The following is a 144,179-nucleotide window of genomic DNA, read 5'->3' on the forward strand; positions in this document are numbered from 1 at the left end:
TTATTGCACACAGCTAAGTCAGTGTCTTGGGGGGTTGAGCAGTATGACTATTTTCTTGTGAGGAAAGACTGAAAAGAATGGTCTTTTATATTTCAAGATTCTGGCTGCCTTAGAAACACCAGCTCTATGTCTCTATCTTACTGATTCTCAGTTTCCAGCCATCTTCCTTTACACTTGCGAGTTCGACTGTCGGCGAATGAAGGTGACAGTGTCACTGTGACCTCGATTGCCTTGCTTCAGCACTGTTTTTACTGTTCCAGGCTGCCTATTGCTTGCCATACTCCCACACCAAATATCACATCAGGCTTGGTTATGGCATAAAAGAACCGTGGCATTTTCTCTTAAACTCTTTTCTGCAATGCCAGTTTTGTTGAAATGTCTTGAGGATTTAATGCACAGCCCTCCCCTAACACTCTTAGACTCCCCTCGTGTCCATCTAAGCCTAGTGCACTCCAGCTGCTCCTGTCCCCGTGTCATCAGTGAGTTCACCTCAGCTCTAAGCCAGCCAGAAGAAGAGTTTCAGGAGCATCCTGTATCCTCACAGTTTGGTCTTCCCTCGACTGGAGTATTGATGTATCCTTTCTGCTGCTAGTGCTTGACCCTCTGAGCTTAAGCATGCCTCTCTGGCTCTGTGAATTTATATATTACAGATTGATATTGACCCATTTGCAGCTGAATTCTTCCCCATTTCTCTGGAATGCCCTCCAATTTACACTCTTATTTTAAGTATTTGGGAGCCATGTATCCTGTTTCAAACTCTACCTGGCACACAGTAGGTACTCAATGTCTTTGTTGAGCAGAAGAGGAAAACTGATAGACATTTGCAGTGGTGGCTGTGGAAACATCTTCCTAAGTTCTTAGATCCCCTAACTTCAAATTGGTAATGATTTCAGGTCAAGAACTGTGACAGTGTGCTGGATGTCTTTTTATAGTGCTAAGAGATGGCTTTCAAATGCGGAGAAGTGACAGAGATTAAACACGGATCCACATGAGCCATCTGATTCTTTGTCTCTGAATATTTGGTTTTGGATTCATAGCACAAGGGCTTCTTTCTGTCTAGCAACGTGGTTTTATAGTCTTTCTTAGAGATTCCAAAGAACTTAACATTCAGCACCCCAAGTGATCCTTAGAATGCCAGGAGGTGGAGTAAGAAGCTTTTAGTTTTCATGTGAATTCCAAAGCAGTGAAGTGGCTTGCCAAGGAGACATGGAGAGTGAGAAGCAGAACCAAAGCCAGTGCTTGGAGCTTCCTGTTCTTAGGCCAGTACTCTGAACAGTATGTCAAGTGGTTAGAATGATCTCCTCAGAGGAATCTCTTGGGCATATTAGTCCTCGAGGGTGATCTGTAAGTCAACAGTTTTCTGTAATACAAGGCAGCTCAGGAAAGGGTTTCTTTGGTGTGTTTCCATTCTGGCACAGTTAGAGGAGACAAGTGGATTAGGCAGCTTTTGCCTTGTAAAACAGACAACTTTAGACTAATATAGGTCATGATTAGAGTTTCTATTTGAATGAGAGCAGCGCTTGCTGCCAGCCTTTTTGTACAAAGATTCTACATTTGGAAGTTGATGGTTTTGTGTTTTGATAGACTCAATTACAGCTTCAATTAGATGCTCTTGCCCAGTCTTTCTATTACCAGTACTTAGAGTAATAGCTCAATGGGCTATCAGAACCTTGGAGCACATTCTTTAGAGACTTACTTCATTGTCTCTGCTGGCGCACTGATTCATGAGTACAGATAGATTTTTCTCTCAGGTTTGTAGGCAGCCTGCTTGTTTGGCACGGTTGCATGTTTGCCCTTGATATTTTGTTCTTTAATTTAAATATAGCTCAGGGTTGGTAGTTGTCTGTTGCCTTTTTTCCTGGTACACAGTGGCCTAGGTCGCATATTGGGCCTTATTATATTTTGTATCATTTTGTACTGTTCTGTTCTTCAGTTTTAATGTATATGCTGCCGAAGCGAGCACTGTTCTGTTCTTCAGAAATTTGTTTCTCTATCAGCTTTGTGTTACCCATCTTTCACATTTATCTTTTTTATGGCTTTTATCTCTTGTTTTTCTTCATGTGTGATTTTCCACCCTTGAATCCTCTCCCATTTCACTGTATTCTCTACTGTTTTTTGTAAGCCTCGTGGCTTGCTTTCACGTATATCATTTTCATATTTTTTTTTAATTTGCTTCTCTTAACTCATTATTTTATTCTTCTTTGATGCCTTATTTCTTTGAGCACGAAACCTTTTGGTCTAAATTTTTCAGGGTTTCTGAAATCATTCTTTTTCCAGAATGTATTTGTGTATCTTTTGCTTACTCTCTCAGGCACTGTCCTGGAGACCATGCTGTGGGATTGTGGCTTTATTAATTTCACCATAGATCATTTTTTGCTCAGTTTTTGGAGGTGTGCGCTGGCCAGGGGTGATAGGACACTTACACAAACATGTATTGATTCTGCCGTCTTTGTCAGTGGTCCAGATGCTTAAACATTGACTTTACAGATAATGTCCTTCATAATCTATATGTTAGGAAACAGAAGGAACCAATATGGCCAGCAGGAGAGCACCATTAATGATTTAATCAATAAAGGATTTTTGTTTGCTGTTCTGGGTGAAAAGCTAACTTTTAACTCCAGTTCCTGTCATACTGGTTAGAGATAGTAGTGCCTTCTGGTTGGAAAATAGAGGGGACATATGAAATTTTAATGAACTTGAGACGTTATCAGCCATCAACAGTGATTAATTTGTTAATTAAATATGGTAGAATACTTCAAACTAGGGCATAATCAGAGCTATCAAGAGAAGTATAAGCTTGTTCTATTGGCCTCACCGAGTGTGTTGGCCATTCTGAAAGCTTCACTGTGACAGTTTTCTGTCTTTCCAGTCAGCCATTTTAAAAAGTAGATCATTTAGAAATAGGAAACTCTGTTGGTCCTGCGGATGTACCCCTGGAATCCCAGCATGCAGGAGATGAAGGCAGGAACAAGTATAAGACCAGCCTGGCTGCATCGTGAGAACCTGTGTGAGAGGAGAGGCGAGGAAGGAAAAGGGAGGGGGGAAGGATGTAAGGAAAGGCATGAAGGCTTTGTTATGGCTTCTTCTTGTTCTTTGTGAGTACACACAAATGGTTTGTAGGTTTAGGGCTTACTGTTGAACACGGGATAATGTTTTGAAAGTGTATTTGCAGGTAGATCATGGTGCTTGTTTGGAATGCTTGTAAGACTGAAACTTCCTTGCCTCAGTAGCCAGACATTGTAGTAGACAGCGAGCAGCAAACTGTATCACCTTCAGAACTCCCGTACCACAATGAAGGACCAAAAATGATAGCCTCGCAGCATCCACCGAGCTGTGCAGGAGGCAAGACATTTCCCCTGAGGTCAGTCGGCCTCAGGCCATGCTGCTGGGAAATAGATGATTGAACACAGGTGTCCTCAGCTAAGGGAGACTGAAGTGAAGGTAGCAGACAGGAGTCATGGGGAGGGAGAGAAGGTTTAGTCGTCAGTTTCAGTGATATATTGTGTCTATCACATGCTAGAAACATCAGTGCTGGGCCTGTGCCAGTGATCAAAGCAGAGTGAACTCCCATTCCAGTAAGGACAAGATAGAGTAATTTCCTGGTTCACTGGGATACAAGTACCGTGGGGAAGATGAAAGACTTCTATTTCATAAAGGACAGGTGTATTCTTCAGAGAAAGAAGTATTCCTGATTTCCCAAGTGAGTTTCTCCTTTTTATCTATCAGTCTGAAGTGTGAGTCTGTCTCCCATGCTTGGCTCTTCTTCACTCTCCCCTGCGGGGTCCCTGCTGAGGTCCTTGTAGTACAGCTTCGGTAGATAGCAGGGGACAGCGCCCATTCCAGCCATTGTCGCTCTGGTCAGCTCTCAAAATCAGTTCTCATGGAGTAAGAAGGGCTGCCGTTTGAGTCTCTGTAGCAACAACTCGCCACGGGTTTGGATGGATAGCTCTTTAGGATTTCACAAATGATCACTTAAGGACCAGTGAGATGGCTGAGCTAGTAAAGGACGACCTGAGTTCAAGCTCCAGGTCCCACGTGGTAGAAGGAAAGAACCAGCTGCTGCGAGTTGTCCCCTAACCTCCGCACATATGCTGGGTGGCACATGCACCCACTAAATCAATGTAGTAATGTTTTAGTCAAAAAGTGAGAAGTATTTGGATAATGAGGCTAGAGGTAAAATTGCTGCTGGTCAGGAGGGGACTCTTTTTAGCACTTCACTTCATCTCAGAGGGGGAGAAAGGGTGGCTAAGAAGACTTCCCTCTGAAGGCTACTGGCTGATATCAGGTGTGTCCACTTGCCAAAATCAAAGCAGTATTCCGGGCACAGAAATCTGGAGAAGCCTCTGCTTGCTTATTTCTGTCTCTGAAGTAGGGACACATGTCTACTCTTCTCTGTGGTAGAGTTTAAAGTGGCCGGCACATGGGCTGTCAGTTGGTGTGTGCCACAGCCTCCTGGCAGAAAATTCCCTTTCCCTCAGAGGGACTGCTAGAGCCACCGTGGGGACTTGTTCTCCATGCCCACCCCTCTGACTCCTTGGGACAGATCTGAGTGACCCAGCAGTGAGAGCTTTAACTATTGGAGAAGCGATGGAGTTGTGTTTAATTGTGTCCATTGGTAGATCCTTTAAACTGCCTGATTTTCCATCGACAGAATCACCTTGGAGCGTCAGGACCAAAAGTCTCTGAACATCTGGTAGTTCTGGAGCTGTCGGAAGGAAAGCACACCTCACCTCACAGTAGCCTTTGAGCGTTTAAGTCCAGGTATCCCGTATGTGCGCTCTGCTGTGCAGAGCTTTAGCCAGACTGCAGAGCTGACCTTAGTTCTTGGCATACTTGTTCCTTAAGTGTAGGTGACTACAGGCTCAGTACCCACCAGTTCAAAGTGATGACATCAGCCTTTGATGTTCAAGTCCCTTGAAAATGAAAAAAAAATAAAGCTTGATGTGTGGGGTCTCATGGCCAAGTGAGGACTATGGAGTTTTTCCTGAGACATTAAAAACAGTTGAGATGGAAAGAGCGCCCGGGACGTGTGCCCTGGAAAAGAGTATGAACTCAACCTGAAAAATGTCTCTCTTCTATAAATCTCTCAGTGACATTTGGATTAATCAAGCATAATTAAATGTAGTTAGGTTTTTGTCAGATTGTAGTTCAAAATAATATTCATCTCTGGAGAGGGTAATATATTCTGTAGAAATTTTATTAAGCATTTCAGTTAAGCAAACAGTAAGGAGAACAAAATCAGCCCCGGGAAGGTTAATTACTAAAAACACAGAGGATAGTAGATTATGTAAATGATTTTAATTTTGAATACCATGGCTTGAGCTTTAATTTACATAGAGAGGTATTTGGGATTTGTTTTTCACAGTCTATTTTTCAAAAGTACCAAATTAGGCTTGACATTCTTTAAAAGTTCTAATCACTCCAGGCTTCCATTAGTCTTGCTCTAACTTTTTCCTATTAAAGTTTGCAAAAATGAAGAATTACAGTTTCCTTCCAGCGAATTCTCTTAGGATTCCATCTCGTTTGTGCAAATGATGAGAACTATGTTTTTATTTCTTTACCAAATGGTGGCTTTAACTGAAGTATCAGGGGAGAGTGTATGAAAGCGTTCAACCCAGGCATGCCTTTAAGGCAAGTGCTCACTTAAACGATAAAACTAGCTCAGATTGGTTTTAGATGCTTTCTTTCTTAGTAAAAGCTTTTCTCTCACCTTGCCTGGGTCAGGGAACAGGCTCTGATAAGATCTGTTCACATTTGATTCTTGTCTAAATTTCACAGTGAGAGTTTCAGAAGTATTGTCATCTCAGCAATATAAGCTTACCCAGGAAACCTGAAGTTGTCCTTTTCACAAGAAGTGACACCCAGATTTCATTTGTGTAGGACGGAGCTGGGTCTAACCCCCTTTGAGGTTGTCATAGAAGCCCCTGCTGTTGGTTCTGTCTGGCCATTTGTTCAGCGGCTTTCGGTGAAGGTGCTACTTCCTTTGGAACTGGCTCCTTTGCAGATAATAAGCTTTCACTTGAAGGAGCATCCCATTAAGTAATTCTGACTTCCTTTAAAAGTGGCATTAATTCGAATGCTCTGGATAACTTTTGCAAACATCAGAGATCTCATATGTGTGGTAACTATGCAATGCTGGCCCTGTAGTTTGCTCAGTAAAAAGATACCCAAGTCTGGCAGGTGGGACTGGTCTAACTGCTCCGCAGTTCAACTTGACATCACGGATTGATGGAAAATAGCACAGTTCCAACAGAATGCATACTCATAACAGATGTGCTCCATGTCTAAAATGATCTTCCCTTCCGATTCTTGGAAGAGAAAAAATACAGCATTAATGTTCAGTTAGAACTCTGTTTGGATATTGATACGGGCTAGTCTCAAAAGAAACTGAAAGGTCACTGTGGTAAGTCAGTGACAGTCATTCAACCATGCCAAATATCATGTCCAGAAGAGCTTGTGAACTCAGGGCGAGCATCAAATGTGATACATCCCTTTCACGTCCATTCCCATTTCCTTCTTGTCATTGAAGCTATTTTAAGAAACCTCAATCTTTATTTTTTAATTAAAAATCATTGAATATTTTTAGGAAGAACTGGCTTGTGCCTTTAACTTGAATTCTGAACTTACAGTCCCACATGTCTGTTTAGGATGTCTGAGTTTATTGACAACTGAGGCCTGTAGCTGTAGGGGTCTGAGAAGACGTGAGACTGCCTGCCGCTAAAGAGGGACCGTGCCAAAGAGGGACCGTGCCGGATCTTGTGGCCTCACTTGGCAAGTCCTTTCAGGAGGGAGAATTTTCCCAGCTGTTTAGCCAGCACGGAAAGGAAAATGGCAGGTACAGCGTAGAAGGCCCTGTATCTGCTCCCTTTCTTGTTGAGTGTTTATGTAACTTCCTGGGGGAACCTCACAGCGTCGTTTGGTTGCTTTCCACATTGAAAAGGTCCTCTAACAGCTGACACATGATGTAGACCAATAAATGTTTTTGAGACTATTAAATATATTGACTCAGGTGGAAGCAAAAGCAAAGTTTACCTACAGTGTATGAAGCTTTAAGTGATTTCAAATTTGCAAGGAGCTGGGCTGGGGATGTAGTGCAGCGACTGCACATTGCCGTGATACGTGTGCAGGCCTGGCTTCCACCGTAGCATTGAAAACAGGAAACAAATTACTAGGAATCATGCTACATCTTGCAGAAATTGTGTCCTGTTGTCCCCACAGTGTCCCTTTTGTTGGTCGCTCCAGATGCTGCTGTCTAAGCACTGTGCTCAGGACTGGAGCGTACGTTGTACTTGAGCAGTCGTGGACAGTGACACTTTGGAAGAAAGGGAGAGCTAGCCCCACTCTCTGCTGAGTTCGTGCTTTGATGTTATTTGAAATCATGATTGCTGCTTAAGGTTTAGAAACAGAGCATTTGCTGTTCCAAGTCCCCACCCAAGTGCTTGAAATGGATCTGTTTCCTTAGAACACAACTTTGGAATGCCTAGGAGATGCTGGAACTAGACAGCAGAGGTGTGAGGGAAAAGTTCAACGCTTTGCCAGGTTCTCTTCGTAACTCCTTGACTTATTAGTGTTGTCTAAATGGAATAATTGCGGGTTTGATAAGAGACAAATATTAACTTACATGTGTAATAAATGGCCATTGCAGTCTATACCCATAAGTTCAAGTCTGCCCTGCTCACTCCGTGCCTCTGTTGACATTAGTGGTGAATGTACACACATGTCCACAGTTCCCGAGCAACCTTGTGCTTTGTAGAATGAAGCTCAGCCCCATAAGTTATGCTGTCATGAATGAGGGATGACTAGATGGGGTCATTTGTCACTCTGTGGTCCACAGAGAAAAGTGTGTTGTGACTGCTGGAAAAACACAACCGGAGACCCATGTGGCTTGGGCCGTGCTCCTCGTGAGTTGCTGAGCAATCTGTTGTTTGTCATAACCAGACCTGTCCAGCCTCATGCAGGCAATTCTGTACCCTGGTAACCAGAACAATAAATGGCAGTTGTTTTCCACAGCTCATTAGCGTGCTGTTTTCTGAGCTCTCTGCTCTGTGTTCCCATCACTCTCGCCGAGATAAACTTCACCTTCTGTTTCTGAAATGTAACACCTAGGCAGCAGCAGGCTCCTTTGCAAGTTGCCTGGGAGGCACAAGGACACTGACAAGTTCTTTTGATTGATCAGAGTGAAAAATCAATTATTTGTGTTCTCTGCAGCAAAGGACACTGAAATCACATTTTTACGGGATACCCACCCTATGCATAAAACACAGGAAATGTGTGGCGGTGAATGTCCCTGTGACATCTTCTAACTATGGTTCCCATGTGGGGGGGAGGGGACCATGTGATGTCCAGTCAGGACGCTTACATGAGAGGACACTATTATGCTGTAGACTGTAAACGGGTATAAACTGGCTTGCTCTGGGCAGACCACCCACACCAGAATTATCTGAAATGACTAAATGTGAAGGCCTAGATTTTCTCTTCACTCTTGCAACTCAGATTCTCTGGGGTTGTGACTCAGAAATATTAATAAATGCTTCAAGAGAATGACTTTAGAAGTGCAAATCTGGAAGTTTCTGCAACAGCGTTCTGAAGATATCTTGAAGATTTCAATTAAAGGGCCATTTCTTTCATGCTGTCTTTCGGGAAAGGGGCAGCAGCAATACCACTGCCCCCAAATATATTTAGGTGCAATTACGTGCTTCCTAGATAAAAAGATGGATTCTTCATATACTTAGCAGTGTGTCATTCATGCTAAGGACTCAGTAGTGGAGAGGTGTTGTTTCAAATTTAATATGGAAGCCACAGCCGCTCTATTATGTACTAATCAGTAGAAATCAATTACAATTGATTATTAAGGGGGTTAATGTCAGGAAGTCATGATCTGTTACTAGTTAGTAGTAGTATGTGAGATTTTGTTTCCTCTATAAAATTACCAAGTTGGACTACATGGTTTCTTAGACCCTTATCCAAGGTTGATGTTTTATGGTACTTTAAAGAAAAACCCAAGTGATTAGCAATCAGCTTAGGCCAGACGTAGCAGCACACATCTGTAATCCCAACACTTGGTGGGTAAAGGTAAAAGGATCAAAGTTCAAGGTCATCCTCAGCTACGTAGTGAATTCAAGGGCAGCCTGAGCTACGTCGGATCCTATCTCAAAACACCAAATAAAAACCAGCTACTTTGATGTTACCCATTTTGCCTTAAGAATGCAGAAGTGAGTTTTGGTTTGAGAAGTTTTACATCTGTGTTTTACCAATAGCCAGCCATTGTACTAGGAGTCGTTCTTGACTTGGAAACCGCATTCTTGTGGCAACTGCTCCTGTCTTGGTTTTGAATTCACATAGTTCAGACTGACCGAGAGAGTCTTCTGCTCGAGACCGTGTCCTTCCGTGAAGTTGCTGCAGAGATTTATGCCGCAGTGTGTTGTGTTTTTATTTCCTTGTCCTTCGCTTCCAAACCCTTCCCAAATGACTTCATAATGCATGCTCGCAAGTGATTATCTGCTGATGTTTTCCAATGCTCACTTCACAACAACACGGAGATTAACACTTTGATCACATGAATAAATCATCAGGCTTTGTGTAGAAGAGATTGCCCTCCGGGAGCCGTTCCTGGAGACTACTCTCTACCACTCAAATTCTGCCTTGATGTTCTCGTTCTGTGGCTGCTGTCGGCGACGGCTGGCACTGGCCACCTCAACAGTTACAATGTGGCAAGCATTTTTGACTTTGAATTATTTTGGAAATGTAGCCACCTGTGGCTGGTGGTAACGAATATCCATCTCCTGCCATTTCCCCAGTTGGGTTTTTCAGAAGCAACATTAAGCACCCAATTTTAGCCACTCACTGGCCTAGGCGCTTGATGGCGGCTGTCATTTCCAAGTGTTTCTCTGTCCTTGGCCTCCCTGAGCACTGGTGACACTACCAGCATAACAGTCTCTCTTTGGATAAGAAAATAACAAAATGATATGTAAGGTTTTCCTGCTGCCACCCTGCAGCAAGAACAGGCCTCATCTTTGTTACCCACAAGTCAGGCCCCTCTGCAAACCAGCTCCTCTCAGGCGCATGTGCTTCCCTTACAGCCCAGGGGCTCTTGACCTGAGGCCTGGCCTTCACTCCAGACTCACTGCAGGGGCCCCTTAGGTGACTCGAGTGTCACAGAGCGCTGGCAGTGCCTGACAGAGAGTGGCCTTTCAGCGTGGCTACAGTGTTGGTAGCACCCGCCTCTCTGGCACAAGCATTATTGGTGCTCTGTTTAACAAGTGATTGACAGCTAAGGAGGCGAAAACCTTGTCAGGTTGGGTTTGGGACTACATGGCCTCTCTGCTTCCTTCTGTGTGCACAGCTCTAAGGTAGGCTAGCATTACTCACTTACTGTTTCCTGGCATCTTGCCCAAGCAGAATCTGTTGGTCCTCAAGAAAAATAAACTTGTGATTTCAGCAACTGTACTAGATGTTAAAGCTTTCGACGTGTTTTTAAGATTTGCTTTGTAAACTTATGTGCCTCTATGACTGTATGCCACATGGATGCAGGCTCTGCTGGAGACCAGAAGAGGGCATCAGAGCCCCTTCAGCTGCAGTTACAAGCAGCTGGAAGCTCGTAATGGGATTGCTGGGAACCAAACTTCAGTCCTTTGGCCGAGCACCAAGTGCGGTGAAGTACTGAGCCCTCTCTCCAGCTCCTCAACGATTCTTTTAATGGCTTGATAAGCTAGTGTCATGTTTTCTAAAGTTTTCTCATTATTGCTACCTTAGCACAATAATTGGAATGGAGCTTCCTAGATGAAAACTGTTCTTCCTAAAGCTGGTAATGAAATCATTGTAAAGGTAAACACATGTTGTGTTCTTCACTTGAGGGATTCTTTCAGACAGTCTGTGATTAAAAAAAATAGAGTGAGACCTAGGACGAGCATTTCATCCAACAAGAGACTGGTCTATTCTTGGAGGTGCCTGGGCTTACTTGCTAAGGCCCTCAAGAAAGACTTGTCAACAGTAACTTTGGGGCTCATTTCTGCCCTTCTGCTCATCTCTGTATCCTCTGTGCTATTTATGGTCTAGATGGGAGATGATATTGCCAGTCTCCTCTTTTCATCACACTCAGAAAATGATTTCCAATAGAAAGGGTTTTCAAATTTTAGTTTTTCTATTTTCCTCCACTCCGATTGAGAATTGGAAATCTTCGCGTTCTACAGTTAGAGTACTCTATCCCAAAGAGATTAGGAGAATTGGTGAGTTTGTAAGGTAATTCTAAAATTTTACTCAATAGGATCAGATTAGCTCTTCATGTTTCTTTTGGGACAGGTTCTGGCCAGGCAGCTCAGGCAGGCCTGGTACTTGCTTTTGAGCCCAGCCTGGCCGCAGATTGAGGCAATCCTTCTGCCAGCCTCTTAAGTGTTGGGATTACAGGAGTGCATCAATCAGAAGCTTGTGTGGCTCCAAAAATGGACTTTTCCTTAAGAGCTCATTAAGAATTCAAGGTAAGGACGGATAGGAGAGACAGACCTTAAGTGGACAAAGCACAAGCGAAGATTCTATGCCTTTGCACTTTTGTGTCCCCAGCACCTAGTGATGCACTCAAGTGTTTACTGACAACTTCTTCCTTGACTGAGACAGCTCCCATTGTGCCTGTCCCTTTCACTCTTCTCGGTGAACATCAAGATTCAAGAAACATTTAAGCGAGGTCATCACTGGTAGCTGTTAACTTAGGAGAGTGGTCAAAATCTCTGCTTATTGCTTCTAACCAGAACAAAAAGATTTAGTAGTTAGCAGGCATAGTGATGTATGTTTGTAAGACCAACTCTTGACAGCCGTGGGAAGATTGCAAGTTCAAGGCCACCACTTCTGGACATTTGGTTGTTTCTTAATGAATTTGTTCCCTCCGTGGACTTTGATGTATGTGAATTGTCAGATAGTTTTAAAGGTGTCACTGAATGGTGGCATCGAATGCCTTTATCCCAACACTTGGGAAACAGAGGTAGGCAGATATTTGAGTTTGAGGTCAGCCTGGTTTACAGAGTGAGCTCCAGGACAGCCAGGACTACACAGAGAAATCCTGTCTCAAAAAACAAAAAAACAAAAACAAAAAACCAAAAAAGAAAGAAAGAGAAAGAAAGAAAGAAAGAAAGAAAGAAAGAGAAAGAAAGAAAGAAAGAAAGAAAGAAAGAAAGAAAGAAAGAAAGAAAGAGAAAGAAAGAAAGAAAGAAAGAAAGAAAGAAAGAAAGAAAGAAAGAAAGAAAGAAAGAAAGAAAGAAAGAAAGAAAGAAAGGGCCTGCTCCAGGCATCAGGGATAATACACAACCCTACCCAGTGCCATTATGATTGAGCAGGAGACCCACAGGCCTGCCCCAGGTGACCTGCCCTGGGAGAAAACACAGGTTCATCTGGTACCTTGTGGTGCTGGGTGGGTGGTCGGACACTATTATAATGAGCAAATATATGGTGGGTTATTGGGGAAGAGGGGGGGGGAGAGAGGAGAAAAGGGTTCCTGTCCTGTGGAGAGAGGCAGATCTGAAGAGGTGAAGGTGGTGAGGAGTGGGCTGAGGTTGGTGGTCTGCTCACCACCCAGGGCCATGGTGATGCCCAGGCCTGGGCTGCTGTCTGGGTCCATGGTCCTGATGTAGCCATGGTCTGTTGTCTGTGGCTCCTGTTACCACTAAAGACCTAGAGGATAGGGCTGCACAGAGTTGGTCCCGCCCCTTCCTTGGCTGCAGCATTAGGGAGAGCGGATCTGACACCATTGCCTGGGCAACACAAAGGAGCTGACCCTGTTCCAGGGGGCATGGGCAAGATGGCCCCGCTCCCCTCGCATGTCATGGGGTGGCATGGGTGAGGAAAAGATGCCCTTCCCCCCACCCCTCACCACCTGCAGCAAGTGGGGAGCTGGCCCAGCCCCTCATCAGCTGTAGCACTCAGGAGAGCAGGTCCTACACCTACCCTGAGCAGCACAGTGGAGCTGGCCCTGGTGGGGTAGGTATATGTGAGACGTCCCTGGGGGCCATGAGGGCAGGAGAACCCGCCCCGCTCCTTGCTCCTTGCTTCATGGGGTGAACTAGGCAGGGAAGTGCTGGAGAGCTCACCCTGGTGATGAGGATGGGGGACAGTTGGTGGGCTGACCAATACAGCAACCACCCAGGCCCAGAACCAGGACTATATGGGTTGGCCCAGGCCAACATCTACCCCCATCTATGATCTGCTGGGGTATGTGAAGGAACAAATCTTGCAGATCCAAAGCTGCAGGACCTCCATGACACAGGGCACAACAGGATATCTAAGAGCAGTCCCAGTGAGGGCCCAGCACCAATAGTGTAGCAGAAACCAGAGGCCTCAAACCACTGCAATGACCCCTTGCAATGAACACTTGTGTGACTCACTGTGTCACAATACAGTTTCCACGATGAGATTTTTCTTTTCCATTTTATTTTATTTGAGGTGAGGGTTGCAGGGGGGGGGGGGGGGCAGAGGGCAGATACAAAGAGACAGGAAAGGAACGGGATCAAGATGCATGATGTGAAAGACACATTGAAAAAAACAAGTTCCTTTCAAAAAAAGCCCGTGTCACTATGACTGTCTAAATACTTGGAGCTGCCTCTTAAATATTCAACTTACATAGCCAATGAGGATTCCAATGCCAAAGGTGTGTGTATAGAAATAGTTTTGATGGCATACACAAGTTTTATGATAGAATAGAATGTACTGTTTCTCCCTTAAGAACTTGTCTGACGTATTGTAGAAACCAAGAACTTACTTAAATACTGCCTGTCAAGAGTGTATCTGGTTGGGGCTGGAGAGATGGCTCAGAGGTTAAGAGCACTGGCTGCTCTTCCAGAGGTCCTGAGTTTGATTCCCAGCAACGTCATGGTGGCTCACAACCATCTATAATGGGATCCGGTGCCCTCTTCTGGCATTCAGGCAGAACACTGTATATACATAATAAATAAATAAATCTTTTAAAAAATCTGTATCTGTATATTTCTGAGACAGATTTTTTTAAAAAAAAAAATAAGTATGTGCCTGATCTGTGTTGTAAATCCAAGTAATATGGCCTATTTTTAAATTCCCTCCCTCACTGCCTGTGTGGCTTTGCTTATTTGAGAGCATATGCTCGTGTTGACTGCAGTCACTTCACAGAGCGGCCCAGCTCCAGATGGACTTAATCAGAGCTCCTGAACTGGTTGGGGCAATGGCAGAAAGCTCTTAGAACAGCCACATCTCCCTTCAGTGTTGACACTTGGAATCATGATTTAGTGTATCTGCCTCCATCTGTGTGCTTCCAATTGATTAAAAATGGAAAAGTGCTCGAATGGGCCACTTGCCAAAGCTTAGCTCTACTTGAGAGGCGTTCTATTTTCAGTGTTTGAGGCGTCAACGTGCTGATTTTCAGAGTGGTTGTACCAGTTCCTAGCTTATATTCCCACCGGCAGTGGAGAAAGGGTCTCATCCCCTCCGGCATTTGTTATTGGTTGTCTTAATGGTAACCATTCTTACTGACGTGAGATGGTCTATCAAAAAGGGTTTATTTGCATTTCTCTGTGGCTAAAGATATTGGACACTTTTTTTTCAAATATTTTTTAAATATTTATTTATTTATTATGTATACAATATTCTGTCTGTGTGTATGTCTGCAGGCTAGAAGAGGGCACCAGACCTCATTCCAGATGGTTGTGAGCCACCATGTGGTTGCCAGGAATTGAACTCAGGACCTTTGGAAGAGCAGGCAATGCTCTTAACCACTGAGCCATCTCTCCAGCCCCCCTTTTTTTCAAATATTTAATGGCAATTTATATCTATTTTGAGAGCAATTGAGTTAATTCATGAGCCCATTAATTGATTGAATGATTAGGGTTTGGGTGTTTGACTTTTTTTTTTAAGTTCTCTCTCAAAAAGACAACATGACATTTTCTTCTTTCATATGGAGAATCTGTTAAGCATTACAGCCGTGATGGAAAGATATCCTGACAGTTGGGAGGCAACGATTACCATAAAGTCACACAGCAGACCTTATTGGGAGGGCAAACCCCAGCAGAGCGGCTACCTCTGCTCAGGCTGAGAAGCAGCAGAGAACTGACGAAAAAGAAGACAGGAATTATATAGCATTTCTTGTCGGGGAGGGAGCTTTCCAAGTTAAGGATTGGTGGGACTTCAAGTTTTGAGCTTGGGCTTTTTACTCTGTAGGGTAGGGGCTGGATCCGGCTATTAGGGCAGTTGGAGTGTTCAGTAGGTGGAACCTGGCAGTTGGAGGTACTCAGGGAAGAGGCCTGGCCACTGTGTGCCTCGAGGGGCTTATAGAATCTGTATGTAAGTTTACATATATTTGTGCGTGTGTGTGTGTGTGTGTGTGTGTGTGTGTGTGTGTAGCCCAGAGATTGGCATTGGGTGTATTCATCAATTCTTCCCCACCTTATTTTTTGAGACAGGGTCTCTCATTGAACATGGAGCTCATATAGGGGGAAAGAGACATAAAAGGGGGAGGAGAAATAAGAGAGAGGAATGGAATACATGTGCCAGGAAAAGAGAAGAGCAGAATGGTTGGAAAGAAGGGACTAATAAGAGCGGGAGGGGAGCTAGGAAAGCAGGGGAGGGGGAACAAATAAGGACAACATATGATTATATGCATAGAATTGCATATGTGTAGAATTGCCATCGTGAGGAGCTGGGGAGACAGCGCAGTAGTTTGAGCCCCAGAATCCGTGTTAAACAACAGCAAAACCAGATGTGGTGCGCACATGTACTCCCAGCACTGGAGAGGCGAAGACAGCCAGTCTAGTTTACTGGTGTGATCCAGAGCAGTGAGAATCCCTGCCTCAGAAACCAATGTGGATGGAGCCTGAGCAACACCACTAAGGTTAATCTCAGGCATCCACAAGCATGCGCGCACGCACACACACACACACACACACACACACACACACACACACACACAAATGAACATTCACACACATACACACAGAATAAGAAGTGCTATAATGAAGTTCATTGTATGCTAATTTTAAAAGTTAAAGGAAAAAATAGCAATATAATAAAGTAGATGGAACCTGAGAGCCTTTATCTTGAGGCTACCAGTGTGGGAACAAGATCACCAGTGCTGCTGGCTGTGGGGTCTCAAGAGGCTTTCTACTTTGTGGGGAGTAAGCCCTTTTTCTTGGTCAGTGTGGTAGCTTGGAAAAACTTGGGGACAATGCAGGCTACCTCGTAAGCCATAGTGCCGCATCGGCAAAGGAGACCTCAACCCACCGCCTCGTTTTATGAGAACCCACACTGAGGCTGGAGAAGTGAAGTGGTTTGACCAAGGCCACGAAGCAAGTGAGTGAGAAGATCTGTAATTTAGTCCTGACCGCCCTTCAGGTGGCTCTGTTCCTATGTTGTAAGTAAAGATGCGGGTCACTTGGTGACTCCAAGACTAGGCTCTATTTAGCAGAAAGCAAGGTGGGAGCCTTCCAGGTGCTGAAGCCACGGCTGGGCAGGCTGTCGCCCAGGATGGCTGGGCAGGCAGTGGCCCAGGACAGCTGCTACGATGCGTGTATTTCACACACTGAGTTTGAGCTCCTAGATAGGAACACCACAACACATGAAAAACAGGGCAACGAAAGTGTGACTCTGTGTCCCTTTATTTAGAAACAGGTTGGGAATACTGTGATCCTTTTGGGAGCAGGGAAAGAGGGTTTAGGAGTTTCGGCGGTGGGGGTGGGGTGATTCCAGTAGTTGTCACTATTCAGCACCAGAGCAAATGCTTGGGCATAAGGTCATTCTTGAATCCAGATGAGTCATCGTCTTATATATATGTACAGTAGAATTTTAAGTAGATAAGCTGTTCTTATGGCTTTGTCCCCAGACACACTGCAGTGATGCAACAGAAAACTAGAGAAGAGGGGAAGTAGAAAATGCCCGATGAGCTCACTACACTTCCTTTCTTCTTTTCCTTTCTTTCTTCCTTCTGTCCTCTCTTGCTCCTTTCTAATCAGATGGTCGGAACAGGACTGCTGCTGAGCAGATGTCTGAAAAACAAGCTCATCTGTGGGGTAGGACTGGGCATTAAAGTAAGTCCTGAAGGTGGAGGGAAAATTCACTGTGTTCTTCCTGTGCCCGCCCCCACCGGGGTAGCTGCAGTATCTTATAGCCTAGGTTGTAGCGTGCTTTGGGCTCCTGAACCCACAGCAGGTCAGAAGCCACGCTCCATCTGTCATAGGGCTGCTTTACCATTGTCTCTGGCAGATCTGACAGGGAAGGTTCTTGACAGAAATGGACATCACATTACAACTCCACCCCTGTTGCTTGCCCGAAGGGAGTCGGCACTTGGTTTCAGGGGGCGCATGGGGGTTGCTAATATGCCAAAGAAGCTGGAGAGGCTAGGACCGTACCTGCTGCATGGGGAGCCACTAACCACGGAAATATTTGATAGGAAGCCTTCCTCCTTCACCCGTTAGGGCCCCAGTGATGCCTGGGAAAGTAGAAAATCCGAATCCTTTTATACTCACCAACTTAGTTTCATTTTTTCCCCATCTTCCCTTTCCCAACCTACCCCATTCCCTAAGTTACTTATGTCACTTTCTGGAGCAAAAAGAGCGTTTGCCTTGCCTTTTTTTTTTTTTTTGGCATTTCTGCTTACTTCCCCAAGCTTGCAGCAGAGTTTATGTTCTCATTACATCCTTAACTCACTTTTGGTCATGAGAATTGACCGACTGACTCAATCCCAGCTCCTGCTGGGTATGGGAGAGGTAAGGTAGGGTAAAGACTGGGAAAGACTGAGAGATGGCCAAGAAGGGCTGGAGGTTGGATAGCAGACTCCCCCATTTTTTTTGTGGAAGGCTTTAGGAAGGTGAGGAGGTGCTGACAGAAATGAGGAGGAGATTTAAACCCACTTATGGCTTGTTTGGGCCTCTACCTGGAATGATTCCTGTGTTGGTCATTTCCCATCATTCATAGCTACCGTGGTACTCTCTGATGAGCCAGGATGGCATGTAGGGCCTGCAAAATTATAGTCGCCTGATATATCCACCCTACACTCTCTGCCTCAGAGCAAAACTTAGGTAAAAGTGGATCTCTCCATCCTGGGTCATAAAGTCAGCTTCTTAAAAAGGCCTCATCAAAGAGAGCTCCCCTCATGCAGCCTGAAGTGTCTTAAGACAGCACATTTCCTTTTATCTTTCTTTCCTCTCTCTGGGATCCTCTCTTCTCTTCTCTTGTCCTCCCTATCTTTATTTGCTTGGTTCCTTTATGTGTCCTTTCACGGGCACAAGTGTCGACTGGCTGAAATGGAAGGCATTCATGCATGACTTGTCCTGGTGGAAGGGCTGAGCTCAAGCAGTTACAATGGGAGAATGGAAGCCCTTGTCTCTGGACAGCGATGCTCTGAGAGGAACTTTCTTTCTCCCAGGACGTGTTCCCAGCACCCCGTGTCTTCCATGCACTTTACCCAGTTCTGAAAGAACTGCCCAGAACAAGGAGGCTCCCAGCTGGCTTAGCCTCACAACTTGACTTTGCAATAATCACCACTGATCTGCAGGTGAGCGGGGAGGTGGCTCAACCCCAGCACAAAGGGAAAAGACAGGGTGCTTTCTCCACTGATTGCCATCCAGAAGGTGTATCCCCAAAGCCTCTGAACAAAGGGATGCTTCTGCCAGCGGAGGTGAAGGGCTTTGCCCACAAGTCATAGGTTATGGCCTTCATTCTGCCAGTGCTGTCTGACTTTACCAGGAAAATCAGGAACTTTTATTTGTACCTAAGAGATTGACTCTAAACCTTAGCTGGACCTGCACATTCCCTACACATGATTGGGGAACAGTAGCCCCAAATGTTTTACAGTATTCTGAGAGTCTCCATCCCATCCAGAGAAGCTACGGCCAGACATAACCAGCGTCCCTTAGACTGTTCAAAGGATTGAGCGTCCAATTCTTTGCAACTCTTCGGAGCTTCCCTTTACCCAAAATGGCATGGGCAAAGAAGAACAGGAATTTTCTGGGACAAAACATTTCTACAGGAATCTAACATTTGATTGAGCTTTTGACAAGGCGCCCAAGTCATGAGGGGAGCGGTTGGTTCTTTAGAGAAAGCATTTCAGCGGGGGGTCAGGGAGAGGGTGGGAGAGGGGTAGATGGCAAAACACCACCACCGTATATTCATATTGTGTATGGTCTACTCCCTGGGCTGGCATAGTGGAGGATACATAGAACAGACACGTGCAGGTAGCACCCCCATCCGTATACTAAGAGTTTGTTACATCAAAATGTTCCTCAAGGACTATGAACTGTGAAGTGGTCAGAATGGAGAGAGCCATCCTTTAAGAAGCTCCAGGAGATAGTTTCTCTTCCATTCATGGAGCCAAAGCAAAGCAGCCCTTGGTTGGGTGGGTGATTTCTTTTTAGACAAGACAGGTTTCCGTCTGTGATTCCGTCAGTTCAGGGAATTTCTGGAAAACAGTGTCATCATGCCAGTGATGGGCAGTAGAGCCAGAAGCATGGCAGGCCTTAGGTGGCATTCACCTTGACACAACTGTCCTTTGAATGAGAAGTTAAGGTTCACACTTTTCTATCTGGCCAAAGCGAAGCTGGGTCAGAGTCATGGTCCTGGAGTGGGAAAGAGTTGACAGTTGCTTCTGCAGGTCTTAGTGGCTACACCAAGAAGGCTGCAGTGTCGTTTTAGAAGCACTCAGCCACCTCATCTGGAAGGGAATTCATTCTGGGAGAGTTTGGGAGATAGGAGGCCGCGTGCAAGGCTCTTAGAGGGCCAGAGCTAGCAGGGTGAGGCAGCATCGCTTCTGCAGGTGGCTTATTTGATACGGATGAATGTGTGGACCAAAGCAGAAGGCACCCCACTTCATGGAGTACTCTGCACCTTTCCATAGCAGGGCTAAAGTGGGGGTGATTCTGTGATGCTAAAAAGGTTTGTACGGGTTTTCAGGTTGGGAACCTCCATGCTGAGCCCAGGGCAGGCTATACAGAGAAGGAAGAGGAGCTGGCCCCAGTTCCTTCCCATGGCTGAACTCCCATCTCGCTGCTGAGTGGCAGCTCTCAACACCACCCAGGCAGCCCGGGACCCCTTTCCATCCTGTGTGCTGTGGCTCTTCTTGGCCAGGCACCTTTATTTCTCATCCTCATCCCCCTCACTCATGCTGCTGATGGAGGCTGAGGCTGCTTTGGGTGAGGAGGGGGGAGAGGTCTTGTTCGGGAGCCATGAGAAGGTGGGAGATGGTGAGCGGGAAGGGGACCGGCTCCGGGTTGGGCTGCTCACGGGGCTCTGCTTCGGAGATAAGGCCTGTAGCATCCGGCTGCTTCTCTCCTGGAACATCTGCTTCTAGAGAAAAGATTGAGAGACGGTCTCTGTTAACACAATGATTTCGAGTGCAGTTGTGGAGAAAGGAAGGGCAGGATGGAGAGCCGATTCACCAAAACACCGGCATCCACAGACATTCCATGTTAGCAAAGGCTATAAATAGGGAGAAATGAGTGAAATCTGGGGCCAGTAAGAAGTGACCTGTTACAGTTCCTACTGATAGATGAGACTTTGCTTCTCTTTTATCTGTACAATTTAACTGCCAGGCAAAGTAGCAGTGTCCTAGATAGTGTTAGCGTCTTATAAAACAAAAACCTTTGTCTTCATGGATATTAGGAGAAATAAACAATAAACAAAGCATGTGGTATATCAGACGGAAACGTGATTCATGAGAAAGATAAGGCAAGAGAAGGTACCATGCCAGGCCTGGTGGCTGACACCTGCCTGCTGAGCACTTGGGAGTCTGAGGCAGGTGGAGTTTGAGACAAGCCTAGGGCTACAAGAGACTATCTGAAAGAGCAAGGTTACCACCCTGGGGCGCTGGACTACAATTGCTAATGAGCTTCCCACGGAGGGCCTCGCTGAGGAAACGCTCTCTGGGCGAAGACCTGCAGGAGAGGAGGGAGGAAGGAGAAGCTCTCCAGCAGCAGAAATCAGTGGGAAGCCAGTTCCAGACAGACAGTCTCAAGAAGACAGAAAGCCACCGAGCCAGGAAGAAGAAGCTGACCGCAGGACTGGCTGGGTCAGCTGCCTGAAAAGCATGAGGAAAAGAGTTAGGCGGAGATACTGGAGAAGTAGTGGGGGGCTGTCATGGAGGCTCTGGCAACCATTATGGGATGTCTGCATCGGCCCACTGTGGAGAACCATTCAGGCACGTTTAAAGGGACAGAGGGAGGAGCAAGACTATCCCAGCAACGGAGAGAGCTAGTGGGGAGGGGCGAGTGGGTGGCCTAGGGGAAGTGGTGGGGGGCACTGATTCACACAGGACCTTCTCTGAGGGGAAGAGAAACTTTTGGAGCCTTGCAAGCAAAAGAGGAGCACATTTGCTTCTGTCTTTTCCAGTGACCTCCCTAGCTATTGTGCCGGGAAGAGACTGCTGTGAAGACTGTAGTGACCGATTAATGAGGAACCCATAGCAGTAAGAGTCTAAGACCATGATGGCCCCTGGCTCGGCCTCGTGGCTGGGAAGATAATGAGGAAATGGCCAGCATTTCTCCGCACATTGAAGTTGAGCTCTGCGAAACCCTTCTGTTTTTTGTGCACTTGTGGGAACTCTGACATGTCGTCACAGTTGTGTGACTACCTCTACTCTCTAGGCATAGGGGACTTGATCAGGGCCAAATGCTCTTGGGGTCCTTTGTCATCCATCACCGCCTGTCCTACTCTCAACACAGACCTATTTTCTGTCCAATAAGTTTTGGACATTTACCAGGATGGCATTTTAAATGGGACCCTACAGTATAAGCATGCGGTCTGGCTGACAGGCGGGATGCGGCACATAGGAGGAAGACGTCTCAAAGGTGACTCTAGTTTCTGCTGCTGGAACTGGAAAGTGGCGGTACCATTTGCTGGGTTGAAGAATGCTATGGGATGAAAGGGGAGTTTGGTGCTAAAACTAGATTTTCCTTAATATTTTGGGGGAGAGTTTTTTTTTTTTTTTTTGAGGCAGGGTCTCATGTAGCCCAGGCTGGCCTCAGACTCACTAAAGAACTGAAGCTGGCCTTGAGCTTGTGATCTTCCTGCCTCGGCCTCCTGTGTGCTGAAATTCCAGGTGTGTGCTTGTCCAGTCTCTGAGACTTCAGGTGACGATTGCATGGTGCTTTGTTCTGGAATACTGAGGGAAGCCTTGTCTCATAAAAAGAAAGAAGAAAAGAAGAGGGGGATATAGAAGAAAGGGAAAGGGGGTGGAAATGGTAGGAGAAAAGAAGATAAAAAATGAAGAGGGTATTATAAAATGAACTAGAAATGGCCAGCCTCACTATAGTAATCAAAGGATCAGAATGAGCCACTGCCATGCTCCAATAACTGCGCTAATCAGCCAGGGAAGAAACACTTTTTTACTGTATCAGATTGCTAACGTTTCCTTAATTTGTAATGGTGAGTGTGGATGGGTGGATGGGTGCACAGGAAGGGGCCACGCTGCTGCCGCTGGGTGGACACTAACACACAGTACCTTCCTGGGAGGCAACAGCAAAAGCTTCTTTTCCCCCAAGGGATTAGAGATGTAAGGAAATATTTATAAGTATAGATATTGTAGTAGTATAACAAATAAAAGTGTAAACTTCTGAAATAAATTAGACAAAGGATATTTAACTTCAAGATGATATACTAAACAGCTGACCAAAAACAGGTTCTTTTTTGGGAAAAAAACCAATTTATTCATTTTATTTAATGTGTGTTTCTCTGCATGTGTGTGTACACCACGTGACTACCTGGTGCCCTGCCCTCAGAGATCAGAAGAGGGCTTCAGATGCCTTAGAACTGGGGTTACAGATGGGGATGGTTGTGAGCTGCCATGTGGGTGCTGGGAATCAAGCCTGGGCACTCCACAAAAGCATCAAGTGCTCTTAACTTTTGAGGTGTCTTTCCAGGCAAGAAAGTCAGGCTCTTAAAGAATCCTTACTAATGTGAAAAGTGCTCTGCAAATGCTCTAGAAAACCGAGTGGTTTTAGGATCACACGGCCTGCATTATTCCAGTGCTCGAGAAGAAATGATGGAGATGTGTGTGCCACGGGACGGAGCGCAAGGGAGCTTTTGGTCTCTTAGTCTATGTGTATGTGTTCGGGGTGCTCAGAACTGAACCCAGATCCTCACACTGTGAGACAGGTGCTCTGCCACTAATCTAGAGCCCCATCTCCCCTTAGATTTTTAGACAGGATCTTTCTATGGAGCCTGTCCTGGAACTTACTCTGTAGACCAGGCTGGCCTCAAAGTCACAGAGATCCACTTGTCTCTGCTTCCAAAGTGCTGGGATTAAAGGTGTGTGCCACCACACCTGGCTTTTTATTTTTACTTTTTGAGATAGGGTCGCTCTAATTTGCCCAGGCTGCCCTTGAACTTGCAATCCTCCTGCCTTGCTCTCTCACATAGCTGGGATTATAATACTGTGCCTCCAGGCCTGTCAAGTCATTGCCTTCAGAGTAGTTCTGTAATGAATAAATCCAGTCTTTCATGTGTGCTAGTTCCACATCTGTGGCTTCAACTGTCTGCAGATCAGACATGGCATTTACAATGACCATGTACAGACTTCCTCTAGCAATTGTTCCCTGAACAATAAAGCACAGTGTCTAATGCATTTACATCATATTAGCTATTATAGGTCATCAAAATCATTTTAAGTATATGGGGGATGTGTGTAGTTTTTTTGTGCCAACACTATTTTTATTTAAGGGGTTTGAGCATCCCCAGGTTTTGGTGTCTGAAGGAAGCCCTGGACTGATTCCCCAAGAAATACAAAGCAGTAGCTGCTGCATGTTGCTTTTGCCTTCATAAAACGTATTGTGATAGGAAGAACGAAATTCAAATAGCTGGCGAGGGAGGTCGGGCGGGCATTTCACTAGTGACATAGCCGGGAAACATTAAGACCTGAAGTACACCATTAACTCCTCCCTGCACTCATTTTCCTTCCTAAGCCCTAGTCTGGCACTTTTTAGAGCCTAAAGTTTCCCCTGGAAAATAGAATAGAGAAGCCATGCTGATCACTGAGATTCTTCCCAGACTGAAAATTCCACCTGTCTACAAATACAGCAATTATTAAGAGCACTGATAATTCTGCCAAAAGACAGCCAACCCCCGTGAAATCAAACAGGATAAAAAAAATAGTGCTGTACAACAGCATTACCTGAGATTAAGCCCATTTATGAGACAAAATCAAATGCCAAAAGGATTGGGTAGCCTATTATTAACAGTAACATTAAAAAAAAATCCTTGAACTTCTAGCAGGCACTTTAAAATATGTGTTTTTATTACTATAATCTTTCGGCATATTTTTAGTGGCAGCCATTAGCCCTCCTGCTGTTAATGGATTGTCAGCATTTCCATTAGAAGCCCACTTTCTAAGAAATCTACATCTTGTCTACTGTAGTTTGAATCAAGCTCATAACTTGAGACTATTCCGCCTAAGGGGATGAAAGAATTTGAATCTTTAATAATAAACAGTGGTGTCACCCTTCACAAAATGTGCTACCCATGCAGAAGCAGCCCGGCCTGGACTTGCAGGTTCTCCGATCTGTTTCTGCTGGACTTTCCGGGGTGGTTTCCCTACAAAGGAGCTGAATTGAATCCAATCAGGAGACAGTTCATAATGAGCTTCCTGGGAAGAAAAGCACTTTAGAAATATAACAAATAATGAAGACCATGGCATGACATTTTCAAAGAGAAAAGGTATTTCAATTCAATCTTTTATTGTATTAACGGGTTTCCATTTAGAAAGTTTTCCCCAAGAAAATAATCCCATTTATAGTCCTGTCCATGTGAAAGTAATTTTCTGTTTGCCTCCTACAAAGTTTCCCCTTTTAAGAAGTATTTAGCATCTAGTGTGGCAATGAATATCTTGCTGAATGCCTTTAAAGGCTTTTGTGTCTCCTATACATCCTGGCATGTGAGTCAAAATGAAATAAAAAAAAAACCTAGTATGATCTCACTTGGACCTCTGGTAAGGAAGATGAAAGCCAAGAAGACACAAGAGTTGGTGTTTCCACTCTGACCAGATCGATAAACACCATCTTCTACAGTGACTGAGCCTTCACCGTGGCTGACGTGGTCTTGGTGTCAGGCTGTGTTAGGAAGAAATTGTTATGAAGTGGCTTAATCCTCTTGACAAACCTAGGAGGAGTAAAGCTGACTTTCCCCTTACAGTTGCTGTGACTGAGGTGCGGGGATGCAGAAGAACTTGTCAAGGTGGGCTGGGGTCAGGGCTGGGGCCGGGACTAGTGTTAGTCATGGAACACTGGACTAGCGTGTTTAAGGCACCGAATATACTTTAGAGAAGGAACTCACAAAAAGAAACCATTTATGAAACTAGAATAACCACAAAAGAACTTGCCCAAGGCCACACAGCTAAGAAGTGAGTCCATGCTCGTGAGCACCTCTCCTGTTTCATGGCTAAAGGCTTTCATGTTTATGCAGTCTTTATTTGTATATTTGCTTAAAAATACATTTGTTAGCACTATCAAGTCTTGCGTGGAAAGGCTGGGAATGTGGCCCACCAATAAAGCACTGGCCAGGTTCTGGGCTCAGTCCCCAGCGTAGAAAGAGGAAAATGTTCCCAGTGTGAGATCTAGTTCACACGCACACACTTCATGGTATCTCTTTTATCAAAATCAAAATGATCCTAAAAATTAGCAGTGTGCCTGAAATGATGATGATCACCATGTGACCCAGCAGTTTTGTGTCTATGTTTGTGCCCAAGAGACCTGGAAACGGGGACTCAAAAGGCTATGTGCCGAACACCGAAGGGTTCATTGCAACATTATTCACAACTGCCCAAAGTGGCACAACCCAAGTATCTACCACCAGAGGGATGGACAAAGTAGATATGGTGTGTACCAGGGGGGGGGGGGGTGGTGGTGGTGGTGGTGGTAATATTACTCAGCTTTTAAAAGCTGCTACAACATTGATCCATGCTACAACACAGGTGAACCTTGTATATTTTAAGTATAATAAATACTGTATGATTCAACTTATATGGCTACCTAGAGTCATCACTCAAATTCAGAGAGAAAGTAGGTGGATGTTTTCAAGCAGCTTTTGTGTAGGATGTTTGTGCTTATAAGGTGCAGCATCTTTTTGGCACTGTAGAAACATCCTGGAGATAGATGGAGATGATGCTTACATGCTGGTATGAATGTACTTAGTGCTTACTGCTTGAACATGGTTAAAATGGGACTGGCCGTGTAGCTCAGTGGTAGAGCACTTGTCTAGTATGCATGAGGTCCTGATTTTGATATTCAAGTGTGAAAATAAAAAGTTAAACTGGGCCGGGCGATGGTGGCGCACGCCTTTAATCCCAGCACTCGGGAGGCAGAGGTAGGTGGATCTCTGTGAGTTCGAGACCAGCCTGGTCCAGAGAGCTAGTTCCAGGACAGGCTCCAAAGCCACAGAGAAACCCTGTCTCAAAAAACCAAAAAAAAAAAAAAAGTTAAACTGGGTGATGGGGGTGCATAAATTTAATTCCAGCACTCGGGAGGCAGAGGCAGGTGAATCTCTGTGAGTCCGAGGCCAGCCTGGGCTACAGAGTGAGTTCCAGGACAGGCTCCAAAGTCTACACAGAGAAACCCTATCTTGAGAAAAAAAGTTAAAATGGCAAATTTTATGATGTACATAAATCCATATGCCACAATTTGGAAAAATAGCAGTGGATCATGCAATATATAAATTCCCCACTCCCAAATCACCTCCATAGTATTTTTAAAAAACAACAAATCATTGCATGTAGCAAGTGGCACAGTCTGGCTGGCATGGGATCCACTAGACTAGTCTGGGCCAGAGGATAAGCTCCTGGTCTAAGATAAACTAAAAGTTTCCATTGCACTGGAGACCTTTGTCTTTGGTTGTTAAAAGATTCATATCACTGTAAAGCAACAGGGAAGAACTTTCTTTTCAAAGTCAATGAAGTAATATAGTGGCGGACACCAGCCCATGATTGAGGTGCTAATATTTCAATCAATGTTTCTGCTCTGTGAATTCAGATGCTTCAAACAAAAGTAGTGGAACTGCTTTAAGAAGACCAATACCGGGGGCTGGAGAGATGGCTCAGAGGTTGAGAGCACTGGCTGCTCTTCCAGAGGTCCTGAGTTCAATTCCCAGCAACCACATGGTGACTCACAACCACCTGTAATGAAATCTGGTGCCCTCTTCTGGCCTGCAGGGACACATGCAGACAGAACACTGTAAACAAAATAAATAAATCTTAAAAAAAAAAAAAAAAAGACCAATACCCAGCCTGCATGCTGGGCCAACATCCCTTAACCCAGCATCCCTCACTAGCTGCCATTTTAGAGACAAGCAGCATCAGCCCCAACATAAGCAAGCAAGTGTCCAAGTTAAGTTCATTTAGAGCTCTTCTTCTGAGACAATCAGTTATTAAAAGGCAATCCTCACAAGGAGAGGCGATCCTGAGTCTTTCGTCTGAAAGGTGCTACTGCTTGGATCTGGACTGCCTGCCCAGGTGTCCATGTATTAAGGGTTTGTCCTTGCAGACTGGGAGGCTGGCCAGAAACCTTCCAAAATGAGGCCAGATGAAGAGTCTTCTCATCGTTGTGGCTGAACCCTCCTCCCTCTTCTTCCCTTTTGCCCCCTTCTCTTAGGTGTCACAAGGTGAGTGACTTCATCTCACAAGCTTCTGCCATGAAGGGCTGCCCTACCAAAAAGCCCCAAAGCCCCCCAAACAGTGACCTCAGAGAATTTCTCTCATATTTTCCTCCCTCTTTTTTTTCTTGTTCTTTTCCCCATCAAAATGGCTTTTTTTTTTACTACATACATCCTAAGAATGTATTACACATGTGCACATGTTAAAGACAACAGCTACCATGTATGAAAACTAAGTTTAAAACTTTTGTATAGTTTGGTATTAGCCCTAAAAAGTTCATGTATGATAAATTAAACTCACTTCAGTAGTGTGCATGAAATCAACTTAGATGTTTCATTACAGTAATATAAAACACAGTAACTCAGAAGGCTTCTCTTGTCATTGGGAATGGATTCTAGGCCACCTTCTGAGTATGACTCAAGAAAACTTAGAAAAATCAATTAATAGTAGTTAAATAAATAAAGTGATGTAAGTACAAAAAAGAAAATAACGATTTGGGCCCTAATAGCCCACCAGTCAGGCTGAGTAAGCAGGAATGGGAGAATCTATTATTGCAGTTAATAGGATGCTGGCTTTAAATTGTTAAAATTGTCTTCATGGCAGACAGCCTCCGACAATGCCTCCTAGGGTCCCATTCCTGCTATTTGCATCTTTGTGTGGTGCCCACCCATGACAACAGCTAATTCCTTTGACCCACCTGTGCAGCGTAAATCTATGAGTCAGGTTGGGGGAGGCAGAGGAAGCAGGGGAAATAAGGTCATGAAGAGTTAGCAAGTCTGACTCTTCCAAAAAGAAATAGAAACACCAAGACAACCAAGTCCGTCTGGTTTTGTTTTTGTTGGTCTTTGAGACAGGTCCTCACATGGTAGCCTAACCTGGCCTGGACGTCAGATAGCACAGGCTGGCTTGGAGTTTATCGTAAAGTTCTGCCTGTTGGATTTGATCCACTAAACAGTAAACTGTGTCCAGTGCCATAAGCGAAGGAAGACAGTGTGCATGGCGAGTTTGGGCCTCACCGTGTCCTTTGCAGATGTAAGGAAGGTCTGTGACTAGGCACTTCTCACAGTCCGTTCCCTCATGCAGGTACTCGGTGAAGAAAGGCCCATGTGGAGTACCCACTGTGAGCGACATGCGAAGCCGCACACCAAGCCTGCTCTACCCAATTTTGGACCTTAAATCTTCCTATGTTGCACCTTTCTAAGTCGGGCTGCTTTGTAGCAGTACTGTACTTGCAGGTAACGCAGATCCCCTGTTTTAAGAAATGAGTTCCAGTCACAAATTCACAAATAAAGAATTATTATAATAATAGCATATTCATGAAAAGCAAATTACTTATCATGGCGTTTAACATCCTTGTAACTATTCCTGTACTTTTAATGTCAACAGAAAAAAAGTACTGTCTAAGTTTGGCTGATACAGTAAATTAATGTTAATAACAGTTTTGACACTAATAGCAAGTTTTTCAAAGGAAAAACCTCCAGTCTCTAAGCTGGGTTCCATTTCTTAAAAATCACCTCCGCTCTCTGTCACCAGACTTCCTAAGAACAATTCCAGCTACGTTCTCACCTTTGCCGGGAGCCTAAAAAGCCTGGGGGTAGAAAGTTCCCATGAAATGATATTCTCGCCTTGCCTTTGCTCTCCCCAGGTGCAGAAAGCATCCACCCAGTGAGTCACAACTCGAGGGCTTCTGGCAGAGTTCCCTTTCTGAAGCACGGTGAGCAAATGAGCTGCTATGTGGCGTCATTAAAAACCACTCACTGGGTCTTCAGAGTCAGGAAACTGTGAAGGAGCCAAGTACGGAGGCATACACTGAATCAAAAGGGCGAGTTCAGAATTCATATACTAATGAACAGAGAGCAGGGCGTTCACTTGCTCTGTCTTTGTGCTCTTCCATAGTGCCGTGCACAGACAAGACCGTTAATAAATCTAATCATCTGAACTGAAAATGAACCAAAAAAGCGAGAAGGAACCCAGCGCATGGTTTCTGCTCTCTTGCCAGTCCTCATTGGGAGGTCTTAATGGCTCAGTTAGCCCATCCCTTTCAAGCTCAGCCTGCAGCTAGAATACCGGTGGCTTAATAACAACTTCTCTAACATGGTCGAGTCCACTAGACTTTAAGCATCTCTTCCGACTCTGAGAACGTTGTTCTTTTCCTATACTAACGGAGTGTTTTACTTTTAGATAATCCTATAATGAATGAGCTCAAATGAGCAAAGACACTAGTGACAACCCATCAATAAAACAAGGAAGTAGACATGGATTTCCTTAGAGACTCCTCATATCATAGCAAGAAATCTTGGCTATTTAAGATTAAGGAAAGCAAATGGGATCACTTCCTTGCATTTTCAAAAGAAAGTTGGCTTGAGGCTAGAGAGTCCCAGCAATGTGTCTCGTCTCTCCACACTTAGAATGTGGGCTCACAGCCGTGTACGGGACGGCTGCCTTGTTACACCGGTGCTGAGGTCCAAACCCAGGTCCCCGTGAATATGTAGCAAACACTCCTATTTGCCGAGACAGGAGGGATACTGGTGCTTTCTGGCTTCCATCTTAGCCAAGAAAACAGGAGGCTGTGTTCAGGGAGAAACTCTGATTTAAAGGAATGAGTGAGGGTGATGGGGGAGGACACCTGACATCTTCTACCGGCCTCTGCACACAGACATCCATATCCCATGAATGTACATGTGTACACATAGGAACATATACATAGTATTTCTTTCTAAAAAGGAAGTGAGTTTAAAATTAAAGATATCTATTTGTCAAAACCCTCATCAGCTCTACATCTACAGTTATGAATCACAATTGCCTAAAGAATTTAGGTGAGGAAAAAAATATGCCTCTCCATTCTTGAATCATGGTCTCAGTCCCTTAAGACTTTTGGGACCTATACCAACAACTACATGCCAAAGGGGAATGGTAAATCAAGGTTTTATCGGCACAGTTACAAAACAAGATTCTGCTACTCCTTTTTCTCTCTAGTGACAGAGACCCTGATAACCTGGGGTGGTAGAGTGGCGCCATTCTTTTACATTCTTCTTCCGGGGAGCATAATAACCTCTGTGTACTTAATTAGAGCAGATGCCGAATACCCCCAGGAGACTTTCAATGGCCCAGACTGTTGATACATAGAAAGAGATCATGAGGATGGTCATTAGACCCTCATCCAAGATTCTGACTATCCCTCCCTGCACCTCCCTGCCAACTGTCATTCTGCCCTGGGTACCTATGGTCTTGAGAGCTGCTAGGATATATAAAGCGTGGAAGGCCACCTGAAAGGGAACTGTACCTACTCAGCTATAGGAAATTTGTTACCCAATCTGAGCTGGGACTTGGGCTGATGTACATGTCTTGAAGTCATTCACACACCTGTTAGTAAGCCCTCACTCATTCTCGTTAAACCTGATGAACTCATTGTTTCAGCAAGCCAGAATTGAGCCGAGTCGTTACTTTGGTATGTCATTGGTACTCTATCTGGGGTGAGTACATGTTTTTTCATGTCTCTCCTGGAAAATTTAATACAACACCTCCCCCAACACGAATGCCTACAGTTGAGCTAAGAGCCCTTGGACTTGACTTCCAACACAAGCTCCATGTTGCAGTGACTCTCGTTACCTTTAGCCCTAAGCTTTGCATCACCTCCAGCTGGAAGGCTGGGATGAACTACAAGACCAACATCTGCAACACAAGACACTCAAAGGCAAGTGAATGCCTTCCAGGTTCTGAAAACAGAAACAGAGAAGACCCCACTTCGTGTGCCATTTGGCACCATTCTGAGGGATGAATCAGTAACTGAATACAGACATAGCCTTGGAGTGACTTGAGATGGTGTCTGAGCAGAGGCCACCGAATAAGGGACATCCTTGAGTAGCTCCATGCAAGGAAGATAAGCTGAAAATACCCTCTAGGTCAATGCCAATTAAAATAGCTACATACCCATGCGCCATCTGGCCCAAACAGTTCCAGGAAGTTGCCTATGAACTCTCTTGATTTTTCTTCCCACTTTTGAATTAGGTCGTGACTCTTCTCCTCTACTCTGTTAACAAATTCCTTTGATCTTTCCTCCACATTCTTGACCTTCTCCTTCATCTTGTCCACCTGGTTCTGGAAACGGTACTTCTTCTCCTGGTAAAAATCAACAGGATAGATTGGTTCAAGAGGACAGCAGGGAAGTCCATCTCTATTAGTTATGTTTTATATCAAGTTGGGTTTGCTCCTAATGTAAAGGGTAGATGTCATTTTCCCCAAGAGCTAGACTTTCCCAAGCATGTCTTACACATCGTTCTATTTGGATCTATAAAGGGAAGTACAAACGTACTGTACCCAACATCTGTGAGTTGAAATTGTATGAGAACAAAATACAGGACCACAGAACTACCCTTCATTGAGCAAATACCCATACTCAGTTCTTTTGGAACATAGATAAAATGATGCATTGTATAAAGAATGGTTGATCAGGGTCTGCCTGAGAATTCTGTTTTACTAGGGTAGCGCTAAAACCAATACTGTTTATGTTAAGTTGTCCACTGACTGGATTTAGGACCTATGCCTCATGCTAAAATTGTCATCATATTTTTTATGAGGCCAATTAAACTGCATTGGTTTCCTTGGCTATAAAAAAAGCTTTTATTTTGATCGCTTCTCTGGATTTTGTGCTTAGAGACTTTATACAAGGATGTTGTCTACCTATGTTCCAGGAAACCATATTGTGTTGAGCAAAACAGTAGTCACCTCTGAGCTTCAGTTTTCTCATCAGTAATGGGGTGATACCATCCCTGCCTCCCAGGGCTGTTGTGACAGTCAGGTAAGGTCACGCATGCAGATGTGTGGCTCAAAGCCTGGCATTTGTTTCGCGTGTGTTGGCTCCGTTGTTGTCATAAAGCACCACGGACATTTATCTACATCCCCTACATTTTATCTCAGTGACAAACATAATATCACACAAAGGGTCTTCCCTTTTGATATCTCAATATATTGTCTCCTTTATTTTTTTTCTTTTTGTACTTTAGAATTTTGTAAAAAAAATACTTCAAATATTATGAAACTAGGTCAGAATTCCCCAATTTAGACCTTTCAAAACTGCGTTGCAACCTCAGGGTAGGGTTGACTATGAGCGGTGTGTGTTGCTACTGAGCTATACGATCACACTTATGTGCTACAGGAAGGTACTCTGTCTTCTGTCACCAGCAGTATGGTCTGAGACAAGCTGTTTAATCTTCTAGACTTCTGCTTTCTCACCTCTAAGTTGGATAGCATCATTACATGCCCCCAGTGGGCTTATCGCAAGTATTTCATGAGATAATGCAGGCAAAAAGAAACTCAGATGGGCATCTGATCAGCTCTTGATAAGTGTTAGCTATTGTCTTCATATCGTGTTCTTCCATGTTTTGCTCAGCACTGGAAATGGCTGTTTTGTTTAGTGCTCATGACAGCACATAACAGCAGAGTGAGCACCGGGCTGTGAGGCACGAGATTTGGAGAGGTACCGCCGCCCCACCTCTCCCTCACCCTCCCTTGGCCTTGTCTACTCTCTGGGCTCTGTTTGCCTTATCTCAAAGTCAAGGGACATGGATTGGATGACTGGTCCTCATCAGGTCTCTGCCACTTCTGAGGTTCTGTGATTCATTTACACGCCCATCCAACACATTCAATTTCCTCTGTGAGCTACAGCCAGGCTTGTTGTCATAGAAAGGCAGTAAGCACACCCCCACTGTCCTCACGGTTCCCTGAGCTAAGTGGCTTATCTAAAGACCATTTAAAGAGAGTGAGCAATAACTTTTGGAAATGGCTTGCTATGCTTGGATGGTTGACTGAATTCAATTTAAAAGAACAGACAGTTTAATTTATTGAAATAACCAGGGCTTTATTCTCTCTAAGATACCAAATCATCACGTTAGCTGAATTCTTTTCAGCCACGTGTTTGGGTGCCACTCGAACCCGGCATTTTCCATTTTGTTGCCTGGCTCGTATGAAGTTAGAGGGGCCTGAAGTCCAACACTCCCTGCTTTATCGGGACAATGAATAATCACCGACTTACAATTAATGAGCCCCTCCTATTTTGAAGGTACCAATGATCAGTTGTGTAAGATGCTGGATAATTAGAGCTGCACATAATTATAAATGCCTCCTTTTGCAGACAAATCACCCTTTGAGAATATAGTCTCTATTTGGGGGCTGGAATTCTGTATGCATGGAGAGCGTTTGTTTGGATCAAAATCATGGGCTCCTTGGAAGCCTGGTAACCTCAGTTGTCCAGACTCACTAACATCCCCCCAACCATGCAGCTCCTCTCTTTGCCTTGTAACAGCTTGTTTTGCTTGTTTTAAAGATTGTTTTAACAGCGCTCTATTATTAACCTAACAGCAGCTCTGTGGGAACAATAAGGGAGAAGTACAAAAGGAAGCCAAAGGCTTCAGGCTTTATTTAAGCAGCTGTAATTTCTCCGGACAATAAAAAAACGGCTGTTAAGGTTTCTAATGAGCATCTGTAAGGCCTTAATAAAATGAAAATTGTAAAACGTTAAAACAAGAAAGCATTTTCTCCGGGCTTAACATCTCATCGCTTCCGCCCGCCTCCCTTTCCTTTGAGAAGACAACACTTGCCTTTCCCAAGGGGCAGATGTTCCAGAAACCCTTTGCCATATCTGAAAACTAAAGAGGGGTTCGGGGGGCAGGGGAGGGAAGCAAGGAAGCTCCGTTATAAAATGTGAAGCTGCCTATGCCCCTTGGTTGACGCATGCTCCCTCTGAGGACACTGGTTTCCTTCATTACTGAGCCGGGTAGGTGTGGTGGCGCAGGCCTGTGTATCTAGCACTTGGGAAGCTGAAGCAGGAGGGTCATGATTTTGGGGCCAGCCTGGGCAATACAGTGAGGCCCTCTCTCAAAAGCTAAAACACACCATTGGGTTTTTGATGTGGATTAAATGAGACAATAATGACACTAAGAGCACCACCCAGTGCACAGTAGACAGCAGTCACGATAGTATAATACAAAGGCCCTCAGAGTGCACGAGGAGGCGCACTTACGTTTATAAAGCTGACATTGAGTTCCTTGGCCGTGTATCCTCTCTGAAGATTGCGTCGGGCATACACATCATAGTCACGGACAATTCTGGTGATGATGTCTGATGTTGAGATGCCTTCTGTTCTTTGTGTTGGAACAAACATGCCTGTCCAAGTAAGAATAAAAAGATAAAGGGAAGATCACCTCATTCAGCCTCGTTCCTTTAGTGATCCTTTTTTGCTGGATACAATTGGAGTTTCTGGGTAGCCAGAGAAGCCTTCTTTTCTGGCCCCAGCTGAGTCTTCCAGTCCCAATACCACATACTTCCTTTACCATGGCACTGCGTGGTCATCATCCCAGGCTTGGTCCAGGAGACACCATCCACTCACCCGGCTCCTGACATTTGCTCTCGCTCAGCTCTTCCTTTCTGTCCTTGGCACCCATTTCCCACCCCCACCATCCACAAGAGTTCTTCCTCACCCTTGGCAGTTCACCTTCAAGGCTGTACGTCCATGACGTCTTTGCTGAAATCAACAAGAGAACTCCCAGCATTTGGAAGACAACGGTATCTTGAGTGCCCAAAACCAAATGTCTAATGTCTGTCTCTATATAGACATGGACATTTGCTTGTGTGTTCTTTGTATTTTTTTTTTATTTTTTTTGCTTCTTTAAATCAAAACAGCAATGGACATTTTGAATGCAGTTTTGTCTTAATTGCCTTCGCATGGCCAGTGCTCAGAGCAGTCCACAGGAAGAGGCTCAGCAAATGCAAAGTGAAGGAATAGTAACAACTGAGTCAATGAATGAGTCAGATCCCAGCAAAGCTTCTTCCTTCTGGAAGTCTGCCTCACTCTGTCTCACGTTTTCCCCGCAGGAAAAGAAGGAGTCTTTGTAGTCTCTGCCTAAGGACCTGTGTAAGACATGCTAGATGATCTTATCTCCTTTAAGAATAGCCTACTCGGCAGGGCGGTAGTGGTGCACGCCCGCACTTGGGAGGCAGAAGTAGGCGGATCTCTGTGAGTTCGAGGCCAGCCTGGTCTACAAGAGCTAGTTCCAGGACAGGAACCAAAGCCACAGAGAAACCCTGTCTCGAAAAAAAAAAAAGAAAAGAAAAGAAAAGAAAAGAAAAGAAAAGAAAAGAAAAGAAAAAAAAAAGAATAGCCTACTCTGCATGGTGGTTTCACCACCCAAGACCCTGTCATCTGGAATATGTGGAAAAGAGTAGAAATAAAGAAGCCCAAGGATGCCAAGTTCTAATGGCTCCAAACACAGTAAGAACTGGATCCATGCTCAAAATTCTGTTGTCAACCAAAATCTTGTGTTGGCAATTGAGATCTTTCTAGTCCATATCATTCCAATCACTTAGATCTGTCCTGTATCAGCAGCAAGGTAAGCTGAGGACAAGGGTTCTCAGTTTACAGCAAGTCACTTAAACCTCTGAAGGCAAGCCACTTGGCCTTAGTTTTCCTCACCTAAGAAGTTAGCTAGACAAGGCGATCCGGGCTCATCTGGGCCACTTTTCTTCCCCACTGTCCAATTTCACTCAATGTACAACAAACCTGTTCCTCAAATGCTTCCCTAATTCAACCAGTTTTCTCCATCTTTAGTCAAACCCAAACCACCTTACTCAATCAAAGATTACATCAAGAGTCTCGAAATCAATCCTTAGTCATGCTACTGTGTGTGTGTGTGTGTGTGTGTGTGTGAGTGAGTGTACGCGTGCATGTGTGTGTGTGTACATGCATGCAAGCCATGAATGCAGGTACCCAGGGAGGCTAAATGATTCCTGGAACTGTCATTACAAGCAGTTGTGAGCTGACTGGTGTGGAATGGTAGGAACTGAATCCAGGTCCTTTGCAAGAGCGATATGCACTCTTAACCACTGAACCATCTCTCCAGCTCATGGGATGCCATTTTTGTCCACTTAAACACACACAGCCAACAAACACAGAGTCATCCTTCTAAATGCATGTTGCATGCCTGCTCATTCCTCTTCCTTAGCTGGCTACCGTGTTTAGAATAAAGCCTTTAACTTGGTTCTGCCACAGCTTACACAGTCCCTTCCTGTGCTTCCTCCTTGTCTTAGTCTCATCTCCCAGCCCCTCTCCTCTTTACTCCCTCAGCCAAGGCTCCTGCACTCTACCAAGGAGTGGGATTGTTTTGCTTATAGGCTGTGGCATTTGGAATGTAACTGGCCCCCATAAGCTCATAGGGAGTGGCACTCCACATATGCCTCGGTGTGGAGTAGGTGTAGCCTTGTGGGAGGAAATGTGTCACAGTGGGCTTTGAGATCTCCTTTGTCAAGGTCTACTCTGTGTGGAACACAGTTCACTTCCTGTTGCCTGCAGATCAAGATGTAGAACTCTGTCTTCTCCAGCACCATGTCTGTCTGCATGCTGCCACGTTTCCTTCCATGATGATAATGGACTAAAACCTCTGAAAATGTAAGCCACCTCAATTAAATGTTTTCCTTTATAAGAGTTGCCATGGTTGTGTGTCTCTTCACTGCAATAGAAACCCTAACTGTGAAAAGTCTATGAAGCCGGGCCTGTTTCTAGCAACACCAAACTTCTTCAGTGTCCTAAAACTATCAGCTCTCCTCTTCTCTGTCTGTCACAGTCTCTGTCTGCTTAACTTAGTCACCGACTGGGCTTCAGGTTTAGTGTCGAAGAAATTACGTCTCAACTCTCAAAGCAGATCTTCCTGTTTGTTAGCCCCACTGCTCTTTTCCCTCAAATATTGCAAGGGCTTTGAGAAAACACCTCCCTTAGCAACTGTCTTTCTTGCCTCAGGTCTGTAGGAGGGACAGGACCACACCCTTCTTGCTTTCCTGGGTAGTCTCGTACCAGGTGACCAGCAGGCACTATTAGACTATGTTGCTGAATGAGTGACAAGATGAATACTGATGCTGAGCATCCTTCCAAAGCCAATCCTCTCTGAGTGCGTCTGGCTGGCTGCTCCACAGGGTCCCTTCAGGACCTCTAAAAACACGTCATCTGCACACTCATAGCATCGACAGCAGAGTGATACTGCTGCTCTTGGAGACAGAGCATCGGACTTTGGCCCAGGGCTCAGAGGACAGAGTTGGAGTTGGCCACTAGGCCTGAAACTTCTCTGATCATTTTCTAGAAGAGTGAAACCAAATGCATGAAATGGAAGGTAGAAAGCACAAACATATAGCCACCTGGAGGCAAAGAAAACTCCAACTCGACCAAGTATGGGAGCAGGGCTTTGGCAGGTGGTGGCTCCCTGTGTGACCCCTGAGTCAGCAGGTCTGGGACAGACAGCATCCCCACCTGAACTTGAACAGTTGGAGACTGTCTGCGGAAAACCTATCCTGTCTTTCTTCAGGACTGATGAAATGTGAAGGTTCTTTAGCTACTAATTGATTTTAGCAAGTCACTTAGACACCGGGGATATGATCTTGTCCTGTCTGAAGTCAGAGACTTGGGTCTTTACGACTGAGTAACGAGAGCAGATTTGGACCTGGGGGGATTTGCTTTGGCTGCTTGAGAGGTAGGGCTCTGAAAGAAGCCAAGCCCTCTGCTGACATAATGAGGCACCCAGCTTCCTCCAAATCCTAATTATTGCTCTGCTAAAAATATTCAGTAATGAGCATGATCAGAGAACCGTTTTTATCATGCTTTTCAGAACTGCAGCGTTTGGTTATGGAGGCTATTTTAAGAAGCAGCAAAGCACATGTTAATAAAGCAACTTTCAACAGTAGTAGGCACTATTGGAATGACAATGAGTAACGTGGGCCTCACAGTCTATTTCGTCTCGGCGCCATCTTCCTGTCCAGCTTTGCTAGAGGATTCTGACGCTCGGCTCTGACAAACAGAGCCCAATGTTGTACTGCTTAATTTATACCCATGATGTCTCTGGCTTCTTTTAAAGTGATTTTTGACTTTCCAAATAGACTGCAGAGTAGAGAAGCTGCGTGTGGGTGCTCAGATAATTTCTGAGACACTCTCTTCCGCAATGGCTACTCTATGGCCGTTCTCTATGTATATCCCAACTAGATCTTCCTCCCAGTGAGGAGCCAGTAGAGGAGATTTGGGGACCACAAGGAAGGAGCTCTGTGCAAACGAAGTCACATACCCTTACTTAGTCTCAGGCCCGCACTTCCAAGGAAACAAAATGCCACCTAACTCTTCATTTCAGAAAGTGAACTGTGAAGGGTCACATGGGCAAGCTACCCATGTTCCATTGCATGGCTCCATGAGCAGCACCAACTGGACACAGTGGATTACAGTTTTTAAACAGGAAGAGGACACGAAGGTAGAAGATGAGAGTATTGGGGGCCTTAGAAGGCTGTGGAGAGTATTTGGCTTGGCCATGATCAAGATACATAGTATACATGTATGAAACTCTCAAGGAATAAATTTAAGAAAGCAAATGTTTTAGAAAGAGATACATAATACACAAAAGAAGAATATAGAAAACTAACTCTTTTTTTTTTTTTTTTGGTTTTTCGAGACAGGGTTTCTCTGTGGTTTTGGAGCCTGTCCTGAAACTAGCTCTTGTAGACCAGGCTGGTCTCGAACTCACAGAGATCCGCCTGCCTCTGCCTCCCGAGTGCTGGGATTAAAGGCGTGCGCCACCACTGCCCGGCAGAAAACTAACTCTTAAAAAAGAGGCCCACACTCCTTTGCTCTTGAATTTGGGTTAGCCTCAGTGACTTGCTTATACTTAAAAGGTTATATAGATGATAGCCACAGGAAGCCTTATAGAAACGTTAAATTTGCTTGCTCTCTAGACAGTTGCTCCCAGCCTTCATGAAGCTCAAGTAACATGGAGACAATGTGTTTGTGCCCCAGTGACAACCAGAGCTGAGCTCCTGGCTTACAGTTAGGGGACAGCTCCTTCTTTCAGCATCTAGTTTGAAAGAGTCAAGCAAAAAGTTTTCAGCCTATGGTAGAGGTGGTAGAGGGTTTGCCCAGTGTATGGGAAGCTCTAGGCTTAATCCCCTGTACCACATTTTATAAAAACAACAAGCATGGTGGCCCATGTCTTTAATCTCAGCTCTTGGGAAGCAGGAACAGGCCAGCTCTGGGAGTTCTAGGCCAGCCAAATGTACATAGTGGTTTCTAGGCCAGCTGGAGCTACAGAGTAAGAGTTTGTCCCAAAAAAAAAAAAAAAGATAAAGATAAAAGAAGCATGCAGCCAAGGCTCCTGTTAAGACCCTGCCCCACAAGAATCATGAACAAAACTAGTGTTCTGAAATCACTATCGCCGGGTGTGGTGATGCACAACTTTAATCCCAGAACTCAGGAGGCAGAGGCAGGCGGATTTCTGTGAGTTCAAGGCCACCCTGGCCTACAGAGCTAGTTCCAGGACAGCCAGGACTATTACATATAGAAAACCTGTCTCAAAAAAACAATATCTATATCTATATCTATCTGTCTGTCTGTCTGTCTATCTATCTATCTATCTATCTATCTATCTATCTATCTATCTATCTATCTATCTATTAAAATCACTACCTTGGGAGTCATTTTGCTGTTATTCCTCCTTTACTGAGACCACTCACCCGGGAAGGAAACTACTACCAGATGCTGAGGAGTTCTTGAACAGCAATGCAGTTAACCTTGGGGGTCTCTTAGCTGATCCCAATCCCTGGTCTACGTGTCTGCTGCTGTTTTTAAGGAAGAGTTGTCGTGCTGCTCAGACATTAAGATGGTATTCGTCCCCCATGCCCTGACCCATCATGATGGGACTCATGCACCGAGCAGGTCTTCTCTCCCTCCCCTCTGCCAGCTCTTTCTCAGCTTCTCTGCAGCTTTCCAAGTTGGAAGCGCACGAGATCTCTTCTCTTTGAACTCCTTGCTAGCAAGGTTGCGACTGAAAGTTGGCAGGCCCCCAGTTCTTACCAAGTTCTCCTGAGTTCTGAGAGAGTCCTTGCAAAGAGGATGGTACAGACCTGGCTGCTCCGGTGACAGCGGCTGTCCCAACACTCCGCATATACACGTTGTAGGCCCAGAGCAGCTGTCGTCTTAGGCTTGCCTGCGTGCTGTAGTGGACAGGAAAATGGCTCACCTGCTTCCTTTATATGCTTATAAACATCGTCAGAGCCAGCAGAGGAATATGGGATGTCATCATGAGCCACAAAGTCAATCTGGTGAAGGAAGACCAACAGGAAATTACCACTGACGCGGATGGGTAGGTTTAGAGATTTGGAAAGGGCTGGTGACTCCTCCCCTCTCCACCCCAATGTGGCCCCAGAACGCTGTCCTCTGGGCATAACAAGCCATCACCGTCTCCATCAGAGCTGCTGTGACAACATCAAGAGCCCCTCAAGGTCAGCCTCACAGAAGCAGTCCCTGTCATCTGAGTTGACCCCAACTTCCATCTGGACTTCCTCTCCAAGCCGTCCTGTTGTCTGGTGGGCTGCCCTCTTGGGGTGACTAATTTTTCTTATCAATTCAACAAGATCTAGTCTCACCCTGGAAACATCTCTGAGCATGTCTGTGGGGGGATTCTTGGTTAGGTTAACTGAGGAGCAAGACCAACCCTGAACGTGGGTGGCACCATTCTCTGGCCTTGGCTCCTGAACCAAATGAAAAGGAGAAAGTGGGCTGAACCCAAGCTTTCACTGCTCTCTGCTTCCTGACTCTGGATGCAGTGTGGCCAACTGCTTCCTGCTTCCGCTTCCACACATCCATTCATTGTCATGAGGAACTGCATCCCCTGGACTTTACAAAATAAATCCTTCCTTTCTCCCTCCCTGCTTCCCTTCCTCCCTTTCTTCTTTGCTCTGCTGAGGTACTTTGTGGCAACAATGGGACAAGTAACTCATATGCATTCTTGAACAATTTTCCTCTACTCCTCATGTCTGTTCCCTACCTCACCAAGTAAACATTCTCAGCCCAGATTTTAAAGCTGTTAACTGTGGGCCTTTAGTCCACCTCAAGAAGCAGTTTTGATTAATAGTTTAATTTTCTAAGGTATCATTCCTACCTAGCACTTACAAGTTATAAAACCCATAAACGGGAAGGAGGAAGTTTGGATTCCTCGGTCTCAATACCGGCAGGGGCTAAGTAAACTTGTGGGTGTGTGTGTACAGGTGTCCTGTGCATTGGAAGATGCCGAGCAGCATTTCATACCTCCACCCACTAGAGGTCAGTGGCACTCCCTAGCAATGACAACCGAAATACTTCCAGACAATGCCCTTTGGGGTGCAAATTCAAAGAAGAATTTCTGTATTAAATGGTATGTAACAGTGCTTAAAAATAGAAACCCATGCATGGCAAGCACTCAATATCTATTTTATTACCCTTGTTGTTACTAATTCTCTCTCCATACTCAAGCTTACTTCCCCCTCTTCAGTGCATATTAATAACAACTCAGGGTAGCCATGACATCGAACCCACTTTGTATAATAACAAAGTCCTCTGCATAGTGCTGGGCATATGGTAAATAATAAATGACATTCAGCATGGTCATTATTAATATCCTCTAAAATGCCTGTCATATACTGAATATACAATATATGCTAAGTAAAAAAAGTATGATTGCTGGTAGTAAACCATATTGTAGTTTTTCCTCCTTTCTTTTCATTCTCACCAGGAAATTGTCTCCTCTGCTATTACCCATGCACATTTATCAGTGTTCTCTATTCTCTTCTGCATTGCAAATTTAAAAATAGAAAAGAAAATTCTTAGAACAGCTTAATCTTATTTTTTTTTTTTGTACTGCTTATAAAAGGAAAGAATAGCTCCTAGTGTGGGGCTGGGAGGGAGATACAAAGAACATAATTTGATGCAGATCAAAAGAATGTCTCATGTTTTCAACTAATAAAATTCTTATGTCAGTAGGAACCTCAGAGTCACAAAATCATAGCTATACAGTTCTTTCCTTAAAGCCTCACCCCTGACCTCCCAGGTAAGATGTGTGTACATTTGTTCCATGCCTAAGGATGCCCGTAAGTGTGAGTACCAACAATGATGCTGTTGATGGTAGTAACAATGGCATCCTTGGAGCGCCTGCCATGGACAGCCAGCTTTCCAAGTGTTTTACTTGGATTTTTTTTCATTAGCTCCTTAAAATGGTACCACAAGGAGGACAGAAGTCTCATGCAGTTCTGCAGATGAAGTGGCAGAGTCCAGAGTGGCTAAGAATCTTGCTCATGGTTCTTTAGAGAAAGAGGGAGGCAGTATTTGGACCTGGCTAGCCTGGCTCTAATACCTGCACCCAAGGCAAGGAGAAGATGGCAATCCTTAGCTCTGGACAAAAGAGAAGTGTTACATCAAGTGACGCCACATGTCAGCTCCTAAAGCTTCCCTTTCAGAAACTGGGAGAGTCTCCAGGTTTCCTGCAGGCTCAGTTACAGAGCCAGAGCCCCTAATCTGGTTCCTGGAAGAACATGGAAGGAAGAGCGGTACCTTGTGTTTTTCCAGGAACTCTGGCGTGAGAGTCCATGGTGCGTCTCTGATGACTTCGTCCACGTAGCGGCAGTGTCTCAGGGCTTCGTATCTTTCTGCCTCATTCATCACAGTAAAACCTTTGAACTTGTGAGTAAGGTCATCACTGCAGACTGAAACAGGCAAAGGTATTAAATGCTGTTGCCACCCACCCTGTGGTCGTTCTGGTTTCTTAGGCAAAACAAATGGAGTGTGCTTTCACTAGGTGCCTGACATCAGTGAACTTGGGCTGTTTTCGCTTTGTTGTTATAGGAACAAAGGATTATGAGAGGAAAGCAAACCTAAATCCACTAGGAATTCGGAGTTTCGTTTTACTGCTAATTATAGCTGCATTCTCTTCTGAGGCCTTTATCAAAATTATTCTGCACGCTATCTAATATGACTTTACTATCTTTTCCTCCTCCTAGCTCACCCTTTGGTGAATGTTATTATTCAGAAATGAAAGGGCCATGGGAAACCAGATGAAGAGACAACAGAAAGAGAGAAGAGGAGCCAAGAAGCCTGCATCAAGGCTGGACCAATCAATTTCAATTCCAATTCTTTCACAAAATTATTGTACTTAGTAACCCAGTTAGGACAGGGACACACACACACACACAGGAGGGAGGGAGGAAGGCAAAGGGAGAGAGAGAGAGGTCCCTGGATAGAGATCCAGTCACTACACATGACTCTCTCTCTCATCCACATTAAGCTACACAACAGAGAGGTGAAAATTATACACTAGAAGATCTGATCTAACAGAGTTCAGCCTTCCCATAACTTCCCGTCCTTCCTGGATATAAAGCCCTTAAATGGAAATAGTCATTTCCTTTACCTTCAGCCTTAGAAAGGAGTGAGGTTTTTTTATCTTTTGAAGCTTTATTAAAAATGTTTTAGGCCAAGAGGTTTGCGTGCCTTTAATCCCAGCTCTTGGGAGGTAGAGGCAGGTGGATCTCTATGAGTTAGAGGCCAGCTTGGTCTACAAAATGACTTCCGGAACAGCCAGACCTACACACAGAGAAACTCTGTCTCAAAAAAAATTATTTTAAAATGAACTAAACAAAAATCATACTTACTCGCCTACATTTTGGTTAGCTAAGTCAGATTTCCTAATGTTTCCTGTGTACCAGGAAGAAAGGTCACAACAAGTACAGGTCCTGCTGAGCATCTTGCTGAAACTGGTCAGAGTTGCCCTCACAGCTTCTTGTAATGAAATTTTCCCACCCTTTGTAATATTATGTACACATAGTAAACTCTCTGATCTTAAGGGTTAAGGTGACATTTACAGACAAAAGTACCTTTTTTTCTGGAACTAAATCTGTTCTGTCCCCTGAACCAAATCTGGCCACAGAGTAGTAGCCACCTGCCATGCTCGGCATCCAGAAAACTTGCCTTTATAGCTCCTTCGCACATCTAATGTCCAAGTTATCATTTCTGGAAATATTCCTCTGACCCTGGTGCTCTCGATCAAAGGATGCAAAGTTTCAGTTAGACTGGAGGAACACATTTTAGGGATCTCATGCATTGCATGGTGACCACTTGATAATAAAGTGTGGTCTACTTTAAGATTGCTAAAACAGATTCTAGACACCCTCATAACATCAACAAAAAAGCAAGACAGGTAAGGTGATGGATATGTTATCATATGGATATAATTGCTATATAATTACCTTGATTTCTATCATGTACATATAGATCAAAACATCAAATTGCACCTAATAAATATACACAATTATTATGTCAATAATAGTCATGTCTCTTAATAACAAGGGCAAGTTCTGAGAAGTGCATTGCTAGTTGATTTCATGGCTGTGCAAACACTGATGCATGCATTTATACAAACTTAGATGGTACAGATCAATAACTAGATTCTGCCTTTTGATGCAACCAAGAGACACAGTAAATGCAAGATGCACAGGGCTGCCCGTATAAACTGAATAATGATTTACAGTAAGCTATTTAAACAAGTAGGTATACTCTAAATTAACAATAGAAAATAGAGTCTAGCCAGGGTTTGGCAGTATATACCTACAATCCCAGGACCAGGGAGGCTGAGGCAGGAGGATCATGAATTTAAGGCCAGCCTGGGATACAGAACAAAACCCTGTCTCAAACACAAATAGTTGTTTTATACAGTGTATAGACTTTATTTTTTTAGGTGGGAACTCAATGTGTAGCTCAGGTTGACTTTTACCTTGAGGTCCTCTTGCCTCAATCTTCGAGGTTTTGGGATTATAGGTGTACATCACCATGGCCAGTGTGGCTGTTTCAGCTTCTGATGAATAGTGCCTGGCCATAGTAGGTTCTTAACAAAGATTTCTTGAGTACATTAACGGTGTCTGATGCATAAAGATGCTCAATAAATAAATTTTTATCAGCAGGTACACTTTAACAACACATATATGTACATGAGACTAATGAATCTGGAGGTATACACACAAAAAAGCTACATAGCTCCTATATGTTCATATCCTCTGTAAATACTTCCTGAGATGCTTTCTGTTGTAGCAGTTTAAGTGATCAAAACATCGCTGCATGGCTGAATCACCCATGGAGCTTATTAAATAGAATGGTGTCTGAGTCAGCACTCTGGAGGCAGAGGCAGGAGGATCTCTATGAGTTCCAGGCCAGCCTGGTCTACATAGTGGGCTCTAGTTCAGCTTGGGCTACATCCTGAGACCCTGTCTCAAAAGATAAAAATACCGGTGTGATCACTTATTTATCTCCCATTAATTCACTATGATCCTTTGACTCCGAAAGCCATTTCTCTCTGTTTTGAAGATCTCAGAGGAGTCAATGTCAGTTGACCAAAACCACTTTGTTTTGGTCACTTACAGAGGGCCAACATCAAAGCCATGGTGCAGTCTTTAAGACTGTACAGCTGAGTGTGCAGCAAAGGAAGTAAAGTAGAAGCAGTTAGCAGGGGTGTTGCCTATGGGCCAACATTGCTCCCTTTGTCGGTGTGTGGGATTTTACAGTCCTTTCAATCAAATGGGAAAACAATTTGCTTTTTTTTTTTGGTTTTTTTTTTCGAGACAGGGTTTCTCTGTGGTTTTGGAGCCTGTCCTGGAACTAGCTCTTGTAGATCAGGCTGGTCTCGAACTCACAGAGATCTACCTGCCTCTGCCTCCCGAGTGCTGGGATTAAAGGCGTGCGCCACCAAACAATTTGCTTGTTATCAGTGTTTTAGGGATGTTCTATTGGGAATTCACCAAGGCCAGCTGGCCTGGGTCCGAAAAAGCATGGGATAAAAAGGGACTCGCTGAACATAGAGGACAATGAGGACTACTGAGAACTCAAGAACAATGGCAATGGGTTTTTGATCCTACTGCATGTACTGGCTTTGTGGGAGCCTAGGCAGTTTGGATGCTCACCTTACTAGACCTGGATGGAGGTGGGCGGTCCTTGGACTTCCCACAGGGCAGGGAACCCTGATTGCTCTTAGAGCTGATGAGGGAGAGGGACTTGATCGGGGGAGGGGGAGGGAAATAGGAGGCGGTGGCGGGGAAGAGGCAGACATCCTTAATAAATAAATAAATGTAATAAAAAAAAAGTCACCCTGGAGTGAAAACCAGTCTATAATGGCTATGTCTGTTGTAGCATATTGCCACAGCTACATGTATCATGGAATGTTCTTTAGCTGGCCAGCGTAACCTAGAGGCAGCACTTCTTTACATGGTTAAATAAATCTAATGAGTATTTTTAAAAGATTCTCTCTCTCTCTCTCTCTCTCTCTCTCTCTCTCTCTCTCTCTCTGTGTGTGTGTGTGTGTGTGTGTGTGTGTGTGTGTGTGTGCACGCACGTGCTCCTCGGGAGTCTTAATTCCATGGGTCTCTGGTGAGATCCACTCAGCTTGTCTTTGACAAGCTTCATACAGGATTCTGATCCTTTATAACACGTGCAAGTCCCCTGAGGCATAATAGGAACAACTCGAGCGAAGAGACCAGCTTGCCTCTAAAGGGTCCACGTGCTCAGAGGCAGTAGAGGGTGTGTGTGTGTGGCGGGGGGGCAGGTAGCAGGGCCATAATTACTATGCATTGACTCACTGATTGTATCAGCTTTTGATTCCATACATAGGAACCATATATGGGCCAGACTATTCTATTTACAACTAGACCTAGGAGTTTTTCAATATTCTCCCAGAACTTTAATAAGATACTAACTCCATCAGGAATCATGCTGAGTAGAAATGGACTTCAGATCTGTCAGTTTTATCTTTCAGAGAGCCCAAAACTAGGTCTGACACAGATCCCCCCTTTTTGAACTGCACCTGAGCAGTTTCATATGACTTCTACACGCCCACGATAATGGCCTCCTGATAGAGCGCAAAGAAAACAAACATCCTGTTTGTGGCAACACACAGCTTCTCTCACACTCGGGAGTGACCTCAAGAAGCAGCTGAGCGCGCCAACCCCGTATTGTCTAAACACTAATTACGCCCAAAGCAGCATTGTTGTCCTTGAGCCTTGGCAAATGTACTCTGACAACCAGATGGAGGACTCCAAGCGGTGGGATCCCATGGATGAATTCATGGCACTCTCTGGAAGCTCGGCTGCCGCTAACCTAGCCTGGCAGCTCACTGTGCTCCCAGTGAAGCACCCTGCAGGAGAAAAAAATAGCATAGGACTTGGATTTGGAACCCCCAAAGACTCGGATTCTAATCCCGGCTCTGCTCCTCTCCTACAGGGAAAGTTCTTCTAATAGTCTGGTCTTTGGAATAGGGTGAAATTTTGAGAACTCAGTTTGATGATCCACATGAACGAAGAGTGATGCTTGAAAATATTAGCCATTTATTAATAATAGTAGTAATATAGGGCCATTAGGAGAACTATTGCTTTCGTCTTTGTGCTCTCTTTCCCTTACCCTAACTCCAATTGCTTGTCTGGGTTCTGGCTACAAACCCCATGGCGAAGTGCTAATGATCAGGATGCTGGAGGACATTGGCTTCCTGGCTACAGCTCCTTGGCAGACTTGTATAGGGGAGAAGGTAACAGAAGAGAAGGTTCCTTCAAGCAGTGAGCAAAAGGTCAAATGTCTATGGAAACCACAAGAAGCAGGGCTAGTGGCAAAACCTAGAGAGATGTGGGATGAATGTCTCTAGTAATCAGTGTTCACATCTGGGTGCAGGCTTTAAGTTCTTCCCTTTGCTTGAGGGAGAGGCTGGTGTTTGGTGAGACTTACCCTTTAAAAAAATGTTCAGGCTTGACTCTGTGGATAAGAGAGCACTGGTTGTTCTACCAGAGGACCCAGGTTCAATTCCCAGCAGCCACATGGCAGCTTACAACCACCTGCAACTCTAGTTCCAGGGGATTTGACACCCTCACACAGCTATACATGCAAGCAAAACACCAATGCATAGAAAATAAAAATAAATAAATAAATCAAAAAGAAAAATGTTTAGGCCTAAAGAAATCTTATTTGCTGAAAAATTTTAATTTATTGAGCTACACCTTAATATTAAAAATGGATTAAACAGTACTTTGTAAGTAGATATTCTCAGTTTATTAGAATGCTGCCAACATGGTAAGATTGTACAGAAAAATTTTTCCAAACTTTACTGGTTGTGTGCTTAAAATTATACATGCAAGTATTGTAATCGTAATGAAAATATGGAAGTGTCTGTTACTCAAGCTGAAAAGTAAACCTCAGCATTTCTAGCTTCTGGTCCTTTAATGCATTATCTCTGGAGACCAGTGAAGTGGCTCCGCAGCTAAGAGCAGTTGAGGCCACACCTGACAATCTGAGTTCAATTCCTGAGACCTCTATGGTAGAAGGTAAGAACCATCTCCTGCAAGTGATCGTCTGACCTCCACACATGTGCCATGGTGCACACATGTCCGCATGGGTATGCATGCACAGACACACACACAATAAATAAATAATTTCTGCTGAACACCAAAGACTGCCACCAAGAAGTTGTCCGTGTACTTGGACAAACGCAGTGGTTTTGTGAATGAAACCTTAGCTTAGCATCACCGGAGGAAACAGCAGATGTAATTAGTAGGACCCACCCTTGCAGTTTGCCACAAGCCTCTTTATTTGTTCACACATAAACTTGAGAGTCACCCATTCAACCAACGAGACAGAATAGCTTTTCTTGCAGTGCCCTAACTTTCCTCGGGCTAGAGCAGTCTGCTGTTAAGTTAGCCTGTGGCACTCGGAAAACATAATCAAAGACAAAGGACTCCTTGTACCGGGTACACAGAGCCTCAAGGGCCTGCAGAGGTGACCGGGTACTTGAGAACAGGGAGCTTTAAAGGAGCCAATGTCCAGAACATCAACTTCTGGCAGTATAATTTCTTAAAATGAATATGCCAGGGAAAGTCTTTAGATCTGAAACTGCCTTCATCACAGCTAGGAAAGAGGCTCATGCAAACCTCACTATGGAGCGTTGCAAAGGGAGAGGAGCAACACAGTAGCACAAACCTTAAAGACCTTGCTAATGCTGTGACCCTTTAATACAGTTCTTCATGTTGTGCTGACTCCAACCTTACAATTTTTTTTTTTTTTTGCTAATTCGTAACTGTAACTTTGCTACTCTTACAAATCGCAATGTAAATATCTGAGGTGCAGGCTATCTGCTGTGCACTCCCTGTGAAAGGGTCCTTCAGCTTGTGAAGGGGTAGTGACCCACAGGTTGAGAACCACTGCTCTAGTGCCTCCTTGTCTTTCCCTCCCACACACATTTCTATTACAGGTGAAAGCTGGTGTTAGGAAGCAAACAGAGTAGAATGGAGAATGATGCAAATTTTGGCCTAACAATTTTGCTTCTGCTTCTCTCATGTATTATCAAAGAACACATGGATCTTGAGGGGCAAAGTCCAGGAATTCAAAAAGCAAAAGGAGCACTGGAAAGAAATATTGAATGTGAAAAATAGCTTTTTCAGGTAGTTAACGGTAAGCCTTTTCCCAGCTATTCTCAACACTCATATTGAATTCTAAAAGTGGCTTTTCTCTTGTAGTTAAGAGTAAGCACTTTTTCCAGCTATTCACTTCAAAATCACTTTAATAAGCCAGAGCTGTATGGGCTGGATCTCAAAAATATATCTGGGATATTTCCAGAATTGTAAAATTTTTAAGATACACTGGAATAAAGGCTTGGGTATATCTTTATATGCATTACATTATCTTTTACATGCATTATTTTAAAGGAAGATAAAAACCTATTTTATTAATTCCCATCATAAAATATTTCATTTAGAGATAGACTTTACTGAATTTCACCTTCTAAAATGTTTCTTTCCTACCTCCTCATGATAAAAAATAAAGTTACTTACAATTGGTTTTTAGTAATATGCCTCTTTCTCTCTTTAAATAGGTAGGAAACTTTTAATCATGGTACCTAATAAAGATAATTATTTCTGATTTTTATATTTGATTTTATGGAATTATTCCTGAAAGCCAAACATTACAATAACACACACACACACACACACACACACACACACACACACACACACTGTTTAAAGAATGACTAACATGCCTTTTATTTTACTTTGTTTTGTTTATTTATTTATTTGAGATAGGGTTTCTCTGTGAATCTCTGGCTGTCTTAGAACTCATTCTGTAGACCAGGCTGGCCTCAAACTCAAAGATCCACCTGCCTTTGTCTCCCAAGTGCTGGAATTAAAGGTGTGCACCACTATGCGTAGCTCAGAATAACATGCCTTTAAAAAACATATTTCTCACTGGGTGGTGGTGGTGGCACATACCTTTAACCTTGGCACTAGAAAGGCAGAGGCAGGTGGAGTTCGAGGTCACTCTCTTCTACAAAGCGAGTTCCAGGATAGCCAGGACTACACAGAGAAACCCTGTTTCTAAAAACCAAAACTGAAAAAAAAATTTTTTCGTGTGAGACTCTGTCTCCAAGGTGAGGGAGGGGGGCAAGCAGAATGGAGAGATGGCTTAGCAGTTAAGACCAAGTACTGCTCCTGATTCCCAGCATCCTCATCACCTGGCTTACAACCGGGCTTGCAAACACCTGTAACTTCTGCTCTAGGGACATGCATCACCTTTGGCTTCCACAGGTGCCTGCTCTCAGGTGCACACTCCTTTCCCCACCCCCACATATATGTACACATCTTTAAAATAGGAAAATAATTCTTTAAAAAAAATCTATATTTCTCCTTGCATAAATATCCCATAATCTTATCTGTGAATTGTATCACATTGCAAAAAATTAAGGATGCTGGCTCATTGTCTTGTTTATAACATTTGTTGATTTTATTATTTTATCTTAAATGATTTTATTTTATATAATATATGTTATGATCATTTCTCAGTCTTTTTCATAAGGCTTCCTGGAATGTATTAATATAGTTGAATTAAAAGCCATTATGTTGGTTTCCATATTTTAGTAAATCTGATAGCAAGGGCTCTGTTGTGGAATATTTGTATATTCTGTGAAGATATACTGCTGTGATTGGTTTAGTAAAAAGCTGAATGGCCAACAGCTAGGCAGGAAGAAGTTAGGTGGGATTTCTGGGGACAGAGAGGACTCTGGGAAGAAGAGAGGTAGAGAGATGCCAACTCTAAAGAAGTTAAATATATAGTACAGATCAGAGGTAACCAAGCCACAAGGTAAACATAGATTAAAATATGGGTTAGTTAAATTATAAGAGCGAGTTGAGGAAAGGTCTAACCTAGGGCCAAGCTTTCATAATTAATAATCAGTCTCCATGCCATTATTTGTGAGCTGGTGGCCCAAAGAAAAATCTGTCTACAGGACTCATTTTGCCAATTAGATGAGAAGGTATGTTCTGCAAATTCAGTAGGCTAAAATCCCAACCCCAACACTTTGATTTTTAAAAAAAAAAATGTTTTAAAAGTAAATACAAAAAGACATTCTTTCAGCAATTGTTAGATCAGCAATGGTGTAACACAATTACCAATACTTCCATTTCTCTCTCATTTTGCATGTATCTGCTTGAATAAGTTGCTTTCAAGTAAAGACATAAGGGTGATAATTAAGAGCCGTTTGATAATTCTTGATAAGACCTATTGTTATAAATTCCCATAGAGGGAAAGAACAAATGATTCTAAAAGCTTATAACAAATCTCTTTGCAGGTCAGAGCCATTTTCAGTCCATTCTTTGCGACAAACAAATAAGACTGCTTTTGTGACAATAATAATAAAATTGTTTTTGTGAGTTAGGGAAAATACTTCAAGGAGCTGAGTGATATCACTTTAACCAACTCCTTGCATTCCTACCTGGACATTTGTGGGAACCAATATTTCAATACTTAGTACAGTAATGGAAACATAAACAACATTCTTGTTATACTTTGCCTCAGTCTGGCAATAAGTTTTGTTCACCCACAGGTACATCCATAAATAAGAATATCCTATTCATTTTAAGAACAAAATTGCTGATCAAATTTATCTTTATGCTTAATGATCACTTATGAAAATGCATTCTGTGGTACTTGGTTGTACTCTGAGATACACACATATTTCTCTTCTAGAGACTATGACAGAGGCAACTAAAGGTTTACAAGCACTGAAGTATCACACTAGGAATATTACAGGCAAGAACAAATTTGAGGAGAAAAAGGGAAATTTATAAAGTATTCAAAAATTACTTTTTTTTATTCTGTAAATGTATAATGGCACACTTCAAAGTTTTTAGATTCCACTGGAAGCATTTAAGTGATTGAGAAACAACTTTATTTAACCAAATTTCATTGTTTTTAGATATGCAGGTTTTATTGAGTAGCTCAAACTGGCCTGCAACTTGCTACATAGCCCAGGCTAGCCTAAAACTCATGATTCTCCTACCTTAACCTCCCCAGTTCTGGGATTACAGTTATGTACCAGCATATCTGGCTCTGTGTGGAATGTTAAAGAGTTTAAATGTCATCACAACGTTGTTCAAAGTATATATATATATATATATATATATATATATATATATATACACTCAGGTGGACCCACAGGTCACATAGTAAATTGTGACCTACCCATACCAAACCACATCTGAATTCAGATCCTCTAAATGACTTGAGCCCACAAGCTGCAGACGTCTTCCCAGGGCTCCAAGTAGCCCAGAAGATTCCAAGTGGCAATACTCTTTCTGGAGACAGGACAAAGGTAAGTGGGGACAAAATAGTTTCTCCTTTGGGTCCCTTCATATGACTTGCCTATTAGCCATTGCTTTTACCATTGTGTCAAAGAATTCCATCCAATAGTCACATGGTTAGCCCCCTTAGCAAAATCTGCAAGTTTTCCCTCTGAAATCACAAGAAAATAGTTTAATACTTGCATAATATAACATGATATTAGATGCTAGAATGTCCTGGCTGTACGTGTTTTTCCCTCTTGGAGATCTCGAGGTGCCTAGTCCAGTGCAGCACCACAGAAACTGATCCCAGCAGATGGATATGAAACTAAACGGATGTACTGCTTCAAGAGCTACAGAAGCAACGTGCAAGTCTTCACAGTCAAATGCTACATTCTCACCAAAACTGGAATAGCTAAGCCTTCTGGAGGATGAAATGTTAGTCCGCATCAAGCCATGTTTCTCTTTCTATACTCTTCGGAAGTATGTCAGCTCCTTCATTGTGAACCAAGATGCTCTGGATGTATAAATCTCCATTTCCTTATTACACTGTACTTCGTTGTACAAATAGATAGGCCTCTCTTATTAGCACGACGCTGTCCTAAGTGCTACAGGTCACACACAAGTAAAATAGACAACAACTTGTGCTCCACCAATCATCCTAAACCCTTCTAGTTCTCCAAGATTTGAAATCAGAATAATACTACTTTTTCCTTCATCCTCTAGAAAACTTTAGAAGCATTAATTGGATCATGTCACAAATACCAGTAGAAAGGCATTAATGGAAAATATGAGGTGGCTACCCTTGGCAGTATCATTAATCTCTCTCTCTCTCTCTCTCTCTCTCTCTCTCTCTCTCTGTGTGTGTGTGTGTGTGTGTGTGTGTGTGTGTGTTACAATGGTACACAATATCATGATGTAATTTCTCCTATAGTTTTAAATGTCATTTTAAATTTCAAGTAGTGAACAAGTAAGGAGGTATAGGCTGAACTTGAAACATTAACAATGTCAGATTTTATTGATGGACATCTGAAAGGGATATTTTTCAGGAAGCATATTATAAGGAAGGGTCTGGAGAAAGAAAATGCACTTCTTACCTCCTACCAACAAGTAGCTGTTGGGAAACAGTGTTTTTGCTTGCATAAGTGCCCTTGCATGACCTGAGTGGAAGAGGTCAAATATGCCATCTGCATACACTCTAACAGGCCTGTCAACTGTGGAAGAAAGAGACAGGGTTAACACAAATGCAGGATAAGGAAGTCCCAGACCTTTCATCAGTACAGTGCTATAAGTTTGCCTACAGAAGACACAATATCCACACGTTATCAGTTTAACATTAGTGCATGAAATTGACTTCTTAAAAATAGACTTTTCTAAAGGTGTCAAAATACAACAAAAAATTAAGAACCCAACACACAGTGTTATCTTCCGAGGAAGATAAAGAGAGCACTGGCAGTTCTCTGCACCTCAGATAGACTCTAGATGTCTTGTCGACAATATTTCTGTCCTGCCTCAGATAGACTCTAGATGTCTTGTCGACAATATTTCTGTCCTGCCTCAGATAGACTCTAGATGTCTTGTCGACAATATTTCTGTCCTGCCCAGTCCTGTAGCCATTCAGTCCCAAAGAAACATACAGAAGCTTATATTAATTATAAATTGTTTGGCCAATTAGCTCAGGCTTATTATTAACTAGCTCTTATAACTTAAATTAAGCCATAATTCTTATCTATGTTCAGTCATGCGGCTTGTTACCTTTTCTCAGTAAGGCATTCTCATCTTGCTTCCTCTACATCTGGCTGGTGACTGACTCTCTGCCTTTCTTCTTCCCAGAATTCTCCTAGTCTGGTTTCCCTGCCTATACTTCCTACCTGGTTACTGGCCAATCAGCATTTTATTAAACTAATACAAGTGACAAATCTTTACAGTGTACAAGAGCCTTATCCCACACCAATATCTGAACCAGTGGAGTTTACCTGTTATTGGGAAAACTGAGATTCCCTTTTAGAGTTCTTTATCTTGTCAATTAAAGATTATAGAAATAACTTGGAAGGAGACCTGAGGATAATTTAGAGTTTAGGGAGAAATCCTGTCAGCCACCAGGAAGATGGATGGAGAAGTAGTCATGCATTTTAAGTGGAGAATGGAATAGAAATAGATGATTATTAAGAAAGGAAAAATCACCCTCACGAATGGAAGTGAAGGGCTGGAGAGATGGCTCAGAGGTTAAGAGCACTGACTGCTCTTCCAGGGGTCCCAAGTCAAGTCTCAGTAACCACATGGTGACTCACAACCACCTATAATGAGATCAGGTGCCTCTTCTAGTGTGTAGGAAAATATTGTATACATAATAAATAAATAAAATATTTTAGAAAAAGAATGGTAGTGAACTAATGTGCTGAATAGAGACCCCAAAGTATCCAACCATGTAGCATATGGTCTTTTTGAAGTTCCCTCCCCTCTCATTTGTATCTGAGGCTTTATTTCATACAGGCTCAGTCCCTTGGATGATGGCAGTGGCGGGGTAAGAACAGGCTTCTAATCTTTTTCTGCAAACTCTGTTTTTCATGTTAAATTTTTTATAGATTTATTTATTTATTATGTATACAACATTCTGCCTTGATGTATGCCCACACACCAGAGGAGGGCGCCAGATCTCAGTACAGATGGTTGTGAGCCACCATGTGGTTGCTGGGAATTGAACTCAGGACCTCTGGAAGAGCAGCCAGTGCTCTTAACCTCTGAGCCATCTCTCCAGCCTTCATGTTAATTTTTTAGATGGGATTTTTCTATGAAAGCTTGGTTGGCTTGGAACTCACTGTGCAGGCCAGACTGGCTTTGAACTCACAGAGATGTGTCTCTCTTTGCCTTCTGAGTCCTGGGATAAAGGCAAGTGCCACCACATGCAACCATGTTTATTTGGATATAGCTTTTAAAGTTCCTACACTTTCTCACATATTTGTTGGGAACATCAAGGCCTCAGGAATGGAAGAATTTGAAGAAAGACCTGAGTCCTATTCTCAAAGACAGTGATGGTTTGGTATCTTCTCTGTGCTCAGATTGTTGCTCAGTTTTCTGTCTTTTGGTGGCTTATGTGAACTGTGATGGGAATGTTTTCATGCCAGAAATAGGCTCATTTCACCTCAGAAGGCAAAATGTGTCCCAGCATTTTGTGGTATAAGAGAAAAGGGGAGTCATCACCCAGACATAGAGGAAACAAGATGAGAATGCCCTACTTAGAAAAGGTACCACACCATGTGGCTAACACAGACAAGAATTATGGGTTAATGTAAGATATAAGAGTTAATAAGAAGCCTGAGCTAAAAGGTCAACCAGTTTATAATTTAAAAAGAGAAGGAGAGAGAAAAGGGGAATGTGGCCCAAAAGAGAAGGCAGTCAATGTATCAATTTTGTATATAGGCTGTATATAGGGTTGGTGCTCTGGGTTAGAAACAACCAATCAGTACTCTAGTCTTTTCTAGTCCTGTAGGATGCTATTGCTGAGGCAGACCAGAGACCCATTTTTTCTTCTAATGCTGAGTGGTTGGGTTTCACCAACATAGTGTATAAAGTAGGCACAAAATGGTTCCTTTATCCTCTCACTTCCACATGCACACTGTGACATGCATCCATGTACTCTCTCCTTTTGCCTCCTACTCCTTCCTCTTCCCCACTCCTCCTCCTTGGCCATCAGGATGATGATACCAAAGAACAATTTTGGTTCTTATGACCTCATTGTAGAGTGCCTGCTTCGCATGCACAAGGGCCTGAGTTCAAACTTCAGCACCACACACCAAAAAAAAAAAAAATGAGGAATCAAAAAAAAAAAAGGAACCAAAATTGTTCTTTGGTATCATCATCCTGATGGCCAAGGAGGAGGAGTGGGGAAGAGGAAGGAGTAGGAGGCAAAAGGAGAGAGTACATGGATGCATGTCACAGTGTGCATGTGGAAGTGAGAGGATAATGTCAGAAATCAGTTCACTCCTACTGGGTTTCAGGGCTCCAAATCAGTCATCATGACAATGCAGCATGAATCATCTCACCAGCCTGCTGATTTTCTGTATAAACCTAAGAATCCTACTGGCTTTTAAAAATATAAGCATTTATTATATTAATGCTATCAAATAAAATATTTAAGGGATGGAGTATGGCCTCATTGTAGAGTGCCTGCTTCGCATGCACAAGGGCCTGAATCCAAACTTCAGCACCACACACCAAAAAAAAAAAAAATGAGGAATCAAAAAAAAAGGAACCATTGCAAAGTTCTATTAAATGATTTAGGATTTAGATTTAAAATTGTGATTAGTTATTGATATAACCCAACCTCATTAATTTAGAACATAAAGAAATATTACATTAATAGATTCAGATGGTACAATGTTGCTAATAAATTAAATTTCTCCAATAAAAAATATGGAGATTTTTATGTCAAATTGAGAACTGCAACTATTTTCAATTATATCCTATTTTGAACAAACAGAATTGCTTTTGCAGGATTATACTGTATTCTAAATAAGTCGCAGTAAAACAGAAAATGCCCTGAAATAACAAACTGTCTAATGAGGGAGCTCAGATTTCAATGCTCTTATTCAATTGCGATTCAATTGAGGAAAATTTGTTTTAAGATCTAAATGCCACAAGAAAGCAGATGGCAGTTTTGTGGAAGTTTTTTGTTAATGATTCAGAGGTGATCAGGATAAATGAATTCAGGAAGCAGAGAGGAAGAAAAGTGAAGAAAGATGACATAATTACTGGGGAAAAGGCCATTTAGTAAATTTGAAGACTATCTGCAGAGTTGATTTTGCAGTAAGATCACTTTTTAAAATTGCAATGTGTCAGCAACTTCCTGACTGGGAAACTCCTAAGGCAAAGAGAGGAACCTGGTTTCCTGGTCTCTTCAAGGGGGGGGGGGGGGATGGGAAAGGAAGGGGGGGCCAAAGACAGAGGGAAGGAGGGTGGGGGGAGAGAGACAGAGACAGAGAGAGAGAGTTGAGAGAAGTTGAAAATGCAGAGCAAACAGTTACAATGAAAGCATTGTTTTTCTGCTGTATCCACACAGCTTTAGGCCTACACCTTTGGCCTCCAGCGCCAGGCCTGAGCCTGTTTTCATTCAGCCCCAAGGCTAGCTGAGGTCAGCACTTCACCTGGAAGGCCCTTCAACTGACTCAAGTAGTGGTTTGAGGCAAAAAGGATTGGAAGTCCTAGGTCCGCTCAGTTATGTCATACACCAGTTCTCTAGTCTTCTGGGATTTTTCAAAGATTAGAGGAGATAGGGGACAGGACAGCCTATCAAGTAGAACAGAAACTTAAGGTCCTTTTCTGCTCGCATTTGAATCTTATCCTTTAACTTCAGGTCAGTTCTGTTTGCCACGTTGTTGTTTTCATTTGAGTCTTTCTTCACCTCGCCTGCCCCCACCCTCATGGCCCACATAGCTCGTTTGTTGAAAGCGTGGTTCCCAGACCACAATTCTCTTGGGAGGTAGTGGAAACAAGGAGGTGAGGCCGAACTAAATCTTTCCTCTTCCTAACTCCTCCTCGGGTAGTTTATCAGAGTGATATAAAGCCTACACACCCGAATTTTCTTTTGAAACTCATTTGACATTTTTTGCTGGGCCAGTATTTCTCAGTATATCCTCTCTAAGCACCAACTTAAGTATCCTCCAGGCTGTTTGTTAAAGATGCAGGTGGACACCCCTTATTCCTGGTCTGAGGTCAGAGGAATGGCGGAGACTAGGGAAACTCCTTCAAGGATTATTTTTATTATAGGATTTATGTGTGTGCACCTGCTTGTCTGTATGTGTACCGTGTGCATGCAGATGCCCATGAAGGTCAGAAGGGAACATCAGATCGGCTGGGATTGGAGTTATAGACAGTTAGGAGCTACCATGTGGGCGCTAGGAGTTGAACCTGGGTCCCCTGGAAGAGCTCTTATTGCTGAGCCATCTCTCCAGTCCCTTTGTGGGATTCTTTACACACTTAAGTATAAAAATGGATGAATGACCTCAGCACTTTTGAGGAATGCCCTTAGAAAGGAGGCAGAGTGTCGTGGCTCAGAGGGTCAAACTCTACAGCGTTCTGGAGCCGACCCCCGGTGCTACTACTCAACAGGTGTTCACCAAGTAGCATCATTAGCTGGGAAGTTGCTAGAACTGCGGCTCCTTGGGTCCCACCCCATGTGAACAGAGTCAGTGGGGAGTCGCAGCCCTGTGTACGTTCACAAGTGCTCCTGGTGATTCTGCCGCAGGCTCCAGTGTTCAGAAGCCCTGGCACTGACCAGCGGAAATACCTGGCGCAGTGCACAAACTCGCTAAGCCTTCGTTTCCTTAAGTGTGAAATACTGAAAGCACTGGCCATGTTGAGTTGGGAGAGGAAAATGGCAGGAGACACATGAAGACCTTCGCACCTTGTATATATCTAATAAATGGCAATCACTATTAGATAATCCACTGCCCCTTACCCATTGATTCCTTTAAGTTTAGGCTGGTGGGTTTTGCAGTGGCGGCCTCACTCTGTTGTGCCATCGTATGTCTCAAAGCCTAACTCACTTGCCTAGTCCTCTTTTTCACTCCACCCTAACCAAAGGAATGATCTACCTTTACTGCTAGACAACTGTCTCTTGGGCTTTCCTACACTGTTTCTATTCTCCTGTCCCAGAATAACTTTCTGCTTTCTGTAGACATGACCCAAAACATCTCCCAGAAGAACCAGCTAGCTTCTGCTCCCTCCCTGAGGTCTTGCCCCACCTCTCCAGGCCACGTGACTCTGCCTGTCTCTGTGCTGTCGCTTACCATCAAGCTGTCCATTCATACACGTGCCTGTGGCTTTTCCTTACTGTCTAATTGGCTTGGCTCTTTAATTAACACGAAAGCCCTTGGGAAGCAGAAATGGTAATTTATGGTTGCTTTTACATCTCTTCCCCCACTGGCCTTCTGACACTGGCTAAAGGGATGAGTGGAGCTATAAACTTCTAGGACAGAACTGTCTCTTTTTTTAAGGGCTCACTTAAAACGTAAAATGAAGACATTTCAGAAGAGTTACAATTATACTGGCTTAGTTCTTCAACACCTTGAAAAGTGGTACTTTTAAAAGAATCTACCTGTCACCAAAAACCAATGGAGCAAGACATTGTCCCTGTTTTGCCAATGAGAAGATGAATCCAGATCTTTTTCATGAATTGCCCGAGTCTGTAGAATTCATAAATGACAGAGCCGGGGCTTAAGCATTTATATTCTCCCCCATTTTTGCCTGGGCTACTTTGATTTATATGCAAACTATTGCTGTTTTGATTTTTTTTAAAAGTGGGGTCTCACTCTGCACCCCAGGATATTCTGGAATAGTCACTATATAACCCATGGTGGCCTCAAACTCACAGTGGCTCTCCTGCTTCAGTCTCCCCAGTGCTGAGATACCAGTCGCAAGGGACCATCCCCAACTGGTCCTCAGCATTAATAAAAGTGCACAGTCCTCGTGCTGGGCTAGAATCACAAAACTCCACCCTGAAAGTGAGCACTGCTCACATAATGCTTTGAGATACTTCAAATGTCAAGATGAAGCCCATTTGCAAAATGAGAACAACAGCCTCACCTGGTGTTCCTAAGCGGGCCTGGGCAATGGTTAGTTTTTCATGAGGCGCTTGGCACTGGCAGCTGGATTCATCTGCGAAAGGAGCCGGTGCAGTCAAGGTCTAGAAGAGAAAAGAGAGAAGGGGAACGAATATTGTCTGATAAATAATTCTTCCGCACCATCAACCTCCCTTGAAGCGTGCTGTTTGGTAGATAGGTATGACCGAGAATAACATAGCAGGCCAGGATGGCTCACACCTGTCGTTCAAGTGTTCAACTCAAGAGGCCAAGACAGGGGGATCACAGTGAGTTCCTCAATATTCCCCCAATGGATCAGGCTTCAAGGAGTGAGGCCCAAGGGGCTAGGGGAAGTAGTGGAATACATCTGACGGGCCTGCCAGAGCAACATTGCGCTCCTAGAAACCAAGCGTGGGCACAGTCCCTTCCCCCTCCTCTTTAACTGATGCATCAGGCATATTAAGAGCAAGTCCGGCATGGTGACTCACACACGTAATCCCAACACGCAGGAGGCTGAGGCAGGAGGATGGAGAGTTCAAGGCCAACCTGACTAAGACCCTGTCTTAAAAAATAAGAACAAATAAAATCAAAAGAAGTCCTAGAGCTGCGCAGTGCCTACCATATGCCAGGGGCTGGATGAGATGACCTGGAGCCATCATCTCTTTCTGGCCTCCCAACACACTATGCTGCGTACACAGTCCTATCCTTCCATAGGATACCATCATCCTGGGCCTATTTTACAGAAAAGGCAACCGAGGCTCAGTAGGATTAAGAAATATGCTAAGTCATGCCCTTGGAAAATCATAATGCCCGGCTTTGAGCATCTTCCAAACGACAAGGGCAGTCTTCAGATATTTAGACTCACCCACACCCGGGACACTCGGCTGAAAGGAGCCTCATATTCGGAAGCGTGGCACGACATCTCCTGTAATTCACACACGCACACACGCACGCACACACACACAAGCCTGGCCAATCACAAATGCCGATGTCTCTTCAATGCAAAGGCCAAGGCTGATAGCTGCAACCGGAGAGAGCCAAAAAGCACAGCAATTCTGGCGGGCTGCAGATAACTGCTCCTGTGGTAGCTTCCCCAGCTACCAATGGCTAGAGGCCCCGCCCCAGGCAGCCTGGGCTGACGCTCTGGGGAACGCTGTGAGAAAGATGTAGTCACTTGGAAGCTTGCCCAGGAAGTGGCCCTGCATTTTTTAGTCAGCCTCTTAAAATGAAAACCTCACTCTTTCCAGACAGAGGAAGACAAAGCGGGTGGTGTTTTTGTAAACAGGGCAATCCAGAGTTGTCCGTTTGCAGGCTTTGAGCTATGTCATTACCACAGTCCCCACTAAAATCTTCCTGGGTGCTTTGGTTTTGTTTTCCGAGCCAAGGTTCACTTGTCAGTGTAAACACCGGGCACAGCGCTGCACGAATTGCTTATCAGAGCTGGAGACAGGTGCTAGTCCTTAGCTTGGGAAGATTTGATTGAGGACGGATCTAGACATTCGAGCAGGGGATGTGGCTTACTTCTGCCATTCACTCATTCATATTTCTTTAATCACTCATTCATTCACCCATATAGATGTCAGGTGCTATACTAAAATCTGAGGTAAGATGTACAGATAAGACTAGCCTATCCTTGCCCTTAAAAAATGGTTTTTAAAGATAGGGGCTTGGGCTTGTTATATATCCCGAGCTGACCTTGAACTCAGAATCCCCACGCCCGGTCTTCCCGAGTGCAGGGCTAGCAGGCATGTACCTTCATGCCTGGAAGTTAGTCCTTGCTCTTGATGAGACCATGTTCTCCAAGACACAGGCAGAACCCTGCCCTGGCCCCTATCCTATAGCCCCATTCACACCACCTTCCGCTCTGCAGTAGGAATCCTGCTGTAGTTTTGTCTGGAGATCTCCCAGTTAGCTGCCTGAGACTTCCGAACCTCCCTCCTGTCCTTCAGGACTCTGGAAGCAAACCAAGACTTGGGGAAAAGAATTGGGAAATGTGATTCCATCTCTTTTGTCCTCAGATACATTGAGGCGACTTTGTGGGCTCTAAAGGACCAGAGAAACATGTGGAATGAGGCACAGGAGTTCCATCTGTGTTTGTAAGACTCGTGTTCAAATATCCTTCGTAGCCCCTACTGAGTGCACACACTAATTAGACTCTTCCGGCTAAAAACACTCACTAAAGGTAGCGTAAGAGATGGGGCCTTATTTTAAGGCACAGAAGTGGAAAGAGGGAGTAGGCAGAATGTGGCCTCAGTGTGCCAAGAATTCTGCACCAACCTGGCTGTTCGAGCATGGGCTTCTTTCTGCTCCATTTCCATCCCTCTGCACCCTTCTACCACAGTCAAGTCTCTGCTTGCTTTCTATTCCCCAGAACTTTAGCTTATACATGGCTCCCTTCATAAGTTCCCCCAAAGACTGTTTTATTTATTTGCTTGTTTGTTTGTATTGGGACAAGGGCTTGCCAGGTAGCCCAGGCTGACCTTGAATTTATAATCTTCCACAGTAGTAGATGGTAGGTGGCCTAACAAAGCCCTGGGTACCATCTCCAGTACCATTAAAAAAATTGTAAAGTAGACTCTGTCGGGCTAAGTGCATATTTTCTTTTCTTTCTTTTTTTTTTTTTGCAGTTTGAATCTGAGTGTATTTTGCAGCTCTCAAACGAGGGTTTTTATACAAGAAGAACGGGTATTACAATTCTTAAAAGATGTGTTCAGTAAAGCAGTTACAAAGAACAAATTATCATAATCACCCGGCACAAGAAGGCACAAAACCAATCAAGTATTACATTTCCTGGTTAGTGGGGAAGCTCATATTTTCAAATCAGGTCACAACCAGAATTGTTTGGAGCTGTGGCAGGTATACTCTTGGGTCCAATACTTGTGGCACAGAAAGTCAGGGCTAACCCAACATTGCCCCGTTAGAGCTAGCCATACGTGTGGTGAGAAAGTTCTTTGACTTTGTGTGTTTCTAAAAGCAAGTTCTTTAACTTCTCTGAATTCAGTCTCATCTGTGAAAGGGTCACTATCTCGCACAACTGTTGTGAGAAGCGGAGCTCACAGGCACATTCTACCACTCTATTGTCCCTGCAGTTGCTGTCCTTAGTCCTTACTCAGTAAACCACACACGGCACTACGTGTCTCTAGACAATGGTAGATAATGTAGGTCTCCATACAACCAAGAAAAACGACTAATGAGTGCATTCTGACAACACAACCCAAAGTAGCAAAGTGGTTGCAAATGAGTGTCTTTATGTGCCTGTGCGTGTGCTCATCATGCCCATGTCTGTGGGGGGAATAAGCCACACGCTTGTAGGAGCCCACGGAAGCCAGGAGAGGGCAGTCAATCTCCTGCACCTGAGTTACAGGCAATTGTGAGCCTCCTGACAAGGGTACTGCAAACCAAACCTAGGTCTCCTGGGAGAGCAGCAAGTTCTCTTAACCGCTGGGCCATCTCTCTAGACCCAAATGGGAATATCTTCCATTAATGATTCATTACTTGTTTCTGGTTTGTTTTTGCTATTGTGGGTATTTTTAAAGATAGAGTCTTACTATCTTTCTAGGCCAGCTTAGCTGTAACTTGCTAGACAGCCTAAGCTAACCTGGAACTCATAATCCTCCTGCTGTACTCTTCAAATGTTTGGATTATATGTGCACTCCACCATGCATAGTCATTTCACTTATGTGTTTATACAAACAGTGAATCTTTATCAGATGATCTAAAATAAACGACTTTAGAAATATTTTATGTACTGGTCACAAATCTTATTAGACAAAGCATTGTCATAGCATAAGGAAGGTGTATTAAGAAGGTGTGGCATTTAAACAGAGAGAAAATTTTGAAATAACCTTTACTGAAAGACGAAGATAGCGTTTATGGGTACTGTGCAGTTTGCTGTTGATTCTCGTGACTTGGAAGCAGGGAAATGGGAGACCTGAAGCGATGGAAGACAGACAGAATCCTAGGTGCAGTGCAAGGGTGTGCTTGTGAGTGCAGCATGCGCACAGGGGAGCACCTGCAACAGCAGCTGCCAAGGAAAGGGCCTATGTTCTGTAATATACAAGACAACTATGCTTGGAACAGGGACAATGTGAAACTAAACAAGTGGTAGCTCTGCTTCCCGGAAGATTGCCTTTCAAAGTGATGCAGAAGAACCCTTGGGTTGAGCATTAAACACTCTACAGGAACAGTGAGGTGGCTTAGTGGGGGAAGGTACCTTCCGTGCAAGTCTGGTAACCTAAGCTCACAGTTCCCAGAACCCACGGAAAGGGAGACAGAGAGAACTGCCTCCACAAAGTCGTTCTGTACAAGTATGACCTCTACACCCACGAATTAATAATGGTAATTGCAGATTTTAAATTAAAAGTAATTAAACTCTATATTCACCAAGACTTAGTGAGGGCCTGGCAAATACCAGCTACCTCCTGTGACTTCAGGTAATATTTGTTCAGTCTGAACACTTCAGACTACATTTTTTTCTTTTCTTTTCTTTTTCTTTTTTTTTTAAAAATCCCTTTTCAGGAGTGGAACAAATCATTTGTCTACTAAGGAATGCTCATTAGGTTTTGTTTTCTCCACGTAAAAGCAATAGACCAACCTTAGAACAATTGGAAATAAGATGTGTGGGTCTCCTAGGAGGAGGGAGGATGGGGACAAACTGGCCCTTGAACTATCTAGATGGCTACAAAGGACCAGCATCCCTATTTATTCCTCAGCATTTACCAAAGCCCAAAAGCTTACTAGGGTACTCCGGATGTATTCCAGACATAGGCCTGACATAGGTAAGACATAAAAGCCAGGCCCAATAACACAGTAAAACAACTAAGTCTTTGATTGTATACATAGTGATTCATATAAAATGTCAAATTGGTCAAATTTGCTCACTAGTTTGTACAACAGCTCTGTAAGATTTGTCCAGTTTCCCATGAACTATACAGGACCTGTCTTCAACAGTGATGCCGACTGATGACGAGAAGCAACAGCAGTGGTAGACCCTTGCCACTCAGTTGTCTTTTTGGCTCTCTCTGAACTAAGGAAATGCTCAAGATTCTTAGACAGGACAAGGAGACCTCTTAGAGAAGATACTGAAGCTCCTGATAACCAGGAAGGGCAAGCCTCAGCAATCAACTGAAGGAGTAAACGCATGTGGCCGATGTTTTTACCCCAACTTAGAGAAGCATGGCAGATGTCTCGCATGTAGCCTTTGTGAGCCTCATCTTGGACCAACTCTAAGGCACCCAGATTCTGTTTTCTACTGTTTATTAGCACAAACTACACAGCTAAGAGATACATGATTGTCCAGAAGGTAGATTTAAAAGAAGGAACAAATAAAGGCAGGAAAGAGAAGTGACTCCGGGCAGCAATCCACCACAGTGAAGAGCGGCCCTTTCAGAAGAGCAGAAGAGCATAGCTAAAGAGGCACACACAGCTTTCGGTCATTTCATAGCTGGAACCAAAGTCCCATTCTTGTCAACATACAAATCTTAGAAATCAAGTGACTAGAATAGTGGGGGCCATTGGAACCATAGCTCATGCCTCCCTGGAGAAGCGTGAGCCAAGCTGAAAGCTGGAGAGACACAGGAGATTGCTGTTCAGCATAAGAGTGAGGACTTTCAAGGAATAAGGAGCCCTGGCCCAGAGTGCTGAACCTCACACATACAAGGGCCTTGTGAGACCATAGACTTGGTGCTAGGCCACAGTCAAAGTTCTTCCTGCTCAATTTAAGATTTCAGAATACCCAATCATTGCTTGTGAAAATGCTTCCCTTTCGTCGCATGCTCCAGTTATGTAAACTATACCACAGGGTCATAAAAAGCCATACTCCCAAAAGGCTTTCTAAGGGAAGGATATTGTATAGTGGACATTGCTTGTGTAGAATCTCCTTGACTGAGACTTGTATAGAAGAGAGTATTCAAGAGACGGAGGCAGGAGGCTCATGAGTTCCCAGCCAGACTAGATCAAATAGGAGTTCAAGGGTAGCTAGGGCATGTGCAGGCGTGTGTATATGCACTTGTGTGCACATGCTCTTGCACATGAACACAGACATACATGCACACATATATATAGAGAGAGCTATTAAGTGTACAATACAGCTATTACTCAAGTGTAAAAAATGACACAAAGTACCTGTACTTATGCATTGTGCATCATTGACTGACAGCAGATTGAGAACCACAAATTGAGAATTAAAAGAAGACTTCATAAAAAATTCTATTTTCTCATCTCTGACAATAATTTTAAACCCATATTTAATTAATCACAACAGTTTGAAGTCTTTTTGAAGATAGAAAAGAAAGAAAACAAAACACCTAACAGTTGACCAGAGGTCTGACATACACAAGTCACTAGATTTTTGAATTGGATCATTGATTATGGAGACGCCTACGTCAGACAGCTTACCAGTAGAATCCCATGGAGTGGAGGCTAATGAGGCCCAGAATATGGCTCAACACCCAGAAGTATACATTTTCTCATTCTGTGAAGTATAGTGTATACATATTAAGAAGTAATAGGCACCATTGCAAAGAGTGAAGCAAATATATATGTGTCAACAAGGAACTATCCCTAAGATATTTCACTGAATGCAAATTGAAAATCCATACACAGAATAAATGCATATTAATACTGTATAATATTATTTTATGATAAAAAGCGGGGAAAGAGTGATACAGAAATATATAAGAATTATACTGGCATGATTATGCCATTGTTCACATGTGACTATTTAAACTAACAGGATACTTAAAATGAAACAAAATTTAAAACAGAATCTCAGTCATGCTAGCCACATTTGAAGTATTCAGTAACCACATATGGCCAATAGTGATATTGGGCAGTGTAGACAGAGAACATTCTTGTCATCATAGAAAGTACAACTTAGCCTAGGAAAACCTCAGACACTTAATTACCTCTTTAGAGAGAAAATACATGCTGTTATTTTGCTTTGTTCTTATGACCAGAACGTAGTCATGCAATTTACAAGATATAAAATAAATTTAAAGTATTCCCTCCTCTGTGATTTCAGAGTTGCAGCTAATTTAATCAAGGGTCAGTTATCCTGAATACAGAGGAGCAGGTCTTATAGGAAAGAAGAGCTATTAACCTATTATCTACAAACTAGCTGATATAATCCCTATGTATAGGGAAGTTTTAGAACTTGTTTGTGCTCTTGAAGGATTTAAATCACTGTCATAATATCTACCCATTATTTATTTGCCCAACATTTTATAGCACTTGAGTAATACTTGTGTGTAAGTAGTGTTGTGAATTCTGAGATCACATCAGAGGCACAACAGCCCAAAATAGAGTTCAGTAATGATAAACAATGAAAATAGCATAAAATATCTAGCGTGTTAAGTGGTGATCACATGCTATGTAAAAATAAGGTGAGGAAAGGCAACAGGGAGCTCAGGAGCAAGTGAGATAGAAAGAAAAATGGCAGGCCTGGAATCTCGGTTACTGGAGGCTGAAGGTCAAGATCTGCCTGGGTTCAAAGTGAGTTCAAAGCTAGCCTGGCCCATTTAGTGGGACCTTGTCTCCAAACAAAAGTAAGAAAAGGCTTAGGAAGTACCTTAGTTGTAGCGTTTGCCTAGGGAGGACAAGAGTTTAGGTTCAATTCCCGGTAGAAAAGGAGGAGAAAGAAGAAGGAAGCAAGCAAGCATGACCTGATCTTTTTGTTTACGTAGGTGTGTGAGTGTGGCGTATGTGTGGAGGTGTGGGTGTGTGTGCACACCTGTGGTGTGTATCTGGAGGTCAGAGGAGCATGCCCACTGTCCTCTAACATCCTGTGCTGTGTATCTGGAGGTCAGAGGAGCATGCCCACTGTCCTCTAACATCCTGTGCTGTGTATCTGGAGGTCAGAGGAGCATGCCCACTGTCCTCTAACATCCTGTGCTGTGTATCTGGAGGTCAGAGGAGCATGTCCACTGTCCTCTAACATTCTGCCTTTTTTCTTTTAGCCGGGGTCTCTCACTGAAACTGGAGCTGGCAGCTAACAAGTCCTAGTAATCCTCCTATTTCTCCCTCCTAAGGTACTGGATTCTACGCGTGCATGTAACAACCTCTGCTTTTGTTTGCTTGCTAGTTTTAACACGGGTGCTGGAATCAAAACCCGAGCTCTCATGTCTGTGCAGCAAACACTCTTTCCCAATGAGTCATCTGTTTAGTCTCTGGCCTTTGTGCTCTTTTTGAGACAAGGTCCATGTACCTCAGGCTGGTCTTGAACTCACTATCTGGTGATGGCCTGAATTCTTGATTCTCTTTCCTTAGCTTCTCCTATGCTGAGATTACAGGCATGCAGTACCACACTTTAGCAGCCAAGTTGAGAATAAACTGTTAAGAGCTCTAAGGTAGAAACAAAACCAGTGCAGTAGAAGTAATAAGAAATCAGAGTTTACACAGATTTTGGATAAATTAAATTTGATGGGGAGCTAGGATGATTCCAAAGTAACTGGGCAGAAGAACTGGAGCACCTGGATTGCCATTCTCTGGATAGGAAAGGCACTAGAAGAGGAAATCTGTGGGAGGACCGATTCTAAGATTTGGGGTTCTGTTCTCCCTCACTTTGATATTCCTGTTAGATCTCCAGGTAGGTAGGGATGTCAGGCCTGTATGTACAAGTCTGAAGTTTGGGAATAGGAATATGACTAAATATAAGTGATAGTAAGAGTAACTGGAATAAATTCACATTATAACACTTAGAAGCATGAGTGCAGGTAGAAGAGGGGTTCGAGTTGGCAAATGAGGGGACACTAAATTTGTAGCCAGTCTTTCCCCACCATTACGGAAACTCCAAGAAAGCAAGGACTTTGTCTGCCCTTTCCCCAGTGCAGTACCTGATGAAGTAGACCCTTAACAAACACTTGTTGAATGATAACTGGAAAAAAGTGATTACGATAAAGACAGAAATAGGCAGGAAACTCAGGAAGGAAGCACACATATTAACAGTATGCTATAAGAATCTCTTATCATCATAGTATACATTTTAGAAAACTAGGGAAAGCTAAGAGAAGAAAACAAGTCTTCAATAATTCTGTTTTCTGGAGTCAACTGCTGCTAATACTTTTTAGGTTTCGTTTCAGCCTTTCTGGGGTGCCATATTACATAGTAACAACTTCAGAATTTCACTGCATAAGCCCTTTACCACCCAGCAAAATCATAATTTTATCATATCACTTAAATAATTTTCAACCTCACTAACTTGGAAGGCAATAAAATATTACACTGAATAGAAAAATCATAAATAGAGCTGGAGAGATGGCTCAGTGTTTAAAACTGCAGACTGCTCTTGGCAGAGGACCCAAGTTCAGTTCCTAGCACCCACATCAGACAATTCATAGCAGCCTGTAGCTCCAGATGCAGGGAATTGGATAGCGTCTTCTGGATTCCATGGACACTTGTGCGTACACATGCACACACCCATACACAGACATGCACACATACACATAAGTAAAAATAAAATAAATCTTTAAAAAAAGAAAAGTCAACCCGGGCATTGGTGGCACAAGCCATTGATCCCAGCACTCGGGAGGCAGAGGCAGGCAGATCTCTGTGAGCTTGAGGACAGCCTGGTCTACAAAGCAAGTTCCAGGACAGGTAGTGCTGTTACACAGAGAAACCCTGTCTTGAAAAACAAAAACAAAAATAAAAAAAGAAAACGACGAGAGAAAAGGGAAGAAAAGAAAAGCCACAAAACCATAAATATTTCCTTATTGTTGAGGGTTAATTTTAATTTTTTTTCTTAATTAAAGTAACATTCTAAACATAATTGTGAATCTCTGATTATTTTATTTGGATAGATGCCTTGAAGCTAAATTATTCAGATCAATGCTGTAAACATTTTGAAGATAAACATTTGAAAAATGTTTTAACATATATTGGTAAATTACCTTCTACAAAAGCTGAATTATTTACACTCACATTGCAATGGATGAAAAAAATGCCATCTCACTTTGTCAATTTTATAGACCAAAAACGGCATCATGCTGTTTCAATTTGCATTATTTTGATTAGAAGAAAGATTGAACAACTTTCAAATGTTTATTAGCCATTTGTATTTTCTTCTGAGAATAACCTATCCTTTGCCCATTTTTCTATTGTTGGGAATAAGTAGGCTGAAACTGTTTAAAAGCAAAACAACATAACACAGTTAAAGAGTTACCTGAAATATCTTTTAAAAATGCATTTGCAACTTTATTTAGATTTGCCATGTAAGAGCTCCATTAAGGAAAAACCCACACAGCTACTTCATTGCAGTCATCTGGACATCTGAGGGTTGTAGTTATGAACACACCGTGGCTGTGCGCTCATGCACAGAGCTGTGCAAAATCAAGGCAGATAAAGTCCTGGCACGAACTGGATCAGGGAGGGAGTCCCAAAGTATCACCACTACCTGAGGAGCTATTGACAGTTAATGGCTGCGGGGAGATGGGGAATTGGTTTTCTTCAGGGATGCAGCACCTAAGAGCCTATTTATGCTTCAGTAAATGGTCCCATGCCCATGTCCACACAGGCAGTAAGTACTAAGTGAACTCAGTGAGCTTAAAAATAAGAAAGCTCATGAAGTTAAGAGGGAAACATGCTGAAGGGGATGCGGGAGTCATTGGAGAAGAGGGCATGGGGGATGGGGGTGAGTTCGATAGTTTGGTTTTTAAAAGCATAAAAATTAGGGCAGTTGTGTGTGGTGGTGCATGACTTTAATCCCAGCTTGAGAGGCAGAAGCTGGTGTATATCTGTATGTTTGAGGCCATCCTGGGTTACACAAAGAGTTCCAGGATAGCCGAGGATACAGAGTAAGACCTCATCTCAAAAACAAAACCAAACCACAAAAAATAAAAAAAAAAAAACAAAACAAAATAAAGTGAGTGTCTAGGCACATGCATCTAAGTCAGACTAGTAATCACAGCCCTCTGCAGATCTGGGGTGAAGCACCCCAAGGTGCGCTTACAGGGAAGATTCTAGCCTACGTCCATCCTGGGTCGGAGCTGCATCACGTCTGCCCGGGAGAGGGGAGTATGGCATCTTTCTGAGGCATCTTACCTCACTTCCTCTTCCTCCCAGCATTCTGTTCTGTTTACTCCACCCACCTATGTTCTAACCTATGAGGGCCAAGCAGTTTCTTTATTTTTTAACCAATGACCTTCCTCCATCACAATGCAATGGACAGTAAGTGACTCCTGCACATATATATATATATATATATATATATACATATATATGTATATTTCCTTTTCATCTCAGTAGTCAGGAAAGGCAGCATCACTAATACCTAATTCTAACATATGAATTTATACCGGCATTCCATCCCTGTCGTGGTAAATTCTATATATAGTGTCTGTGGCAGTTTGAATGTAATTGGCCCCCATAAGCTCATAGGAGTGGCATTATTAGGAGGGGTAACTTTGTTGGAGTAGGGGTGGCCTTGTTGGAGGACGTGCATCACTGTGGGGGTGGCCTTGGAGGTTTCCCTTGTCCAAGCTTTGCTCAGTGTGACACCCATTTCCTGTTACCCGCAGGCCAAGATGTAAGAACGCTCTCATTTCCTTCTCTAGCACCATGTCTGCTTACATGCTGCCTTGCTTCCTGCCGTGACAATAATGGCTAAGCCTCTGAACTGTAAGCCACCCCAATTAAATGTTTTCCTTTATAAGAGTTGTCATGGTGTCTCTCTCTCTCTCTTTTTTTTGGATTTTCGAGACAGGGTTTCTCCGTAGCTTTTGGTTCCTGTCCTGGAACTAGCTCTTGTAGTCCAGGCTGGCCTCGAACTCACAGAAATCCGCCTGCCTCTGCCTCCTGAGTGCTGGGATTAAAGGCGTGCGCCACCACTGCCCGGCTCTCATGGTGTCTCTTCACAGTAAGAGAAACCCTAAGTCAGTGTCCTAAGGGGAGAGTTCAAATTGGATGGCCTGGCTTGTAGTTCACCTAGGCTTTGATCGACGCCCTTGTGGCAGATACTCCCAAGAGCAGCTAGTGGCTTGAAACATTTCCTGCAATCAAGGCCTGGAGAGATGGCTCCATGGTTAGGAGCCCATGCTGCTCTTACAGAGGACCTGAATTTGTTTCCCAGCACCCACATCCAGGCAGCTCACAGATGCCTATATCTCCAGGAGGATCCCATGCTTCTGACCTCTGAGGGAATCCACATTCAGGTGCCTATCCCCCACATATACATAATCCAAAATAATGAGTCTTTCAAAAAATATGTATTATAACAAAATAGAGAAGCAAAAATAAAAGCAGCACAGGTGAAGAGAAGAAAATGGTAGACCTTAGATTGGGGACGTAACTCAATTGGCAGAGGACTTGCCTAGCATATACAAAGTCATGAATTCCAATCCCCAGCATCACACAAAACCAGGCTTGATGTCACATGCCTATAATCTCAGGACTGGGGAGGTACAAACAGGAGATCCAAAGGCCAAGGTCATCTCTGCCTATACAGCAAGTTGGAGGTCAGTGTCTTAAAACAAAATAAAATGAAACAAACAAAAAATCAATGAGCCACAGAGGAGAAAAAAAGAAGAAAAGGAGGAAGAAAGACAGAGGCTACTCTTACTCTCTGTATGAGGTCTGCATCAACCACATGGTTAGGCACAACCAATGATAACTTAACGCCATCTGACAAGAAGACAGCTGAAATGAAAATTAGTATGCAGAAGATTATTAGAAATGCCAAGATGCTCCAGTTTGAGCATATATCATACTTCAAGATATCAGCTAATGGAGGAATAGAAAGCTATTGTAATTATCACAGTACTCTAAAATGAAGCATTCAGAACATGAAGACAAATGATTCTTTTAAGTTTCATGTTTCAAGTCATGGGATACTCAACCCAACACTTTAAACATACTGTCATATGTAATGATAAATATTTAGAAGTAGTTTTTCAGTTTCCTGTAATTTCAAAGAGAAAAAAGTCTCTTATTCCTGCCACAGTAAAACAAGTAACTAACATGTAGGAGGGGGAAAAAAACCCTATGTCAAACTAAACTGCACTCTTTTGTCAGAAAATATGTTTAGAAGACATATAGAAAACATTGCTGAGGATTGGAAGAAACAAGCATTAGAACAAATTATGTAGTGTAGGAGGTTTGCTATGCACTCAGATTGAGCACAGCTATTTCTAACGTGTCTCAGCTTGAAGCATGTGCAAGATCGAATTTTAATAATAAAAGTGCTTTTCTAAGCAATGGACAAATATGCTCCAAAAAAAGACAGACTCTACAAAAAATTAAAATAAATTAGCCAAAGCTAATTTATGATTTTATGGAGAAACAATGGAATTATCAATGAGGTGATGGTGTTGTCCTTGGCTCCTGATCACCCATTTATATCAGGAATATCATTCCATTCTGTCTTCCTTATGGAAATCTTCCTCTATTAGCCCTCAAAATGTTGCTCCCAGGGTTCCATCCTGGCAGACTGTGGGAGTGAGGAAGAGGGATTTAAGCAGAATTCCTGCAGAGACAGGTGGATGTGGGGAGGATTAGACAGCCTTAACAAGCGAGTGCTCTTTGGTTTTCCCCTCTAAGCCTTTACTATCAATCCATCCCATGCCCCTCCTATTATGCTGACTTCTAACATCACTGGTGAACCGTGTGTCCATCTTCCTTTGTATTTTATGGAAAGGAGACTATGTGCTACATATTACATCATGTCTGACTTGTGAGATTTAGCTGCATTCTGGCTGGTGATTGTCTGTTCTTCTTTCTCATTGCCATATTACTAGAACATATTTACCAGACCGTTTCTACTGAGCATTTGGGTTAAAACATACTAGGGAGTTGTGGGGGGTGTGGTCATCTGTACAGGTTTCTTTGGAGAGGAATTACTGGGTCAAAGTCTTTCCTTTGGTACTGGGATGTAGCTCAGTGATAGACCACATGTCTAAAACGAAAAGGCCCGAGCTCATTCTCCAGCATTGCAAAAACTAGTACTCTGAATTTCTAATTGTCCTACAAAGTCTAGATATCAGATTTGATTCCCACCCCCAGTCCTGAAAATTAAAAATGTGCCACGGAAGGGTTAAATACAGCATTCTCTCCAACTACAGTCACACACGTTGTTTCTGAATCATTGGGGGCTCGAGCAGATAACTTGTGGCTCACTGGTTGAGGCGTATATGTAGCTTAGAAGTCAGACAGATTCAATTTGAAATCCCTGCTTAATCCATTGGTATCTAGTGTTTGGGATTTTTTCCCTTGATTTTCTTATAATGTGGGGGAATGGTGGTTCTTATTCCACGAGTCTCTGGCCTGTTTAAATGTGTTGAACACACATAGGGCATTCAACACAGTGCCGAATATAGTGTGACTATGTGACTATGAATGGCTATACCATTTCTCCATCACCTACAGAGAAAAATGAGTAAGACCGCCAGCCTGGAACCAGCATAGAACAATTACCTTATAACTAAACAATTTGGCGCTACAATACACTTTATTATGTGACTGTGCCTACAGTCACTATTAGGCATGCTAGAGATGAAGCATAGAAACCTGTGTGTCCTAGGAACGTGCTTTCAACATCATTCATTTGGCAATAAGCTCCACACATCATTCACGATGTTTCTATTAACCTATTATTGCTGTTGTTATTTTTCTTAAATGCCCATTTAAATAACCCTCAGCGTCCTTTTACACTGATGTCAGGTTCAGCATGCATGAATTACGGAGTGGAAAACAAAAATACCAAGTCAAAGACTTTGGCTGGAGGGAGGAGATTATATGAAAATGAATCCTGCTCAATAGGCTAGCCCTGTGGGGCCCTGCACATTATTACACAGGCTTACACTACCAGGGCTTGCTGCTTTACTTTCTAATCACTGTGTTTTCAAGTCCGCCTTCAAGAGCATTGAGTGCTAAACTGTCTTTCCCCAAGCAGGGTCAGCTTCTCTCAGCCTCCCTTATAACCCAGTTCATGCTGGGATAAAGAGGAAGGTAGGAATGTTAAAACAATAATACTATGGTCCGAGGCCAGCAACGGGTAATCAGACCCTAGCAAGGTAGACGCTGTTACCTGGGAGATTATTGGAAGAAAATAGGCCCCGCTTGCAATGCCTTAGCTTGCTTCTACCTTCCTCCTTTACTTCTTTTCATCCTGCCCCCTGTGACCAGAGGAAATAATTCTTTTTCTATGTATATTTCTCTATGAGTCACTGAGAAGCTTTGCTCGGGCTTTAGCTAAAGACACAGGAGCTTCAAGACTATTGCTTTTCCTGTTGCTGAATTTTAACCCCAAGCACTGAACTTAGATGGACAGCGTCTGTTAAGAAAGCTCCTCGAATTCAATGTGATACTGCCAAGCCTCGAAGAAAGCCAATGTTTCAAACCTCAGTATTATGAAACAGGTAAATTAGGAGGTTATTGTTCACATGAAGAGAAGATTCAACATAGCTTTCTTTAAACAATGAATAGAATATAACAAATACAATTTGGAATACATTCAATCTTTTGAGGAGGCACCTGAGACAAAAAAGCAGAAGTCAGAAGTGGTTTGTGCAAGATTAATGTAAAATTTCAAAGTACTTTGTGAATATTTCTTACACTTATTTAGCCAGTGTGTCTTATCATGAGATTATTCAACCTATCTTGGCCAAAAATGAATAAAATGAAACAGAAGCGAGGAGTGGCAGAGGCTTTTGACTCAAGTCAAACACACCTACCACAGTGGCTCCCACTCCACGGCAAACAGTCGCCTATTTCCCTCATCTGGGCTGCTAGAATTGGAGTATAGAAGAAAAGTGATTTGCTTAGGTCCACATAATAATTGCAGGACAAAACTGTGACCGAACGACCCAGCAGGCTTTAGTGAGTGAAGACTAGATTTCAGCTTCACCAGCCCGCAGCTCTTTCACTGTGGGCCAGTCCAGCTCCCTCTGGCTAATCCTAGGTTCATCTTGTTGGCAGCTGATGGAGCTCCAGAGGTCATGAAGGACCAGGCTTGCTCTCATCATTCTGCCTTATCAAAACCCAACATACCCTTTCCCGTCTCTCTCTGTCTCTGTGTGTGTGCGTTTGTGTGTGTGTGTATGTGTATGTGTGTGCATGCACGTGCGTGTATGGAAGTCAAAGGTTGATTTCAGGCCTCCTACTTAATCATTCTCCACTTTGGTTTTTGTTTGTTTGTTTGTTTAATTGGTTGGTTTGTTGGTTCATTGGTTTGGTTTTGAGACAGAGTGTCACTCTAATCTTAGAGCTTGTTTAATTGGCTAGATTAGAAGGACAGTCCCAGAGAGCTTCTCACTCCACAGAGCTGGGATCATAGGCTTGTGCCGCTGGGCCCAATTTCTGGATCAAATGCAGATCTTCATGCCTGTGTGGTAAGTATTTTACCAAATGACCTGTCTCTCCAGCCATTTCTACCTGTCCAACTCCTGGTCTGACAACACTCTGTGACAGGACCCAACATCCCAGAATACTACAGAATGATACTTTTGCACCTGCCAGAACCAAGCCACTATTACTTTCCCTCTCCCCTTAGAGATGCTATCAGATAAGAGGGACCTTCAATTTTCTCTGTTCTTTCTCCTAACTTAATTGAGCCCAAACATTCTTTTCCTACCTGAAGCCAATTTTTCTATATTGCGTGGGTGCCCGACCTCTTGAGGCTCAGGGGAATAGCATCCATTGTTGTCTATGCCGCCTTCGCCTTCTCCCTCTTCCACTGTCCCTTCCCCATTTACATTTAAGTACGAGTTCTGTCATCTTAAAAGAATGACCCAATCAAAACCTTTGGCATCTTGGGTGAATGGAAGGAAAGAAAACCAGAAGAAAAAGAAAGAAAGATGGAAGGAGTGAAGGAAAGAAGAAAGAAGGATAGTTTCTCTTGCTTCTAAATGCTTCTTTCCCCTCCTCTGGACACAACAGATTCTATTTGCTTTCCCCCTCAGTTAAGCATCCCCTTCCTCTAAAGTGTCTTTAGCCTAATGCCTGCTGTCTGTCCTCTACTCACAGGGCTTTACCAAAACATAACCACTGACCAGTTCTGGAATCCAATGTGAAATTCTTCCTTCTGTCTTTTAACCTCATTTGATCTCTCTGCTGACTTGGGATGTTCTCTCTGGGAACTTACCCTCCCCTTGATACCCTGATCTCTCAGTCATTTAAGCAATGTATTTCTCTTTCCTTTCCAAAATCCTTCCTCTATTGGCTTTTTAAGTGTCTTCCTTGGGCTTCTGGCCTGGAAATATTTGGGGATAAAATTAGGTTAAATTTAGCCATATTTCATGTACACACAGGCAAGAATTAGGAATATTCTAGTAGATTTAATTACAGCTCTTCTGTTCTCCTCCCCAAGAACACACAAGGATGTTTTAGTGTGCATTGATCCTGTGCTGACTGGTTTTCTGTCAGCCTGACACAAGCTAGTCATCTGAGAAGAAGAAACCTCAATTGAGAAAATGCCTCCAAAAGACTGGGCTGTGTGCAACTCTGTGGAGTATTTTCTTGATTGACTAATGTAGAGGGGCCCGGTTTGTTTTCTAAGTGATTTATGAGGGAGGGTTCACCCATTGTCGATTGGGACACTCCTTGACTGATGGTCCTGGGTTCTATAAGAAACCAGGCTGAACAAGCCAGGAAGCAGCTCACCTCCATGGCCTTCGCCTTAACACCTGCCTCCAGAGTCCTGCTTTGGCTTCCTGAGACACACTGTGACTTGGGATATGGGAGCTAAATCAACCCTTTCCTCCCCAAGTTGCTTGTGGTCAGGGTGTTTCACCCCAGCAATAGTAACCTGTAGTGATAAGGCACGGCGGGCCTGTTTTTCGTCCATCTGGCTCCTGCACAGCTAGCTTTACACCCAAAATAACAACACACAAATTGAATTCATTTAAACACTGCCTGGCCCATTAGCTCTAGCTTCTTACTGGCTAACTCTCACATCTTGATTAACCCATTTCTAATAATCTGTGTAGCACCACAAAGTGGTGGCTTACCGGGAAGATTCTAACCACCGTCAGTCTTGGGTAGGAGAAGCACAGTGTCTGCCTGACTCTGCTTTCTTCCTCCAAGAATCCTGTTTGGCCTACTCCACCCACCTAAGGGTTGGCCTATCAAAAGGCCAAGGCAGTTTCTTTATTGACCAATGAAAATAACACATAGACAGATGACCCTCCTACATCAGTAACCCTGACTAAGACAAGCCCCTAGAGTTAGCCTTGTCACAGGGCTGTCTAGGGTGACCAATGATTGGTTTTGGTTAGATTTGGATTTTGTGTTATTGTTTGGTTAGCTGGCTGGTTTCTGTTTTTTTTGTTTGTTTGTTTGTTTGTTGTTTTTTCAAGACAGGGTTTCTCTGTGTAACAGACCTAGCTGTCCTGGAACTTGCTCTGTAGACCAGGTTGGCCTTAAACTCACAGAGATCTATCTTCCTTTACCTCCCAAGTGCTGGGATTTAAAGGCAGATACTATCAAGCCTAGTCCAAAGCAAATCTTTTGGAGGCATTTCTTAACTGAGAGTCCCTCTCCTCAAATGACTTCTATTTCAGTCAAGTTGGCATAAATCTAGCCAGGACAGCACCTTAGCCTCCAAGTGCTGGTATTACAGGAGTGAGTCACCCACCATTAATATTATCCTGAGGCATCTTTCCTGATAATTATTTCAATACACTTCCTTCGAAATCCAGAAGGTGACCCACTTTCACTGTTATCAATTAGATGTCCATCTCTTCTATGCAGCTTCTACAATTTCTACCTTCCGTTTAAAAGTCTCCCTGGAGCTCCACAAACACTGACTAGATAATAATAAATGGAAATCCCCGTGGTGTCTTTCATATCACCCACACACTCTTCCTTCTTGATGCTTCCCTGCAGTGATGGTACCTGCTTGCTGGATCTAGGAAAACTAGTCTTCCTTGACCCTGCCACACTCTTAGACTAAATTATCAAATCCTGATGCATTGTCTCTTTAATATCTCCCAATTCTGTCCAGTTCTTTCCCCACTTACCCCCATAACCTCAAACTCATTAGCTCCCATCTAGATTACTGTTATAGCCTACTAACTGAAACAGAATAGGTTAACATAGAAAATACAAGAGTATAGAATGAGAGGTGATGTTCAACTTTTCTTCTGGCTACATGTATGTATGTGTATATTAAACACCGAAGCTTCCTCTTTTTTGGCAGTACTGGGGTTGGACCTAGGTCCTCATGGATGCTAGGCAAGTGGTCTATCACCGAGTTACAATCCCAGCCCTAAATGAACTGTACACTATAAAAAGTACTTATTATTGTGAATTCTCAGAGCTCATCATAAACTGGACTGGGCAAAAAGGTGTCTGAGTTTCCTCTAAAGCTATATGCGGCCACTGTGCCCTTGAAACTCTATTCTGAATTGAGATGTATCTTAAGTGTACTGGATTTTAGACTTTGCATGAATAAACAGTAACAAATGGCTCAGTGGGTAAGAGTACATGTTACCCAAGCCTGGTGGCCTGAGTTCAGACCCCCAGAACCCATGTGAATGCTGGATGTGGTGGCACATCTCTGCCATCACATGTACCAGCTCATGCACCTCACACACAATCATGTACACACACACATCATATGCACACAAATATATACAAATAATTTTAGATGGGTGGCATTTTGACATAATAGTAATTAATGATATATGACATTAAATAAGATATAGTTTTACAATTGATTTTAGTTTTTAAACTGTGAGTGCTAGATAACTTTAAATTATATGTGTGACTTGAATTATATTTCTATTGGATAGCACTGCTCTAAAGGCTGGCGTGTGCCACTCACAACAGGTCAATGAGACCCTAACAAATAGACTTATCTTTTGTGTGTGTGTGTTTGTGTGTGTGTGTGTGTGTGTATGTGTGTGTGCACATGTGAGGGTACACTTGTAGGTATGGAGGCCAGATATTAACATTGGGTGTCCTCCTCAATTGCCCTTCACATTGTATTTTGAGATAGAGACTCTTACCAAACCTGAAGATTACCAGTTCAGCAAAATTGGCTAGCCAGCAAGTCTAGGGGATCTTCCTGCCTCCACCTTCCCAGTGCTGGGATTATAGATGTGTGCTACCATGCCTAGCTTTTACATGGGTGCTAGGTATCAAACTCAGGTCTTCATGTTTGCAAGGCAATCTCTTTACCAACTGAGTCATTGTCTTAGCTCCAGACTGTTTCCTTTCTTGTCCCAAAATATATACGGCTTATATAAAAGAGAATCAGGAAATAAAATCTTTCCCTCCAATGGTGGGACTTTTCTTAACTTGGGGATAAGGTTAACAGAGTCTTCCCTGCTGGGAAGTACTGCTCAATGGATAAAATATAGCTTTTAAGAAAGCCCAACCAAGGGCTGCAGAAATGGCTCAGAGGTTAAGAGCATGGGACTGCTCTTGCAGAGGTTTTTTTTTTTTTGTTGTTGTTGTTTTGTTTTGTTTTTTCTTGCAGAGGTCTTGAGTTCAATTTCCAGCACCCACATGGTGACTCACAACCACCTGTAGTGAGATTTGGTGCCCCCTTCTGGTCTGTAGGGACACGTGCACGCAGAACATTATACATAATGAACAAATTCATCTTCAAAAATTTTTTAAAAGAGAGCTTAATATATTAAAGTCACACTTACAAAAAAATGTTATTTTAAGGGATTTCAGCATCCTGGCATGCATACACATACCAGACTACTGTCTTATAGTAAGTGGAAGTGATCTTTAAAGGTGGGACCTGGAGTCACTTATTTCTCTCCACATCACCTGGTAAATTACTGTATTTAGAAGTTGCCGGCCCTTGACTGGCTGTGAATCTGCTTGGTAAGGGATTGAGGTTTCTCTATTACTTTCTAAAGTCCTGTATTATTTGGATGCTTTAACTCCCAGCTATCTGAATGATGACCTATGCATCCTTGTGATTTCTATATGCCCAAACGCCAAAATAAACCAAAGTACTGATCTTTTATTTGACTTAAGCTTTTTCTTCCCATAAGGGGTCTAGCATTAGACAAATGGGTGCTTGGAAGAATATTGAGAGTAATAAATTCATTGATTCCATGGGCAATAATACACCTGACTACTATCAATCTGTAAGAAATGGATGTTGCATTTGTACAGGGATCCAGAAGGAAGATGTCTAACTATAACCTTGGGCAGAATTCCAGTTGGCCAGAGTAAACAACCAAGGAAGCTTATGGTCATTTATTTCCACCAATACAGCACATTAAAAGCCTCTTGCTCTTAAAATCCATGCTCCTCTAAGTGGCTAAATAGATGATGATACTAGTAAAGGAAACATGCTGGTAGCTGGAAGACCAGTCATCTTTTTGAGTACCAGTGGGTGAGTATCTACATCCCAACTGACATAATGCACCTTCTGCAAGACAGCAGTCTCTTGGCACTACTCCACTTTGAAGTAAAACCCCAAATGAACTCCTGCTAACGTGGCATATTGAACCAGCCATTTTTTTTTATTTCCAAAGCCTTCTAAGCTGATCAGTACCACATCCATCTTCATGGAACTGACTACTGCAGGCTAGAATTACAGCTTCCTTCTACCATCAGAATGGACCCCTAGAAGAACTTGACCAAGCTCATTAACTAAATCCTCAAGCAGACAGCTTTTAGGACAGCTGGTCCTTGTTTCTAGAGCCCCTGCTGGCCCCAGAGGATTTGTCTAGGCATAGTCAAAGGGCTAGGGAGACTTGAGGACAGGCCATGCCTGAAAGAAGTGCTCCTCCCTCAGGAGTTAGGTTTCCAAGGATGTTACATCATATTACCTAAGGCCACTCAGTTTTTCTTCTTCACATCCAAGCTTCTGAGTCCCCTTACATCATATTTTAGCAGAAAACATTAAAAAGCAGAAAACCAGTGAAGAATAAATATAATAATGAAAAATTCTTAGAAACATCTCTAACTGTATACTATAGTAATAAGGGCAATAAGGTTATACTCCTGAAATATAAACTACCACAAAAGTGAAATAAATTTCAGTGATTATTTTTTTTTTGTTTTTTTGAGACAGGGTTTCTCTATAGTTTTGTAGCCTATCCTGGATCTAGCTCTGTAGACCAGGCTGGCCTCAAACTCACAGAGATCCTCCTGCCTCTGCCTCCCAAGTGCTGGGATTAAAGGCGTGCACCAGTATTGCCGGGCTCGGTGATTACTTTTATAATTTCTTCAGCAATGCTAATTTATTCTCTTTAGTCTTTTCCTTTTGAATTTTTCTGCAATGTGGACTAAAGCAGCTTGGAAGACTATGTGTTTCTCCCTTCAGAAAAATTTCACCTTGAGTCAGGTGGTGGTGGCGCACTCCTTAATCCCAGCACTCGGGAGGCAGAGACAGGTGGATCTCTGTGAGTTTGAGGCCTGCCTGGTCTACAGAGTGAATTCTAGGACAGGCTTCAAAGCTACACAGAGAAATCCTATCTTAAAAAAGGAAAAAAAAATCACCTTGAAGTATGTTTCAATAGCATCAATACCATTATAGATTTGCACCTAAAATGATATGGATCCCTTTAAAGCCTAGTTTATTCAGGAGATGCCAGCTTCTGTCTTCCTTTTGATGACTGGGGAATTTGAGTATGGAGTTTCATTCCTAAGCAGACCTCCCTCAAACCATTCATGAACTTTCCAAAGATACTTAACACAACCCAATATCCGCAACAATATCTGTTGACAGATGTATCATGAGTGACCCACATATGATCAGGGGTCATGGATGAATGGAATGAATGGAGAAACACAGACTTTATAGCATTTGGATAACAAAGTTATTAGCAGTGCTTCATGATCAACAGAAAGAACTAGGTAACATGAAATGGTAATTTCCCATTTTACTGCGCTCCTCCTCCTTATCATCATCAAAAAAACTTCAAGTAGCATGAGCCTTAGTTACTGAAATAAAATCCCAGGTGAAGGAAGTTAGTTGTGATAATGAAATGAAAATGTAGAAGATAGCAAACTAGCAAGGCGGTGGTGGCGCAGGCCTTTAATCCCAGCACTTGGGAGGCAGAGGCAGGCGGATCTCTGTGAGTTTGAGGCCAGCCTGGTCTTCAAGAGCCAGGACAGCTAGGGCTGTTACACAGTGAAACCCCATCTCGAAAAACAAAAACAACAAACAAGAACATAAAAAACTAACTCTACAGTGATCAAAGTTTGTTCCTAAGAAAAATGAATTTTCATAAAATTTAGTTTAAGCAGGAATTTAAACAGTCCATTTCAGCAGCCCATGGAAACTTTTTATCAAAGTAGATCAAAACAATTATTTCAACAGCTCAGTTTTGGTACCTGCCGCTCATACCTCTGTTGTGTTTGCATCACACACACCCCACCACCAAAAAGACAGAAGAGACTGTATCTCCCTTGAAGAGTATGTTCTACAGGAATGAGTTTATACTCTTCAGGTAGATTGTTCTGGGCTTAGTACCTAGTGGGGATCCTTCAACATGTCAAAAAAGTTACTTATATTCTCTGAAGGAATTCTCTCAATTCCTTCTTTCTGAAAAAGGGTGGAAGGTGAAGATGTGGTGCCTGAGAGAAGCTGTGGAAAGAGAACGTGGAAAAGCAAAGGGAACCTGATTATCTGGCCCACCTCTCTCAGGCCAGCAAACCATGGAGCAGAGTAGCTTAGAGATGAAAGGGGACGAAAAGAAGGAGCAGAACTGGTCCTGGATCATGCATTTCTCTCCACTGCCCTCTCTGTTCAAACACAGATGGTTTCAAGTTTGTGTACTGCATTTACTTAAATACATATTTATATGTCTATATAGTATATATATTCTGGGAGATTTTGTAACAGACCTTTAGTGGTCAATTTTTTCCCCAGTGCTAAAGTGTAAATTGTTTAGTGGCTCAGAGGAATCCTTTAGTAAGCAACTTATCATAACAATTTACATGACATAAGTGCACAGATGTACAGGAGACATCCCATCCAGGCGCTGGATAAAGAGATAAGAAGCTGCTAATACTAAACTACCAAAACACATGCTTCACAACATAAAAACTGCTCTGCTTATAGCATCCCGTTTTTCTGATTTCAGAAAGTTGATCCAAGCCTGCCTTCAAAACCTTATTTAAAGAAATAACACTTTCATAATGGGCTAGCATTGGAATCTATAAGCACAGATTATGGGGGGGGGGGGCTCACAGAAAATTCTACATAAAAAAATATCCTTTTAAAAAACCATCTCTCTAGTCTCTAGACTCCACAGCCAATGAAAACATTTTACGTTTAACTTGGGGGAATCACTGAAGAAAGAATAACTCCTGTGTATGTCTTGGATTTGGGGGTTCAAAGAGCAGTTTCCCCAAGTGCTATAGGACTTCAAGCCACAGGAAAGCCACAACCCATTTGACATATTTTTAATTCCTTGAGGCTACTTTGCTAAAGTGTTTGAGAAGAAACTTCCCCATTTATCTAAGGGATCAGAACCAGTAGCAAAGAAGCTGATCAATGGGGCCGCAGTTACTGAGAAGGAAGCTCGTACCCTGTTTCTGTACTTTCATTCTTAAAGGCATACAACCCCATTCTAAAGAAATGTGGTGTCTCCAGGTTGCCGGTGCCTGACGAGAAACCTCCAGTACCCTCCAAAAAGGTTCACGCTTCATTTTAAATGCAAATTATTTCTAGATGCATCCTCGATGCACTATTTATTCTGAAAATATCAAAGGAATAAGGGAGTTGTGCGTCCATGTCATTTTAATTTTTTCCAAAACAGGCATTAGATATAAAAAGAAGAAAAAGAGAAGAAAGAAAGGAAAAAAAAAAAACAGTCGAGGAGGACAGATCATTTCCAAGCTAAAATTTAGAACTTCACCAGGGAAGCAGTCCAAGGTTTGTGAAGAAAAAAAAAAACATTTTAAAAACTGTACTGTAGAATTTTTGCCTCTAGATGACAATGCACCTACAAGGGGAGAAAAGATCATTCTTTCTCCTCCCCAAACCCCCAAAACACAACATATCCCGAGAAGCCCGTTTCCTACTCAGCCAATACAATAATGCCTTGTAAGCTGAGAACTGTGTCCGGTATAGGAGCTAAGTATAAACAGCTGCGAAGGATTAGGCTGCCGCTCCATTCTCATTTACATGAAAATCCTGTCAGCATTGCTTTTTCCTCGCTGGCTGCGGGCACAGAAGGAACTCTTTTGTGCCATAGCCACGCATTCATTTCCACCCTTTGTCTTTACTTACCAGTCGAGGCTGTGGGCATGTGTGCTCTATTTCCTCCATGGTTTCTGAGGGAGGCTCATTGGAAAGGGATTTTGGGATACCTGTTTCTGACTCAGCATCAGTGGTAAGTACTGGCATGGCCAGCGAATGCTCCCTCCAGCTCTACACCCTCTGGGAGTCTCCTCCCAGGCAGAGAATGTTTTCTTTGTCACGTATTTTTCTCTTCCCTACCCATCCCCCTTCTTCCCTTCTTTTTTGTCTTCCCTGGGGGGAAGTAAAAAGGTTACCCCCCCCCCCCCCCCACTTCACACACACACACCACCCCTTTCTTTCTCAGGGAAGCCCAGAGGCAGGGCCTCAGTTTATCACTATAACAACCAGACAGCACTGGAGCGTCTGGTGCGGATACAGTATCCTCATTTGCATGGAGCGCGCTGGTTGGTTACTGTCATCGTAGTACCACTCCACCTGGGAGCGGCCCGGGCCCATTGGCTGGCCTGCTGTACCCACGGGGCCTGAACTTGCTTTTGTTTTTTGTATTGAATTCACTTGTGAAGGTCTCTGTCCCTGCCTGGTAAAGACTCCCTGCACTTCCTAGATAAGATAAAGCTGTTTCCTGAGTTGCCCCAAATGCCTCGCTAAAGAGCATAGCTATAAAGGACCGTGTCCCTGGCATGAGTGTGTGATGCAGTTGTAGTCAGAATATTTGCTAAATAGGAGTCACTCTGAAGACAGCCCCTTTAAAGCCCCAAGCCCCAAACCACTGGGCCAATTGCCAGCTGCCTCTGAGAGCTTCTCAGGGAATTCACCGAGGGCACCTGAGTGTTCACCTTTTGGACTGCATTAAACAGGAACGCTGGCAGATACCTAAAGCCTGTCGTAATGGTGGAGTCTCTACCTGGGGCTGCTACAAGAGGAACTTTGAAGGAGGTAGCTTGTCTTTGACAGCTTGCCTACCAGGTCTGACTGCCCTTTCTTCCTCCCTCAGCCTCTCTTTGCTTTCCTCTCTCTGTCGTTCGTTCTTCAGTGAACTTACCCAGCATCCCTATAGGATAGGACCTATGCTCTCATTTTATCAGTTTCAAGCCCCTTTTCCTAGGCACCCTGGTCTCGTCCAAGTGCTTATGGCAATTCGAGACAAACCACAGAATGATGTGCCTTAGTGTTTACATTGTCCTAGAGCATCAGTTGAAGAGGAGCATGCTGAAGACACACGTTCAAAGGACAGAACTTGCAAAGCTATTTGTTCTAGCGAATGGCCGTGTTTTAATATTAGTAAGAAATAAAATCACTAGTTTTTATTAAGCCCAGATGCAGTGCCAAGTACTTAACTTAGATCTTCCTTAATCTTCATAAGAACCCAAAGCAGATCCTATTATTATCCCCACTTTATAAGTAAGGAAATTGCAACTTAGAGTAATTGCTTAAGGTCTCAGAGTTCATAAGCAATGGAGCTGACGTCTGAAGAATGCAGAGTGGGGAGCAGAGATGCAGCAAGTACACAGAAAGGGAACTAAGGAAGACTCCACACAAATCTTATGCTTCGAAATCTTTCATTTTTGTCTCTAACCATGATTTTCAGCCAAGTGTGGTCCCAGACCAGCAGTGATAACATCACAGTCACCACCAGGGAATGTTTGAGAAATGAAAATTATTAGTCCCATGACAGAACCAAAACCAAATTTTGTAGGTTTGAGATGTGGCCTGCACTTGCATTTTTAATGAACTTCTTGGTAATTGTGACAACACCAGGTATAGGGGCCATAATTTGAGAAACAGTACTTCAAAGGGTGGAATGAAAGTAGCCAGTGCTCAGGAGGCAGAAGCAGGTGGATCTCTGTGAGTTTGAGGCCAGCCTGGTCTACAGGGTGAGTTCCAGGACAGCCAGGGTTGTTACACAGAGAAACCCTGAAGAAAAAAAAAAGAAACCCTGTCTCAAAACAAAACAAACAAGAGCAAACAAACAAAAGTCTTTTTCAAGAATTGAGGAGGATCAAATGGATACATTATCATCCTCCATGAATTCAAATGTGCCCTGCTAATGTAAAGAGACACTGTTTTTATTACCCCTCAAATAACAAAGAGCTAGCCTTAAAAGAAGAAAAATGGATACTACAGCAGAGTATTACTTAAATTGACTGTTAAGAACCTGTTAATCTAAGCTGGTGAGGTGGTGCTCACCTTCAATCCAGCACTCGGGAGGCAGAGACAGGCAGATCTGTGAATTTGGTCTATAGAGTGAGTTCCAGGACAGCTAGAGCTACACAGAGAAACCCTGTCTCAAAAAAATCCAACCAAAACAAAACAAAAACCTGGCCATTTAAATCAGGAATACATCACTTGATAGCATATTACCTGTGCTTAAGAGAATTCTAGGGGCTAGAAAGACGGCTCAGTGGTTAAGATGACATACGGCTGCTTTTGTAGAGGACGTGAGTTCAGCTGTCAGCACCTACACTGGACACCTCACAACCACATGTAAATCCAGCTCCAAGGAGATCCCATGCCCCTGGCCTCAGCAAGCACTGTCCCTCACATACATACACCCTCCCCTCCTCAGATATATGTATACACAAACATTTAAAACTAGCCCGAGGAGAAGAGAACTCTAGCTATGTGAAAAGCCCAGCAACTATTGAGTCATCTCAAGAGGGGTCTTTTCCTTCCGATTCTACCTGCCCTGCTAGAAGCACAGACTCCTCAAGCTACAGGTTTCATTATACTGAGGTGATCAGTGTGTCCGAAGCAAACCCTGAACTGTATTTTAAAGTAGAAATTGCTTTATTGTAGTGAACTCACAAATAAAAACATCATACAATTAGATTAAAGTAGCCACTCAAACAGCCGGTCCCAAACTCTGTACATCTCAGTGAATTTCTATATGGTTAGAACAGTCACTCTGAAACCCTGGAGCTTCAGTTAGGCTTTTACGCTTTCCTTTTGATTTAAAAGCCCCTTTCCAACTACGGTGGATGACGTGAAAATGCCATCGTCATTCTTACTCTTGATAATATTTTCCATCTGGATTTTTTTTTTTTTTTTTTTTTTTTGCCTAAGGGAAGTGATTCTCAAAGTGCTGTCTCCTGAGGAGCAGTCACAAAAATACTGACTACTTGTCAGACACTCTCACCCATCTCAGACTGAAGGAGAAACTGAGGTAGTGGAGGCCAGGAATCTGGCTTTTTACCAGAAACCCTTGGTTTAGTAGGTATTGTAACACGCTAAAGTTTGTGGGCATTGAGCTACAATCACATGTTCACACTGGAAAGCACCTAACTCCCAGGGCATTCTGGGTCACTGAGATGCCAATTTGGTTCTTAACTGGTTCTTGAATTCCCTCTCTAGAATAGGAGGCTCACCATAGGGTAGGAAGTTTGCTTGTTCTGATGTCTAGCTGGTTCCTGAAGCCCTCTTGTTCCAGAGCCTGGACTGTAGCCTTGTACTCCGAGCCTTTTCTGTCTCAAGATTGGCAGATACCCTTCCCTCTCCTGTATTTTTCCTGTCCCAGCAAACCAAAGGCTGCCTCTCCACAAGGTGCCGATCTTCACTGAGTAACCTATGTCAGACTCTTATCCATCCTTAGGTCTTGAACCTGGAAGCTCAGGCTTCTAGTTGCCCTGGGAGTCAACTGTATAACCATGGCCATGACTACTCGTCCTATCCCAGCCTGTTCTTGGCTTTTTCCAAACCCTTTCCCTGCAGCTGATATCACAGCCGTGGGCCACCATAAGCAGCTACATTGCCCTTGTAATTGGGACAAGTAACATTCCCTCCTTCTAAAAGGCATCAAGAGCTAGGAGTGAGGCAGGATTGGTTAGCACACGTGCAACTAGAAAAACATGTGGATCTCAATGCAAAGAAATAAGAAAGCTAAAGTAAGGGGGAAGAGTGTGACTTTCTATCTGTAATTACCAGAGGCAGAGGATGCAAACTGGGGCAGCTTATTAGAAACCTCCCCCTGAGGCACATCTAGATTTTATAAGCTCTCCCTCTCTGGTTGAATTGCATTTGAGTCACATCCCCAGGTGTCCCTCTGTGGCTCAAGGTGAAGGGTTAAACCCTGACAGTCTAGAGAAAACCAACCACATTAAGTAATGAAATTCACACACAAATCCTTTTCATCCACTCCAGGAGAATGATGGTAATAAACACGCTCCACAATGGGGAGCATTTCGCGCTTTTTGGAGTGCTTCCCCTCATTAGATGATATCATTGGAGCACAAAATTGATTGTTGAAAAGTTTCAAATGATTCAGACTGATTAGGTGACTTACCCAGCAATTACATAGGAAATGATAAAAGTCCCCATTAACATTCTTGCCCACTAAGCTATACCGGTTCACTGTTCAGTAGAAACCTGATTTACTTTGTCAACAAAATCCCTGGGTGATTCCGGTATATCTCTTCATCCATTATATCCTTTATTCGTCTTCTACTGAAGTCATGAGACAGGAAACACTCTTCACTTTGATTCATATAGTTCATTTCAAATTGTACGCCCATGGATCTGAACTTATTGTGGTGCTCGCGTTTACTCATGATAGAAAAATCAAACATTTTTGTTAAGAGCAAGGTTCATACAAGACCATGATCCATAAAGGCCACCGGGGGGTGGGGATGTAACAGAACTTCGAAACTTTTTTTTAAAGAAAAAAATTCAAGAAGATAGCATTAAAATGCTTGTTTTCTTCTTAAAATGTATTTTCTACTTTTCTCAACTCCAATAGTAACCAAGAAAGAGTTAGCCTTCACTCATTTAACCAAAATATCCTGATTCTGAGTGCAGTTTTGTGATACTAAGGAGCAACTACATAAACCCCAAACCTCAAACCTACTGTATAATCAAAATGTGGCCAACTACCTCTGATCTAACATCTAGTCTCTGAAAGAAACAGGCTGGCTCAGTAGGTAAAGGCACTGCCAAACCTGCTAACTTGAGTTCACCTGTGGGTCTCACTTGGTATAAGGAAAGAACAGCTCCCTCATGTTGTCCTCTGACTTCCACAACATGCTGTGGCATGTAAGTGACAGACGGAACCATGTGAACATACACACACAAACACATACACCTCATAAGTAAATGTAATTAAAACACTTTTAAAAAGCCCAAATATTTGACACCAAAGGGGACAGAGAATAATGGCTGTACCTGTGTTTGAGAAAGTCTTGAAAAGAAATATATTTTTTTCTCAAAATACAATGCAATTCTCTAAATACTGATGATTAAACTCCATAGACGTATCATCTATTTTGTTTTGCTGTTGTACACCAGATATAATGCGGATTTGGGTCAGAAATTAGAGTTGCCATTAGCTGTAAAAAAAAATCATTCTTACTGACATTAGCAGCTGTGTAGTCAGTAAAGAATTATTGTTGCTATCACTTGGTGGTATTTATAAACACTTTTCTATTCTAAGTGCTTTACAATCACTTATTGTCTAATTAATATCTAATCATCTGTTTACAAGTAATAATCACACATGTAGTGCAATTTAATCAAAACTCCAAGTGCTGCCGCCATCACACTCAGAATGTTGTGTAAATTTTGGTCTCTCCCTCATGGGATTTGAGTCTAACATGACTGAAACACTTAATATTATAGAGAAAAATGGGTAAAAATTCCCCACTTGGATTTGTGTATACTTTAAAGGTAAAACTAGGTAAGGCTTTTGCATACTAAATTCACTGACTGGATGTCAGTAGAAGTCTTAGTTAGGGTTTCTATTGCTGTTAAGAGACTCCATGACCACAGCAACTCGTATAAAGGAAAACATTTTAATTGGGTGGCTTGCTTTCAGTTCAGGGTTCAGTCCATTATCATCATGGTGGGACATGGTGGCATGCAGGCAGACATGGTGCTGGAGAAGTAGCTGAGAGTTCTATATTTTGTAGGCAATAGGAAATGATCTGAGACATTAGGAAGTATCTTGAGCATATATGAGACCTCAAAGCCTGCCACCACAGTGGTACACTTCCTCCAACAAGGCCACACCTACTCCAACAAAGCCGCACTTCCTAATAGTGTCACTCCGTTTGGGGGGCATCTTTTTTCAAACCACCACAGTAGACAAGTAAAACTCTAGTTTTCTACACATAATAACTTCATTTCATGAATCTATGAAATTTTTGTTTGCTTAACCCAAGATATTGAATGGTAGGTGTGGCATGATTAATAAAAACTCAGAGACTGATACTGGGGTTCAACCTGAAGACCCAAAAACCAAAGCAGCCAGCCACTGGCTCTTAATTAGACCTCAGTCTAAAAATGACCATCCTGCCTCCGGAAATCTCAGAATGAGACTATGACTAGGAGCTGTTTCCTCCCGTTTTTTTTTTTCAATTCCTGTCTTTTTATTTATTCATACACTGCAGGCCAGAAGAGGGCACCAGACCTCATTACAGATGGTTGTGAGCCACCATGTGGTTGCCGGGAATTGAACTCAGGACCTTTGGAAGATCAGGCAATGCTTTTAACCACTGAGCCATCTCTTCAGCCCTCCTCCCATTTTATAATCCTCTCTAGGGCTGGGATTAAAGGCATGCACCATTGGGAATAAAGGGATGCACTGTCTGGTTTCTATGGGAACTAGTGTGGCTACAGGGATTAAAGGTGTGTGTTACCACTGCCTGGCTGTAAGGCTGACCCGTGTGGCTATTTTACTCTCCCGGTCTCTAGGCAAGCTTTATTTATTAAAATACAATGGACAGCCGGGCGGTGGTGGCGCACGCCTTTAATCCCAGCACTTGGGAGGCAGAGGCAGGCAGATCTCTGTGAGTTTGAGACCAGCCTGGTCTACAAGAGCTAGTTCCAGGACAGGCTCCAAAACCACAGAGAAACCCTGTCTCGAAAAAAACCAAAAAAAAAAAAAATACAATGGACATGCCACTACAGGTAGTTTCAATAATTGTACAACGCCAGAGAGCAAGTTATTGCAACCACTAGTCACAGTCACAGTGATTTTAGTGAGAATCAAATCTACCAAGAGTGGGTGAAGGGAATTCAACCAGGTTGTAGTCTGGACAAAGTGACAACTGGTATGATCACCTGCCAGTCTTCATTATTTACTTTAAACGGTGTACTCTTGTCTTCCTTCAGTATCACCCCAAGTTACTCTATATGCTGTCATGGGAACCATGAAAGGATCAGAGTACATGAATGGTATGGATAGTAATCTAGTGTTTCCTATTCCCGTGGTTTTTCTCATAAGTAGAAATGTTAAGTCAGAGTGCTTGCCTTCTCAAGGCTTTTGACTTGTGTTTTTTGATACTGTTATCAAATTATCCCCCCAAATGTTTGATCACATTTCATTCCCTTATATCCACTTAAACAGCTGTCTTTCTTGTTTAGAATCTGCCTTAATCGGTTTTATTATTATTTTTTGTTTTTGTTTTTATGAGACAGGGTTTCTCTGTGTGTAGTCCTGGCCATTCGGGAACTCACTCTGTAGACCAGGCTGACCACAAACCCAAAGATCCACTTGCCTCTGCCTCCCAAGTGCTGGGATTAAAGGTGCGCACCACCACCTCCAGCCATCTATTCTTTCTTTTAAAAAAAAAAGAAGACAGGGTCACACTGTGCAGTTCAAGTATGAACTTCCTATCTTACAAATAACCTAACCCTACTTCTTGAGATTTGGTGTTACAGATGTGCGTTATAGAACTCAGTTTCCCAATACTGCAGCATATACCCTAGAGTCCCAAGGATTTTCCCAGGAGTTATCCAAGTATGACATGAAGGAGTCTTACAAGCAATAAGCTATCAGGACAAGATGCCAGGATAGATGCATTCATTTATAAGTAGATTATTGTTATGGTCCTTGGATTTATACTAACAGATTTTTAAATGACCTGGTTTCCAATGTGACCAACCGTCTTGCAAAATCTGACTCAAAATCTTTGAATGCTCACACAGAGTGTGTTGAATTTTCTGTTAGTTTTCTATAACTGCCATAACAATTTATCACAGAGTTAATGGGTTTAAATATACAAATTTATTATCTCAAAGTTCTGGACCAAAGTAAAAAAAAAAAAAAAACTGAAGTGGGCCTTCCCGTATGAAAAACCAATGTGGCCACATGAATGCGTTTCTGGAAGCTCGAAGGAATAATCTGGTTCCTTGCCGGTCTGCCTTCTACATGGTGCTCATGTTTCTTGGTCTGCTTTCTTCCATGAGCAAAGCAGCAATCATATCTCTCAAGCCTCCATGTCAATAATCTCATCTTCTAAATCTCCGGCGCCTCCTTTCACTTAGGAGGACTTTGGGGATGTCCTTGGGTCATCTGGATAATTCAGAGCTTCTCTGCCCATCTTGAGATCTTAACTTACATCTGCAGAGTCCCTGCTGGCGTGTAGGGTAATGTAGTCTCAGCTTCTGAGGACTAGAGCAGGCATCTTTGGGAGGCTGTTGTCCTCTCATTCTGCCTGCTGCACATTCCTTAGTGGGAGCCTGACCTGATACCGCATATTGAGATAGAAGAATACACGGCTTGTAGTTTCAATACCTAGTAATTATAAGACTGTACTCCGTGTCAGGTGCAGGACTATGCCCAGTTTGCAGATAACAAGCAGCACTTGGAGACATTAAATGATTTTCCCAGGGTCTCAGAGCTTGTGCAAACCTGAGTTTGAAGTTCAGGGCTGTGGCACTTCAAAGCCTCTGTTCACTGCACACGGCTTCAGCGTCTCAGCGTTTGCAATGCTCTGATCAGTTTGCTCTCTTTGGATAGCCTTTGTATTGAAAGCTTTTCATTTGGTTTAGATGACATTTAATGATACAAATTAGCCAGATAAAAGCTTTTAGGAAGCCCCATATATCTCCTATTTTACTCAATCAAAAGATATTACTGTAGAACATCATTAGGAAACACACATTGAAGATGATACCCTGACTGGGGGGTGCAGTTCAGTCTCAATGGTACAGCACTTGAGTGTGTACTAGCCTCTGAGCTCTAGCCACAGCCAGGAAAGGAAAAGTGCCTTCATATCCCCTATAAGTCTCTCAGAAAGTGACATTGCCATCACCACAACACGAGTTACTCTGCACTGTGAGCTGAAATGGATTCATTAGGCCCTCTTCTCTATGAGTGGTGTGTAAATCTCCAAAAAAAAAAAAAATAACTGATACTAGCAAAAAATTTTCTTTGCCCAGCCCCACCAGTATACCAAATGCCCTGTTTTTGTTTGGTTTGGTTTGGGTTTGGGTTATTGTTTTGGTTTTTCAATATAAGGTTGTTCTGTATCTAGCTGTCCTGGAACTCGCTCGGTCGACCAGGCTAGCCTCATACTCACAGAGATCTGACTGCCTCTGACTCCTGAGTGCTGGGGTTAAAGGCGTGCGCCACCACTGCCTACCAAATGCCCTATTCTTTTTTTATTTTATTAAGAATCTTTTAATAAATCTTTTCTCATTTTACATAGTTTTCCCCATTCCCACTCTCTCCCCTCCTCCTTCTTCCCCCATCTTCCCCCCCCACTCCACCACCCACTCCTCAGAAAGGGTAAGGTTTCCCATGGAGAGTCAACAAAGTCTGACATTTTACTTTGAGGCAAGACCAAGCCCTCCCCCAATATATCTAGGCTGAGCAAGGTCTCCCTCCAAAGAGAATGTGCTCCTAGTTGCCAGGTCAAGCACTAGGGATAAATCCTGGTCCCACTGCCAGTGACCCCACAGACTGTCCAAGCCTCACAACTGTCCCCCACATTCAGTGGGCCTAGTTTGGTCCTATTCAGGTTTCCCCCGCTATCACTCCAGAGTCAGTGAGCTCTCACTAACTCAGGTCAGCTATTTCTGTGGATATTACCACCATGGTCTGTTGAAATACGAAGCGGCGGGCTGTGTCCCGCCACCCGGCTAGCTTTACCCGAAATAATTACACGGAAACTGTATTCTTTTAAACACTGCCTGACCCATTAGTTTCAGTTTCTTATTGGCTAGCTTTTACATATTAATCTAACCCATTTCTATTAATCTGTGTAGCCCAAGAGCTGGCTTACCAGGAATGATCTTAACCTGCGTCTGTCTGGAGTGGGAGAATCATGGTGACTCCCTGACTCAGCTTCTTTCTCCCAGCATTCCGTTCTGTTTACTCCGCCTACCTAAGGGTTGGCCTATCAAATGGGTCTAGGCAGTTTCTTTATTAATAAGAAATTACTCCCACATCATTTCCCCTTTTTCTGTTTAAACAAAAAAGAAAGGCTTTAACTTTAACATAGTAAAATTACATATAGCAAAACAGTTATCAAGTAAGAATTACAGTTTCAATATTTATATCTATTTTATCTTTTATCATAACTAAGGAAAACTATAACTGTCTATTCATTCTTCAACTCCATCAAAGACTCCAGAAGGATATAATACTACCTAAGTAAACAAGAAATAAGAAAACTCTAGAAATGACAGAGACATCTTGCTGCCTGGACAGTCACCCAAAGTTCTTTTGTACGGTTGGGGCATCCATCTTCAGCCTTCAGGCCCATAGTATCCAGCAGACATTTTCATGAAGCAGGAAATTTCAAAGACAGTTCAGTCACTATCTGCTGTGTTCTGCAGAATGTCTCGCAGACTCTTTCATGAGTCATGAACCCCAAAAGACCGTCTCACCTTTAGGCAAGTTCAGCAGTCCTCTCTCTGCGGGTTCTCTGTGTCCATTTTATGCAACAGTCCAGGCAAGAGCAGTTTCTTGCCCAAATGGCTATCCAACTCCATAAGGATCCTCTTCGATGCCCATCTTCCTCTCGAAGTAGATTGGTGCCACCAGGAGCAGATATGTCTCATTGTCATGAAAAGTCCTAAGTTATTAAAACATTAAATGCCATATTCTGCAGTCTTTGAAAGATATGAAGAATGTCTATCTAACTGAAATGTATCTCTATATATCTAGAAAATCTAACTAACATGACTACAAGCTTTACTATTATCGATGATTAACCATTAACCTATATTTCTTAATTATACATTACATTTTTAAATGAACTACACAATCATAATACCTTAATCAAGATCAGAAATACATATACATATAACAAAATTGACTGTAAAATCCACACCAATGCAAATTACTCATACCTATATCATTTCCCCCTTTAAATGTAAAAGAACATTTACAAACAATATTTTGGGAACATGGGCGCAGTTTTTTCTCTCCAAACTGCTTCCTGCTGAATGGGGGCGCTGTTAATCAGATCATTTAGGGTGTAACCTGTGTGCCAGGTTTATCTCAGTTGCCAGTTGAGTGAAGTAATTTTTTGAGGGTGTTCACAGGAACTTTTCGGGAGGTCGTGGTCTATCATACCATATCAGGATAGATGCAATCCATAGGGTCTGGTCCTCTGTGAAAACAAAAGAAGACCCTTTCCAAAGCATCATATCCTTAGACCCAAATTCTGAAGTCATACCCTCATGATATCCGTTTTGGTTCCACTTGGCAGCCCATAGAATGAAATGTCTCTCTGTACGTAGCTCCTTTACAGTCAAAAATTTTAAAGAAAACACAATGTACATAATCCAGACTCTTTTCTTTTCTCTCTCAAGCCTATGTACATTCATCCAACAGTGTGGTCTTTTATGTCTGAATCTGTTTTATTGTGAATCTGTAACATCTTTTTACTATCCAGGAGCATTTTTTAAAATGTTAAGCAGTTCTTAAAAACTTAAGTTGTGCCATGTACAGGTAATACGGTACCGCCTGTGTCCTGCCCAGTTGAAACCTTAACTGCGCTGTTTTTATGGTAATTACGGTAGTTCCTGCCTGAGACCAGCACAGTTCAGCATGGCAGAGCTGAGCCAAGCCGCTCCTGCCTCAGAGCCATTTGGTGCCCCTGAGCCACACACAGTTCCAGGCACACAGCAGTCCACATTGCCATCAAGCAAGCCATAGAGCTTTACTCCAAATGTTACATTCAAAAGCTCTGTCTCCCACAGGAGCCAGACAGAGATCGCAATGGCGGCACAGCCCAGAAAGCCGGCATTTTAAAACAGCCAGTTTTTTCCTGCTGCTGAGTCAGGACAATTTCTTTGCGGCACGCAACCCATAAACAGCAAAAAGCTATCTTAAATTCTCTCTCTCTAGTTTTAAGCCCTCTCAGGTTTAACGTGGAGTTCATTAGCATGTTGGGTGCCACTCTGTTGCAATACGGAGCGGCGAGCTGTGTCCCGCCACCCGGCTAGCTTTACCCGAAATAATTACACGGAAACTGTATTCTTTTAAACACTGCCTGACCCATTAGTTTCAGTTTCTTATTGGCTAGCTTTTACATATTGATCTAACCCATTTCTATTAATCTGTGTAGCCCAAGAGCTGGCTTACCAGGAATGATCTTAACCTGCGTCTGTCTGGAGTGGGAGAATCATGGTGACTCCCTGACTCAGCTTCTTTCTCCCAGCATTCCGTTCTGTTTACTCCGCCTACCTAAGGGTTGGCCTATCAAATGGGTCTAGGCAGTTTCTTTATTAATAAGAAATTACTCCCACATCAATGGTCTTGATCTCTTTGGTCATATTATTGTTCCCCCCTCTCTTGCGCTGGTCTCGGGTAACTTGGCCAAGTGTTTCACTGTAGATCTCTGTATCTTCTTCCATAAGTTGCTAGTTGAAGGGTCTATGATGACAGTTAAGGTGGTCATCAATCTGTATAGGCGTCCTCTCCACTGTTGCTTAGGGTCTTAGCTGGGGTCATTCTTATGGATTCCTGGGAATTTTCCTAGTGCTATATTTCTCGATAGCCCTTTAATTGCTCCCTCAACCAAGGTATCTCTTTCCTTTCTCTCCCTTATTTGTCCTTCCCCTTCTTGAGCATCCCATTCCCTCATGTTCTCTTTCTCCCTCCCCTTCTCCCCGCCTAATTATCTCAGGAGACTTTGTCTGTTTCCCTTTCCCAGGGGGATCCATGTATGTCTCTCTTAGGGTTCTCCTTGTTACCTAGCTTCTCTGAGATCATGGATGGTTATCCTTTGTTTTACATCTAATATCCACTTATGAGTGGTACATACCATGTTTATCTATCTGGGTCTGGGTTACCTCACTCAGGATGTTTTCCCCCCTAGTTCCATCTATTTGCCTGCATATTTCAAGATGTCATTGATTTTTACCACTGAGTAGTATCCCATTGTGTAAATACACCACATTTTCTTTATTCATTCTTCAGTAATGCGACATCTAGGTTGTTTCCAGGTTCTGGCTATTACGAATAATGCTGCTATGAACACAGTTGAGCAAGTGTTCTTGTGGTATGAGTGTGCATCCTTTGGGTATATGATCAAAGTGATATTGCTGGGTCCTGAGGTAGAATGATTCTCAATTTTCTGAGAAACTGCCATACTGTTATCCAAAGTGGTTGTACAAGTTTGCACTCCCACCAGCAATGGAGGAGTCCTCCCCTTACTCCACATCTGTTGTGTGGAGTGGCGGGCTGTGTCCCGCCACCTGGCTAGCTTTACCTGAAATAATTACACGGAAACTGTATTTTTTTAAACACTGCTTGGCCCATTAGCTCTAGCCTCTTACTGGCTAGCTTTCACATCTAGATTAACCTATTTCTAATAATCTATGTACCACCACGAGATGGTAGCTTACCAGTAAGATCCTAACCTGTGTCTGCCTTGGAGAGGAGAATCATGACGACTGCCTGACTCGGCTTTCTTTCTCCCAGAATTCTGTTCAGTCTACTCCGCCTACCTAATTTTCTGTCCTATTAAAGGGCCAAGGCAGTCTCTTTATTTAACCAGTGAAATTAACACAAAACAGAAGACTCTCCCCCATCACACATCCTCTCCAGCATAATCTATCATTGGTGTTTTTGATCTTAGCCATTCTGACTGGTATAAGATGGCATCTCAGAGTCATTTTGATTTGCATTTTCCTGATGGCTAAGGATATTGAGCAATTCCTTAAGTGTCTTTTGGCCATTTGCAATTCTTCTTTTGAGAATTTAGGTATGTACCTCATTTTTTTATTGTATTATTTGGTAATTTGATGTCTAGTTTCTTGAGTTCTTTATATATTTTGGAGATCAGTTCTCTGTCTGATGTGGGGTTTGTGAAGATCTTTTCCTATTCAGTAGGCTGCTGTGGCCTTTGCCTTACAGAAGTTTCTCAGTTTCAGGAGGTACCAGTTAATAATTGTTGCTCTCAGTGTTTGTGCTACTGGTGTTATATTTAGGAAGTGGTCTCCTTTGCTCATGCATTCAAGGCTACTTCCCACTTTCTTATCAGTGAAGTTCAGTGTGACTGGAGTTATGGTGAGGTATTTGATCCATTTGGACTTAAGTTTTATGCATGAGGATAGATATGGATCTATTTGCATTCTTTTACACTTTGACTTCCAGTTATTCCAGCACCATTTGTTGAAGATGCTTTCTTTTTTCCATTGTATAATTTTAGCATCTTTGTCAAAACTCAGGTGTTCATACATATGTGGGTCAATATCAGGGTCTTCCATTTCAAGTGCTGGAATAGAGGCATGACCCACCAATGCCTACCAAATGCCCTGTTCTTACAAAAAAAAAAAAAAGAGCCTAACACTTCAAGGTTTTAAGTTCATTCCTAAATAAAGCTTTGCATCATCTCTGTTTCACTCCCTAAGGTTCTTATAATATTCTTAATTGTCAACTTGACTACATCTGGAATCAAACTAAAACCCAAATGGCTGGGCATACCTGTGAGGGAATTTCCCTTAATTAAATCATTTGTAGTGGGCAAACCCATTTCTAATATGTATCTTTTAGGTGGGAAGACACCAGCTCTTTTGAGGTAGAAAGATCCTTTTTTTCTTTTTTTCAGATAGGGTTTCTCTGTGAAACTTAGCTGTTCTTGGTTGTCCTAGAATTCAATCTATAGACCAGCCTGGCCTTGCAGTCACAGAGATCTGCCTGCCTCTGCCTCCCAAATGCTGGGATTAAAGGCATGTGTCACCATGACTGGGAAAATCCATTTTTATTCAGGGCTACACCTTCTGCAGGCAGCTTATATAAGGAACATGTGAGAAGAACACTTGCTGTCTCTTTGCCTGCTTGCTCTTGCTCTCCCTAGAAAGTTCGTAGCTTCATTGGTATCAGAGCTTACTTCTGGATTCTGGCATATACTAAACACCAGCTGAGACATCCAGCCTCATGGATTGAACAACTGCTGTATTCTTAGACCATCTCATTTTAGACAATGGCTATTGTTGGACTAGCTGGACCATAACCCATAAGCCATTCTAATAAATATTCTCTCTCTCTCTCTCTCTCTCTCTCTCTCTCTATATATATATATATATATATATATATATATATATTCATGTTGCTCTACAATGGTGTTGCTGAACCCCTGTGAACTTGGACGAAATTACAACATATGTGTGTGTGTGTGTGTGTGTGTGTGTGTGTGTGTATATATATACATATGTATATACAATGAATATATATATTCATTATATAAGTTATGTTCCTCTAGAAAACCCTGATTAATACAGTTCTCAATCTTGATTATAAAGAGAATTACTTGGAGAGTTTTCAATGACACAGAGGCTTGTTTTTATTTATTTATTTTTGAAAATAGGTTTCTCTGTGGCTTTGGAGCCTGTCCTGGAACTATCTCTTGTAGACCAGACTGGCCCCGAACTCACAGAGATCCGTCTGTCTCTGCCTCCCAAGTGCTGGGATTAAAGGCGTGTGCCACCACTGCCCGGCTCTAAGGCTTGGTTTTTATGCCCTAGAGATTCTGGTCTAGTATACTTGGAGCATAATATCTGGCAATCAGACAGGGCAATAGACACCTGTAGCTCCATACTTGGAAAGCTAAGGCGAGAGGGTTGCTGCAAGTTCAGGTCTAGTCTGGCCTATGCTGTGATTTCCAAGCCAGCTTGGGCTATAGCACAAGACCCTTTTCAAAACAAAACAAGCATGGATTTAAACACTTTTTACACTTATTGTGTGTGTGTGTGCTCACATATGCTTGTGTCACCATGCATACATGGATGTGACAACTTGTGGGAGTTGGTTCTCTCCTTCCACCAGGGGGATTTCTGGAACTGAATTCAGGTTTTACTCAGGTTGGCAGTCTTAATGGCAAGTACCTTTACCCTCTGAGCCTTAACCCCAACTGTTAAATTTTTTCCCCAAGAATCCTCATTATGTTTGCTTCATCAGAAAATAGCTATTATTATTTGTGTTTCCAAAAGTTTTCTATATAAAACGTTTTAATAGGCACCAAAGCAATAATTTAAACACATAGCCTACTAAAGCATTAGGAGGAGCTATGTAAAATAACTCTCTAATCATGAGTAGAGTAACTGTATGCAAGCCAGTGGTCTTCTGCAGAAGCCCATCCTTGCTATAAGCATTTTTCATATATTTTATTTATTTATTTATTATGTTTACAATATTCTGTCTGTGTGTATTCCTGCAGGCCAGAAGAGGGCACCAGACCCCATTACAGATGGTTGTGAGTCACCATGTGGTTGCTGGGAATTGAACTCAGGACCTTTGGAAGAGCAGGCAATGCTCTTAACCTCTGAGCCATTTCTCCCACCCAGCTATAAGCATTTTTTCTTGAGTAAGTAAATAAGTGAGAATGGGATAAACATAATGTCAAAGAAGAGAAATCTTTTATTCCTGCAAAATAATAAATTGAATAAATTCACTATCATTCAGCCATAGGAACTCACAAGGAAGAAAACCTACCATTGTTTTCTACACTTTAGAAATGAAATTTCCATCATGGCAACTCATCAAGGTGACTCATGAAAATCAGAGATTCTAATTCAGTGGACCCATCAATTTGAATTTTGTCCAGGTCCACATGTGTTCAGCAACACTGTTGTAAGCAATGATGAAAATATAGTAAGTACAGAGACTCGGGAGGTAAACCTGCAGATAACGATGCTCGTGAGTATCATATATCAATCCTTTTTAAAATGATAGAAAATGGCAAAAGAACTTAGGATCCAACTTGAAGAGACGTCTGCTAGCCAAGATAGAAAAGTCAAACAACAATAAGAAAGAGCATTGTGACGGATTGAAGCCTACCAAATCAGTTTAAGTCCGCAAGTTCATAGTAATGTCTCAAGAAAAGAAGGGGCACAGAACAGCTGCGGTTGTCAGTCACCATATTTGCCTGGTGTGATGGTGCAGCTCTATCTCCCATCACTTGGGAGATAGACAAAAGGATTAAGAGTTCAGAGTTATCCTCAACTACCTACTGTGTTTTCATCCAGCCTGGGCTTATGTGAGACCCTGTCTCAGAAACAAAAAATGAAACAAAACCTTCACTTGTCTGAACTGAAGTGCTGGCTATTTTGAAACTTGGAAGCTAGAGAAAGAATCAAGTGTTTTGTCTTTTGTTATGAACCTTTTCTATCCTAACTATTCCTCTGAGTCATCAAATAGGGAGGAGGAGTCATCAAATAGGAAGGAGGAGTCATCAAATAGGGAGTTAGTGACACCAGCCCTTCTTTGTTTTGCTGACTATGTCACTGATAAACTCTCTGAATCTAAAAGTTGCTTATTGCATTTTTATCAGTCAAGTCAGCCAAACCTTGGCCTAGCTTTTGTGGTCCGCATGTGCATGGCAAGTATCCCACCCGGAACATCAATAATATAGAGGTTGAGAATCCCCTAAATGAGCAGGACGGGCTATGAGTTGATCGGACTGAAGCAAGACAGGGAGCACTTGCACATTAAAAATGGGAACGTACAGCATTCTCTAAATGTGCATAAGTTTGAAACTTTTCTTGAACAAAAATATATTCTTAATTTTTTTATTTAAAGAAAAGATAAATCCTTGGGGTGGGAGAAACGGCTCAGTGGTTATAAGTAGTGCCTGCTCTTCCAGAGGACCCTGATTTGGTTCCCAGCACCCACGTGGCCGTGTACATCTGCATGTGACACCCGTTCCAGGAGATCCAATGCTGTCTTCTGTCCTCTGCAGGCACCAGGCCAGAGTGTATATTCATATATGTAGTCACTCACACATACACATAAGATAAAAGCAAATTGTAAAAAAGAGAAATACTGGTTCCTTGGCTTTATTAGGTCTCTGACACTCTAAATGCATATATCCAGGCAATGTGTATATATGTGCAAGAGCTGCCGCCAGGCTTCTACTAAGTTCCAAAATATCTGTTCTTGAGCATATCTCTTAACCTCTAGAAACTTCAGTTTCATCGAGATGAAATGAGGTTGGCAACGCCTCTGAGGGGCTTGTGGCAATTAGTGAGAGGCTGAGTATTTACCCGAGTGCCTTCTGTGAACACCTTACTAGAGCTACTTGTTCTTTCTGTCTGGTGCTCCCCAGTGCAGAAATACAAAGAACCCTTTCATGTGTCTGGGTGAGTGTTTTTGACCCAGTCCAGTTCTTTTCAAATGGCTCCATGGAAAGTCGAGATGACCCTGTTATGAAGTGTTTTGTTTTGAGCCTTGAGAACAGCAAACACTCTAAGGACCCATGGGATGGAGGGTAAGAAGGGAGGTAGTAATTATTTCAACAGGTGATGCATTGGCAGTTTTGCCCTAGGAGGGACATTTAACAGTTTCCAGGGACAGTTGGAGTTGTCACAGCCTGATGAAGAGGGATTCTACTGGTTTTTAATGGTCTGAGGCCTGGGATCTTTTGAAGCATCCTGTGACGCACAGCATCCTGTGACACACAGCCATTCCTTGCAATACAGAATTATCTGGCCTCACTTAGCTGTAGCAACAACAAAGAGAAAGCCTGGGTTACGGTGACTGAAATTCTTTGATGAAGCTTTTCCTTAGTACCTAACTTTGCCTTTCTTTGTTCTTTTTTCCCAACATGAGCAGGTTAGCAGAGGCATGCTCATTCCAAATGTGATTACTGTAGCTTGGTGGCCCTAAATTGTTATCATGTCTTTGTGAAAAAAGAATCTGAGTGCTGTTCTGATTCCATTGCCTTTGAGTTTCAAATTACCAAGTTCCAAGCTTACACCGCTTGCCTTCTTAATTAATAAACTGCGAGAGCAGGGCAGCTCTTCATTAACTAGTGGCAAGGATGCTCTTTTCCTGACAGCTCTGCAGTCTTTGTCTTTGCCAGTGGGGAGAATTCGGATGAACATATTCATCACCGCAAGGGTTGTATTTCTTTTTTTTTTTTTTTTTTTTTTTTTTGGTTTTTCGAGACAGGGTTTCTCTGTGGTTTTGGAGCCTGTCCTGGAACTAGCTCTTGTAGACCAGGCTGGTTTCGAACTCACAGAGATCCGCCTGCCTCTGCCTCCCAAGTGCTGGGATTAAAGGTGTGCGCCACCACCGCCTGGCAGGGTTGTATTTCTTTTGTTTAAATAACCCATTTCAGTCAGGAGTAGTGGTGCACACTTATAATCCTAGCACTCAGGAGGCTGAGTCAGGAGGCTTGCCATTAGTTCAAGGCCAGCCTGGGATATAGAGCAAGGACTTGTCTTTGGGAAAAAAAAATGTAATCTCCATTTAGATGCTGGCTGCCTACCATGGTCACTATTAAATAGAAACCATTATATATCATGTGCCCTCCATCCCTTTTTATAGTCAAGAAGCTTGAAGTTAAGGTCTATAATACTATATGCCCAGAAAGAAAGAGGTTAAATATGTATTCAACTCACAAACAGCGTAGCCTTAAATGTGAACCGTGTCTTTAAAAAATGGGTCTTTGCAGGCTGGAGAGATGGCTCAGCAGTTAAGAACACTGGTTGCTCTTCCAGAGATCCTGAGTTTAATTCCAAGCAACGACATGGTGGCTCACAACCATCTATAGTGGGATCTGATACCCTCTTCTGGCATAAAGGCATGTACATATAGATAGGGCACTCGTATACATAAAATAAATAAATAAATAAATCTAAAAAATGTGTCTTTGCGTTTCCTAAGTACTTATCACAAAGGATATAGGTCCTCAGTATACAATAGACCCGAAGAGTAGCAGTCAGCCACACACACACAAAAATTTTCCTGTCTGGTTACTAGCCTTTTAACAGTATATATTTGAAGAGCAAATATGGCTCCCTTAAATAACTACCAAGTTAACTAACCTGCCAAAACAAACCAAAGATGTTGGCCATTTCTTTCAGGAGTTCCAAGAGCTCTCTGAAGGCTTACAACTAGTAGACAAGCTAGTTTAAATCACCAGTTGCTTTTGCTTTAGCTGAGCTTTCCTAAAGCCTGTGTATGCCCACTGTACTTGCGATTGTCTTATAGTCTAGTTAACTATTGCTCAACCAGCTAATTATGGTAGCACACTGAGCATTTGGGAGGTCGAGGCAGAAATATCTTCAGTTTGAGACCTGCCAAGGTTACAGAGACCTTGTCACATTTTTTTTTAAATGCAAGGCCCCTGTTTTCTCAGGTTTTCTTTCCTTCCTTTTCCTTAATAAATCTACATTTACTTTGTAAGAAAATATGCAAAAAGTTATCTTTAACCGAATTGGGAAGATACAGTTATATGACTTTGAAAACTGTCACTGAACTGCTTGTTGAGACCAAGATCACTGTCAAAGTTGAGGGATAAAATTATAAAAGGCTTATCTGGTGATTCTGAATATTTTAGAAGGCTCTTAAGCTGCCATTCCAATTAGAATAAAGCAAAACCAGTAACCATAGACAGTGCATGTGCGTTTGCCTAAAGAAAATAATACAAGGCTTCAGAACACTGCTTGGTGGCCTGATCAAAGCACTGGAAAATGTTTAATGTATGTACTTACCATTTTCAAAATGAGGCTCCATTCTAACCACTTTTTCAATGGATCACACTCGTACATCTCATTGTATAGATTAGTGCCCAGAGCAATGCCTAGAGGTTGCAACTCTCTCCAACTTTGTACAATGGAGAAAACCCTACAAAACTTTGATGGACATTATCATGAATTATCTGTGTGATAGTTTAAGAAAATCCTTCAAGCTGGGTATGATGGTGCATGCAGTCACCCTAGCATTTGGGAGGCTGAGAGTTGACAGTTTGAGGCCAGCCTGGCCACCTAGCAAGATTGTATATAAAAAAGGTACTTCAATTGCCACTGTAGACAAAGGTATAGCAGCTGCATGGTATACATATATGTACAAGTCTTATTCCTTTCTCTTGGAGGAAGGTCTAGCCCCCACCCTCTGTGGGATAGCTGAGTTGGAGTTGTGAGCTGATGAGTCTGCCCTCTGTGGTAGCCATAAGCATTCAGACATTATATTCCTATGGTAACCCTTGGAATCACACAGGATTTGAGGAGGAGAGCCTTTTAAATAACAATCCCAGTATCTTGGTTTTCGGTGCCAATGTTAAGGTCAATTAAGTTAGGGGTTGCTGTCTAGTTGAAGTTGGTCTACTTAACATTGAATCATGCCTCAAAAGGCTGGGTTGTAACATATTCTTTCTCATGAATAATCTAGAGATGACCCTTGATGGAGAAACTTCAGAGTATTCCTGGGCAAGAAAAAAATATGTATAGAATAAACAGCAATTTAGATTCCTTTTACTTATTCAACAAAAATTTCCTAAACATTACTAGAAGCCACGATTCCAGATTTAAGTCTCTACTTTGAATGTAGAATATGTAGAACAAACACTTAGAAATTGGGGTTTGGAGGCATGTAGCTCAATGGTAGATAGTTCAAGGCCCCATGTTCAATCTCGATCATTCTTCCCACGAAAAAAAACTAAGTGATTTTTTTTAGTAAATATATTAAAAACTCTCATCATATTGGGTTTTTATTTCAAAAGAAATCATTTAAATTCTTCCATGATTTTTCCTTTCCAGTGTGTAAGTGAGTGTGTTTGAGTGTGTGTGTGAGTGTGTATGTGAGTGTGTGTGTGAGTGTGTGTGTCTTCCTGTATTGATCTCTCCACTTTATTTTTTGACACAGGGCCTCTAACTGAACCTGAAGGTCACCATTTTGGCTAGGTTAGCTGTCCAACAAGCTCCTGGGATTTGAACTCAGGTCCTCTTGCTGCCAAAGAAAGTTCTTTTATCCACTGAGTCACTTCCTTAGCCTCTTATGCTTTTATTCATGATTTAACCAATGTTACTAAGAAAACAACAGATTTGAACTGGGTAGTGGTGCTGGTGCATGCCTTTAATTCCAGCACTCAGGAAGCAGAGGCAGGCAGATCTACAAAAGATAGTTCCAGGACAACTAAAGCACACAGAGAAACACTGTATTGAACCCTACCCCCGACCAAAAACAAACAAACAAACAAACAAACAACAACAACAAAAATAAAAACCAGAGTGGAAGCAGATGTCTCTTTATCCTTGGGCATACTTGCCAATTTTTGAAATTCTTTACCTCTGTGTATATAACACCTGTGTCTGTCTTTTTGCATGTGTGCACACATGTGAGAAAGACTCTGTCATTCCTGGGAAAACAAAGAAAACTATTTTTGCTGTGGTTTTGAAACAAGCGCTTGCTGTTGCTGTCCACGCTGATCTTGAACTCATAGCAATCCTCCAACTCCTGGCAATATTCCATCCTCAACCTCCCAAGTGCTGGGATTATATGCATGCTACATCATGCTGGGCTCAAAGAGAACTTTTAATATCCAAGGAAAGACTGAAATAAAAACATTATTTTATGCCAATTCTTCCATTTTATTTATTTCTGTGATATTTAAGAGCTGATTGCAGGTCCTTCAGAATAAAAACAAAAATGAAAGGAAAAGATAAGACTCTTCCCCCACCCACCTCCTAGCTCTCAATGTCGGGAAACAGGAGAACTCTGGCCACAAGGCTAGAGCCTCCTGTTCCATGTCTTTTTGCCTGATCACTGGGCCATTTCAGCGAGCAGGGAGGCTTTAGGGAGGCTTTAGAGAATTTAGACCCACCAAGGCTTCCTTGGGGACCACAGTGGGTGAGGTATAAGGAGAAGTTACTGCATTCTTGAGAGTCAGCTTGTGCTTCGCCTGTCAATATCCAGAGGAAGAAGTAGTAGCTAGGCAATCTATGGCAGTGATTATAAATTTGCTGATTGTTTGGCCCTTGGAGAAATCTACCATAGTCTCCAAAGGCCAGCTGACTGTGCTAAGGAAGCTGAAGGGCGTACAATACACACGGTTCCTATACCATGAAGGTTCATATACAGTGATTACAGAAAGATGGGAAAGAAGGCCTAATGATATTTTAGAATAAAAAGTTAATAACTTCTTTCCTTTGTTTGTTTTTGAGAAAAAGTTGCATTATGTAGCCCTGTCAGGGCACGGAATCCCTTAAGTAGACCAGGCTGGCTTTGAACTCACAGAGATCTGTCCGCCTCTGCCTCCAAAAAGTGCTAGGATTTAGGTGTGTGCCACCACACCTAACTTTGCCTTAGGTGGCTTTTCAAAATGTTCAGTTATCTAAAAGTTCTGAATCTTGCCGATTCTAAAGAGTTTAATGACTTCCAGGAAAAGCACAAAGATTGAGTGCACCTCACATTAAATTGAGTCTGTTAATTTTTCTGGTCTCACCTTATGGCCTGTTGCCTAGCCATTTTCACTAAGGAAAAAGAAGAAACAACAGATAATATTCTTTGGTGCGTGGGGAAATGTGCTCAAAGTGCATTATATACTTACATGAATATGTCCTTATGGAATCCAGTACAATGTACAATGAATATATGACAAGAAAAAAGTATTACTCTTTGATATGACTGGTTTTAGCAAGCTGTAAGAAACCAACCGCCCCAGCTATGAATTTAAAAATGCAAGTGCTTGCCTGGGAGTGTAGCACAGAGGTAAAGTACTTAACAGTGCCCTGGGTTTGATGCCCAGCATGTCAAACACACACACACACACACACACACACACACACACACACACACACACACACACACTGCGTGCTGTTTTCTGAACAAAATATCTTGAAGTTTTTTATTCTTTGTTATCCAGTTCTTCCTTCTAAGGGAGTCAGCCAATTTGCTTTCTAAATCACACTCCTCTTCTCCCTTTCCAGCGCCCAGAAGTTAGTTCTTTCTCATAAACAGGCCCTTATCTCACCACAAAGCCCAGAAAGCACAGACTGGGTACAAAAGAAGCAAACATGAGGCCGGTTTCCATTGGATTCTTGGATTCCGTTTGGAAAATCAGAGTCCTCTTGAGCAAGTGGGACCTTGAAAGACCTGTCCCTCAATTAGCAGGTGGTTATTTAATCACATTGTGAGAGGCAGTACACTGGACCCACGTGAACAGCCTTCCAGGGTTTGCATGGGTTATAATGGAAGAAGTAAGGGTTTTGAAAATGGTTCCTGAACTGGTCAAAATGTCAGTGCAAAGCTTTTTTTTTTTTTTTTTTTTTTTTTGCTACCACCTTACTGTATGTTCCAAATGAAGAGAACAAAATCAGTAGCATAAAATGATTTTACACAGAATTCAGAAACAGCAAAAGGGTTACTAGAAATAAGTAGGCTAACCACATTATTCTCTACAAGGGCACCTTAGGGGATCCCCATTTTAATGAATAAATAAAAATGATGTGTAATTATCATATCAATTGCTTGCAACTAAGTGAGTGCTTCTGGAGTTATTTGATGGTGCTTAAAAATCTTTGGTCTCTGAAGTGCATTTAGCAGTCTCTTTGACTCTTCTCTATATTATTAATTTACAGTTACAAAGTTAACTTGGCACTATGCAAATGAGGAGACTTCCAATGAATGAGATTTTAATGTAAATTTTAAAATATTACTTGTAACCGAACTGCAATGTATTTTCAGAATATGGGTCATCATATTTAAAAGAAGTATATAGTTTAAAACCTTACTATTTAATAGAACTTTCTGTGATTATGGAATGTTCTATAATTACATTGTCCAAATAAAGATAGTCTCATGAGCTATATGTAGCTACTGAGCATTTGAGATGTGGCTATTGCAGCTGAGGAATTAACTTTTAATTTATATTTAATTTTAATTAACTTACATTTAAATAGTTAGGGCTGGGAGATAGCTTAGATGTTATGAGTCAGCACTTAATGCCTTGGTTCAGTTCCCAGCACCTATATGGTGGTTCACAACCAACTATAGCTCCAGTTCCAGAGGAGCTTATACCTCTTTTGAACACATAAAACAGTAATTTTAAATAGTTATGTGTAGCTAGTAGCTAGCTTCCTTGTTTGGCAGGATAGGTTTCGGTTTGTAATTATTTTTTTATTTTATTTTATTTTTTGCCGTGAACTACCTACATTTCCTTATACTGATTTGACTTTTTAATCTGTATTTTGGGTTTGGATTTGGGGATTGGACCCAGAGCCTCATGTATGTTAAGCACACACTCAACACTTAGCTACAAGCCCAGCCCCGGCCTTTTATTTTCTTAATGAGAGCTTTGCTATGTAACTCAGGCTGGCCTTGAACCTGAAATTCTTCTGCCTCAGTCTCTTGTAAGTGCTGCAATTAACAACGTGAGCCCCCACCATAACAATCTACCTGACTATTTTCTAGAAAGCAAGTTTGTCCCTGTTTTCTAAATCTAACCAAGGATCTGACAATAACTTACAAGAGACAAGAGAAACAAACATTAGCCACATTTTGTTTCTCCCTTTTAAAACTCATCTCAAGATGGACAGGATGTTACTTTCGTTTTCAGTGTGAATGAGACACAGGCCTGCCACATTCACATACATAGGAGTTTATCCTTCCATCAATTTTGATATTTAAAGCCAAAACAAAGAAGAAAGCATTGGCATTACCTTGCGTGAGAATTTGGGAGTGCAGCTGGCCTCATCCATGGTGCATTTGTGATGTCCCACTATGTTCGGCCCCAACTTTCTGTTTTCTCTATGGTCTTCTCCCCTTACAAGTCCTTTTTGAGTCACAGGGTGAAATGTTTGTGGCTCTAGATGTACACGAGACACTTGGCTGAAAGGTCAAGGCAGCTTGCTCTGACTAGTGCTGACAGATAAGCCCCAAAGGACTGGGAGTGTCTAGTTTATTGGCTAAGCAGAGGTTCAAGTTGTCCAGTGCCTTTGCTTTATTTGATTTGTCACAAGCATCCTCTTGTCCCCTCTGGGCTGTTGCTCATTGACAATTGCTGTGCTCGGGACTGGCACTCGGGTGGCTGTGGTGGTGGCTGTTGTGGGGATAGGCAGGTTGTGCTGAAAGCTGCAGTTGTAAAGAAGGCCATTGTTTGATCTACCCTGTCCCTCCCTGGACCTATGGCAACAAATTCCATTGGTGAATTAACTATGTCATTGTGTGCTGGCTCAACTGATTATGCTCCTGGAATGACAAACATTTTCTTTTTTCCCCACTCCAAAGATTAAAAAGTACCAAAAGCCTTGACGTCTTGATGTACTACTCAGCAAGAACTTTTTTAGGTGGAAAAATAAAGCATTTAAGTATACTTTAATTGACTCTAATAAGATTTTATCCTTTGTAAGGAGCCATCTCCTTACTAGCATCTAGGTAAGCACTGTTGATAATGAATTGGTGCTTTTTGGCAATGTGAAGTCTTCCTAATTTGAGTTACAGTAATGCTCCCTCATCCCCCAGACACACGGTATGTGGAAAGAACTCTAAAGATGTATGTGTTTGAACCAGTTGGGAAAAAGGGTTTTTTTTTTTTTTTTAAGATGTGGTTGTACCAAAGTACTATGGGAAATTTGGCTGCTGATTCATACTTCTCTATTCAGGATGAAAACAGTTATCCTGAGTCTCCCTTAGCCAAGGTAATGACATCCTCAGTTTCATCCCAGCTGGAAAGCTCTTAGCAGTTGTCCCTATATTCGAATTTCTAGCACTCATGAACAGGTTTGGTTTTGACTGGATTTGACCGGTTCTGACCAGTCCAGACCAGTTTTGACCAGTTCAGCCCGGTTTGGACCGGTTCAGCCTGGTTTAGACTGGTTCAGACCGGTTCAGACAGGTCTCGACCTGTCCAGACTGGTCCACACGGGTCCAGACCGGACCAAACCTGTTCATGAGTTGACCCTGGAACTTTTCTGGGTACTCTGTTAATTCCCAGTTGAGTACTGTTGGGAGAGTCTCCATGGGTTTCCTAATGTGGTAGAGTGCCATTCTTGGAATCCACTTCCTTAAGGCCCTGAAAGAGTTGAGACGAAGAGGAATTTATAGAAGATTTGGAAAGCAAGACTGACACAAGAGACATTATCATACAAAGGGGGAAGCAATGGCAGGAGCTCCCAGCTTATCCTTGGTCGTCTTCTCTTTGCGGTCAGGTCTTCTTTCCAACTGGTGACTCTTAAGAGCAACCCCAAATGTGCAAAGGTAGGAGCAGCTTCCTGCAGGGATCCTGATCTCCTTCCTCCTCTGCCACTGCCGGATGTGCTGGCCTTTCTCAGACTAATGACGATTAGCTTCTTTCACCATCTGTCTGTGCCCTCCTAGGCTTCTTCTCACTGACCCTTTCTCAGTGATGCTAGAACTAGTTTCTGTGATAAATACTTCTCTCCACAGCTTGCTTCCCTGACTGAGTTTATCCTGGTTTCCTTTTGGTCAGGTAGTTTGAGGACTGTTAAGAGAGAATCCTCAGCATGGCAGAGTTTAGGGAACACTAGGGAGAATGGCCCACAGAACTTGGCTTTAAGTCATTGGAGGAGTTGAAGAAAATAGATGTAAGGCTTTCTTTTGGGGTTAAACAGCCCAATATGGTGAGTCTCATGTATTCTCTCAGTCTTCAGGGAGATGTTGCAGTCACTGGTCCTCAGAGAAAATGGAATTAGTGGGAACAAAGTGTGTCAGTGCCATCACAAGACACATACCTGAACCTGAACAGAGGCCAAGTATCCTCTGGTAGGCTAGGAGGTTGTTAAGGAGGGATGATGAAGTGTGCCTCAACTCCAAAGCTGAATTTTGTTTGTCTTGTTTTTTGGAGAGAGGATGCCTCTGTGTAGTTCTGGATGTCCTGGAACTCACTTTGTAGGCCAATCTGGCCTTGAACTCAGAGATCCACCTGCCTCTGCCTCCTGAGCACTAGGATTAAAGGCAGTAATCACCATGCCTGGTGAATTGTCTTCTTTTTGTATTAAGTCAGCAATTTGCCTTCTTAGTACCTCACTGGTAGGCAGAGGATACTCTGAATCAAGGCTTGGATCTCATACTGAAGGCTCTTTCTTTGACTCCCAATCTCTGAGAATTCAATGGATCAGAAGGATTGAATACACACCTAGAGACCCATCCCTCTTCTACAATACTCTGGAGTCATCAGCTCATGAATCCTGAACTACTGCTAAGGCATTCTTAGTCTCTTCCTTGGGGTCACCTTGGGTTAAACCCTGTTGCTGAAGAATGACACATCTCTAGACACAAGGGGGTGTAATTGGTTCTTCTTCTTCTTTTCTTTTTGGGGGCCCACCACCCAGCACCCAAATACATACACCGCAGAGACTTATTCTTACTTAGGAATGCCTGACCTTATGTTGGCTTGTTACTACCAACTTTTGTAACTTAAATTATCCCATTGCTCTTTAACTATGTTTTGCCTCTAGGATTTTTACCTTTCTTTATTCTATATATCTTCCTTTACTTTCTACTCTGTGGCTGGCTGTGTGTGGCTGGGTGGCTGGCCCCTGGCGTCGTCCTCTACTCCTTTTCCCCTCTTCCCTCCTCGCTCTCTTCCCTTGATTTCTCCTCCTATTTACTCTCTCTGCCTGCCAACACAACCTAGAGATTTCCTGTCTAGCCATCAGCTGTTCAGCTCTGTATTTGACCAATCAGGTGTTTTAGGCAGGCAAAGTAACACAGCTTTACAGAATTAAACAAATGCAACAACAAGAATACAACACATTTTTGCATCATTAAACAAATATTCCACAGCATAAATGAATGTAACACATCTTAAACTAATATTCCACAACAAGGGGGTTGATGAACAGAGACTTTTACCAAGAGGACTGAATAAAACCTGGTATAGTTCCATCCTGTAGTGCAGGCACAGAGAGAGTTTCAGCTTCTCTTCTCACTTTTCCAACAAGTCATTTGGTACCCTAGGTTATTTATGGGGTGAATTTGTCAAGTTATGATAATGGTTATATATAGTAATGTGTACATATACATGTATAATTTCTAACTTTTAAACACATAGGCTTATAATACATGGATTTCCATTTTATACTCTTGCTCTGACACCACAAATGTTAGAGGCAGGTCTGACTAAAAGTATTCTAAATCATCTAAATCATTGTGGAAATGAACGAGTTGACATTTTCTTGTGATTTTAATTATGGATAATTATAGATAGTATGTTAATTTCATTACCTCTGAATATATGAACAATACTATTTTCCAAATCTAAGTAACTAAGAGCTAGATTCTTTAATAAAGTCAAATAATTTACTCTATACCTAGGATACTTTTACAATATAGTAGTTGGTTTATTTATTGCAGTGAAGGGAGATCTGACCCTGGACCTTGTGCATATTGGGCAACGTATTAGTGAGCCATACCTTCAGCTGCAAGCTTTAAAAATGATTATAAAAATTAATAAAAGAGGCTGGGTGGAGGTGGTGCATGCCTTTAATTTCAGCACTTGGGAAGAAGAGGCAGGTGAATCTCAGTGAGTTCGAGGCCAGCCTGGTCTACAAAGCAATTTCCAGGATAGCCAGGGCTACACAGAGAAATCTTGTCTCATAAAAACAAAAAACAAAAAGGAATAAAAATATCCCTGCAGCATTTTGTAAACTGACCCTCATCATTTGCCATGTGTTCGACAGCTAATAAGGCTGTAGAAAAGTGTTTGGTTGTGAATTCATCTGAGGCTGCTTTGGGGATCTTAGCTCCTAGATGATACCATGGAACAAATGAAGAAATGGGAGCCTGCTTGGGGGCTTTTGGGAGCAAGTGGTTAGTTATGACTCCCTACTTCTTTTACCTGCTGATGTTCTAGAGTTAGCTATCAACACTTATTAAATGGAACACAAGATATGGAACATGTGTTTAAAAAGTGTGAACTACAATCAGATTCCATCCATGTGATGTCAAGATCTAACCAAATTCAAGCTTAGGGTGTAAGTATATTTGTTTCCACTGAATTTTTAAAATATCAGTTTCTAAAAACTATCCCACATGGTCCCACAGAAATTCAGTCCTGAAGAAACACACAGAGGCTTGTATTAATTACAAACTGTTTGGCCTATTATCTCAGGATTATTATTAAGTAGCTCTTACAACTCAAATTAACACACAATTCTTATCTATGTTTAGCCATATGGCTTGGTACCTTTTCTCAGTAAGGCATTCTCATCTTGCTTCCTCCCCATCTGGCTGGTGACTGACTCTCCTCCTTTCCTCTTCACAGAATTCTCTTAGTCTGGTTGCCCCATATATATTTTCTGCCCGGGTACTGGCCAATTGGTGTTTTATTAAACCAGTATGAGTGACAAATCTTTACAGTGTGCAAGAGCATTATACCACATCAAAAACAAATTAAGATTTATTTATGCATATGAGTGTTTTGCCTGCAAATATGTATGTGCACCACAAGCAAGATTGGAGCCCATGGAGATCAGAAGGACATGTCAGATACCCTGTAACTGGAATTAAATATTCTTCTTCAAGAATAACAAGTGCTCTTAACCACTGAGCCAGCTCTTCAGCCCCAACTGGACTTTCTGAATACCTGTTTTGTGCCAAGCCTGAAGTCAGATAGAAACTGGCTCTTTTTTATTGCTCTCTATTTTATTTTTAATAGTTTCTTTTATTTTGAAATTATAATATAATTACATCATTTCCCCTTTCCTTTTCTTCCCTCCAAACCCTTCCTTGTTCTCTTTCAAATTCAAGGCCTTAACCAGGCAGTAGTAGCACATACTTTTAATTCCAGCCCTTTGGGAGGCAGAGGCAGGTGGATCTCTGTGAGTTCAAGGTCAGTCTGATCTACAGAGTAAGTTCCAAGACAAGCTCCAAAGCTAGAGAGAAACACTATCTCAAAAAACAAAACAAACAAATGAGCGATCAAATTCATGTTCTTTTTTCATTAATTGTTGTTGCATACATGTATGTATACATATATATATGTATATATGTGTATGTATGTATATATATAACATATATATATATATATAACATATGTATTCTAATAGATTGTTGTGTGAGCTGCGGGCTGTGTTCCTGCCACCCCAGCTCCTGCACGGCTAGCTTTACACCAGAAATAACAACACAGAAATTGTATTCTTTTAAACACTGCTTGGCCCATTATATCTAGCCTCTTCTCGGCTAATTCTCGCACCTGGACTAGCCCATTTCTAATAATGTGTGTAGCACCCCTAGGTGCGCTTACCGGGAAGATTCTAGCCTACGTCCATCCTGGATCGGAGCTTCATTGATCACGTCTGCCCGGGAGAGGGGAGCATGGCCTCTAAGCTTACTTCCTCTTCCTCCCAGCATTCTGTTCTGTTTACTCCTCCCACCTATGTTTTAACCTATGAGGGCCAAGCAGTTTCTTTATTTTTTTAACTAATGACTTTCCTCCATCAATAGATATTCTCATATATATATATATATCAGCAGAGACGGCTCATTCATTCCCAAGCTATTCAGACTCGAATAATCACAAAGAAAGTGTATTAATCACAACCCTGCTTGGCCAATAGCTTAGGTTTCTTATTAACTAACTCTTACATCTTAAATCAACTCATTTCTATTAATATGTTTATCACCATGAGGCTGTGGTCTACCGGTAAGTTTCTGGGGCATCTGTATCCTTCAGCAGCTACATGACATCTCTCCTTTTGATTCTGCCTACTCTCTATACATCTCTTCCAGTCTGGCTATATTCTGCCCTGCTATAGGCCAAAGTAGTTTCTTTTTTTTTTTTTAATTTATTTATTTATTAAAGATTTCTGTCTCTTCCCCGCCACCGCGTCCCATTTCCCTCCCCCTCCCCCGATCAAGTCCCCCCCCCTCATCTGCTCGAAGAGCAATCAGGGTTCCCTGGCCTGTGGGAAGCCCAAGGACTGCCCACCTCTATCCAGGTCTCGTAAGGTGAGCATTCAAACTACCTAGGCTCCCACAAAGCCAGTACGTGCAGTAGGATCAAAAACCCACTGCAATTGTTCTTGAATTCTCAGTATTCCTCATTGTCCGCTATGTTCAGCTAGTCCGGATTTATCCCATGTTTTTTCAGACCTAGGCCAGCTGGCCTTGGTGAGATCCCAATAGAACATCCCCATTGTCTTAGTGTGTGGGTGCACCCCTCGTGGTCCTGAGTTCCTTGCTCGTGCTCCGTCTCCTTCTGCTCCTGATTTGGACCTTGAGATTTCTGTCCGGTGCTCCCGTGTGGGTCTCTGTCTCTGTCTCCTTTCATCGCCTGATGAAGGTTAATATTCCTGAGGATGCCTATGTGTTTGTCTTTGGATTCACCTTATTTAGCTTCTCTAGGAACATGAATTATAGGCTCAATGTCCTTTATTTATGGCTAGAAACCAAATATGAGTGAGTACATCCCATGTTCCTCTTTTTGGGTCTGGCTTACCTCACTCAGGATAGTGTTTTCTATTTCCATCCATTTGTATGCAAAATTCAAGAAGTCCTTGTTTTTTACTGCTGAGTAATACTCTAATATGTATATATTCCATACTTTCTTCATCCATTCTTCCGTTGAAGGGCATCTAGGTTGTTTCCAGGTTCTGGCTATTACAAACAATGCTGCCATGAACATAGTTGAGCATATACTTTTGTTGTATGATAGGGCCTCTCTTGGGTATATTCCCAAGAGTGGTATTGCTGGATCCAGGGGTAGGTTGATCCCGAATTTCCTGAGAAACCGAAACACTGCTTTCCAGAGTGGTTGCACAAGTTTGCATTCCCACCAGCAATGGGTGAGTGTACCCCTTTCTCCACAACCTCTCCAGCAAAAGCTATCATTGGTGTTTTTTATTTTAGCCATTCTGACAGGTGTAAGGTGGTATCTTAAAGTTGTCTTGATTTGCATTTCCCTGATCGCTAAGGAAGTTGAGCATGACCTTAAGTGTCTTTTGGCCATTTGAAGTTCTTCTGTTGAGAATTCTCTGTTCAGATCAGTGCCCCATTTTATAATTGGGTTGATTAGCCTTTTACGGTCTAGTTTCTTGAGTTCTTTATAAATTTTGGAGATCAAACCTTTGTCAGTTGCAGGGTTGGTGAAGATCTTCTCCCAGTCAGTGGGTTGTCTTTTTGTCTTAGTGACAGTGTCCTTTGCTTTACAGAAGCTTCTCAGCCTCAGGAAGTCCCATTTATTCAATGATGCCCTTAGTGTCTGTGCTGCTGGGGTTATACATAGGAAGTGGTCTCCTGTTCCCATGTGCTGTAGAGTACTTCCCACTTTCTCTTCTATCAGGTTCAGTGTGTTCGGACTGATATTGAGGTCTTTAATCCATTTGGATTTGAGTTTTGTGCATGGTGATAGATATGGATCTATTTTCATTCTTCTACAGATTGACATCCAGTTTTGCCAGCACCATTTGTTGAAGATGCTCTCTTTTTTCCATTGTATACTTTTAGCTCCTTTATCGAAGATCAGGTGTTCATAGGTTTGTGGGTTAATGTCAGGGTCTTCTATTCGATTCCATTGGTCGACTTCTCTGTTTTTATGCCAATACCAAGCTGTTTTCAATACTGTAGCTCTGTAATAGAGTTTGAAGTCAGGGATGGTAATGCCTCCAGACAAACCTTTATTGTATAAGATTGTTTTGGCTATCCTGGGTTTTTTGTTTTTCCATATAAAGTTGATTATTGTCTTCTCCAGATCTGTGAAGAATTTTGATGGGATTTTGATGGGGATTGCATTGAATCTATAGATTGCTTTTGGTAGAATTGCCATTTTTACTATGTTGGTCCTCCCAATCCAAGAGCAAGGGAGGTCTTTCCATTTTCTGGTGTCTTCTTCAATTTCTTTCTTCAAAGACTTATAGTTCTTGTCAAGTAGATCTTTCACTTCCTTGGTCAGGGTTACCCCAAGGTATTTTATGCTATTTGTGGCTATCGTGAAAGGTGATGCTTCTCTGATTTCCCTCTCTGCTTCCTTATCCTTGGTGTATAGGAAGGCAACTGATTTTTTGGAGTTGATCTTGTATCCTGCCACGTTACTAAAGCTGTTTATCAGCTGTAGGAGTTCTTTGGTAGAATTTTTGGGGTCGCTTATGTACACTATCATATCATCTGCAAATAACGAAAGCTTAACTTCTTCCTTTCCAATACGAATCCCCTTGATCTCCTTATGTTGTCTTATTGCTATTGCTAGAATTTCAAGCACTATATTGAAGAGGTATGGCGAGAGTGGACATCCTTGTCGTGTTCCTGATTTTAGTGGGATGGCTTTGAGTTTTTCTCCGTTTAATTTAATGTTAGCTGTTGGCTTGCTGTAAATAGCTTTTATTATATTTAGGTAGGACCCTTGTATCCCTATTCTCTCCAAGACCTTTATCATAAAGGGGTGTTGAATTTTGTCAAATGCTTTTTCCGCATCTAGTGAAATGATCATATGGTTTTTTTCTTTCAGTTTATTTACATGGTGGATTACATTGATAGATTTGCGTATGTTGAACCAGCCCTGCATCTCTGGGATGAAGCCTACTTGATCATAATGGATAATTTTTCTTATGTGTTCTTGGATTCGGTTTGCCCGTATTTTATTGAAGATTTTTGCGTCGATGTTCATGAGTGAGATCGGTCTGTAATTCTCTTTCTTGGTTGGGTCTTTTTGTGGTTTTGGTATCAGGGTAACTGTAGCTTCATAAAAGGAATTTGGCAATGACTCTTCTGATTCTATATTGTGAAATACCTTAAGGAGTATAGGTATTAATTCTTCTTGGAAGTTCTGGTAGAATTCTGCATTGAAGCCATCTGGTCCTGGGCTTTTTTTCGAAGGGAGATTTTTGATAACCATTTCTAATTCTTCGCGAGAAACCGGTCTATTTAGATCATTCACCTGGTCTTGGTTTAGCTTTGGTATATGATACTTATTTAAAAAAATGTCCATTTCTTTTGTATTTTCCAGTTTTGTGGCATACAGGCTTTTGTAGTAAGATCTAATGATTCTCTGAATTTCCTCTGTGTCTGTGGTTATGTCCCCCTTTTCATTTCTGATCTTATTTATTTGCGTGTTCTCTCTCTGTCGTTTAATTAGTTTGGATAGGGGTTTGTCGATCTTGTTGATTTTCTCCAAGAACCAGCTTTTTGTTTCATTGATTCTTTGGACTGTTTTCTGTGTTTCTATTTTGTTGATTTCAGCCCTCAGTTTTATTATTTCCAGTCTCCTACTTCTCCTGGGCGCGTCTGCTTCTTTTTTTTCTAGAGCTTTCAGGTGTGTTTTTAAGTCCCCAATGTATGCATTCTCCGTTTTCTTTAAGTGGGCACTTAGTGCTATGAACTTTCCTCTTAGCACTGCTTTCATTGTGTCCCATAGGTTTGAGTATGTTGTCCCTTTATTTTCATTAAATTCAAGGAAGACTTTAATTTCTTTCTTGATTTCTTCCTTGACCCAGGTGTGGTTCAGTAGTTGACTGTTCAGTTTCCATGAGTTTGTCGGTTTTTTGGGGGCAGCGTGGTTGTTGCCTTCTAACTTTAATCCGTGATGATCTGATAAGACACAGGTGGACACTGATATTTTTTTGTATCTGTGGAGGTTTCCTTTGTTTCCGAGTATGTGGTCAATTTTTGAGAAGGTTCCATGAGCTGCAGAGAAGAAGGTATATTCTTTCCTATTTGGGTGGAATGTTCTATAGATGTCTGTTAAGTCCATTTGCTTCATTACCTCCAATAATTCTCTTAATTCTCTATTAGGTTTCTGTCTGATTGACCTGTCCCTTGGAGAGAGAGGTGTGTTGAAGTCTCCTACTACTAGTGTGTGTGGTTTGATGTCTGCCTTGAGTTCTAGTAATATTTCTTTTACATAAGTAGGTGCTTTTATATTGGGGGCGTATATATTCAGGATTGAGACGTCCTCCTGATGAATTGTTCCTGTTATGAGTATAAAGTGACCGTCTCGGTCTCTTCTGATTGATTTTAGTTTGAAGTCAGTTTTGTTAGAAATTAGTATGGCCACACCTGCTTTTTTCTTAGGACCATTTGCTTGAAACACCTTTTCCCAACCCTTTACTCTGAGTAGGTGCCTGTCTTTGTGGTTGAGATGTGTTTCTTGCAAACAGCAGAATGTTGGATCCTGTTTTCGTATCCAATCTTTTAGCCTGTGCCTTTTTATAGGTGAATTGAGCCCATTAATATTAAGTGATATTAATGACCAGTGGTTGTTTACTCCGGTTATTCTTATTGCTTTTGGTAGTAGAGATTGTGTGTCTCCTTTCTTTGAGATGTGCTCGTGAAGGGTCATTAGATGCCTGGGTTATTGTAGGCAGTGTTGGCAGTGTTGGATTCCTTGGGTTGTGATTTTCCTTCTATTACTTTCCGTAGGGCTGGATTTGTGGCTACGTATTGTTTAAATTTGTTCTTATCCTGGAATGCCTTGTTTTCTCCGTTGATAGTGAACGATAGCTTGGCTGGGTATAGTAGTTTGGGTTTGCATCCATGGTCTCTTAGCTTCTGCAGAACCTCTATCCAGGACCTTCTGGCTTTCATAGTTTCCATCGAGAAGTCAGGTGTAAGTCTGATCGGTTTACCTTTATAAGTTACTTGCCCTTTTTCTTTTGCAGCTCTTAATATTCTTTCTTTAACCTGTATATTTTGTGTTTTGATTATTATATGGCGAGGAGATGTTTTTCTTTGATCCAGTCTGTTTGGTGTTCTGTATGCTTCTTGAATATTTAAATGAATATCTTTCTTTAAGTTGGGAAAGTTTTCTTCCATAATTTTGTTGAAAATATTTTCTGAGCCTTTGAGCTGTGACTCTTCTCCTTCTTCTATTCCTATTATTCTTAGGTTTGGTTTTTTTATTGTGTCCCATAGTTCCTGAATGTTTTGTGTTGAGAATTTGTTGGCTTTGCTGTTTTCTTTGATCTGTTCGTTTATTTTCTCTATGGTGTCCTCAGCATCTGAGAGTCTTTCTTCTAGCTCTTGTATTCTATTGATTATGCTTGTTTCTGTAGACTCTGCTCGTTGGCCTAGATTTTCCATATCCAGCTGGTCCTCAGTTTGTATTATCTTCTTTGCCTTCATTTCAGTTTTCAATTCTTGAACTGTTTCCATTACCTGTTTGATGTTTTTTTCTTGGTTTCCCAGGGTATCATGTACGTATTTACTCATTTCTTCAAACTTTTTGTTATACTTCTCATCCATTTCTATAAGGGCATTTTTTACATGTTGTTTAAGGGACTCTATTATCTTCATAAAGTCGATTTTTTCCACTTCTTCTGTGTTAGGTTGTTCAAATACTTCTGTTGTAAGATCATTGGGTTCTGATGTTTTCATGTTGTTTTTCGGATTATTGGGTGAGTTCTTGCCTTGGCGCCTGCCCATCTCCTCCTATTGATCCTATCCAATGGATCCTTTAGAAACCGGATCAGGTTTCCCTGCTGGCCAAGGGCTCCGCTTACAAAATGCCCTCACTCCCTTTCGTGGTTCCTGCTGCAGGCCAAGAACCCTCTCACCCCTCCGAAGGATCTTCAGGACAGGACCAGGCTCCCCTTGTGCCAGTGACCTGGCCAACCAAAGGCCTACCTCTTTGATTCAATTGTAGTAGGGCGCTCTGCTCTCCTTATTGCACGCCTGTCCCAGCCGCTTGGGTCTGGCCGCCGCAGCCGCCGCGCCTCTGTGCGTCTGGCGCCCCCGCCGCCGCGCCTCTGTGCATCTCCAAAGTAGTTTCTTTATTAACCCAATTGTAATAAAACATATTCATAGCATACAGAAGGGAGTCCCACATCATATGTATGTATGTATATATTCCCAAATATTTAAGTACAATATTCTCAGTCTGTATAAATGTTACTTGTATGTATGTTTTCAGGACTGACCATTTAGCACACCAGTAAGCAATTGGTGTGCTCCTCCCTGGGGAAGATGATTCCTCCTGCTGTCTCTCAGCATTCCTTAGTTGTCTCTAGTTCTTTGTGTAGGGTTGAGCATTCGTACCCCCTTCCATCTAGGTTAGCATGCCATTGTTGTTGTCCTTGCTCATCTAATGTTTAGGCAGTCATGTTAGTGAGACTTTTTGAGTATAGCTTCTGACATTCTCAGAAAACAGTTTCACAGTAAACTCCCTTTTATGGAACTCTGAATCAGTTTATGAATACTATTAAGTTGAATATTTTTGGAGCTATGTCTCAGTGTTACAGCACTTGCCTAGTGTGTTCGAATACTGGGGTTATCACTCAGAACTGAGAAAAGAATATTCTTCCAACTTAGGTAATACGTTCTACCACTCCCAACTCACTCTGTCACTTTCCTTACCCTGCTTTGTTTCGTTTCATAATAGCAACCTCTAAAGGGATATATTACAGATATTGACTTAGTAATTTTCTTTCTTAGAAGAGTGTAGTAAGGACAAGGATTTTGCTTCAGGGCTAATATCCCAAATGCCTGGCACATACTAAGTGCTTAAGAAATATTTTGTTAATGAATGTGATTGAAATTACACTATTTTCCTATTTTTGGTGTGGTTTTGTATATATAGAGTGTTGCTAGAATTCTGGCTTTGTGGGAGCCTAGCCAGTATGGATGTTCACCTTCCTAGACCTGGATGGAGGGGGGAGGACCTTGGACTTTCCACAGGGCAGGGAACCCTGACTGCTCTTCGGACTGGAAAGGGAGGGGGAGAGGAGTGGGGGGAGGAGGAGAAGAGTGGGAGGAGGGGGAGGGAAATGGGAGGCTGGGAGGAGGCAGGAATTTCTTTTTTTTTTCTTTCAATAAAAAAATAAATAAATAAAAGAGGAATGGTTTGAGAGTGATAGGATTTTTTGGTTTTTGTTTTTAGTTTTGAAAGACCTTGAGGAAGTTTAATAAGATTAATATTACATGGTGGAGTTAGGATCTGGGTAAGTATTGATGTCAAAGAAAAAAAAATACTACATTAAGAAATGGTAGTTATCAAAGGCCATAGGAATGTATTAGCCTTTCTTTTAAATCCACAGTAATTTTCATTGTAGTAACACAGAGAAACAATCTAGAGCCAAGAAAATAACTATCTCAAGTATGGTGAATCATTAGCCATTAACAAAACTTCTCTAAGCTATTAAAGTGGTATGACAAATAATTATGAAATTCTTTCCTTTTCCTTCACCTCATAGCAATTATTTTAATGGGTCACAGTTTTTTTTTTCAATAGCAGAAAAAAACTGTCTATTTGGTGTAAAAATGATCAGGAGGAAAAATGAACACAATGTATTTCATAATTAATTCTGTCTCCTGCCTGTCTCTGTCTCTCCCCCTCCCCCCCCCTCTCTCTCTCACACACACACACATACACACACACACTCCCACATCTAGAACATCTCTTTGTAATGTTTCCCTTGCATGATACTTTAGTTGTCTAAAAGCAATTTTAGTCTTTATTGAGTTTCTCTAAATAATGAGATTCTTGACATTTTGTTAAAAGTAATGATGAGTAGATGTTTCTCAGGACTAGACTGCAGCCATAAGAAGGATCTGGTGGGGTATCTAGAAATACAAAATTTCTAGACAGAGTGAGTTGGGAGTGGTAGAACGTATTACCTAAGTTGGGAGCATATTCTTTTCTCAGTTCTAAGTGATAACCCCAGTATTTGAACACACTAGGCAAGTGCTGTAACACTGAGACGTATCTTCAACTATATTCAACTTACTAGCATTCATAAACTGATTGTAGCAGAAGGAAAGCAAGAGTCCTGTCTACAGCCCCCCCCCCAATGTTTGCTAACAGCCCTTGCATGAGTAATGATTTTGATGGTTGAGGGGGAAAAAAGCAAAAAAACAAACAAAAACCACAAAAAAGGCGAAGTATTGCTTCATTCTTTCTTCCCTTCCCTCTCCTTCATACTGTCATTTGTTTTGGCAAGTGAGTCTTAGCCTTGAAATCTGGATCTCAAAGAAGCTGCTTTCTGGGGTGGACTACAAGCATAGGATGGACATAGAACCTGCAAGCACTTGAATTTGGAACTTCCCAGCTTCCAGAGCTATGAAAAATAAAGTTCTATTTGTTTATGAATTACTCAGTTTATAGTACTTTCTTACAAAGTACTCCAACTGTCTGAAAGATCCCCCAAATTAATATACAGGTTCAATGTGATCGCCGTCAAAATTAGTGTGAGTGTTTTGCTGGAAACTGATTCCAAAGATTTTTATGAGCATGCAAAGACCTGGTTATCTGGAATAATTGTGAAAAGAGGAGGAATGATGAAGAACTTGGATTTTAATTTTTTAAGATTACGTGTTATTTATTCTATATGTGTATATGGACACAGCACAGCATGCTTGTGGAAGTTCAGGGGACAACTTTTAGTAGCTGAGTCTCTCCTCCCACTGTGTGGGTCTCAGGGTTTGAATTCAGGTCCTCAGGCTTAGTAGCTGGCACTGTTACCCCCTGGGCCATCTTACCATCCCAGGGTCCCTAATTTTAAGATATATATATATGCTGCACTAGTTTTCCTTTCTGTAAGAGCAATGATCAACTGTGCTGACAATACAGAAGAAAAAGAAAAGCTTGGCATTGCGGCACACACTTTTAATCCCAGCACTTGGGAGGCAGAGGCAGGTGGATCTCTGTGAGTTTGTGGCCAGACTCGTCTACAGAGCGAGTTCCAGGACTACAAAGGAAAGGAAACACTGTCTCCAAACAAACAAGCAAACATCCAAAACCAAAACAACAAGAAGAAAATCTGTGTTTTAGCTCCATGAAGGCAATTGGATGACTGAACAGACTTTGCTCTGTTTCTGTGGGTGCCATGATGGTGACTATAGTCAAGAAAGGCAAACCAGAGGTTAAAAGGGTGGTAAAAACAGCAACGAAACGCATACCAGAGAGAAGATTTATTTATTTTGAAGACATGTAGGGATTATACTCAATAATAAAAGTGAAATCTTACCATCACAGGCCGAGCTGCAAAGGAATGGGCATGCTTATGGCTTACGATTGCAGGCAATGCTGGCAGAGACTTCCGCTTCTTCCAGGTACTTGTAAAACAAACAAAAAATGCAACAAACAAAAACATCAGAACTGCTTTCTCCTTCTCCCTCCAAAGTGAAGTGAAAATATAAGAGAGAGTTGTGGTGTTGGTGCCTAGTATAGCAAGCTTATTTTGGAAACCTTTCCCAAAATGTCTCTATCACAGTGGCCTGTTTTCCATAGGGAAAACTTTTCTTTTTATTTATTAGATTAAAAAAAATACCAATCCAAATTCCCACTCCCTCCCCTCCTCCCATTCTCTCCACACAAACCCCAACTCCCCCCCATCTAAACCTAAGAGAGGGTAAGGCACATTGCTTTGTGGAAGGTCCAAGGTTCTCCCTACTACATTTAAGCTGAACAAGGAATCCATCCAAAGAGAATAGGATCCCCAAAAGCCAGTACATGCAGTAGAAATAAATCTCAGTGCCACTGCCAGTGGCCCCTCAGTCTGCCCCAGCCATACAACTGTCAGCCACATTCAGAGGAACTAGTTTGGACCTATACTTGTTCCTTCCCAATCCAGCTGGAGTTGGTGAGCTCCCATTAGCTCAGGTAAACTGTTTCAGTGGGTGAACCCTTCATGGTCTTGACCTCTTTGCTCATATTCTCACTCCTCCCTCTCTTCAACTGGACTTTGGGAGCTCAGTCCAGCGCTCCAATGTGGGTCTCTGCCTCTGTTTCCATCTGTTGTTAGACGAAGGTTCTATGGTGATATTTAAGAGAATCATCAGTCTGATAACAAGGCAAGGCCAATTCAGACACCCTCTCCTCTATTGCTTAGGGTCTTAGCTGGGGTCATCCTTGTAGATTCCTGGGAATTTTTCTAGAGCCAGGTTTCTTGCTAACCCATAGGGAAAACTCTTATGAGACCAAACTTATGTCAAGTCTTCTATTTGAGGGAAAGGGACTTTGGCCCTCTCTATACTTCTTGTCACACCTAAAGAAAAGAATGAGACCAATCATAATCAATAAGGGGCAAGATCTAGAGAAAATCAGCTGGAAACATCACAGTTAGGGGAAGAATTAGAAGGTTGGGATAGAAGGCTATAATGGAATACAACTGTAATTAGAATATCAGTAGCAGCAGAAAGAGAAAATGGGGAAGAAAGTATCTTTGAAGTAATAATGGCTAAGAACTCTCCCAGTGACAATAATGTGACCACTACAAAGCATGCATCTGGGAAGCTCAGAGGACACCAGCAATTCCCAGACGAGAGCAGAAGACACCTCCAGGAATATCACATTCCAATGTTAAAAATCTGTGTCTGGTTGGTTGGTTTTGTTTTGAGATGGTATCTCATTAGGTAGCCCAGGCTGTCCTTGAACTTACTTACGTACAGCCTTCTAGCCTCAGCTCACTGATGGCTTTGCCAGCTCCACCATGCCTGACCAGAGTGAAGACTGAACAAGTTTTAAAAACACTGTTACAGAAGAAGAACGGTCAGGATTATAATGCACTTATTAGAGACCATATGAAAGAAAAGCAAAACAAAATCTTTAAACTCTTGAAAGAAAAAGCCTGCCAAAAAGCGTTCTGTAGCTAGGAAAGTTAACGGCCCCAAGGGAAGAAAAACTATGTGATCAAGAACAACCCATAGAGTTTTAAAAACCAAGGATTTTTCCACTTGCTTAGAACAAAAGCATAGACAGAATTGGAAATCCTAAAGCAAATCTTAGCAAATGAAAAAGAAAAGATGTAAGTTCACCTTTGTTGTCTTTCTTTTCTCTCATTTTTAAAGATTTATTTATTCATTATGAATACAGTAGTGTTCTTTCTACAGGCCAGAAGAGGGTGCCAGATCTCATTAGAGATGGTTGTGAGCCACCAGGTGGCTGCTGGGACTTGAACTCAGGACCTCTGAAAGAGCAGCTAGTACTTTTAACCTCTGAGCCATCTCTCCATCCCGTCTTTCTTTTTTTCCCCACATTTATGGAAAATAGTTTTTTCACATAATATACCCTGATAATGGTTTCCCCTTCCTCTATTGCCCCCAGTTCCTCCCCACTTCTCCTCCTATCTGGAACCACTCCCTTTCTGTCTGTCATAGGAAACAAACAGACTTCTAAAAGACTATACTAGACTATACTATACTGTAACATACTATTACAAAAAAAGCTAACACATCAGATAGGACAAATCAAACAGCAGGAGGAAAAGAGCTGAAAAAAAGACACAAGAAACAGAAAGTCAGAGACCCACTTGTTTGCACACTTAGGAATACCATAAAAACACTATACTGGAAGCCATGATAATAGATGCAAAGGATTGTTAGGGTAAAAAGCGGGAAAATACATGAGTTAGATAAGTTAAAATGAAAATAAGATAAAAATTAAAAAAACAAGAGAAGCCTTGACATGGCGATATAAGACAAAGACCTTCCCAAGATGCCCCTGAATTCGTCCTCTAATGGTTATCTACTGCTGAGCATGTAGCCTACCCTTGAAGAGTAGTTTGTTTTCCCAATGAGACTCCCTTGGGGAAAAGTAAATTTTTATTAAGGAGTGCTTATCATTTGGAGATAGCTTCTGGGTTAAGGATGGGGCCATGTGTCCACTTCTTTCAGCCCTTGTACCCCATCTGCCACAGGCTCTGTGAGTTCATGTGTGTTGCTTATGTTGATTTAGAGGGCCTTGTTTTCTTTGTTGTTTTTTTCTACCCTCACCTGTCTTCCATCCCCTCTGCTTCTTACCCTGTCTCTACCTCCTGTTTCCCAGGGTTTCCTGAGACCTGAGGGGAGGAATTTAATGAGATAATCCCTTATAGGTTCCATGGTCTCTCACTCTCTGCATAATGTCTGGCTGTGGGTCTTTGTGTTTGTTCCCATCTGCTATAGGAAGAAGCTTCTCTGATGATTTCATTTTTAATGGTTGAATAATACTCCATTGTGAAAATGTAGCACATTTTCTTTTTTATCATTTTTTATTTATTTTACATACCAACCAGTTCCCCTTCCCTTCTCTCCTCCAGCTTCCTTCCCCACCTCCACTCAATGGCCCCGTTAACTGCTCCTCCATCTCCCCTTAGATGGGATAAGGCCTCCCATGGGAATCAACAAAGCAAGGCCTATGAAGTGGAGGTAGGACCAAGCTCCTCCCCCCTGCATCAAGGCTGAACAAGGCAGCCCATCACAGGGAATGGTTCCAAAAACCAAGCTCATTTATCAGGAACAGGTCCTGGTCCCACTGCTAGGGGCCACACAATTGCCACCCAGAGGCAGATGGCCTAGGTCGGTCCCAAGCCGGTTCCCTAGCTGTTCGGCCAGAGTCCATGAGTTCCCACAAACTCATGCCAGCTGTCTCTGCAGGGTTCCCCATTATGATCTTAACCCCCCTTGCTCATACAATCCCTCCATCCTCTCTCTTCAAATGGACTCCTGGAGCTCAGCCCAGTGCTTGGCTGTGAATCTCTGCATCTGCTTCCATCGGGTACTGGATGATGACACCTAGAGCAGTCAGTGATCTGATTACAGGGAAAGGCCAGTTCGGGCTCCTGCTCCACTATTGCTAGGAGTGTTAACTGGAGTCATCCCTGTGGGTTCCTGGGATCCCACACCAGGTTCCCTGTCACCAGGTTTCTCCCTAGCCCTACAATGGCCTTTTCTATCAAGGTATCTCCCCCATTACTCTCCCACTCCATCCAGCCCACATCTCAATCATCCTGATCCCTCATGTTCCCATCCCCCCATTCCTTTCCCCCTACTCCCCCCAACTCCCAGTTTACCCAGGATATTCCTTCTACTTCCTCTTCCCAGAGAGATCCATGCATCTCTCATAGGGTCCCCCTTGCTACCTAGCTTCTCTGGGGCTGAGGATTGTAGCCTGATTATCCTTAGCTTTACATCGAATATCCACTTATGAGTGAGTACACAATGTTTGTCTTTCTGGGTCTGGGTTACCTAACTCGGGATGACTTTTTCCTAGTTCCGTCCATTTACCTGCAAATTTCATGATGTCATTGTTTTTTGGGGGCTGAGTAATATTCCATTGTGCAGATATACCACATTTTCTTCCTCCATTTTTCAGTCGAGGGGCATCTAGGTTGTTTCCAGGTTCTGGCTATTACAAATAATGCTGCTATGAACATAGTTGAGCAAGTGTCCTTGGGGTATGATTGAGCATCCTTTCGGTATATGCCCAAGACTGGTATTACTGGATCTTGAGGTAGATTGATTCCCAAATTTTGAAGAAACCTCCATACTGCTTTCCAAAAGGACTGTACAAGTTTACTCTCCCACCTTACTCCACATCCTCTCCAACATAGACTGCTATTAGCATTTTTGCTTTTGTCCATTCTGACGGGTATAATATGGTGTCTCAGAGTCGTTCTGATTTGCATTTCCCTGATAGAAAAGGATGTTGAACACCTCTTTAAGTGTATTTGAGAGTCTTCTGTTGAGAATTCTCTGTTTAAATCTGTTCCTCATTTATAATGTGACAACTTGGTATTTTGATGTCTAACTTATTGAGTTCTTTATATATTTGGGGTATCAGCACTCTGTCAGATGTGTGTTGTAATAGGAGCGGCGGGGCTGTGGCCCCAGCACCCTGGCCGCCTGCTAGCTTATGCCCCGAAATAACAACACACAACCTGTATTCTTTTAAACACTGCTTGGCCCATTCTGCTTGGCCCATTAGCTCTAGCCCTTACTGGCTAATTCTGATATCCCGATCAACCCATCTCTAATAAACTGTGTAGCTCCGGTCTTACTGGGAAAGATTCAGCATGTCTGACCTGGTGGCTTGCTTCATCATGTGCATCGGCCCAGGAGAGAGGAGGATGGCGTCTCTGCTCCAGAGAGCAGAGCTGTCAAGTCTGAGCTCACTTCCTCTTCCTCCCAGCACTGTTCTGTTTACTCCACCCACCTATGTTTTAACCTATGAGGGCCAAGCAGTTTCTTTATTGCTTAACCAATGAAATCAACAGATTGATATATGACACTCCCACATCACTTCCCCTTTTTCTGTTTAAACAAAAAAAGGAAGGCTTTAACTTTAACATAGCAAAATGACATATAACAAAACAGTTATTAAGCAAGAATTACAGTTACAATATTTATATCTATTTTATCTTTTATCATAACAATGGAAAACTATAACTATCTATCTATTCTGCAACTCCATCAAAGACTCCAGAAGAATACAGTATTACCTAAGAAAACAAAAAGTAAGCAATTTTCAAAACTCTAGAAATGACAGAGATATCTCGCTGCCTGTACAGTCACCCAAAGTTCCTCTGTATCTTTGGGGCATCAATCTTCAGCCTTCAAGCCCATAGTATCCAGCAGACAATTCCATGAAGCAGGAAAATTCAAAGTCAGTTCAGTCACTATCTGTTGTGTCCTGCAGAATGTCTTGCAGACTCCTTCATGAATCAGGAACCCCGAAAGATCATCTCACCTTTAGGCAAGTTCAGTAGTCCCCTCTCTGCGGGTTCTCTGTTTCCAGTTTATGCAATAGTCCAGGCAAGAGCAGTTTCTTGCCCAAATGGCTATCAAACTCCATAAGGATCCTCTTCGATGCTCATCTTCCTCTTGAAGTAGATTGGTGCTGCCAGGAGCAGAGTGTCTCATCATGAAAAACCCTAAGTTATTAAAACATTTAAAATGCCATATTCCATAATCTTTGAAAAATATGAAGAATGCCTATCTAAAATATATCTATGTACATCTAGAAAATCTTAACTAACATGACTACAAACTTGACTATTATTAATGATTATCCATTAACAATCTATATACATTACATTTTTAAATGAACTACACAATCACAATACCTTAATCAAGATCAGAAACACATATACATATAACAAAATTGACCTTAAATTTAAATCACTAAAGCAAAATCCATATCAATGTAAATTATTCATACCTATATCATATCCCCCTTTAAATGTAAAAGAATGTTTATAAACCATATTTGGGAACATGGGCGCAGTTTTTTCTCTCCAAACTGCTTCCTGCTGAATGGGGGCGTCATTAATTAGGTCTTCCATGGTATAACCTCTGTGCTAGTTTTATCTCAGCTGGCAGTTGAGCGAAGCAATTTTCTGAATATGTTCACAGCAACCCTTCAGGAGGGCATGGTCCATCATACCAATCGGAATAGAAGAAATGAACAGGGTCTCATCCTCTGTGAAAACAAAATAAGAAACTCCTTTCCAAAGCATCATGTCCTTAGATCCAAATTTCAAAGTCAAGGCATTTTCAAAATATCTATGTTGGATTAGTTCAGCAGCATTTATAAACAAATATCTTTTAGCAGCTGTTGCTCCTTCCTCAGCATTCAAACAATTCAAACAGAGCATAATAGCATACAGTATCAAGATTCTCTGTGTATTTTCCATCTTTGTGCATTTTATTTTAACCTCTATTTTGTTTATTTTTATTTTTTGCTTTTTGAGACAGGTTCTCTGTATCTTTGACCTGGAATAACTCTGTAGACCAGGCTGTCCTTGAACTCTCAGAGATCCGCCTGTCTCTGCCTCACAGGCTTTGGGATTAAAGGTGTATGCTACTACACCTTGAACTCACAGAGATCTGTTTGTCTCTGCCTTCTAGGCACTGGGATTAAAGCCGTGTGCTACCACACCTTGAAGTCACAGAGGTCAATCTCCCTCTGCTTCCCAAGTGTTGGGATTAAAGGTGTGTACTAACACACCCAAAAACTCTCTTCCTTTTTTTTTTTTACTTTAAGAACTTCAACTTTTAGTCTGCATATATTTTTAACACACTGTAAACCATTTAGAAATTTTCTTTGTCTTTGAATCTCTCTTTACTGTATATCTCTCTTTTTCTGACCACATGAGTCTTTAATTTACCAAGCAATATCAGTAGGACTAAAGCCGTGGCTTTGCCAGCTAGATCCAGTCCATTCCTTAGATTTCCAGCCTCATGGCTGAGGTACTGGCTGTAGCCATGTTTACTGCCACAAGTCTATGGCATTTCAAGGTTCCTGCCAGCAAGTAAGTTGCAGCATTATGTCCACAGACAACACACAAGTCCTCTCTCTGTAGTTGGCCCTCCTGCCTCAAACAGAGTTTGCCTTGGCAGAACGGCCCAGAAAGCCAGCATTTTAAAACAACACAGGTTTTTTTCTGCTGCTGAGTCAGGAAAATTTCAAAATGGAGGACGTACCATTTTGTGCTAGCTCTGGGGCTGCCAGGTAGGAGTGGCACTCAGCACTTTAATTCTGAGACTGAGCGTGCAGCACAGAAATTCTTTTCATCCAAGTTACATCCAAAGAACACTGCACAGTCTAAAAACACATTTCTGTATGGCAGCAGGAATCCTCCATGCTCTCCCGCCTGCCTAAGCCTGATTCGGCTCTCTGCCCAGGTGCAGGCGGGGAGCACTGAGCCATCAGCACGGTCTTAGAGCACTCTCCTTCAGATCCCAAGTGAGAACACAAACATCCAGTCCCATAAAAGCCATTGAAATGCTTTAAAGCCAGAGTTCACGCTGGCAGCACAGCCCCAAGAAGCTGCGCTTTAAAATGACACAGCGTTTTTTCTGCTGCTGTTGCCAAATCAGGAAATCTCTCTACAGCACGCCACCAACAAACAGCAAAAATCTGTGTTAAACTCTCTCTCCCTTATTTTTAAGCCTTCTCAGGTTTTTAAGTGGATTTAGTCCATCACGTCTGAGCGCCATTCTGTTGTAATAGGAGAGACGGGGCTGCGTCCCCAGCACCCCGGCCGCCTGCTAGCTTATGCCCGAAATAACAACACACAAACTATATTCATTTAAACACTGCTTGGCCCATTTCTATCTAGCCTCTTCTCGGCTAACTCTCGCACCTGGACTAGCCCATTTCTTATAATCTGTGTAGCCCACAAAGTGGCTTACCAGGGAGATCCTAGCCTATGTCCATCCTAGGTAGGAGCTTCATCGCGTGCGTCTGCCTGGGAGCGGGGAGCATGGCGTCTCTCTGAGGCTTCTGCTCCCTAGAGGAGAGCTGTCGAGTCTGAGCTCACTTCCTCTTCCTCCCAGCATTCTGTTCTGTTTACTCCACCCACCTATGTTTTAACCTATGAGGGCCAAGCAGTTTCTTTATTGCTTAACCAATGAAATCAACAGATTGATATATGACACTCCCACATCACTTCCCGGACGAGTCATGAACTAAAAAACAGCACCCGGAAGCGTGCTGTGTTAGGTAGCGGGCTACGTGCTTGAGTCAGGGGCAAAATAGCCCGACGTTGGACGCCAGATGTGGGGTTGGTGAACATCTTTTCCCATTGTGTAGTCCTTTGTGTTACAGAAGCCTTTCAGATTCTGGAGGTCCCATTTGTTAATTGTCAATCTCAGTGTCTGTGCTATTACTGTTATATGCAGGGAGGAGTCTCCTGTGCCAATGAGTTCAAGGCTACTTCCCACTTTCTCTTCTATCAGGTTCAGTGTAACTGGATTAATATTGAGGTCTTGGATCCACTTGGACTTGAGTTTTGTGCAGGGTGATAGATATGAATCTATTTGCATTCCATTGATATTAAGAGATATTAATGACCACTGATTGTGAATTGCTGTTATTTTTTGGTGGTAGCATTTGTGTGTTTCCCTTGTTTGCAGTTTGCTGGTGTAAGGTTATCTGTTGTCTGTGTTTTTTTTTTTTTTTTTTTTTTTTTTTGTGGATGCAGTTAGCTTCCTTGGGTTGAAGTTTTCCTTCTAGTACTTTCTGTAGGGCTGAATTTGTAGACAGGTATTGTTTAAATCTGCTTTTGTCATGAAATATCTTGTTTTCTATGACTATGTTGATTGAAAGTTTTGCTGGGTATGTTATCCATGGTCCCTTAGTGTCTGTAAAACATCTGTTCAGGGCCTTTTGGCTTTTATAGTCTCCATGGAGAAGTTGGGTGTAATTCTGATAGTTCTGCCTTTATATGTTACTTGGCCTTTTTCCTTTGTAGTTCTTAAAATTCTTTCTTTGTTCTGCATGTTTAGTTTTTGATTATTATGTGGTGAGGGGACGTTTTCTTTTCTAGCCTATTTGGTGTTCTAGAAACGTATTGTACCTTTATAGGTGTGTCCTTCTTTAGGTTGGGAAAGTTTTCTTCTATGATTTTGTTGAATATGTTTGCCATGCCTTTGAGTGGGATTCTTCTATCTTTTCATGGTGTCCCAGATTTCCTAGATTTTTTGGTTAGGAATTTATTGGATTTAACATTTTCTTTGATGGATATATTTCCTCTATCATATCTTCAGTGTCTAGATTCTCTCTTCCATGTCTTGTATTCTGTTGGTGATGCATGCATCTGTAATTCCTCTTCACTTCCCCAGACTGTCCATTTCTAGAATTCCCTCGATTTGTGGTTTCTTTATTTTTTCTATTTCAGTTTTCAAGTCTTCAACTGTTTCATTCACCTGTTTGATTTTTTTTCTTGAATTTCTTTGTTTTCTCTAAGGGATTCATTGATTTTTTTTTTCCAATTTTTTTGTTTGTCTTTTCCTCGACTTCTTTAAGGGAATTTTTCGTTTCCTCTTTAAGAGCCTCTATCATCATCATAAAGTAATTTTTCAGTTTGTTTTCTTGTGTTTCGGCTGTATTGCAATGTTCAGGTTTTGCTGTTGTAGGATTGCTGGGTTCTGGTGGTGCCATGTTGCTCTTTTGTTTGTCAAATGTATTTTCACAGTGGCATTTACTCATCTTTTCTTACAACTGGTGTGGTTTGTACCTATGCCTGTTCATCCAATTTTTGTGGTTTGGACTTGTGCCTGATTTTCCAACTGGTGATTTTCACCTGTTCCTATGTAGTCTGCTGGAGTTGTGGGGGAGGGCTGGCCATGGGGAGGATGTTCAGGTGCTGGGGGTTGGGTGGCAGAACATGTCTTGCCAGGACAGTGTCCAGTGAGTGGTAGGGGTTGGTGCACAGGGCTTCTCATCTGCCTGCAGGCTGGTGGGGAGTGCAACAGAACAATGGAGTTCCACTAGAGGTGGGGGCAGGGTTCAGTTGCCTTGCTGATTCTGGGATGGGAGGGGGAGGGGCACAAGATGTACCCTGGGGTTCAGTTAGGCTAGTCACTCACCTGGCTTTCTAACTAGTGTTTTTTTGTGTCTGTGTCTATGTAGTCTACTGGAGTTGTGGGGTGGGCTGGCCACAGGGAGAATGCTCAGGCACATGGGGTTGGGCAGCAAAGTGGGTCTTGCCAGGACAGTGGCCTGTGAATGGCAAGGGTTGGGGCTCAGCTTAGAGTCAGGTCACTCACCTGCTGCAGGCTGGTGGGCGTGCACCACAGCAGTCAGCACATTTTCTTTAACCATTCATCTGCTGAGGAACATCTTGATAGTTTGCAATTTCTGGCTATTATAAATAGAGCATCAGTGGACAGTGGTGGCGCAAGACTTTAATCCCAGCACTTGGGAGGCAGAGGCAAGCGAGATCCAGGACTGGCTCCATAGCTACTGGGAAACACTGTTTCAAAAAACCAAAATAAGTAAGTAAGTAAGTAAATAAATAAATAAAGCATCGATGACCATGATTGAACAAGTGTCTCTGTGGTAGGGTGAAGCATCCTTTGGTATATGTCCAAGAGTGGTGTAGCTGAATCTTGAGGTAGATCAATTCCCATCTTGATGAGGAACTACTATACTGATTACTATAGTGGCTATGTCAGTTTGTACTCCTACTAGGAAGGAATGAAAGGCTCCTCTTACTTCACATCCTTGCCAGCATGAACTGTCACTTGTTTTATTGATCTTAGCCATTCTGAGGGGTGCAAGATGAAATCACAAAGTGGCTTTGATTTATATTCCCCTGATGACTAAGGATGTTGAACATTAAGTTTTTCTCAGCCATTTGAGAGTCCTCTGTTGAGAATTTCCTGTTTAGAGTTTGTGGTGGTTTGAATAAGAATGGCGCCATAGTTTCACATATTTGAATGTTTGGTCATCAGGAAGTGGTACTACTTGAGACAGATTAGAAGGTGTGGCCATGTTGGAGGAAGTTTGTCACTGGAGGTATGCTTGAAGTGGGTCACCAGGGTAGGCTTTGCTGTAGTTGTCCTTGAACTCTCTTGCTTCTCAGAGTTCTTCTATTTATTTTCTCTGCATACCAGCCCCACCTATCCTTTCTCCTGCCCTGCTATTGGCTGTTCAACTCTTTCTTAGACCAATCAGGTGTTTTAGACAAGCAAAGTAACACAGCTTCACAGAGTTAAACAAATGCAATGTAAAAAAATGCAACACATCTTCGCATCATTAAAGCAAATGTTCCACAGCGTAAACAAATGTAACACATCTTAATATTTCACAACACTTTGCAAAAGCCCAAGCCAGTCTCAATATCTGTCTCTTCCTGCAGCCTCCAGATCTGGATGTAGAACTCTCAACTACTTCTCTAGCACCATGTCTACTTGCATGCTGTCGTGCTCCTTGCCATGATGACAATGGATGAAATCTCTGAAACTGTAAGCAAGCACCAATTAAATGCTTTCTTTTATAAGAGTTGCCAGGTTAGGGAGATGATTCAATGGTTAAGAGCACTGGCTGGTCTCCCAGAGGTTCTGAGTTCAATTCCCAGCAACCACATGGTGGCTTACAACCATCTCTAGTGGGATATGATGCCCTCTTCTGGTATAAAGTTGTACGTGCAGATAGAGCACCCAATTCTTAAAATTAATTAATTAATTAAAAAAGTTGCCATGGTCATGGTGTCTCTTCAGAGCACTAGAATACTAAGAGAGAACTGTCCTATTAAAGGGCCAGGGCAGTTTCTTTATTACCCAATGAAATCAACACAAAACAGAAGACTCTCCCATATCAGGTATATTATATTTACTTACTTTCATTTGTTGGACTATACTTGCATGTATGGGATGAAGTCTATTTGATCATGGTGCATGATGTTTTTGATGTGTTCTTGAATTTTGTTTGCAAGCTTTTTATTGAGACTTTGCATCTATGTTCATAAGGGAGATTGATCTGTAATTCTCTTTCTTTGTTGAGTCTTTATGTGGTTTGGGTATCGAGGTAACTGTGGCCTCATAAAATGAATTAGACAATGCTCCTTCTGTTTCTATTTTATAGAATAATTTGAGGACAATCAGAATTATCTCTTCTTTCAAAGTCTGGTAGAATTCTGTAATAAAACCATGTGGCCCTGGACTTTTTTTTGGGGGGGGGGTTTAATGACTGTTTCTATTTCACTTTGGGTTATAGGTCTGTTTAAATTGCGTATCTAATCTTGATTTAACTTTAGTAAATTGTATTTATTTAAATGTTTTCCATTTCTTTGGAGTATAGATTTTTAAAAGTATATCCTTTTGATTCTCTGGATTTCCTTGGTGTCTGTTATGTCCTCCTTTTCATCTCTAATTTTGTTAATTTGGATATTCTTTCTCTGTGTATTTTACTTAATTTTTATAAGGGTTTGTCAATCTTTTTTTTTTAAAATATTTATTTATTTATTTATTGTGTATACAATATTCTGTCTGTGTATATGCCTGAAGGCCAGAAGAGGGCGCCAGACCTCTTTACAGATGGTTGTGAGCCACCATGTGGTTGCTGGGAATTGAACTCAGGACCTTTGGAAGAGCAGGCAATGCTCTTAACCACTGAGCCATCTCTCCAGCCCCTGGGTTTGTCAATCTTAATGATTTTCTTAAAGAAAAAACTCCTTGTCTCATTGATTGTTTCTTCTTGGTTTTGTTAGTTAGTTTCTAATTTATTGTTTTCTGCCCCGAGTGTGATTATTTCTTGCTGTCTACTCCTTTTAGATGTGATTTCTTCTTTTTGTTCTTAAACTTTCAGGTGTGCTCTTAAATTACTAGTATGAGATCTCTCCATTTTTTTTTAAAATTTGGCACTCAATGTTATAAAAGCCTTCATTGTATCCCATAAGTTTGAGTATGTTGTGTATTCATTTTCATGAATCCTAGAAAGTCTTTTATTTATTTCCTAATTTTGTCTTGAGTCATTTTACTTTTTTTCCTGTTTTTGATGTAATTGTATCCAATCTTTATTTAGTTTACTTTGTTCTTCAAGGAGATTTATTTATGATTTACTACATGCATGGATGATTTATTGTATGCATGTGTCACTAGGAAAGTTTTCACCAAATTGTATTGTGCTTACATATGCCTAAATTAAACTATTCAGGGTGAGACTCAGAAAGTTTAAACCAACACTGGCTACTTAGTCATTGTGTTAGTTGGGGTTTCTATTGCTGTGAAGAGACATCATGACCATAGCAGCTCTTATAAAGTAAAACATATGATATTTGTATAGGTATATGTATATTTCAGAGGTTTAGTCCATTTTCGTTAATGCAGGAAGCAAGGCAGCATGCACACAGATGTGATCCTGGAAAAGGAGCTGACAGTTCTTGCATCTTGGCCATCAGGCAACAGGAAGTAGATCCTCTCACTGTGTATGGGCTTGAGATGGTATAAGACCTCAAAGCCCCCCTCAGTAGTGACACACTTCCTCCAACAAGACCACATCTACTTTAGCAAGGCCCCTAAGACATGAAAGCAAGCATCTGGCCCATGAACTCCTTTTTCTGTCTCACAGAGGAAAGGCCTCGTGTTTCTTCTTCATTCACTTCTTCTAAATCTATTAACAGAGTCCCTGCATTCTATGTTATTGACACTACCATTAAGGGAGTGGTGGGGTGGGGGACAGCAAATATAGTTCCTGGGCCTAGGAGAAGAACAACAGCGGCTAAACATGCATGTGCTATTATAGCAGTAACAGGGACTCCGCACTCCAAGAAGAGCCTGAGTAAAGACAAACACCTTAGTCTGGGGTTAAAAGAGACAGGCGAAGAGCTTTTCATTGAGGAAACAATATTGGGTGCAATACGTTGACTTAGGGATGCACTACAGTGGTATGTTTAGAAACTTCAGGCCTGGTTCCACCTTGAGCTACCATATTTCTTTGGGCAACTCACTTCAATTCTTGGTCTCTTTGCTCAGACATCAAACAGGAAAGTTCGTGGTAACTGAATTAGAAAGTCCTGAGCACAAAGGTGAGAAACAAGTGAACCTCCAGTTGTTGGCTGTTGTTGTTTTTTTATAACATTATTTCCCTCAAACTTTGTACTAGGGTGTGCAACAGTGAATTGATCTATTTTTTTTATTTAGCAGTTAGTTGTTCATTTTCCATGAGTTCGTAAATTTTCTGTTGTTTCTGTTTTGATCTCCAGTTTCAATCTGTCACGGTCTGAAATTATCTCTTCCATCTCTTGTATTCTATTGGTAAGACTTATCTCTGAGGTTCCTGTTCAAGCTCAATAAATTTTTAATTTCTAGATTTCCATCAGATTGCCTTTTCTTTTTGTTTCTTTCCTTTCTTTCTCCTGAGACAGGGTTTTTCTATGTATCCCTGGCAGCCCTGGAATTCGCTTTGTAGACTAGGCTGGCCTTGAACTCACTGCTTCTTGAGTGCTGGAATTAAAGGTGAGTACCACCTTGCCTGGAGCAATTCATGTTTCCTTTCTTTTTTCTTTTCTTTTTTTTCTTAAGTTTTGAGACAGGGTTTCTCTGTATCTTTGGAGTCTATCCTTGATCTAGCTCTGTAGACCAGACTGGCCTTGAACTCACAGAGATCCACCTGCCTCTGACTCCTGAGTGCTAGGATGAAAGGCATGTGCCACCACCACCAGGCTTCAGTTTGGGTTTTCTTTATTGATTCTATTTTCACTTTTATATCTTGAACTGTTTCATTCATTTCTTTCCTCTATGTTTTCATAGATTTAAGTGATTTATTTATTTCCTCTATCATATTCATAAAGGCTATCTTAAACTCCTTGTCTTGTGCTTCAGATATGTTGTAATTCTCAGGGTTCTCTTGGAGATGTATTTTTCTGGATGTTTATAATTGTGTTGTTATGCTGGTGTTCAAACATCTGCATTTGGGAAGATTGTAGTTCTAGGTGCTGATATTTGGTCTTGTCTTTGTTGGGTGGGTGTTTTATTCCTTGGTTTCTATTGTCCTCTCTCATTCTTAGGAGAGTGTGGTGGCTATGTGTTGCATGGTAGGGAATTCTTCTGGGATCCTAATAGGTGTGACTATTTGGAGTTCCAGGAAAATGTGTTTCTAGGTATTGGGAACTGACACAAGAATGAGGATGGGCTAGGGGCTGGGACTTAGGTCAACAGGAGGGAGAAATGCAGGAGATGCCACCAAGGTCTGATTAGTTCCTTGGCAATAGGAGAAGCGGTCACAGTAGATGATCTGCTATAGAGCTGGGGCTGAGACTGGGGATTGGACTTGGAGAAAAGGAGGAAGATGTAAAGATCTGCAGTTAGCCTACCTGTTTCCCTGCCTGAAGTGCCCCATGAATTCTCAGGGAATGCCTGCTGGAGTTGGGGGGGGGGGGGTGGGATAATTCGATGCCTCTGGGCAGGAAGTTTGGAGGGGGATATCTGTGTGATTCACTGGAGATGGGAGCAGGGTGGAATGGGAGCATGCAGCTGGGCACCAAAGAGTAGGATGAGACTGGGGTAGTGGATTTGGAGGAGCAAAGGGAGAAGTGAAGAGCTGCAGTTAGCTTAACTGCTTCTCTGGCTGGAGTCTCGTTTTTGTTTTCATTCCCATTGTTGTGGATATGTAATAATTCTCTCTCTCTCTCTCTCTCTCTCTCTCTCTCTCTCTCTCTCTCTCTCTCTCTCTGTGTGTGTGTGTGTGTGTGTGTGTGTATGTGTGTGTGTTTAAAGCTTAGTTGTCTGAATTTTGTTATTTTGGTTTTATATTTTTTGTATGACTTTGAAATAGTGATACAACAAAAATGTTATGTCAGTTATCAAAGTCTTTCACTATTCCTAATACTGCTTATGTATTCATTATTCCTAATGTCCTGTCCATCTATTTTATATCAAAAGACGGGTACCCTTAGAGATTGCTAAAATTTTTATCGTTTTAGATAATTACCATATTTAAGTGATTATTCTCTTGTAGGAAATTAAATGTTACTTACAAAGCTTTCTTGGTTTTTTTTCCTTTTATATGTGGCATTCAAATAACTTATTATATGCATGGTCTTCAAAAAATAAATCTGTAAAAGCACACAAAAAAGCAGTAAAGACTTTTTCAGACAAATAAAAACAGAAAGAAACTCATCACCAGCCTCCTCCTACAAGAAATGTTAACAGAATTTGGGCAGAAGGAAAATATGGTAATTCTGTGTGGAGACCCAAAAATGTGAGCCTATTCCACATTATCTGAAGGTCAGAGAGTTCGAGCTTATTTTTACTCTTTCAAAGTTGTTGACAATAGGTGTGGCTACAAAACAAGATATCCTGACCTAGGGTGTGGTTCCTTGGTGTTTTGGACATTAAGATGGCCCACATATGTAGATACACTCTACCTTGACCAGAGGTCAGAGAATTCCAGCGTACTTCTGCTCTTTCTTCTGAAATAGGAGGTTTGACTTAGCGAGTAAAGGGTCTAGGGTCCATTCACTGCCCCAGACAGCAAATGTTTTTCTCAAGAATTAATGGCAAAAGTATATGAAAAATAAACATGAATTCAGCATTTAATATTCGTTGAGTTGCCCTCCCAGCGCTATCCTATGTCTCTGTGTTTCTTTCTTATCTCTGTTCCTCCTACCTAACATTTCTAATCCTCATGCTCCTACCCAGGACTGTACAAACCCACCATGGTAAGGATTGTGGCAGAAATCACTCCATAAAGGTGGCTCACAACAGTTCAGAAATTGGGATCTGTATGAAGAAAGAAACATATAAGATACAGAACAAATTAAGCCAAAATACATTTTCCTACTTTCCTTACTCCTAGTTAATCTAAAACAACCATTTCAAACAGCACAGTGACTATGTTTTGGCTACTTATAGCATATGAATAAGTGAAGTGAATGCCACCAATGGACGGAAGCAAGGGGATGAGGAGGTGCGTGAAATTACCTGGCGCGAGTGAGAAGGAGACACGGAACACCAACAAACCCGTTTAGGCGTTTATTAGAGGGGTGCGTACAGGCCTGGGAATCGGTATGCAGAGAGCATGAGAGATGGCGCGTTCAGCTTTTAAAAGCTGCCTAGCACATGTGCACAGGGGGTTGGCGTGACTACATCACACTGATGACGCAGATGATGGGCGACTCATACATGTGTGCAAGGGTTTAGCTGAGTCATATGTGGATGGAACCACACATGTGCACATGTGGGTCACATGGGGCTCTTTGTAACTGAGGGCCTGACTGTACATGTCTGCCTTTAGATCGCAGAAGTGCAGTCTTATCTGTGGCTGAATAATTACATCCCACCCTTTTGTTTATTATAACAATGGGGGGGGGTTGGGGAGTCTTAATGGATGGGAATGGAGTGTCGTAAGGTCTCTTGTGACTGCTTCATGCTGACTTTGTGGGCGTTGAGGAGTTGAGATGCTTGACTATGTCCTGGGGTGGCTGATTACTGTTGTATTTTCTAGACTCTGAGGAACTGGCTGGCTGGCAGCTTGGACCACGCAAGTTGCTGGAAAAGCAGAAAATTATGCCTGGAAAAAAATTTAGATCCCGGTGATTAAGAGAAGAGAGTCCCAAGATGGAAGATGGGGGGGGGGTTCTTTTTGGGTGGGGTGGAGGAGGGAATTTTCCAGGGGTTCCTGAGACCAGGAATGAT

At 42.4% G+C, this 144,179-nt stretch overlaps 1 protein-coding gene across 4 annotated transcripts; it reads right to left on the reverse strand.

Annotated features, from left to right (window-relative positions):
* Positions 1-16,594: 16,594 nt before the first annotated feature.
* Positions 16,595-85,972, reverse strand: Pcyt1b (phosphate cytidylyltransferase 1B, choline). 4 transcript variants are annotated; one of them, XM_041647624.1, is made up of 8 exons: positions 85,745-85,972; positions 60,611-60,710; positions 54,124-54,240; positions 42,951-43,102; positions 40,606-40,684; positions 34,590-34,732; positions 31,502-31,690; positions 16,595-20,277 (listed from the first exon to the last, which is right to left on the reverse strand). In XM_041647624.1, exons 1-8 carry the CDS (start codon positions 85,859-85,861, stop codon positions 20,071-20,073), a joined length of 1,104 nt encoding a protein of 367 aa, XP_041503558.1. In that variant the 5' UTR covers positions 85,862-85,972; the 3' UTR covers positions 16,595-20,070. The 4 variants fall into 4 exon arrangements, with proteins under 4 accessions (XP_041503558.1, XP_041503556.1, XP_041503559.1 ...); XM_041647622.1 differs by having other exon boundaries at positions 16,595-20,283; XM_041647625.1 differs by lacking the exon at positions 85,745-85,972 and adding an exon at positions 61,472-61,593 and having other exon boundaries at positions 16,595-20,283.
* Positions 85,973-144,179: the final 58,207 nt, after the last annotated feature.

The sequence above is a fragment of the Microtus oregoni genome, unplaced genomic scaffold (assembly GCF_018167655.1).
Source record: "Microtus oregoni isolate MIOR12 unplaced genomic scaffold, Mior012 000198F_ref0000285, whole genome shotgun sequence".
NCBI lineage: Eukaryota > Metazoa > Chordata > Mammalia > Rodentia > Cricetidae > Microtus > Microtus oregoni.

Bases quoted from the DNA above. Each gene is read 5' to 3' on its own strand.
- Pcyt1b (XM_041647622.1), bottom strand. From the start codon at position 85,861: ATGCCAGTACTTACCACTGATGCTGAGTCAGAAACAGGTATCCCAAAA. The intron at 40,685-42,950 runs GTACCGCTCTTC...TTCCTTCACCAG, and splicing joins AGTTCCTGGAAAAACACAAG to ATTGACTTTGTGGCTCATGA. The intron at 20,284-31,501 runs GTATGTAGCTAT...TCTTTTCTCTAG, and splicing joins TTGGGCCAGATGGCGCATGG to AAGCAGATGTTCCAGGAGAG.